Source organism: Miscanthus floridulus, chromosome 8 (genome assembly GCF_019320115.1).
Source record: "Miscanthus floridulus cultivar M001 chromosome 8, ASM1932011v1, whole genome shotgun sequence".
Lineage (NCBI taxonomy): Eukaryota > Viridiplantae > Streptophyta > Magnoliopsida > Poales > Poaceae > Miscanthus > Miscanthus floridulus.
The window spans coordinates 19,878,089-19,999,984 of NC_089587.1; the positions used below are offsets into that span (position 1 = coordinate 19,878,089).

At 47.8% G+C, this 121,896-nt stretch overlaps 3 protein-coding genes, 2 long non-coding RNA genes, 1 other non-coding gene and 1 pseudogene across 6 annotated transcripts; 3 read left to right on the plus strand and 4 right to left on the minus strand.

Annotated features, from left to right (window-relative positions):
• Window positions 1–75,844: 75,844 nt before the first annotated feature.
• LOC136475902 (WRKY transcription factor WRKY71-like) lies at window positions 75,845–77,738 on the plus strand. Its single transcript, XM_066473559.1, has 2 exons — window positions 75,845–76,298; window positions 76,414–77,738. Exons 1-2 carry the CDS (start codon window positions 76,143–76,145, stop codon window positions 77,341–77,343), a joined length of 1,086 nt encoding a protein of 361 aa, XP_066329656.1. The 5' UTR covers window positions 75,845–76,142; the 3' UTR covers window positions 77,344–77,738.
• A 1,888-nt stretch (window positions 77,739–79,626) lies between these two features.
• On the minus strand, window positions 79,627–82,816 carry LOC136471282 (uncharacterized). Its single transcript, XR_010761985.1, has 5 exons — window positions 82,266–82,816; window positions 82,004–82,169; window positions 81,417–81,486; window positions 80,756–80,817; window positions 79,627–80,118 (listed from the first exon to the last, which is right to left on the minus strand). It is a non-coding gene; the product is annotated as an uncharacterized lncRNA (long non-coding RNA).
• A 396-nt stretch (window positions 82,817–83,212) lies between these two features.
• Window positions 83,213–84,171, minus strand: LOC136471283 (uncharacterized). Its single transcript, XR_010761986.1, has 3 exons — window positions 83,598–84,171; window positions 83,361–83,464; window positions 83,213–83,268 (listed from the first exon to the last, which is right to left on the minus strand). It is a non-coding gene; the product is annotated as an uncharacterized lncRNA (long non-coding RNA).
• Window positions 84,172–88,431: 4,260 nt separating this feature from the next.
• On the minus strand, window positions 88,432–88,513 carry TRNAS-AGA (transfer RNA serine (anticodon AGA)). Its single transcript has one exon. It is a non-coding gene; the product is annotated as a tRNA-Ser (tRNA).
• Window positions 88,514–90,395: 1,882 nt separating this feature from the next.
• On the plus strand, window positions 90,396–91,985 carry LOC136471284 (protein POLAR LOCALIZATION DURING ASYMMETRIC DIVISION AND REDISTRIBUTION-like). The gene is made up of 3 exons (XM_066469013.1): window positions 90,396–90,708; window positions 90,825–91,273; window positions 91,360–91,985. The coding sequence occupies exons 1-3, from the start codon at window positions 90,444–90,446 to the stop codon at window positions 91,723–91,725; spliced, it is 1,080 nt and encodes a 359-aa protein (XP_066325110.1). The 5' UTR covers window positions 90,396–90,443; the 3' UTR covers window positions 91,726–91,985.
• Window positions 91,986–102,321: 10,336 nt separating this feature from the next.
• LOC136468658 (uncharacterized) lies at window positions 102,322–107,016 on the minus strand. The gene is given in 6 exon segments (XM_066467148.1): window positions 102,322–102,583; window positions 102,667–102,739; window positions 102,828–103,096; window positions 105,127–105,177; window positions 105,555–105,803; window positions 106,990–107,016. Coding segments are annotated over 6 exon segments (789 nt in total). The 3' UTR covers window positions 102,322–102,463.
• Window positions 107,017–112,590: 5,574 nt separating this feature from the next.
• LOC136471286 (uncharacterized) lies at window positions 112,591–115,526 on the plus strand (annotated as a pseudogene).
• Window positions 115,527–121,896: the final 6,370 nt, after the last annotated feature.

Consider the following 121,896-nt stretch of genomic DNA (forward strand, 5'->3'; position numbering starts at 1 on the left):
AACTTTCCTTTAACACCAAAATGGGTAACTCCCTTCATTGCTGATACTTTTAGATATACAAAATCTCCTTTGTTAAATACCAATGGTCTCCGTCTTCTATCCGCATAACTCTTTTGGCGGGACTGAGCTATTTTCAAATTACTCTGTATTTGCCTAACCTTGTCTTCTGTTTCTTTCACAAGGTCAACTCTAAAGAATCTTCTTTCTCTAGGCTCAGACCAACTCAACGATGTTCTACATCTATGAACATGGAGTGCTTCAAATGGAGCCATTCTAATGCTTTCCTGATAACTATTGTTGTATGAGAACTCGGCCAAAGGTAAGCACTCATCCCACTTATTGGAATAGTTAAGGACACAACACCTTAACATATCTTCAAGTACTTGATTGACTCTTTCAGTCTGTCCATCAGTCTGTGGATGATAAGCTGTACTATACAGAAGTTTGGTACCCAATGAAGAATGCAATTGTTTCCAAAAGTTGGAGACAAACTGTGTACCCCTATCTGACACAATAGTCTTGGGTACTCCATGGAGACTCACAATTCGCTCTAAATACATCTTGGCATACCATATAGTAGGATATGTATTCTGGACTGGAAGAAAATGTGTTGATTTGGTTAGTCGATCTACAATAACCCATACTGAATCAAATCCCTTTGATGTCTTGGGTAGACCAACAATAAAATCCAAACTTATGTCCTCCCATTTCCAAGATGGAATAGGTAATGGTTGTAATTCACCAGCAGACCTCAAATGTATAGCTTTCATCTTTTGACAAGTATCACACTTTGCTATATATCTAGCAATCTCTATTTTCATTTTAGTCCACCAGAATCTTTGCTTCAAGTCCTGGTACATCTTGTTGCTTCCCGGATGGATAGATGACCTAGTAGCATGTGCCTCTTCAAGAATTGACTGTCGCAACTCAGGAACCTTTGGTACCACCAGGCGATCCTTGAACCATAACACATCTTCATCATCTATGCTGAAGCATTCTGCTTTTCCATTCTTGACTCTTTCCTTGATATGGGCTATACCCTTGTTTTCCTTCTGAGCAACAATAACTTGACCTTGAATAGTGGCTTCAACAATTATGTTGGTCAAACTACCTTGTTGAATTACTTCTACATTCAACTTCTCCATTTCTTGACATAGCGTCAAACCCATTGTTCTTACTGCTAGACAATTGCAATAACTTTTGCGACTAAGGGCATCTGCAACCACATTTGCTTTACCCGGGTGATAATGTACTTCCAAATCATAATCCTTAATCAGTTCTAACCATCTTCTTTGTCGCATATTCAATTCTGACTGAGTAAAGATATACTTTAAGCTCTTGTGGTCTGTATACATATGGCACGTATTACCAAGCAGGTAATGCCGCCAAATCTTCAGAGCATGAACCACAGCTGCTAACTCCAGATCATGAGTCGGATAGTGTTCTTCATGTTGCTTAAGTTGCCTGGACACATAGGCAATGACTCGGCCTTCTTGCATCAACACACATCCAATACCAATACCTGAAGCATCACAATACACATCAAACGGCTTCTCAATATCATGTTGGGCTAATACTGGTACAGTAGTCAACAGTCTCTTCAAGGTTTGGAAAGCCTCTTCATAATTAGATGACCAGACAAACTTGACTTGATTTTTCAGGGTAGGATTTAAATGCTAAAAAATCGGGGTTTTCACGAAAAATTCAAAATCAAACAAACTTTGAACTTGAGTCAAACAATACAATTCAACACATACCACATGAATATAAACTTGTTTTAGTGTATGCATCTCAAAGTTTTCACCAATTGCCAAATGCTTTGCAATGCGTATGATGACATGTTAGGTTTTAGTATTTAAACACCTGAGGTGTTACAATGTTTTAGTGTACCATTCTGTGGCAGAACCTCCTAAGTTATAGGGCCCACATGCACCTGTCACTGTCCGACGACCTTTGACATTTTATGCATATGTTCCTGGTAACTTAAGAAGATTGTCGGGTGTCCTCGGGGAACCCTGAATCATCCACGATTTCCGAGTAGGATCACGTTACAGAGTCATTGCAGTATTACAACATTTATTCAAACATCAATACCAGAGTAAAAATAGCAGAAGTCTTACAATAACATAATTTACAAAACAGTAGTTTCAAACCTCGCAACTAGGTTCGATGTTTATTACAAAACGAAATAGTGGAGTGGCATTATAATATAATACAAAACACACAATAAAACTGCCCTGCCCAAGGGCCACACATTTACTTCTCATCGTCATCACAAGGTACAACTGTCATGCAGCACGATCCAAAACAGATCTGCTCATGAGGCTCACCTGCAACAAGGGTCAACGAACCCTGAGTACAAAAGTACTCAACAAGACTTAACCGAAATAAAACTGATAGAACTCAGGAATGCCGACTCATGGGATTCAAGGTATGGCTTTAACAATAATCAAAGTTCTTTTGCGTAAAAGCTCTTTAACAAAATTCTTTATATAGAAAACTTCATAAAATCATATACAAAGCTGACACGATCCATGTTGAGATCATGAAACTTCATATCCAACACCTTCACAAACCTTATTCGAGTTCCAGTTATTAGTACTACGATGATGAACAGAGAAGTGAGTCTCCATAACCGAGGAGCAATGACGATTCGAACTAATTAAAACCCAGCTGGGGATTCTAGACCACATGACATATGCAGGTCCCCGACCTACATATATCAACCTACTCTCGGATCTTCTAAAGCAAGAACGGGTCCGCACCACCCGAGAATATAGTACTCCACCAATCCAGCCCATTGCCACGTGGGTACACGCTATTCTCGCCATCTCTCCACTCCCAGTGCGCGAGTAGCCATTCTCGTAATAGAATCATCAAGTTTAGGCTTACCAGAGTATGTGGTTAGTACTACAAAGTCTCACCGCACACAGTTCAACAACGGACATGCCTTAATCGACACAGGCGGAAAGAACCTGCTCACAAGACCTCCATGTCTTCTGGCTCACACACACCGAGTCCGCCCGGTCTAGATTTATTACTCCACATTCACATATCACATGATAACATAAGTTAATCAAATCCCGTTTAAAGTTCGTGGGTAACAGGTAATCACCTGACTTTCATCGTTCTACGCATAGCTAAGCATAACTAGGCATATACGAATTTAAAACTGGTAATATGGTAATTATGGAATAACAAGGTGGGTAATGCACCAATTTGACTTGTACTTGACTCCTAATCACTTAATGCAGTAAAAAGAAGCAAAAGCGAAATCAATTTGTAAAATACAAGGTAGGGTTGTATGCATCCGTGGCTTGCCTTCGTTGACGAAAAAGTCCGGTTCCTGCGACATTTCACAAGTATTTGATCCGACCTCAACAGACGGATTAACCTCCTCAACAACTTGATTAACTACCATGTGTTCACCTTCGTTCACTACACATAATAACAATGCCATGTTTAACATGATGCGGAATACGAAACATGATGCTCGATGATGGATGCAAAAATTAACAATTTGAATACAACTTTCCTTCGCGGTACAGTTGCAAGTCAAACAACTAAATCTTTTTTGTAACACATACATCAACTGCCAAGGATCATTATCAACTAATGACCCAAGGTCATCACTCAATCCAAAATTTCAAACAAAACCTAAATCATCAAAGGTTACTATTTGCTTTTATGAATTAATTATTTAATTCAAAATTATGAAATAAATCAACTTATTCTAATTGATCTCAAAATTTTAGTAAATGTTCATTACATGATAACTAAGTGGCAAAACAAATTTTATAATTTTTGGATAAATAAATAAGCCTAGAAAAATCATGGAAATCCATTTATTAATAAATTGAGCAATTTTTATCACATTCAAAAATTACTGAAAAACATTATTTCATATTTTTCTTAAATAACATACATCACAGAGAAATCACACAAAAAATTTCATAATTTTTGGAGCTCTAAATAAATCTACACAAAAATAACAAATTACATCACTATTCATTCAAATCTGAAAATAGAAAAATCCATTTGAACGCTGAGTCACTGACAACCCGACCCCACCTGTCATCCCTAACCTCGCGCGTTTGACCACGACGGCGACGGTGCTGACCGACATAAACTCGTCGACGGTTAGTCCAACGGCGACGGCTAAAGTACCAAAATAATCACCAAGACTAGGCGCATCGATTGACGTCCCTATCAACACTGATTACAGACCTATACTAGCTCGTTGTCGGCCATGGCGGACGCAGTGGCACGGCAGCGCTACGCCAGTGACGTGAGACCTATACAGCTTAAATAGAAGGCCTAGGAAGCATCAGCAGCTCACCCCAAACGCGACTGAGTAGAGCACAAGGCCGGAGGAGCAATGGAGAGGTGGGTCGACGTCCCGAGCAAGCACGGCTGAGCAGATCGTCATCGGTGGCGATGTTCCGGGAGCTGTGGAGGTCAAAATGAGAAATCAATGGGTCATGGAGGACTACAGCATCGTGGTGAAGCTGAAACAAGACTCAGCAGGGGCAGAGGATCACCGTAACACGCTGGCCACGGCGAAGCGCTCGTGACGGGGACGCTGCCGGCCACGAGGAAGAAGAGCGCGCACCGCAAGTTTCCGGTGAAGACAAGCCACAAGGACTGGTTTGCTGGACGCGCAAGGAACTAGCAGAGCTAGAACACGCTTTGCTGTGATGGCGTGGGCACTGGTTCGACGGCAAACGCTCAACGGAGTTATGACAACGGCGCCGGGAAAACAGAGGAAGGGAAACGGCGAAGAACGGTGATGGCTTAGGCCTTAAGGAGCGGCCAGAAGCGCAAGGAAGCCACACAGGAGCCTTTCCCACACTAGCGCGAAGCCGATGACGTCCACGCGAGCGTCTGGAAGCGAACCGAAGGTCGCCGGTGGTGTAGCTACGGCGGTGAACACTGTTCATAGTATTTACAAGTTTGCCATTCGCCAAATTCACAAATTACTCTCAAATTTTCATAACAACTCAAAAATCTCCAAAAACAAAAGTTGTTCAAAATCAAAAGTTCTACAACTTTGCTTTTATAACCAACTCCTAATTCGGTCTAGATTTTGAAATGAACTTTTGAATTCAAATGGGGAAATTTAATGAATTACGCCTTTTTGAATTACTCCAAATTTTACTAAACAACTTGAAAAACTCCAAAAACAAACTTTGCTAAACTTGTCAAGCTCTACACTTTTGCTTTTGGACTCAACCCCAAAATATGCATAGATTTTGAAATGGATTTTCAAGGTAGGATTTAAATGCTGAAAAATCGGGGTTTTCACGAAAAATTCAAAATCAAACAAACTTTGAACTTGAGTCAAACAATACAATTCAACACATACCACATGAATATAAACTTATTTTAGTGTATGCATCTCAAAGTTTTCACCAATTGCCAAATGCTTTGCAATGCGTATGATGACATGTCAGGTTTTAGTATTTAAACACCCTGGGTGTTACAGAGCGCCTCGTCTACAAGCACCGTCCCCTCAAACGACATCCCGGGCATCATCCGATGCAGGGGAAGCACGCGTGCCATCAGTGGCGCCACCCTCCTCGCATGATAGGCGCCGATAATCCCTGCCCCATTTACGCCCCATTCCTTCAGGACTTGGAGGGCGGAAAGAAGGTCGGAAAGGTGCTTTTTGTCTTTGAACTGGACGCCCTAAGTCCACGACTCCGAAGCCTCTTCAATAAGGCGCCCGGTGTACCTCGGCAGGGTGGCACTCACATCATCCTTGACATAAAACCACTGTGAGTGCCATCCCTTGTTAGAGGTCGCCAGACGCATGAACGGGTAACCCCTCGACCGGGTATGGCGTAGATGAACGCTGGCACATCCCATCGGCACATTCACCTCCTTCCCCCTGATCCGCCTCTTCGACAAAATGACGGTAAAGAAATACCGCCACAGATCAAAATGGGGATCGATCCCCAGGAAACCCTCACACCGAGCAACAAACGCTGCCATATGTTGAACCCCGTTGGGAGTTAGATGCTGCAGCTCCACCTCATAATAATCCAGTAGCCCCCGAAGAAATCTATGCTCGGGTACCGCAAATCCCCGCTCATGGAAGATGGCGAAAGACATGACATACCCTTCGAGCGGCGCTGGCTCACCCTTGTCACCAGGTAGCAGCCATTCCTAGACGGTGGACAGTGGACTGAGAAGGCCATGATGGATGAGGCCCTCCAAACGCCGAGAGGTGATGCTAGATCTGCCCCACAAATCCATTATAGCGATTGGGGACAAAGGTGGGCACGAGCTCGACAGCGGTTACAAGGTAGGCGCAAGCTTGATGGTGGCTACAACACGGATGCAAGCCGGTCGATGGTGGCGGTGTGGGCGCAGGAGGCTAGGGCGATTGGCGGCGGGTGTTTCAGATGCAAAGGCAAGGGAGCGAAATACGGAACCTTGGGGGTGAACCCCATGGTTTTATAGGGGCGATGGACGCGAGAAGGGCAACCATCCACCTCGATCTCTGGGCTTACCACGCGCACCGCCACGTCACGTCGCAGGACACGCGCCCGCAGTCCCTATCCTCTCCCACCAAAAATCACGGTGGACGGTTCGCCTTCCCCAGGCGAATCCGGACTCTCTACCTGAAACGACCTTGATTTTCATGAAGGGAAATCCACAGCGTCGAAGTGTAATAAGACCGTTGTAGATCATATTACCAAAATTCCAGTCGAATATCACATCCATACAACGATAAAATCAGAGTACAAATAGTGCGAAATTACATAATTTATTACATCACCGCATTGGCGGAATCAAAAGTAGCATTCATTCAGAACAGCTTAAAGATAAGATCGCCAAACTCGAGCGTAGGCACGAACCCCTCATCCGTCAAACTCCTCGGAGCTATACTCCTCAGCAGAACCTGTGTGCCAAAATTTATCAGTATGATTTGTACTGGCCGCTCCCAACCCTATGAGCATTGCTTTGTGGAAATTGGATGCAAGTTGGATATAGTCAAAAGGAACCTAATAGGCTAGGGTTTCCTATGCAGTAGCATATCAAGTAAATAATAGTTTGTCAAGTTTAAACATCATTCCCACACACATTCCACTCCATTCCCTTTCCCGAGCTAGGTTTCGATCCTAGGGTCGATATACCACCATCTCCACACCATCACCATACCATAACCATACCATTGCTCAGTCGGCAGGCCAACTCCCTCTCGGCACTGTCTCAAGGCCTGTAGCCCCCTGGCTACGACCGACACTCTCTCACGGGGGAAGAAGAGAAGGACTCATCTCACTATCTAGTTTAAGCGAAACCCAGGAAAGGTCCATAGCCGACAAGTCGGCACATGTATCGATCGATCAACCATACACTCTGCAGAGGTTTTACATAACCACAAGATCTGCCTTCCTCGCTGACTGTCGTCAACTAGGCTGATTCCGGCCGCTTGCTAGCCTAGGATAATGCCACTCTACCATTCAGCACTGGTTCACCCCAAGTCAAGTCTAGGGTGGCTAAAACTGTGAGTCATGAGCTAGGTCCACAAGGTCTCCATGAAGTCTCGAAAGGGTGTGGGGGGAAACCCTCTGCGCCCCGTAACTCCTTACACTGTCTGCTATCAACCTAGCAGTAGTGGCAGTATCCTACCAAGTAGTCCAGCCGTCCCGCACCATATAGGGCGAGTGGTACGTAAGGCTTCCCGGTGAATCTGAGTACTAGTAAGTCCTTAGGGGTGACCAAGCCAGAATGTCTCCATTAGGGTTTCCATTTACTGTGCCACCATAGCACCTCCATCCTGGGCTCCACCCGTCATAGGTTCACACCCAGGTCCACCTCATATACCATTTTACCCACCATAGGTATCCATTCCAGGGGTGCCCCGGTAGCACCCCATGGCAAGAATTGCCCCAGGCTCATCATATACTCCAACTTGGTCGACACAACCCTCACCCTCCACACACCCAAGTCACACACGCAGCACTCTCCCCATAGTCCAGGTAACACCAGTTCCCACCACGCACGTAGTATAAGCGTAGTAGAAGTATAAGTAATGAAATATATAGCAGCAAACGTGTATCTAGCCTATTAGCAGGGTGTGCAGGGGTAAGGTTGCGTCAAGGTAAAGGCTTTCAAGCAAGCATACTACCATGCAAGTCCTAGCATAATATAATTGTAGCAGTAAAGTAAAGCGATAGCAGTTCTATATAAGCCATGCGTAATAGGTGCTACGAGATTGGGTGGGATGTGGCACCTTCAGTGTAGTCGTCTCCGTTCTCCTCACAGTACTCACGGTCCTCATCTGTCCGATTCTCCTCCGAGTCTGCAAACGATCGCATTATGGTCGCGTTAGCGACGTCTATAGAATAGCACAAAGAAGCAATGAAAATTCAAAAGAGCCAAATGCACTCAAACATGGGTTCATTGCGTAGGGCTTGATTTTAGATGAATTTTGGTCCTAGTTTCGTATTTTTCCGAGGTCGTATGAATTAGTTATGAATTCCTGAAGTTTAAATCGTTTCTGAAATTGGATGAAGGCTGAATTATTCCTGGGCTGACACGTGCCATGCTGAGGTTGGTCCATGTGGCATGATGACATCATCATGATGTCATCGCCTCAGTTCCGAGCTGACAGGTGGGGTCCAGCGGACGTCAGCATGACATCGGCATGACGTCAGCAACGTCGTCAGTTCTGACAGGTGGGTCCAGAGTGTCTGTGCTACTGACATGTGGGGCCAGGTCAATGGTCAACTTTGACCGGTCAACGGTCAATACGTGCCGGGTCCCAAACGGGCCTTGGTGGGCTCCGGTTGGGCCGGTGTGGGCCGGGCCGGGCCGAACACGTGGCGTGCTGTGGCGCAGCCACGTCACGGCCGTGGGCTCTTATTGGGCTTCGTCCACAGCACGGCTCACACCGTGTGGCTCACGGTGGACCAGTGCTCCTAGTCCATGGTCCTAAGGTAGGGTCCATGGTGGACCGAGCCCATCGTCATTTCTCCTTGGCTCGACTCATGTGCACCGGGTGCAGGGCTACACTGCTCACCTTGCCCCTTTCTCCTCTATTTCTTCCATGGCACGCTCCCGCCGACGACGTGCTCACCGGCGAGCTCCTGCAATGGCTCAGGCATCCAATTGAGGTGGGGAAAAGCCTCCCCGTGCCATGGCGACTGCAATGGTGGAGTTAGGGCGACAGATGGTGCATCCTAAGTCACTAGTCACGGTAAACGGCGGCTCGAGCACAACCGACGTGCGGGAATGGCGTGGGTGCAGCGGCATTGGCTGGCTCTATGGTGCGCTTGGGTGTCACAATGCTACAGCGGGCATGTTGGGAAGGTCGAGGGGTCCTCCAGGGCCTCCGGTGGCTTTGGCCACGGCGGACGGCCTTCCGATCATGTCGGCGGTGTCGGTGTGGTGGCTATGGCCTTGGTGGGCATCACAGTGGGGCGTGTAGGCTCCTATGGATCCGTGTGGATGCGGCAAAAGTGTCCAGAGCTCAGGGCAGGACTTTCAGTTTCTAGGTGGCCAGTAGGGTCTTCCCGGTGGCCACGGCGACATGGTGATGATGGTGAGGCGCACGGGTCACTATGGGCTCCTGCGGGGTGGTCACGGCGTGCGCGTGAGTTACCCGTGGCTTCAGCGAACGGAACGGGCGAGTCAAGGAGGCACCAGGCGCTCCCGGTGGTACTAGCCATGGCGGTCGCTGCTCGGACTAGTGGTTGGGTGCTCAGACCTGTGGTCTGGAGCTCGGACTGGTGGTCGAGCGCTCGGACCAGTGGTCTGGTGCATGGACCAGTGGTCGGGTGCTCGGACCAGTGGTCGGATGTTCGGACCGGTGGTCGAGTGCTCGAAGGTGGTCTGGTGCTCTGGTGGTGGCTGCGTCATGGCGGCGGCGTTGCGAGCGCGGCATGCATGCTCGGCTACGGCGTCCGGGGAACCTGGAGAGGCCTAGAGAGGCCTACAGCATCCAAGGGCTCGGGGATGGTCACGGTCAACGTGAGTGTGTTGTGCTGGTGTGCCTAGAGGCTGGGGATGGCCTTGGCCTACGCGCTCACGGTATGGAGCGCCACGGCCGGAGTAGCAAGGTCCAGTGGCGAGCAGGGAATGAACCGGGGCTCACCGTGGGTGCTGTGGAAGAAAGGATGGCGGTGCAGTGTCGAGTTGCGGCCGTGTAGCTCCGGAAGCAGTGTCATGCAGTGCCGACCCACGATCGTGATGATGATGACGGTGTCGCCCTCGGCTCTGACGACTTTGGCAGCATGCGGGGGCTCCAATCCTCCTCTCATGATCTCCTTCTCGGCCCTCTACTCTCGATGTGGTGCGGCTGCTGGGCCACCAAGCGGCGGTGGAGGTTGAGGGAGAAACTAGGGCGCCGAGCATGAGCGACGTGCGGGCTGGCTTTATACCCGAGCGCCATGCCTCCCAGGGCGGATGGCATCATGCAGTGGAGGCGGATGCATCGCATCAGACGGTGGTGCGGGGTTGTGTGGGCGCGGTGCAAGGGGACAGGGTCATGCCCCGGGTGTGACCCCCTGGCCCGCCCCTACCACCGTTGTCGGGCGCTAGTCGCATAGGTGGTTGAGGCGTAGGTGAGTAAGCCAACACTGTAGATGGGGGTGCGGCTGACATGCGGGTCTAGCGGCCAGTGGCTGCGAGCGAGGTAGACGGGTGCGCAGGCGTGGGCGACGCGCTGGGCCGGCTCGTGGGCCGCGCGCGCGCTGGGAAGACAGAAAAGGATTGGCAGGCCGGTTGGGCTGGCTGGGCCGCAAAGCCGAGCAGCCTGGGCTGCGAGGCCTTCTTCCTCGTTTCCTTTTTCTATTTTTCATTTCATCTCTTTTGTTTGAATTCGAATTTGGTTCTAGAATTTGAATTCCAAATTGGTGCACCTAATTTATTGGAGTTGTTAAGCATATCATAACTCAAAAGGAAATCCAAATCACATTTTGAATAATCAATGTATGCAACACTTTATTAGTTAGATTTTAAATAATCACAATTAACTAATGACATGCCTTGCTTATGTGTTAACTAGGGTTGGGGTTAGACCTAATGCATTTCTTAGGTTGGGTTACTATACATGACACTCATCATCACATGGAAGTTTTTAAGAAAAAATTTGTAGTGGGCATTTTCAGTGTGTGGATTTTTGGGTTGTTAGAGTCCTACCCCCTTAACAGAATCTCGTCCCCGAGATTAAAGCGTAACGTACTCTTCGAAGAGGTAAGGATATCGTAGCCGGAGGTCAGACTCTTTCTCCCATGTTGCTTCTCTCTTTGTGTGATTGCTCCATTGGATCTTGCACATAGGGATAGTCTTGCTTCGGGTCTCTTTGGTATCTCTGCCTAGAATTCTGATAGGATGTTCTTTATACTCGAGTGTGTCTTGAATGTCAAGTGTATCAGTTGAAATTACTTCATCAGGCACTCTCAAACACTTGCGTAGCTATGAGACATGGAATACTGAATGTACACCCATCAATTCCTCGAGTAGCTCGAGTTTGTAGGTGAGCTTTCCAATCCTCTTGCAAATCTTGTATGGGCCAACAAATCTTGGGGCAAGCTTTCCTTTCACATGGAATCTGACAGTTCCATGTAGCGGGGATACCTTGAGATAGACGAAGTCTCCCACATTGAACTCAAGTTCTCTTCTCCTTTTGTCAGCATGGCTCTTGTATCGACTTTGAGCAATTCTCAAGTTCTCCTTCACTTGCGCAACTCCTTCTTCTGCATCTTGAATCTTTGCGGAGTCAAAGAACGTTCTTTCTCCTGGTTGAGACCACATCAAAGGTGTCTTATAGGGTCTGCCATACAGAGCTTCAAATGGCGACATCTTGATACTGGCTTGGTAGCTGTTGTTGTAAGAGAACTCTGCATAGGGTAGGTATTTCTCCCAATCAGAGCCATAATTCAGTACACTAGCGTGAAGCATGTCTTCTAAGATCTGATTTACCCATTCTGTCTGTCCATCTGTCTGTGGGTGGTAAGTGGTACTGAAATCAAGTTTGGTTCCAATAGACTTGTGCAGAGCTTCCCAGAATTGAGACACAAACTGAGGGCCACGATCAGATACAATACTAGAGGGAGCTCCATGCAATCTGAGAATATGTTCAATGTATAGATCTGCTAGTTTTTCGGCATTGGTCTTGGTCTTTACTGGTACAAAGTGAGCAATCTTAGTCAAGCGATCAACAATCACCCAGATGGAATCATTGCCTTTCTATGAATGAGGCAATCCAACTATGAAATCCATGGATATGTTCTCCCATTTCCACTCGAGTACGTCAAGAGGCTTTAGCAATCCTACAGGCCTTTGATGTTCAGCCTTGACTCTGTTGCAGGTGTCACAACATGCCACATGTCCTACAATGTCTGTCTTCATGCCTTTCCACCAGATGTGTTTCTTCAGGTCTTGGTACATCTTTGACCCTCTAGGGTGAACACAGTATTTGGAATCGTGAGCTTCCGATAGAATTTCCCCTCGTAGTACTGGGTTAGATGGAACGTAGATTCTGTTCTTAAACCAGATGGTTCCTTGTTCATCTTCTTGGTGGTTGGTCTTGTAGCCTAGTTTCATCAGACCATGGAGATACTCAATCTCTTCACAACTTTTCTGAGCTTGACGGATGCGATCTGTGAGATCATACTATATGTGGAGCTTATTCAGCAAGCCATGCGGTAGTATCTCTAGTTGGAAATCATCAATCTCTCCCTTGAGCTTAGGTGGTACTGATTCAGTGATCAAAGTGTGACAGTAACTCTTGCGACTAAGAGCATCTGCGACTACATTAGCTTTTCCCGGATGATAGTGAATTTCCAGGTCATAGTCCTTGATCAACTCAAGCCATCGGCGTTGCCTCATATTCAAATCTTCTTGAGTGAAAAAGTACTTCAAGCTCTTATGATCAGTGTAGATGTCACACTTGTTGCCTATCAAGTAGTGTCTCTAGACCTTCAAGGCATGCACAACTGCTGCTAACTCCAGATCATGGGTTGGGTAACGGTTCTCGTGTTCTTTCAACTGTCGAGAAGCATAAGCTATCACTCTTCCATCTTGCATCAGCACACAACCGAGTCCTTGACGAGATGCATCACAATAGACCACAAAATCTTTGCTGATATCAGGCAATGATAGCACAGGAGTTGTGGTAAGCTTCAGTTTCAGTTCCTGGAAGCTTTGCTCGCACATGGGCGTCCATTCAAACTCCTTAGTCTTCTTTAGAAGGTTGGTCATTGGACGGGCTATCTTGGAGAAGTTCTCAATGAATCGGCGATAATATCCAGCCAATCCCAAGAAACTTCTGACTTCTGTCACATTGCAGGGCTGATCCCATTCTTTCACGGCTTCAATCTTGGCTGGGTCAACTGCGACACCTTTAGCTGATAGTACATGGCCTAAGAAGGCAACTTCCTATAGCCAAAACTCACATTTACTGAACTTTGCATAGAGTTGATGTTGGGCCAATTTCTCAAGCACGGTTCTCAGATGATGTTCATGTTCTTCAGCGGTGGATGAATAGACAAGGATGTCATTAATGAATACCACCACGAACTTATCCAGTTCTTCCATGAAAACCTTATTCATCATGTTCATGAAGTATGCGGGAGCATTCGTGAGTCCAAAGGACACCACAGTGAACTCAAACTGACCATACCTAGTCACAAAAGTTATCTTCGAGATGTCATTTTCTCGAATCTTCATCTGATGATAGCCGGATCTGAGATCAATCTTGGAGAAATACTTGGCACCTCGAAGCTGATCAAGCAGATCATCAATCCTTGGTAGGGGGTACTTGTTCTTGATGGTGACTACGTTCAAGTTCTGGTAGTCAATGCACATTCTCATTGAGCCATCCTTCTTCTTGACAAACAGAATAGGGGATCCCTAGGGTGAAGCACTGGGTCTGATATATCCCTTCGAGATGAGCTCATCAAGCTGTTTCTTGAGCTCAGCCAGTTCATCAACTGACATGCGATAGGGCCTCTTGGCAATGGGTCCTGTTCCCGGTAACAGATCAATGATGAACTCTACATCACGGTCTGGTGGCATACTCGGTAATTCTTCAGGGAATACATCGGGATAGTCTCTGACCATAGGCACATCCTGAACTGTCTTCTCCTCTTTCTGTGATTCTGAACTCGCTTTAAGGGCACACAGGATAGAGGTGGACTTTCTAGACTGGGGTTCACATCTAATGACTTGGCCTAATGGGTGGGTCGCTTGGACATATCTAGGTGAACATGATATGATACCTCGGTGAATGGTTAACCAATCCATACCTAAGATGACATCTAGGTTAGTGGAAGGTAGCAGGGTTAGGTCGGCTCTAAAGATAAGACCCTCAATGGTAAGACTCACTCCCTTACAGATGTGGGTGCACTTTAGGTCTCCTAAAGGTGAGCTGGTGATGATAGGCTCTTCACGTGGGGTTACAGATAGGTCATGTTCTCGTGCAAACTTAGATGATATGTAAGAACAAGTTGCTCCAGAGTCAAATAGAACTGATGCAGTATTGCCATTAACTAAAAACATACCATACACAACGTCAGGGGCAGCTTGTGCTTCCTCGGCGTCCAGATGGTTGAGACATCCACGAGTAGCTGGTGCCTTGAACTGAGACTTCTGTGCAGCTGAGTTCTGAGGGCACTCAGTGGCTTTGTGACCTAGTTGGCCACAAGCAAAGCAGGTGAAAGGCGTACCACCTGTAGGGGTCGACGCGGGTGCCTTCGAGTTTCCAGTGCTTGGTGCGGAGCAGTTCTGTGTTGGGCGTTCGTTCACTGTGCGGGGATGGTTGGAACGGTCCTGACTGTTGTGGTCCTGAGCATAACGGTCCCGGGGATAACGATCCTGAGCAGGGCGGGAGTATTTGGCGGTGTAGCCTCCACTTTCCCTACTCGATCTAGGGTTGTCATCCTTGTTGTGACGAGAGCGTTCCCTGGATGGTGCATCTCTGCGGAACCTCTTGCGATCATGGCCATGGAAGGACTCCTCAGGCTTACGCTTCCTCTCCCTATACTCTTCTCCAGCTTCAGCATGATCTTTCTCGATCTGGATGCAGCGATCCACCAGAGCACGCAATGTGTTGCTCTCAATACCGCCAAACTTCAGCTTGATATGCGGGTTGAGTCCCTTGCAGTAATAGTACAGCTTCTCCTTCTCAGAGTTCACAACATAAGAAGGTGCATAGCGCAGAAGGTTGGTGAAACGAGTAGTGTACTCAGTCACCCTGTCCTTTCCCATTTTGATGTTGCGGAACTCCTCGGCTTTGGCCTCCATGATACCCTTGGGAATGTGATACTCAGTGAATGCTTCAGTGAACTCATCCCACGAGATGTGGGCAGGGTCCTCATGGGAATCACTGAAACTGTCCCACCAGGCACGTGCTGCACCCGTGAGCTAGTGTGTGGCAGCTCCAACACACTCATCATCGGTGAAAGTAGTGAGGTCAAGCTTCTTCTCCATTTCCTTGAGCCAGTCATCGGCTACAAGTGGGTCAGGGTCAGTGCCATCATAGGTAGGTGGCCTTAGCTTTAGAAATCCCTCTAGCTTCCTTTGGAAGTCGCTCTGCTGACCTCCCTGGTGATGGTTTGCTCCTTCAACAAGAGCTGCAAGAAGCTGGGTCTGTTGTGCCATCACTTCTGCCAGGTTCGGTGGTGGTGGTGGTGGAATGTTTTCCTCAGGCGGCGGAGTATTCTCCAGGTGGAAGGGTATCCCTCCACGTCCACGGCCACGGCCACGACCACGGTTGTTGCCACCACATCCCCCATTGGGTTCAACTGGTTCAGGGGTGGGCGCACGTCCACGGTTCATTAGGCGATTAGATCGGCGGTTCGGCATCTGCAACACGGATCATAGAGAATTTAGTGCTTGTGCCAAAAGTGCTTATAATTCGATATGATTACATGATTTTTGACGATTTAAAGAAAAGCATTTGCACTATCCAACACTCATTACAAAGAAGCAACAAGATCCATAAGATGCAATAAGATCCAAAACATTCATTACATGGGTTTTATTACATAGCATCATCTCCAGTAGCTATACTTGAAGACGTGCGAGAATCGTTCTACGCATAGTGTCTCATAATACATCTCATAAGGGGTACATCATGGGGTACAACTTACGGAAGCTACTGACATGACTCATGACCACGCAGGGTCATCTACTCTAACTCATACACCGCAGCTAGGATACGACTGTTCTCGATCTCGATCTCCTTGTCAGACTTGTGAAGTCGGGACACGTACTTCAAAGCCTCAGCAAGCTCCTCAGTAGGCTTGGCTCTAGGTAGGGTAGGGCAGGCATCTAGGTTGAGGTGAGTCAGGGCTAACTCAAACTCCTCTATCCTAGGCTTCGTCTTACTACGAACCTCCTTGGGTAGCTGATCCCACATACCCTTCATCTCTCTGAGGCGCTTCCTGTCAGACTTCTGCCAAGCCTGCCATGTCCTCTCACACTTGTCCTGTAGGTACTCGGTCTGCCTAAGTGCCTCGATCAGGTGACCCTGGTTGCGAACGGCCTTCTTCCTAGACTCCTCTAGCTCTTGAGTCAGGGTCTTGTTCCGAGATTGGATCTTCAGCATATCAATCCCCTTGGATCTCTCTATGTCTCCTCTGCGGTTGAACTCAGCCTTCTTGTCATCCAACTCACTCTGCAACTCTAAGACCTTGCTGTCGAGGTAGCAGTTCCTATTGCCTAGGTCGGCTGCTTTGTCCTGTAAGTCAGCGACCTTGGCTCTGTGGTCCTCCTCACGATGGTCGAGCTCGTCCTACAGCTTGGCAACTGTCTCCAATAGACTAGCTCGCTCCTGTGCTCCCTGCGAATCTCGTTCCTGGTACTCCCACCGAAGGGCCTAGTCCTGATGTCTCCTCTGCTCCAGCTGGGCCACATACCTGTCCTGCTCCAGTAGGTGAATAGCTGAGACATGAAGGCATCTATCCTCCTCGACAAGGATAACTCTGCCTGCTGCGAAACGCTGCTCACTGGGGGTAAGGCTGAGGTCGAGGGCCTGGGGAAGTAGACAGAACTCTGTCATCTTTAGGTGCTCATAGTGGTCCCTCATCACTCTATGAAGTGCCTTGTGTGAGATAGCTCGCAGTCCCTCCTCGACTATGTCCTCTATAGTCAACTTGGTGAAAGCTGGGACAGAAGGTAAGGTAGTGCTAGCTGGGAACTCCACTGAGGTGATAATCGGTCCTTCGATTCCTCCTTCCTTAGCTGGCTTCCTGGTGCAGGTGACCTTGACAAGCTCGTCGAGGACACCTAACATGACGAGAACTCGGCAGAGGGTCTGTGCAAAACCCCCGAGCTCATGTAGGTCAAAGGTAAGCTTGGCGTGGTCCAGAGGTAGCGGTCCTAGTGGCGGCCAGTCGACGTTCGTTGCCATCTGCATGTTTCAAGGGGACAGGTGTTAGCAGGTCAATAAATAGATAAGCCTTGCATAAAAGTAAATGCAGGGTCGGTATATAACCGAAAGAAGGGCTGTCCACATCCTACCCTATCGTCCATTTCTAAGGGTTTCGTCCTATGGTCAAGTATGGCTCTGATACCAACTGAAACGACCTTGATTTCCATGAAGAGAAATCCACAGCGTCGAAGTGTAATAAGACTGTTGTAGATCATATTACCCAAATTCTAGTCGAATACCACATCCATACAACGATAAAATCAGAGTACAAATAGTGCAGAATTATATAATTTATTACATCGCCGTATTGGCGGAATCAAAAGTAGCATTCATTCAGAACAGCTTGAAGATAAGATCACCAAACTCGAGCATAGGCACAAACCCCTCATCCGTCAAACTCCTCGGAGCTATACTCCTCAGCAGAACCTGTGTGCCAAAATTTATCAGTACAATTTGTACTGGCCGCTCCCAACCCTATGAGCATTGCTTTGTGGAAATTGGATGCAAGTTGGATATAGTCAAAAGGAACCTAATAGGCTGGGGTTTCCTATGCAGTAGCATATCAAGTAAATAATAGTTTGTCAAGTTTAAACACCATTCCCACACACATTCCACTCCATTCCCTTTCCTGAGCCAGGTTTCGATCCTGGGATCGATATACCACCATCTCCACACCATCACCATACCATAACCATACCATCGCTTAGTCGACAGGCCAACTCCCTCTCGGCACTATCTCAAGGCCCGTAGCCCCCTGGCTATGACCGACACTCTCTCACGGGGGAAGAAGAGAAGGACTCATCTCACTATCTAGTTTAAGCGAAACCCAGGAAAGGTCCATAGCCGACAAGTCGGCACATGTATCGATCGATCAATCATACACTCTGCAGAGGTTTTACATAACCACAAGATCCGCCTTCCTCGCTGACCATCGTCAACTAGGCTGATTTTGGTCACTTGCTAGCCTAGGATAATGCCACTCTACCATTCAGCCGTGGTTCACCCTAAGTCAAGTCTGGGGTGGCTGAAACTGTGAGTCATGAGCCGGGTCCACAAGGTCTCCATGAAGTCTCGGAAGGGTGTGGGGGGAAACCCTCTGCGCCCCATACCTCCTTACACTGTCCGCTATCAACTAGCAGTAGTGGCAGTATCCTACCAAGTAGTCCAGCCGTCCCGCACCATATAGGGCGAGTGGTACGTAAGGCTTCCCGGTGAATCTGAGTACTAGTAAGTCCTTAGGGGTGACCAAGCCAGAATGTCTCCATTAGGGTTTCCATTTACCGTGCCACCACAGCACCTCCATCCTAGGCTCCACCCGTCATAGGTTCACACCCAGGTCCACCTCATATACCATTTTACCCACCATAGGTATCCATTCCAGGGGTGCCCCGGTAGCACCCCATGGCAAGAATTGCCCCAGGCTCATCATATACTCCAACTTGGTCGACACAACCCTCACCCTCCACACACCCAAGTCACACACGCAGCACTCTCCCCATAGTCCAGGTAACACCAGTTCCCACCACGCACGTAGTATAAGCGTAGTAGAAGTATAAGTAATGAAATATATAGCAGCTAGCGTGTGTCTAGCCTATTAGCAGGGTGTGCAGGGGTAAGGTTGCATCAAGGTAAAGGCTTTCAAGCAAGCATACTACCATGCAAGTCCTAGCATAATATAATTGTAGCAGTAAAGTAAAGCGATAACAGTTCTATATAAGCCATGCGTAATAGGTGCTATGAGATTGGGTGGGATGTGGCACCTTCAGTGTAGTCGTCTCCGTTCTCCTCACGGTACTCACGGTCCTCGTCTGTCTGATTCTCCTCCGAGTCTGCAAACGATCGCATTATGGTCGCATTAGCGACGTCTATTGAATAGCACAAAGAAGCAATGAAAATTCAAAAGAGCCAAATGCACTCAAACATGGGTTCATTACGTAGGGCTTGATTTTAGATGAATTTTGGTCCTGGTTTCATATTTTTCCGAGGTCGTATGAATTAGTTATGAATTCCTGAAGTGTAAATCATTTCTGAAATTGGATGAAGGCTGAATTAATACTGGGCTGACATGTGCCATGCTGAGGTTGGTCCACGTGGCATGATGACATCATCATGACGTCATCGCCTTGGTTCTGAGCTGATAGGTGGGGTCCAGCGGACGTCAGCATGATGTCGGCATGACGTCAGCAACGTCGTCAGTTCTGACAGGTGGGTCCAGAGTGTCTGTGCTACTGACATGTGGGTTCAGGTCAATGGTCAACATTGACCGGTCAACGGTCAATACGTGTCGGGTCTCAAACGGGCCTTGGTGGGCTCGGGTTGGGCCGGTGTGGGCCAGGCTGGGCCGAACACGTGGCGTGCTGTGGCGCAGCCACGTCACGGCCGTGGGCTCTTATTGGTCTTCATCCACAGCACGGCTCACACCGTGTGGCTCACGGTGGACCAGCGCTCCTGGTCCATGGTCCTAAGGCAGGGTCCATGGTGGACCGAGCCCATCGTCATTTCTCCTCGGCTCAGCTCATGTGCACCAGGTGTAGGGCTGCGCTGCTCACCTTGCCCCTTTCTCCTCTGTTTCTTCCATGGCGCGCTCCCACCGGCGATGTGCTCACCGGCGAGCTCCCGCAATGGCTTAGGCATCCAATTGAGGTGGGGAAAAGCCTCCCCGTGCCATGGCGACTACAATGGTGGAGTCAGGGCGACGGATGGTGCATCCTAAGTCACTGGTCACGGTAAACGGCGGCTCGAGCACAACCGGCGTGCGGGAATGGCGCGGGTGCAGCGGCATTGGCCGGCTCTATGGTGCGCATGGGCGTCACAATACTCCAGCGGGCATGTTGGGTAGGTCGAGGGGTCCTCCAGGGCCTCCGGTGGCTTTGGCCACGATGGATGACCTTCCGATCATGTCGGCGGCGTCGGAGTGGTGGCTATGGCCTCGGAGGGTGTCACAGTGGGGCGTGTAGGCTCCTACGGATCCGTGTGGACGTGGCGAGGACGTCCAGAGCTTAGGGCAGGACTTCTGGTTTCTAGGTGGCCGGTAGGGTCTTCTCGGCGGCCACAGCGATATGGTGACGATGGCGAGGCGCGCGGGTCACTACGGGCTCCTACAGGGTGGTCACGGCGTGCGCGTGAGTTACCCATGGCTTCAGTGAACGGAACGAGCGAGTCAAGGAGGCCCCAGGCGCTCCCGGCGGTACTGGCCACGGCGGTCAGTGCTCGAACCGGTGGTCGGGTGCTCGGACCTGTGGTCTGGTGCTCGGACTGGTGGTCAGGTGCTCGGACCAGTGGTCTGGTGCTCGGACTAGTGGTCGGGTGCTCAGACCAGTGGTCGAATGTTTGGACCGGTGGTCGAGTGCTCGGAGGTGGTCTGGTGCTCTGGTGGTGGCGATGTCATGGTGGCGGCGTTGCGAGCGCGGCATGCGTGCTCGGCTACGGCGTCCGGGGAACCTGGAGAGGCCTAGAGAGGCCTACAGTGTCCAAGGGCTCGGGGATGGTCACGGTCAACGTGAGTGTGCTGTGCTGGTGTGCCTAGAGGCCGGGGATGGCCTTGGCCTACGCGCTCACGGTATGGAGCGCCATGGCCGGAGTAGCAAGGTCCAGTGGCGAGCAGGGAATGAACCGGGGCTCACCGTGGGTGCTGTGGAAGAAAGGATGGCGGTGTAGTGTCGAGTTGTGGCCGTGTAGCTCTGGAAGCAGTGCCGACCCATGATCGTGATGACGACGACGGCATCGCCCTCGGCTCCGGCGACTTCGACAGCGTGCGGGGGCTCCGATCCTCCTCTCACGATCTCCTTCTCGGCCCTCTACTCTCGATGTGATGCGGCTGCTGGGCCACCAAGTGGTGGCGAAGGCTGAGGGAGAAACTAGGGCACCGGGCGTGAGCGGCGTGCGGGCTAGCTTTATAGCCGAGCGCCATGCCTCCCAGGGCGGATGGCATCGTGAGGTGGAGGCGGATGCATCGCATCAGACGGTGGTGTGGGGTTGCATGGGCGTGGCACAAGGGGACAGGGTCATGCCCCGGGCATGACCCCCTGGCCCGCCCCTGCCACCGCTGTCGGGCGCCGGTCGCGTAGGCGGTTGAGGCGTAGGTGAGGAAGACGACACTGTAGACGGGGGTGTGGCTGACATGCGGGTCCAGTGGCCAGTGGCTGCGAGCGAGGCAGACGGGTGTGCGGGCATGGGCGACGCGCTGGGCCGGCTCATGGGCCGCACGCGCGCTGGGAAGACGGAAAAGGATTGGCAGGCCGGTTGGGCTGGCTGGGCCGCAAAGCCGAGCAGCCTGGGCTGCGAGGCCTTCTTCCTTGTTTCCTTTTTCTGTTTTTCATTTCATCTCTTTTGTTTGAATTTGAATTTGGTTCTAGAATTTGAATTCCAAATTGGTGCACCTAATTTATTGGAGTTGTTAAGCATATCATAACTCAAATGGAAATCCAAATCACATTTTGAATAATCAATGTATGCAACACTTTATTAGTTAGATTTTAAATAATCACAATTAACTAATGACATGCCTTGCTTATGTGTTAACTAGGGTTGGGGTTAGACCTAATGCATTTCTTAGGTTGGGTTACTATACATGACACTCATCATCACATGGAAGTTTTTAAGAAAAATTTTGTAGTGGGTATTTTCAGTGTGTGGATTTTTGGGTTGTTACACTACCCACCTGGGAAACGCAGGTCATAAAGACTTTTTTCTCTTTGGCCCACCTAGGGCCCAGAAGCTTGGTGGCCGGCCCAACTGAAAATGGGTCCACGAACGATCCAAAATCAAGGGCGTAAGTATTACCGGGATCTCGGTCCACGGTCAAGCCCCAGTTAGGTTAGCCCTGAATGAGATCCCCGTGAATAGGATACCACAACCCCCTCGAAAAAATATCCAGTTGATGAAAAACTAAGTCCTTCAGCCTTACCCACGAAGGGTTCGATACAACCCCCTAGGCGACCCTACTCGAATCACCCGGGGGCTCGGGGGCTACACCCATCGGGTGCGCTCTCACGCACCCTCTGGCAAAGTAACTCCGACGAAATCAAAAACACCCTCCAGGCGGTTCTATCCGAATCACCTAGAGGCTCGGGGGCTACTACCGGGGACCTAATACTGGGGTACCCCAGGAGGTGGAACCAATAACCATCGAGCATTAAAAACTTCTGGATGAACAAGGGCACCGCTACGTTCCTTGCCCGAATGATGGAAGTTTGGTTCCATCTCGCCCGATGCCTTTGGGCCAGCCCTGCCTCGCCCGAGGGCTAAGGGCTAGTCTCCGCCTAACCCAACATCTTTGGGCTAGCCTCGCCTCGCCCGAGGGCTAAGGGCTAGCCTCCATTCCGCCCGATGCCTTTGGGACAGCTTCGCCTCGCCCAAGGGCTGAAGGCTAGTCTCCGCCTCACCCAACGCCTTTGGGACAGCTTTGCCTCGCCTGAGGGTTGAGGGATAAACTCTGCCTCGCCTGACCCTCGGGGGGTGGGCTTGGTCACGCCCAAGGGATAAGGACTGGACTCTGTCTCACCCGATGATCGAGGACAAACCTCGCCCCGTTCGATGTCCAAAGACTGGTTTCATCTTACCTGATAACTTCTCCTTCGTTCCCTCATGATGATGGGCACAGAGCAAGACAAGATGTTTGGGTCAACCACGGCTTCAAGGACCATACCCTACGCCCCCGCAGGAAAGGTACTGCCAGGGAATGACTGGACGGGTGCTTTAGACCCTTCCGGGCGCCACAGAGCCCAAAAGGTATTGCAGGCGCGTGCTCCTCGCCCTGTAGAGTTGTAGGCGCCGCCTTCAGCTCTGGGACACGGAATCCGATGAAGATATACGACAACCACTACACTCCAGAAAAGGATTTGTGATCTCCACGAAGGACGGAGATGCCGTCACCACGTTATGGACCCAAGGGAGCGGCGCTCGCTTCCCGACCCCTTGGGTCCACCAAATCAAAGGACCTTGCCCACAGCGCTACTCCAGACCTTGACCCCGTGTCCCTCCGATAGAGACTCATAGGAGCCAGAAGGCGTGCGGAGCAAGGCTGGGCAAGGTTCATAAGTCAAAACCACTATACTACAGCCCATACCCTATGTAGGGCAGTATTCTACAAACATCCTGACATTCTATAGGGGCATCGACAGTATTGTAGGCGCTTATCATCCTTTCACACCCATCAGAATGGGTAACCGAGCTAGGTAGACGTGAGCCACAAGGCTAGGTGGAGTACGCATCCTAAGTCCTCACCCTTGTAAAGCGGTCCCCTTCATCTATAAAAGGGGATGCGCTTCCTCCAACAAAGGGAGACCGAACGACATGAGACACACACACACATAGTCAAGCTGCTACCAAGCTCTTGGCCTCCTTTCGACCCTTCCATCAGAGACTTGGGACCTGTCCCTCTCTCGATCTTTGTATCCCCTACTACGAACCATTCACAGTGCTAATAACACGAGCAGCAACAAACTGGACGTAGGGATATTCAGCCCGAACCAGTATAAATCTTGTGTCCTTTAGTACACCATCCGAGCCTAACATGCATTACTATAAATTTACTTGCCGGTGCTTGTATAAAACACTGACAGTAGCACTGGTATGACCAGAGCAGCGTAGCTAGGGTATCGGCTCGGTCTCCTCGGCCTGCTGGCCCTCCTAAGTTTCCTGAGCTGGCTGAGGCTCTACTGGTGGGGGCTGTTGCTGTGGCTCCTGCTGAGACTCCCCCTGACGCTAAGGCTCCTCAATAGCCAGACGACGTCCTGCCATCATGATAGTCCTAGGTGGACTACCATGAAGTCGCTCAATCTCCCTAAGTCTGCCCTACGCGTATGGTGCCAGATGATCTGCTATGACAACTCCACTGCGAGCACCACCTCTCTTGGCATGCTCTGCAGCCTCAGCGACTGCAGCTGCTCTCGCTGTCTCTGTGTCGGGGTACTTACGCTTCTTAGATGTCACCAGCTTCATTGCCTTGCCTTTCGGTCCTGCAGGCTGGCGAGGCGGGGGCCTCCGATCGTCATCTCCTAGTCCACCACCAACATTCTTCGTGCAAGCCATCTGATCTGACAAGAAGATAAACTGCCGCTGACAAAGATCAACTATCAAACTGACACTCCCGAGGCTTGGCCTCGATCCGTACTTGCGAGCTTGGCTCCGAGTTGTCTAACAACTGCCACAAGAACCTCGACAGCACCGACTCGCTACATGATGGAATAGATGGATGTATAAATGAATACAATATATCTAATAGATGCAAAAACCCTAGGAAGCAAGCAATAGGTACGAAATTAAGGCATGGGCATGCTACCTGACGAACCTGCGACCCGAGAAAGGATGAGACGTCACGTGGGGAATCACTGAACTGGCTAGGGTTAGGGTTCTCGAAGCTCTACGAAGAATCGGCCAGGGATCAGCGACAATGTGATGAAGTTAGGGTTGCTGCGCTGAAGCTAGGCAATTTGATGAATCGGCAGTAGGGCCTTACCGGCGCAGAGCGAGGATAGCACTAGAGAAGACACAGGCACGGTGAAGGAAGGATGACATGGTGTTGCAGGCGTGGGGAGGCGCTATAGGCGGCGCTGTGGTGGCGCGTGGTGGCTTGGGCGCGCGGGGAGGCGCGGTGGCATGCGAGGCTGGTGGCTTGGGCGTGCGGTGGTGGCACAGAGGCTACCAAGGGCAGCACTGGCGATGTCGGCGGCGTGGGAGACTCTCAGGCGTGGAGGCGGCAACTACGGCGATTAGGGTTAGGCGCTGCTACGGGATACGGCTGAGATCGAAAACACGGGCGGTTAAAAGGAGATCCCACGCGTAACGGAGAAGGAAATAGGGAAAGAGTTCGGAAACAGTACGTTCTCCATTGACCGGACGCTCCGGTGGTAGCGACCGGACGCTAGCACCCAGCGTTTGGTCGATTCCAGAGAGGTCCAATTCCTTTGGAATCACGACCGGACACGTCCGGTGGTCCATGACCAGATGCAGGCAGGGTCCGGTCGGCTCAGCCTGATTCTCCTTCAAACGACCGGACGCTGGATCCCTTCCTAACCGGACGCACAAGCACAGCGTCCGGTCACTCCTTTAGCTTCTGTTCACCTCCTGTGAACTGACCGGACGCTGGACAGCAGCGTCTGGTGCAGCGTCCGATGGTCCTTTTCCAGCAAATCTTCAAAGTTCCTTCGCGCTGCCTGTTCCCAATCAAGTCCCAACTTGAATAAGATCCAAATAAACACCAATCGGGACTGATGTGAGTGACCTCTCTCAAACCCTCATATTTTTCAAAATATTTTCCCTTAGGCTATAATTCTTTTTAAGAAAATAGGCAATAAGAGGGCAAATGGAACAAAACGACAAAACAACATTCATGGATATGCAATACTTGTAAGTAAATCTAGTTGCTTGTCAAGTTTGATCCAAGGTTAAGCTTCTTCACACGCTTTTCGGCGGTTATCTTAACCATGTTAGACAAGCCCTATATGCATTGCCAAAAATTAAACATGTTGTATATTACAATGAACGCAAGGGACAACACAAGCTCAATTTTTAGTGAAGTTACTAAAATCAAGTACATTGAGCTCATTCCGCAATCTACAAAATGTAGCCTCATCTAGCGGTTTAGTGAAGATATCCGCTAATTGATCTTCGGTTCTTACACCTTCTAGTGATATATCATTTTTAGCAACATAATCTCTTAGAAAGTGATGGCGGATATCTATGTGCTTGGTGCAAGAGTGTTGAACCAGATTATTTGCAAGTTTTACCGCACTTTCATTGTCGCACAAAAGAGGTACCTTTTCTAGAACTACACCATAGTCTAGCAAAGTTTGTTTCATGTATAAAATTTGTGCACAACAAGCACCCGCGGCAATGTATTCCACTTCGGCGGTGGACAAAGCCACACTATTTTGTTTCTTGAGGACCAAGACACAAGTGATCTACCAAGCAAATGGCACCCTCCGGATGTGCTCTTTCTATCCACTTTGCATCTGGCGTAATCCGAATCGGAATAGCCAACTAATTCAAATATAGCTCCTTTGTGATACCAAAGACCAATGCTTGGCGTGTACTTAAGATACCTAAGGATTCTTTTTATGGCAATTAAATGTGCTTCCTTAGGATTAGCTTGAAATCTAGCACACATACACACACTAAACATGATGTCGGGCCTAGATATGGTTAAATATAACAAGCTACCAATCATAGAATGGTAGAGAGTTTGATTAACCGGGTTACCTCCCTCATCTAGGTCGAGATGTCCATTGGTAGGCATTGGTGTCTTGATTGGCTTACATTCATCCATCTTGAATCTCTTGAGAAGATCTTTTGTGTATTTCTCTTGAGAGATGAAGATGCCTTCTTTCATTTGCTTGACTTGAAAACCAAGAAAGAATGTAAGCTCACCAATCATTGACATCTCGAACTCCTTTGGCATCAATTCACCAAATTCTTTGTATGAGTCTTCATTTGATGATCCAAAGATGATATCATCAACATATACTTGACAAATGAAGATATGTCCATCGAGCTTCTTGGTGAATAGTGTGGTGTCGACCTTCCCAATGGTGAAGCCCTTCTCAATGAGGAAGTCCCAAAGGCGCTCATACCAAGCTCTTGGGGCTTGCTTAAGCCCATATAGTGCCTTGGACAACCTATAAACATGATTAGGATATCTAGGGTCTTCAAACCCGGGAGGTTGATCAACATAGACTAGTTCATTAATAAAGCCATTTAAAAAGCACTTTTCACATCCATTTGATATAGTTTCATTTCATGATGTGATGCATATGCAAGTAGGATACGGATGGCTTCTAATCTTGCAACCGGTGCAAAGGTCTTTCTAAAATCCAAACCTTCAACTTGAGAGAACCCCTTTGCAACTAGTCTTGCCTTGTTCCTCACAACAACACCTTGATCATCTTGCTTGTTTTGGAACACCCACTTTGTTCCAATGACTTTTACACCTTTTGGTCGCTCTTCAAGAGTCCAAACTTCATTGCGAGTGAAGTTGTTCAACTCTTCATGCATGGCATTGATCCAATCTAGATCTTTGAGAGCTTCTTCTACCTTGGTAGGCTCATAGCAAGAGACAAAAGAGTGATAAGCAATAAATGAAGCAAGTTTTTAAGATCGAGTCATTACACCCTTTGAAGGACTCCCTATGATGAGATCTTATGGATGATCTTGTAGGAGAGGTATATTTCTTCTATTGACCACTTGAGGAGGAGGTTGTGGAGCATCAACATCTTGTGCTTGTACCACTATTTGCTCATGGGAGATATGAGTATCTTTATTTTCTACTCTCCCATCTTTTTTACCATCTTGTGGCACACTTGATGAAGAAGGTTGATCAATGACTTGTACATCATCTTCATCATCTTTTGGCTTGATGTCACCCACCGGAATATTCTTCATAGCCTCCCTCAATGGTTCATCACCTATATCATCAAGATTCTCATGTGCTCCTTGGGAGCCGTTAGATTCATCAAATTCCACATCATATGTTTCTTCAACCAAGCCGGTGGCATGATTAAATACTCTAGATGCTTTGGACTTTGATGAGTAACCAACAAAAAAACTAATATCACAACGTCTTTGGAACTTTCCTAGGTGTTGCCGCTTCTTGTAGATATAGCATTTGCAACCAAATACCCTAAAGAAGGAGACGTCCAGCTTCTTCCCATTGAGCAACTCATAAGGTGTCTTGCCAAGGAACTTTTGAAGGAATAGGCGATTGGATGCATAGCATGCGGTGTTGATTGCTTCCGCCCATAGAGCTTCGGGGGTGTTGTACTCATCTAGCATTGTCCTTGCAAGAGTAATCAAAGTCCGGTTCTTCCTCTCAACTACACCATTTTGTTGAGGAGTCTAAGTTGCGGAGACTTCATGCTTGATCCCAACTTCATCACAATAAGCTTCAATATTTGTGTTGTCAAATTCTTTTCCATTGTCACTTCTTATCTTCTTGAGCTTCACTTCAAATTCATTTTGAGCTCTCTTGGCAAACTTCTTGAAGCAAGATGCAACTTCGGATTTGTCATGAAGGAAGAATACCCATGTATACCTTGAATAGTCATCAACAATCATAAGACAATAGAGATTCCCTCCCAAACTCTTGTATGTTGTTGGTTCAAATAAATCCATGTGTAGGAGTTCTAGCACTCTTGTGGTTGACATGAAAGCTTTGGTTGGATGAGTATTTACAACTTGCTTGCCGGCTTGACATGCACTACAAAACTTATCCTTTTCAAACTTCACATCCTTCAACCCTCTCACCAAATCATTCTTCATAAGCTTTTTGAGTGAACTCATACCAACATGAGCAAATCTTCTATGCCATAGGCACCCAAGTATTGTTTTGGTGAATAAACAAGTCTTCAAATTTGCATCTTTGGAGGTGAAGTCCACTAGATATAAGTTGTTGTATCTAAATCCATTGAATATCACTTGATTGTCATCTACCTTGGATACAACAACCTCCTTCTCAGTGAACAAGCATTGGAAGGCAAGACCACACAATTGTCCAACGGATAACAAGTTGAAGCTCAATGAAGCAACATAGAGCATATTGGAGATAGAATGATCATTTGATATTGCCACTTTGCCCAATCCTTTAACATTGCCCTTTGAATTATCTCCAAATGTTATTTTCTCTTATCCATCTACCTCTTCATCTAGTGAGGTGAACATACGAGGATCACCGGTCATATGTTGAGTGCAACCACTATCAATAACCCAATGACTTCCACCGGTCTTGTAGTTCACCTACACACAAGAGATTCAAGCTTTAGGAATCCAAACTTGTTGAGGGCCCTTCACCTTTTCAACAAGTGACTTAGCCACCCAAATCTTCTTAGGCCTATTCTTGTTAGGGGGTCCTAAGAACATAACTTTCATCTTCCCACTAGAGTCCTTTCTAAGCATGTAGTGAGCATTGAAGGCAAATGGTCTAGCATGCTTGAGCAAGGGTTGTGGCGGTGGAGTTTGGCACTCATGAGCAAAGTGGCCTTCTTGTCCACACTTAAAACATCTCTTTGGCTTTGGCTTTGGCTTTGATTGTTGTTGTTGAACTTGAGCCTTCTTCTTCTCTACACTTGCCACATATCCAATGCCACTTCTATCCATCTTCATGACGATGTTCATGAGTAGCTCACTTTGAAGGTGCTTGCCTCTAGCAAACTTGCTCAACCCAATCTTGAGATGCTCTTTCTCCAACTTGAGCTTCTTATTTTCTTCCTTTAGAGCATCATCTTTCTCCTCTTCCTTGAGCTTCTTGTTTTCTTCTTTGAGCTTCTCATTCTCAAGAATCAACTCTTTATCATGATCAAGAGTTTCTAGCACAATGGTGTTGTGGCTTTTCATTTCTTCAAGATCTTTCATGAGCTTTTTATTTGTGTTCTTGAGCTTGACATATTCATCATAGTTATTGCACTCAACCACTTGCTTGCCTTTGCCACTAGATCCTTGCTCAATGCTCTCATCAATCAAATCATCACATGATGTAGCTATATCAATCTTAACAACATGGTTAGTAGCATCATGTGGCTTATTTGGTAAAAATTCTTGAGCAATAACAAGAGTATTATGATTGATCTTAAGAGTTGTATATTCATCTTTTAGCTTGTTGTGGCTAGTGATGAGCTCATTGTGCACCCACTCAAGTTTATCATGTTTATCATTAAGCACTTTCTTAGAAGATTTGAGCTCCTTGAGTTTGGATGATATAGCATCATTAGTTTCTCTAAGCTCATCATTAGCCTTTTCTAATGTGTCGTACTTTGCTAAGAGTGAATCATTTTTAGCATCAAGCTTTTCATTTGTAGCTCTACTCTTTCTAATGATCTTAGTGTATTTTCTTAGTATTTTAACAAGATCATCATATGAAGGTGAATCATCATCATCGCTATCGCTATCATCACTAGCTTGCTCATCATCACTACTATCACCATCATTTGATACCTTGCGTTCATCCTTGGACATAAGGCATAGGTGTGTAGAGGATGATGGCGATGGTGGCGGTGAAGATGAAAGATCAATAGCAATGGCGGCCACCTTCTCATTGTCACTATCATCATCGGATGATCCACTTGATGAATCAATGTCCGTGAGCCAATCACCGATGATGTAGGCCTTCCACTCTTCTTCTTCTTGTGGAAGTCTCTCTTTTTTCCATCTCTCTTCTTGTATGGCTTGTTCTTCTTCTTCTCATCTTCATCTTCATTGATTGAGTCATCTTTCTTGCCCTTGTTCTTGTTCTTAAACTTGTCTTTCTTGGGCTTTGTGCATTGATGAGCGAGATGGCCAAGTTCGCCACAATTATAGCAATCCATCTCGGAGATAGGCTTTCTTCTTAAGCTTGTGAAGAACTTCTTCTTCTTGCCATCGAACTTGATGCCACTCTTGTTGAGCTTCTTTAGCATCTTGGCGGTCTTCTTCACCATAAGAGCGAGACTTTCATCATCAACTTCATCTTTACTTGAGCTTTCATACTCAAGTCTTGCTTTGCCCTTCTCTTGGCTAGCTTTGAATGCTAAGTCTTTGTCTTTCTTCTTGTAAGAGGATGAGCCATCTTGTGGCATGATGTGCATGTACATCTCATGAGCATTGATCTTTCCCAAGATTTGTGTCGGTGTAGCGGTGGAAAGATCACCTTTGTATAGTACGGTCACAATATGCCCATATTTGTCAATGGAGAGGACACTCAAGATCTTTCTCACAACGTCGGATGGTGACATTTGAGTAAGTCCAAGCCCATTGACTTCCTCTACAAGAACATTCAAACGTGAATACATCTCATTAGCACATTCTTTGGGAAGCATCTCAAATGAATTTAGCTTTTTAATCACAAGATGATAGCGTTCCTCACGCTCACTCTTGGTTCCCTCATGGAGCGCACAAACGTCCAACCATAGTGCATGGGCGTCTTTGTGGTTCCTTACGCGGTTGAACACATCTTTGCAAAGGCCTCTAAAGATGGTGTTGTGAGCCTTTGCATTCCATTTTTCATAATTAACCTCATCGCCTTGTAGGTTAGTAGCATCCCGAGGTTTTAGAAAGCCTTATGAGGCGGCTCTAAGAATACCAACGTCTAGAGCTTCTAAGTACGCCTCCATGTGGATTTTCCGATATGGAAAGTCATCTCCCTCAAAGATAGGAGGAGGCCCATCCCCGTGAGACATCTTGCTCTAAGCAATTAAGCTTAAAAATGTGAGCACGAGGCTCTAATACCAATTGAAAGGATTAAGATGCCCAAGAGGGGGGGTGAATTGGGCTAATTCTAAATTTTCTTGCAATAATCAAATCCTATGGTTAGCCCAATTAACCCCTTGTGCCTAGAAAAGGTTTCTATTGATCTCACGCACAATGGACTTGCAACCTATGTTCCAAACTTACTCTAGCATGGCAATTCTAAGAAAGTAAAGGCAAGTATTGAATTGCTCAAAGTAAATGCTCAAAGTAAATAGAGAGAGAGAGGGACACGGCGATGTTTTACCGAGGTATCGGAGAGTCGCCACTCCCCACTAGTCCTCGTTGGAGCACCCGCGCAAGGGTGTAGCTCCCCCTTGATCCGCGCAAGGATCAAGTGCTATCTACAGGTTGATTCTTTGACACTCCGTCGTGGCCGAATCACCCAAAACCGCTCACAACTTAAGTTGGGTCACCCACAAGCTTCGTCGGGTGATCACCAAGCTCCCAATCACCACCAAGCCGTCTAGGTGATGGCGATCACCAAGAGTAACAAGCATAAACTCTCACTTGACCACGCAAAGCCTAATGAGAATGGTGGATGCACACTTTGCTACTCTTGATTCACTAATGAGGCTACTCTCTTGGATTCTCAAATCTCAATCACCTCACTAGGACCTTGCTCTTCTTGGCACTCACAAATGTGTTTCTCAGCTGTTGGAATGAGCAAAAGTAACTCCACACACGAGTGGAGCTTCTATTTATAAGGCAGACTGAAAAACGAACCGTTATGAGCTTCTGCGGGGTGACCGGACGCTTCGGTCATGTTGACCGGACGCTCCGGTCAGTTCAACCCGCATTCCAGTGAAAATGTGTTGACTGGACGCTGGCAGGGTCCGATCACCACTGACCGGACGCGTCCGGTCGCATTAAACCCTTACTGGAACCTTACTGTACTCGACTGGACGCTGAACCCCCAGGGTCCGGTCAGCACTGATCGGACGCGTCCAGTCGCAGATTCCCTTCTCTGGAACCTTACTGGAGTCAACCGGACGCTGCCTCTCAGCGTCCGGTCACTTGACCACTCCAGCGTCTGGTCGCACCGAACGTAGTCTCTTGATCAAATGAACTGACCGGACCCTGCGACCAGCGTCTGGTCGCACCGGAGCCAGCGTCCGGTCAGCATTTGACCCTCCATTCACTTCCAACTCTCGAACATATGTGAATGAAGTTTGCTCCAATGGATCTTAGGCATTCGTAGGAGCTACCTAGAGCTAGTTTTAACAAGTGTGCACCATACCTAACTCACTAGACTCATCTAGGTCAAGCTACCCATCCATACCCCCCTTAATAGTACGACCAAAGGAAAAACAAAGTCCTAAACTACTCTAAGTGTCACTCCAACTCCAATCGACACTTAGGACTAGTCATCCTTAACCTTGTCGTCCATCCTTTGAAAACCGAAATGATTTCCATCGTAGAGGCATGACAACCTTGATTGCCCAATTGATCTCTATTACCATGACCTAACTTAATTGCCTCTGTAAAACACACGTTAGTCATAGTAATCTTGTATTGTCATTAATCATCGAAACCCAACTAGAGGCCTAGATACTTTCAACCATGACGATAGTCACGACCAAACGAGCACCAGAAGACGGCATAGCTTGCAAGCCAAGTTAGCTAGGACCTCCCTCAGGCTCACGACCCTTCGGTCGGGAGAACCTTCTCTTTGTATGAGTCCTGGCCCCGAACTCTATCTAAGGACCGCCAGGGCAACACGATTCACATCCTCTACCATTCCATTCATTCACCATTTTAGTAGGGCTTCTGGAGCTTCTCTTCGGGCAGTCGTTTGCCTAGCATAGGTCCTTCCATCTCTTCCACCTTTCTTGCAGCCCCATTGTAAGAACTTCAGAGCATTCAAGCGAGGAACACGCACTTGATCATCTCTGAGATTAGATGTAGAGCTCCAGCCTAAACCAGTATAAATCCTCGTGTCTATTGGATGCTACCATCGTCTTCCTAGAGCAGCACGGCAATAGTATAAATTTACTAGTCCGATTTACAAAACACCGACAAGTGTCTATTTTGGGTTCACATGGATTTATCAATTTTGGTAAAAATAACAACAGCCTACCAATCATAACTAATTATAACAACTTGCGTTCAAAAAAATATCTAATTATAACAACTAACCACCAGATATGTTCTCAGGTTCAGGAACATAAACCAAAAATAGGGTAAGCAATGTACAGTAGAGGTTCATCGAGATAGCTGTTACATTTAGGAAGCAGTAATAATTTAATTGTCAGCCCCAGTCATTGGCATTGATAGTAAACTACAAGAATCTACAGCGCACAGTATCATAATCTCACTGCACAGAGATAGAATGTGCGATTACTACCAAGTGCAAAAGGAAAGTAGCATATGCAATGGTAAAATTTCAGATGGATTTACCTTGCCCGGGAAATCAGGAGGTTTGGATCGAACGAAGACAGAGAACCATCGGAATTGAAAACAAAATCCAAACCTCTGCACTTGGAGATTGACGAAAAGCATCAGCGAAGCTTATCACGGGGGCAGCGGTGGGCCTGATTCCTCCCGCAACCCCAATCAGACACAAACACAACTCACCACGCTCCTTCCTCAAACGCCCGAGACTTTGTTTCCCACACAGAAACGGTGGCTGAATTTCCACCGCAGAACCGCCGAATAAGCGGAAATCGCACCGATCAGAACGAGGCATCCCAACCCGCACAAATTTCAAACCCCCAAAAAAAAGCACCAAACGAGCAGCGAATTCTCCGCCGCCATTGCCCACTGCAGCAGGTGATGCATAGCACGCAACCGGGATGTTAAAGAATAAGCGAGGGTATTGGGAATTTGGGAGTTCTCGACCTGGACTCTAGAGAGCAGGAGGTAGGCGAACGAAGCTGGAGCCCCCGCAGAGGCGCTCGCATCGCACTCTGTCGGTGCCTGTGCGGGGAGCCTAGGTTCTGGGGTTTGAAACTTTGGATCGGCGGTGGTCGGTGAGCGGTGCGAGCCAGGTGGAGGCTTTTCCTCGCGCGACGAGGGCGGTGAGCGGAGTGGCGACACGGCGGCAGCAGGGTGCGGAGCGGCTGTCGGGACTCGGGAGAGAGGGAAAGGAACAGAGCACGCGATGGGCGTTCTCGTGGTTTCTTACAGGCCTAGGGGACTTGGCCCGCGTACTGCCCAGTTCGTTCACGAGCGCTCGTTCCTCTCGGCCTCTTTAATAGTGATGGGCTCAGCACTGGTGTGATCTATCACCAAAACTAGAAGGCCGCAAGAGATGGGCTTTAGGTACACTAGATTTGTGTCAGTATAGAATTTGGTGTGACACTGTGAGCCATAGTGACCTAGAGTTCTCTCGAGATGATATATTCACTTAAATCTGTGTCATGGTGAGTAGATATAGTCTATGATGATGTTTCCACCTAAATCTTTGGCCCAGGTTAAAAAAAACTGAGGTAAGAATGATAGGAGTTGCATTAAGATACTGATCCGAACTCTTTGCTCCCACAAAGAAGTCAGTTTCTTCTGTTGGACCAATGCTACAGACTTCACAGGTGTTGCCTGAGCTGCATTTGTCAGCCTTGTTCTGATATTGTGAAGCTAATTTCTGGGCCTCAAGCAACTTAACATCATCCTTTTGCTGGGCTTGTGTTGCCTCCTCTTCTCTCTGTTTTAGTTCTTCTACAAGCAGCTCTGAAACTTTTTCCTGTTTGTTCACCAGATGCGCGACTCTTGACCCCTTTGAAGTGTTTAGCACAATCTGAAAACATGGAAAGGTGTGAGTTTCATTTAAAGCACAATAATCAGAAATTGATTAACTCCACTTTGTCATGTCTGTCTCAATCAAAGACATAATCAGGCCCCTACGTTTATTGTGAAGATAATTCTAATAAATCATGGCATAATGATAAAAATCTACTTTGAGATATGGTATTATTGTGATGTCCAGCTCTCAGCACTTCTTCGATACGTTAGTTGCGCGTAACATTAAAATGCACACGCACACACATACATTAAAAATCTCTAAAGTTATATATATATACACACACACACACACACACACACACACACGCGCGCACACACACGTAAAACCGGTAAAATCACCCAATCGTTTTATTTTATGCGTGGTATGGGTAAGCTATCGTAAAAATTTCATAGCAATTTGAATAAAGAAACTAACTCTATTAATTATTTATAGAAAACTTTAGAGAAATGTAGATCCACATTATGTTCTTTACAAAATTTCAATTGTTTTAGATAAATAATAAATTCGCAGGAAAATAGAAAAACGTCGTCGGGCCGAATTCGGCCCAGTAAGGCCCAGGTCCGGCGATATACAGGCCCAAGCAGGAGGCAGACCGGCCCATTTAAAAGGTCTAGACTATGGGTTGATTTTGGTAAAGTTCGAGGGCTTATTTGCAAAAAAAACTAAGAGGAGGCCTAGACTGTAGGTTGATTCGACTAAAGTTTGAGGTTTTTTTATAAAAAGACCGGAGTTGCATGATCTGGGCCGTTCGCCTGGCCGATCCGATGGCTAGAAAAAACGAACGACGTGGCCACACTGTCCGGTAGCAGGATTCCTAGGCCACCAGTTACGTAGGGGAAAAAATTCTACCTCTACAACTATCATCGTCTACCTGCGAAAGATATGAAACGAGTAGTCGAAGGAACCCACCGGCTTATTTGGGCTTGCCGCTGGCCCATCCGCACATGTGCTCTATATGGGCCATCGCCCGTAGCCTGTTACCCCGCGAGCACAGCATGCAGTCGTCCCGGACCTGATACTGAGAGAGCAAAGATGAGATTGCAAGTCTGCTGCGACGTTCCGCGTTTTTTGGTGAAATGAAACGGCGAACTGCCGACTGCCGATGGCGCCGTAGCCCGTAGGCGGTGAACCGCCGAGCCGGTCCGGCGGCAATGCGACGCCAGACAGGGCCGGGGCCGTAGCAGAGGAGGTGCGGCGGGTGCGACGCCCTAGGGCCCAGCTTACTAAGGGACCCAGACTCAGGTATATGTATCCCCATATATGTCCATTGTCCAGCCCAACAACAGCCTTGTCACAAGATGCCAGCCTATTAGGATTTAGGAATACTGGCCTGTTAACGTAGCGTGGTTGTGTGTTGCCGGCTTTCCGCCGCTTCACGTTGCGACTTCGCGAGTCGCAACTCGCAACTCCTCGAGTCCTCCTGTCCGATGGATGGCAACGGGTACAAATTAGTCCACGGATAAAAGCCTAGGACGAGGATACATGTACTATTTTGTATCTATGGGCACGGATACGGGTTTGATTTTGTGCCCACTGATAAAAAATTTGCGGGTATGAGAATACTTTACCCGTGCCCGCAAACCCGCGAACCCGCCTGGCTAACAAATATGTGAACAATATTTATGTGATTTGAGCCATGTGTGTGCTGTTTTAGACTTGTCACTTGTGCTTGTTGAACCATATTTATTTGGCTTATACTCTTGTTATTAAGATGTTGAACAATAGTTGTGAACTGTTATTTGTGAACTCATGCTGTTGTGCATTGGATCTATGATCTGTACAGGTTTGTGATTATGAACTGTGAATTTATGATCTGGCTGACGGGCACGGGTGTGCCTGCGGGTACACTATGCCCGCGGATGACGGGTGCGGGTTCAATTCCGTGCCCATGATCGTCACGGGCGCGGGTGCGAGCACATGGTTTGCCTCGCGGGTGCAGGTTTGTAAACCCTGTACCCGCGGGTAATGTGCTCGTTGCCATTCATATCCTCTCCTTCCTTGAGAAGCTGGGTGCTCGGAACGACAAAACTCGGAGAGACGTGGCTGCTCACAGCTTGGAACGGCAGCAGCCGTCATCTCAAACTCAAAGCCCAATTGATATGGTGACACAAGCTTCAAGTGACGATGTCTATGATCCTAGGACTTGAAAAATCATGATAAAACAAGGGACAAGATATCTTAATTAGGAAAGGCCCTGTGAGAGAATTTAATCTGAAGTTCCCTTCAGATGCTAATGACAGACGTGAGAGGGCAAGGCTATGACAATGGTTCTAATATGAAGGGAAAGCATCAGGGGATTCAAAAGCGTTTGCTTGAAATCAATCAAGAGCATTATATATGCTATGTGCATGTCATAGCTTGAATCTTACTCTTTGTGATATGGCGAAGTCTTGCAGCAAATCTATTTCCTTCTTTGTTGTTATTCAACGAATTTATGCATTATTTTCATGTTCTACCAAAAGGTGAAAGATTTTGCTTGACAATGTTGAACATTTGAATCAAGAAGAGCCCGAAGAAGTCGTTTTTTCATAATGGGAGTTTGATTTTATTTGGGATTTTGAGGTAATCAAATTGGTGTCAGTTTTTTGTTCTTCTAGTCATTGTATCCTGATATTGTCATTGCTCATCAATTAACTCCTCTGTGTATACAATTGCATATTAGTATATATATAATTAAACATATATGTAGCCATAAGGGCCCATTGTCAAATTCTTCCTAAGGCCTTTGACAACATAGAACCGGCCCTGACGCCAGACACCATGGACGCCAGTCGCCCCCACGCGGGGCGTCCAGCGGACGACAGCGCGTCGGTGCACTGTGCTGCACGGACGGGCCGAGTGCACGGGGCACACGATCAGCCGCAGCCAGTCAGGTAAGGTCCAAAGTCCGAAGTGTGTTGGGACAATCTCGACACCGAAAGTGCACAAGCGCTGGTAGCCAGCAGCACGAGCAGCAAATCGTCAAAAGACTCGAGCGAGCGGTTCAGAACTGTCGCTTGCTTGCTCCTGCTGCTCCTCCTAATCAACTGCGTGTCGCGTGCTAAAACTTTCGGCACCGGTGCGTGCCTGCGTTCAGCCGTTCACACATCCTCGTTAATTGAGCGAGCGGCCTGGCTGTTTGCTGTCGTGTTCACATCGCACTCGGAGGCCGCATCCGCATGCATGCACGCGCGCGCGAGAGGGTCGGGAGGACGGACGGGCATGCCGAAACGGAACCAGAAGAGAAGTGTGTGTGTGTTGAAGAACGAAGACAAAAAAAAGGCACGCGCCACGCCGGCCAGCCCCGCAGCGCGGGCCGGTGAGTTGGGTCTTGGGTGCATGCATGCAGATGCAGCGTGTGACTGGCAGAGCGCGTTGTGGGGCAGGAGGATGATTGGATGAGGATCAGGACAGGACGACGCCATCGCGTCGTACGTCGTCGTCGGCGTCGGCGGGGCCGGGTCGCGTGGACTCTGCGCGCCTTGTCCGTGCCGACACGCACGGACTGATGCAATGCATGCAACCTGCCCGGACGACGTGCTTAATTAGTCAGAAGCCAGTGGAACACGCGCGCGCGTCTCGATGGCGTTTTTCTGGCGTGGACGCGGCGAGACCCAGCCGGCCGGGTGAGGGGTGACCCTGGCACCCTGCTGCCCGAGTGCCCAGACCACGCTCCCGCACTGACGCACACACTTACGTAAGGAACAGTTGGAGTAGTCTTCTGCACCAGCACGACTGCACACATCTCTGAATAATGCGTCCGCGTGCCGACATCGACATGTCCCACGTGCAGCTATCGTGTCCTTTATTTCGAAGAACTTTTTTTTTCCCTGAGGGAGCCCCAACTCATTTTGGCTAATTGGTTTTCATTCTTTTAGAGACGGGAAATCAAGATGCAAACTGCGAGGAAGAACAACAGGACGTCGCGGCTTGAATTTGAATAATACTTCGGGCGCACCTGATCATCTGCCCCTCCCACCAAGCATTGCGGTGTCCAGCATCTCACCCGAAATTGATCGTTTGGATTGGAATGGAGTCCATTATTTGTTTAAAAAAATAACGAGTCCAACGAGTGAGGGCGTAAACCGTACATGTTGAAAACGTTTGAGGTCCAGTCCAGATTCCAGAATCAAATTTAATTCGTAGGCTTGGATTTCACAAAGGGCTTTGGCCATCAGCCCATCACTGCACGTACAGCATCATATTTGTATATCTATCTGGGGAATACCAAGCAACTAGAGCGACACAGTCTGCATCAATGATCAATCCAATGCGAAAGCACATGAGAAGTTGAGAACCAACAACTTATCCTTTGTTGTTGAGCGGAATCTTAGTCTAGTAGGCTCATTTTCTTAATAACAGTGTGCGTAGGAGCAAGTACCCGTAAAGCAAAACAAATAATCAGAGAACAAGGCATATATTAAACGAGTTTGAACCACCGAAATTTAGCCGAGGGGATACTCATGGGATGCAAAGCACATGTTCCACGTGCTGCAGAAGTAGGGGCGAAGCTGCATGAATTCACCATATGTGCACCCCCATGATCCGACGTGGAAGCATGAAAGCTCGAGCAAACCAATACCAATACCAAACGACACATAAATTTATAATTATTGTTTTCTTGCTAATCGCCTCTGTATATATATAGGTGTTCAGACTTGTATTGCAAGATTTTTCATTATTTCATAATTAGGAGCCCCTAATGTATATAGGCTTGATTTGTCAAACTATAGACTTCAATAAGAGTTTAGGAATTAAAATTAGTTGACCATAGTAGTATGTCATTTGAATTACTAATGTCGTATAATTAAGTGTCAAATAATCGATAGCATCTAATTTCGTATACCCAATCTCTACAAAGGTCTGAGTGATTTCCTATATTGAATCTATGCATAGATTTGAGATAAATGTTTATCTAGGCTTACGAAACCCAGTATATATTTACTGATTTTGTATTATATATATAAATTTGTGTAGAAGCATGTATATTGTCTTAGAAAAAATTGAATTTACCACATGTCGGTGCAGAAAGTGACTAACACGTAAATATTTGTAGTTTTGCTGTATGTTGTGATCGGAGGTGGCCTAGCACTCAATGGCATAGGGTTTATACTGGTTCAGGCAACGTGCCATACGTCCAGTTTGAGTCAGTCGCTGACTTTATTCCTGAGCCTAGGTGCTTGAAGTTTGTTGTGGGTTACAAACGGAAGGGAGAAAGATGGGAGGTGCAAGAGGTCCGGTCGGACTCTGGTCTGAAGGGCCGAGACTGACAGGAGCCCCGCTATGTGCTTAGTGTTCGAGCATGTGCTCGGTATAATTTTAGAGTGTCTAAAGTTACAGAGAGTGAATCAGTGTAAGTGAACTGATCGATCTATCTGTTGGGAGAGAGCGTATCCCCTTTTATAGATGAAGGGGATGTCCTTATAAGTAAGAGAGAGAGAGAGAGAGTACGTATGTTACTAAGTCTTGTTGCCCACGCCGGCGAGTACAAGATGATGGTAGGGGCCTACAATACTGTTTAATGTCAGATGCACGTGGGAGGTTGCGTCGTCCTCTTCTGGTATGGCAGACGTCGGTGCCCGCCATACTGTTGGTGCCCAGAGGCATGTAAGGGGTTTTACCGTACTCGTCTGGTATGGCAGTTGTTGCGGGCGCCCACAACACTATAGGTCAAATGTCGGCGCCTACAACACTGTTCTGACATGCCTGGAAGTTTGCAAGGCAATCTTCTGATATGTCCTGTCGGTACTGTCCTGTAGGTATACAGGGTATAGTCCTTAGTCTTGCGGTTGACTGGAGTGTCCTACCTTACTTTCTCCGTCTGTTTCCTGGTCCTTACCGAGCGGGCGTTCCCGGTCGGTTAGTCCCAGTCGGCTCTGATTTCGCCAGTCGAAGAGGAGCTATAAGCAGGGGTTCGGCGCATTCCCGGTCGAAGAAGCGGGTCGGAGTCAGAAGTGGTGTTTGGCCAAGCCTTCCATTCGGAGAAGTCGTCTGGAGGCGGGCCGGAGTCGAAAGTGAGGCCTTCCGGTCGGAGAGGCGGGCCGGAGTCGGAAGCGGGCGTCGTTCCTCCTTGGCCAGGCCTTTCGGTTGGAGATTGGATCGTCCTTCTGTCCTGTTTGTTAGGTTTTTGGGCCGGCCCAGGAGTTGCGCGTCGTTCGCAATGTTGTCTGCTGGGCCGAGCTCTCGTTGGGATGCCGGTCCATGAGGGACCCTAGTTTATGAACCCGACAGGAGCTCCTGAGCCTCCGGGCGATTCAGATAGAATTGTCTGGGGTTTTTTTGTCTTGACAGCGGGTGCGCGCGAGCGCACCTTTTGGTGTAGCCCCCGAGACCCTCGGCGATTCGGGCAGAATCGTCTGGGGGTTTTTTGTGTTGTTTGGCGGGGCAATTTTTGTTTCGTCTGCGGGTGCGCGAGAGTGCACCTGCGGGTATAGCCCCCCGAGCCCCCGAGTGATTTGGGCTGAATCGCCTAGGGGGTTTTGTCAGTGGACAGTTTTTAGGGATCGGACAAAACAGAGCTCGTGGATTCTGGCATCGATGCAGCCCGCGCAGCCGAGGCGGTTAGTTTAGGGATCGGGTGAGTCGGAGCTCATGGATCCTAGCGTCGGTGCAGCCCGCGCAACGGAGGCAGTTAGTTTAGGGATCGGGTGAGTCAGGGCTCATGGATCCTTACATCGGTGCAGCCCACGTAGCCGAGGCAGTTAGTTTAGGGATCGGGCGAGTCAGAGCTCGTGAATCCTGGCGTCGGTGCAGCCCGCGCAGCCGAGGTAGTTAGTTTAGGGGTCGAGCGAGTCAGAGCTCGTGGATCCTGGCGTCGGTGCAGCCCGCGCAGCCGAGGCAGTTAGTTTATGGATTGGACGAGTCGGGGCTCGCGGATCCTGGCATCGGTGCAGCACGCGTAGCCGAGGCAGTTAGTTTAGGGATCGGGCGAGTCAGAGCTCGTGGATCCTGGCGTTGGTGCAGCCCATGTAGCCGAGGTAATTAGTTTAGGGATCGGGACAGTCGGGGCTCGTGGATCTTGGTGTCGGTGCAACCCGCGCAGCCGAGGCAGTTAGTTTAGGTGTCTTGAGCCCCTGAGCCCTGTTAGGCTTGGTGGGGGTCATTTTGAGTTTTGTGCGTTACCCCATCCTTGGTTTCTCATAACCGGAGGGGCTGAGCTAACGTCGCTTGTCTCGATCTCTCGGGCTCGAGTGACGCGCTCGGTGAGCTCACTAACGGGTATGATCGAGTGAAATCTGGGTCCGCTGTTCGTGATGGGGTCGGCATAGCCCTCTTGTGACATTCCACTGCACCCTAACCTGCAACCCGGTAGATGCCTGGGTCATTCCAGAGACTGACCCAGGTGGCCTACCGGCCTCCCCTCGATGGAGATTCTATGGGTTTAGCAGAGGTTTAGGATCGAACGAGAATGTTGAGATGACCCTGTCTGCTTTGGGGTAGACTGGGCGAGGGCCGCTCGGGGCTCATCTGTATTTTCTCCCCTGACTCTATTTGACATGAGGCAGCCTCAAGCCCTTCATGGGCCGGCCTTCGAACCCCGGTCAGTCATTGCTCATGTTGAATGAGGTAACTACCGCTTCATGACGCAACATGGAGCGTTGTGATGCATTTGACTGCATACGCAATGCTTTAGCCTTCGAGCCCCTAGGTGATTCGAGGTAGAATCATCTGGGGGACGCAGGTGTATGGAATGAATGCGTGTATGGATGTATGAATGATTATATAAAGAAATAGTGGGGGTTGGTAATGTTACCTTGATGACTTGAGTGACTACGGGTGTAGTCCCTGAGCCCCCGGGTGATTCGGGCAAAATCACTTGGGGGGTTTTGTCAATATACATTTTTTAGGGATCAGACGAGACGGAGCTCATGGATCCTGGCATCGGTGCAGCCCGCGTAGCCGAGACAGTTAGTTTAGGGATTGGGCGAGTCGAAGATCGCGGATCCTAGAGTCGGTGCAGCCCGCGTAGCCGAGGTAGTTAGTTTAGGGATCGGTCGAGTCGTTGCTCATGGATCCTGGCGCCGGTGTAGCCTGCGGAGCCAAGGTAGTTAGTTTAGGGATTGGGCTAGTCGGAGCTCGCGGATCCTGGCATCGGTGCAGCCCGCACAGTCGAGGCAGTTAGTTTAGGGATTGGGCGAGTCAGAGCTCGTGGATCCTAGCGTCGGTGCAGCCCGCACGGGCAAGGCAGTTAGTTTAGGGATCGGGCGAGTCGGGGCTCACGGATCCTGGCGTCGGTGCAGCCCGCGCAGCCAAGGTAGTTAGTTTAGGGATCAGGCGAGTTAGAGCTCGTGGATCCTAGTGTCGATGCAGCCCGTGCAACTAAGGCAGTTAGTTTAGGTGTCTTGAGCCCTTGAGCCCCATTGGGCTTGGTAGGGGTCGGTTTGAGTTTTGTGCATTATCCCGTCCTTGGTTTCTCACAACCGGAGGGGCCGAGCTAATGTCACTTGCCTCGATCGCTCGGGCTCGAGAGACGTGCTCAGTGAACTCGCTAACGGGTATGATCGAGTGAAATCTGGTTCCATCATTCATGATGGGGTTGACATAGCCCTCTTGTGACATAGCCCTCCAGAGACTGACCCAGGTGGCCTGCTGGTCTCCCCTCGATGGAGATTCTGTGGATTTGGCAGAGGTTTAGGATCAAATGAGAAGGTTGAGATGACCCTGTCTGCTTCGGGGCAGACTGGGCGAGGGTCGCTCAGGGCTCATCTATGTTTTCTCCCCTAGCTCTGTTTGATGTGAGGCGGCCTCGAGCCCTTCGTGGGCCAGCCTTCGAACCCCGGTCGGTCGTTGATCATGTTGAATGAGGCAACTGCCGCTTCGTGACACAACATGGAACGTTGTGATGCATTTGACTGCATACGCAATGCTTTAGCCCCCGAGCCCCCAGGCAATTCAGGGTAGAATCATCTGGGGGGCGCGGGTGTATGGAATGAAAGCGTGTATGGATGTATGAATGATTATATAAAGAAATAGTGGGGGTTGGTAATGTTACCTTGATAACTAAGTGATGGGGTTTGAAGAGCTTCAATTGGAAATGTCCGACCAAGATCCATGCTCGTCGTTTGTGACGGAGTCAGCATGGCCCACATGGGGCATCCCTTCGCTCCTTACCTATCTCTTAGCGTTTGCTTAAGCCATTCGATTAGACTCAGGAAGCCCGCCGGTCTCTCCTGGCGGAGATCCCGTCGTTTGGATCTTTCCAATTCCTACCTAGGAAGGCGGAGAATCGCCTGCGCGTGGTGGCGCTTTGTTTCTCATGCCCGGTCATGCAGTAGTGGTGGGCCATACCCAGGCCATGTCCTATCTGACCTAGCACCGTTCCATCGGTCAGTGTGCGTCCCATCGGTCAGGGCGTGTCCCGTCGTTTCCCATCCGCATTGAATGGGGGGAAGGGAGAGGGTTTCTCCCACCAATCCTTTTGCCTTTCCTCAACTACTCCGCCTCTTCTTTAAATAGGGGAAAGAAGAAGGAAAGGAGAACTCACATACCCATTCATGATCCCAGGGCACGATGTCGAGTTGGAGCTCCCCCAACATAGATGAGATGGTGCTGGTCGCCTTCGCCGAGAATTGGCTGGTTCTGCCAAAGGAGGTGGCGCACTAGAGGGTGTCATACATCGCTGGCTTTGTCACCGTCTACGAGGCTTTCATCGGGATGCAGCCGCACGTGGGCTCCTTTCGACGAGTCTTTTTTGGGCGAGCCTTGTCGGAGTGGAAGACGCTTGGGACTACACCAGTGGGAGGTTTCCCCCTTGTAGCTACTCAGGTTGGTAGTTCATAAAGTTTGATGAGATATCTTCTAGCCACAACGGCCATACCTTAGCGGGCAGTGTCCCTGCCCAGGAGCTACCTCAACTGCATGAGATGGTCATGAGCTCCATGTTCTTCTACTGAGCATCTAGGGGTGCGATGCCCTTGAGGTCCCCATTACGCTCGCTGAAGTCAAGGGAATGGAACCGGGCGGGGCCCTTGCGGCGAAGGTTATGTCCGGCGGCGTGTGCCGTGGCCTCTCCTTTGGCGTCGGCCGATGTCGTCGAGTGGCCATAGTAGTATTTGGAGTAGAAGTAGTTAGCAAATGTAATCGTTTGAGTTCGTGGGGGAGCCCCTGTGTGAACAGTTTTTGTATCAATGAATACATCAATTCTTTTTTTGTGATAGAATCACTATCCGTTCCTTGTTTTTTGTCCTAGCATTGCTTTGTTTTTATCCTTTCTTTTTTTGCACCAACCCATTCGTTCCGTAGGATACAACTTTTAAGAACCTGGGCATGGCCCGCGGGGCTCGGCTGCTCATAACCGTAGGTCGTGGCGGGGTGCGTTCGGTTGGGAGTAAGAACAAAGTCACGTAGGGTAATAAAAGGAATGGAACGCGCTTTCATTTGGGGATGAAGTTTTTACCATGTGACAGTAAAAAAGAGAGATAGTATTTAGTATTGTACCCTCATGGAGCTCTACAGTGACCCGGGCTGAAAGTGTTTGGGCTGAGGTGCTTTACAGGAGCAAGTGTTGAATAAAAGCGATAAGACCGAATTTAGGGGGAAAACGACATAGCTGTTCAATGTTCCAAGTGTTGGTGAGAATGTTGCCGTTGTCGTCCTTTAGTCGGTACGTGCCCGGTCGGATTACTTTCATCACCATATAGGGTCCTTCCCATGGTGGAGAGAGTTTGTGTTTTTCCTTCGTTGATTGGGTCCTCCAGAGCATGAGATCACCGACTTCGAGGATCCTCCCCCTGATCTTCCTTCCGTGGTAGCTATGGAGAGTTTGCTGGTAGCGAGCGGAGCGGATGACGGTCGTCTCGTGGGCCTCCTCGAGTAGGTCGACTACTTCAGCTCCATAGGCTAGGAAGAAGGATGTGAACCCTGTGGATCAGTTCGGGGTCGTTCTCAGGCTCTAGAGGATCACTGGGACCTCTACAACCCATTGCTCGACGTACTTGTTGAGCCGGTCGAAGATGCGTGGCTTAAGTCCTTGGAGGACCATGCCATTGGCAGGCTCGACCTAACCGTTAGTACGTGGGTGTCCGACCAAGGCCCAGTTGATCCTAATGCCATATCCATCACTGAAGTCCAGGAACTACTTTTTGGTGAAGTTAGTCGCGTGGTCAGTGATGATGCAGTTAGGAACGCTAATCCGATAGATGATGTCGAGGAAGAATTTCACCGCCAACTCCAAGCGGATGTTGGTCATGGGCTTGGCCTCTATCTACTTGGTGAACATGTCGACCACCACAAGTAGGTGAGTGAAGCCACCCGAGCCTTTTTTGAGGGGTCCTACCATGTCGAGGCCCTAGACCACGAATGGCTAGGTGATGGGGATGGTATGGAGCTCTTGTGCTGGCAAATGGGTTTGTCGAGCATAGAACTGGCATCCTTCACACCTACAGACGACCTCCTCTGCATCTCGTAGTGCGGTGGGCCAATAAAAACCTTGGCGAAAGGCTTTTCCGACCTATGACCTCGGGGCCGTGTGATGTCCACAGATTCTGGCATGGACCTCGAGGAGGAGCTACTTCCCTCGGTTGGTCGAGATGCACTTCATGAGTACTCCCGACGGACTTCATTTGTAGAGTTCGTTTTTGATCTCGATGAAGGTCTTGGCGTGTCGGGCGATTCATCGCGCTTTGGTCCTTTCGGATGGGAGAATCTCCTCGAGGAGGTAGGCAAGTAGCAGCGCTCACTAGTCGGTTTGATCGAGTGCCAACACGACGACGTCAGCGGGTGATGTCGTCACGGATGCACTAGGGTCAGAGCCTCCGAGCGCCGGCTCAGCGTCGAGGTGTGTCTAGATCAGACCTTTCAGGACGCGGGTGGATGGTTCGTGGAGATCGTTGATGAAGATCCCGCTTGGGGATGGATCCCGCCTGGCGGCCAATTTTGTGAGAAAATCGGCGGCATCGTTGTCCTTTCGAGGGACGTGATGCAGCTCGATCCCCTGGAATTTGTCCTCGAGCTTGCGCACCTCCTGGCAATATGCTGTCATGAGGGGGCTTTTATAGGAGGACTCCATGACTTTCTCTATGACCAACTCTGAGTTGCCACGGACGTAGAGTCATGTAGCACCGAGCTCGATGGCGATGCGCAGCCCATTGATGAGGGCCTCATATTCCACGTCGTTGTTTGAGGCCGAGAAATGAAGGTGGAAGGCATAGCGGAGCCTACTCCTGTCTGGGGAGATTAGAACCACTCTAGCCCTCAAACCGGGTGCCATTACGGACTCGTCGAAGTACATCATCCAGTACTCGTGGGTGACATCCGGGGTCGGTAGCTGCACCTCAGTCCATTTGGCAACAAAATCTATGAGAGCCTGAGATTTAATAGCGGTACGAGGGATATACCTAATGTTGTGGGACAAGAGTTCAAGTGCCCACTTGGAGATCTGTCCCGCGGCGTCGTGGTTGCAGACGATGTCCCCGAGCAGGTATGAAGTGACGACCGCGACTTCGTGGTCAGTGAAGTAGTGCAGGAGCTTCTGGGTCGCCATCAGCATGGCATATAGGAGTTTCTGCACCTGGGGGTACCGGACCTTGGGGTCAGTGAGTACCTCCCCGACGAAGTATACGGGCCACTAGACCTTAAGGTGGTGTCCCGGCTCCTCCCTTTCGACGATCAGGGTCGCTCTTACCACATGGTTGTTGACCGTGACATAGAGGAGGAGGGGTTCTCCCCATTCGGGAGCGACGAGGATTAGGGCTGACATTAGGGACGCTTTGAGGCTCTCTAGAGCCTGCTGAGCTTCCTCATTCCAGACGAAGGCGTCTGTCTTTTTGAGGAGCTTGTAGAGTGGCATCCACCGTTCGCCAAGCCGGGAGATGAATCGGCTCAGGGCAGCCAGACAGTCAGTGAGCCTTTGCACACCCTTGATGTTGCATATAGGGCCCATGTTGGAGATGGCCATGATCTTTTTGGGGTTGGCCTCGATGCTGTGCTCAGGCATGATGTATCCTAGCAGCTTTCCCTTTGAAACCCCAAAAACACATTTCTCAAAATTCAATCTGATGTTGAATCTTCGGAGGTTCGCGAACGTTGCGGCCAAGTTTACGATCAGGTCACAAGCTTGAGCCGTTCTAACCACTATGTCATCAACATAGACAGCGATTGTTGGTTTTGGTCGCTCGGCTTGATCAGACTGATCGAGCGGGTCAATTTGGTCGGTGAATCATTGCTGCATGCACCTTTGGTAGGTGGCTCCAGCGTTCTTTAGGCCAAAAGGCATGGTTACATAGCAGTATGAACCATATGGGGTGATGAATGAGGTTGTGAGCTGATCAGACTCTTTCATCGCGATCTGGTGATAGCCTGAGTAGGCATCCAGAAAGGAGAGGATCTCGCAACCTGAGGTGGAGTCGACTATCTGGTCTATGCACGGCAAAGGAAAGTGATCCTTTGGACATGCCTTGTTGAGGCCAGTATAATCAACACACATTCTCCATTTCTCGGTCTTCTTTTTAACAAGAGTGGGATAGGCGAGCCAGTTGGAGTAGAATACCTCTCTGATGAATCCGGCTGCCAGGAGTTTGGCGATCTCTTCGCCTATGGCCCTACGCCTCTCATTGTCGAAGCGGCGCAGGCATTGCTTAGCAGGCTTCGAGCCTGGGATGAGGCGTAGTGCGTGCTCAGCGATGTCCCGTGGTATGCCCAGCATGTCAGATGGCTTCCATGCGAAGACATCACGATTGGCATGTAGGAAGTCGACAAGCTCGCATTCCTATTTGGCCAAGAGCTGGGTCCCAATCCGCACCATCTTGGTTGGGTCGGTGGGGTCGATTCCCACTGCCTTGGTTTCCTCGAGCAGGTAGAAGGCCGTCGAGGAGGTTGGTTTGTTGTAGTCTGGGACTACTGGGGTCGAGGACTCCCTGAGCCACAAGAGCTCGAATGAGTTGATGACCGTGGCGGTGAGCTCAAAATGCTCACGATCACATGTGAAGGCGTGCGAGAAGGCGCTGCTCATGGTGATGACGCCATTCGGTCCGCATCTTTAGCTTGAGGTAGGTGTAGTTGGGGGATTGCCATGAATTTGGCGTAGCATGGCCACCCCAAGATAGCATGGTAGGACCCTGGGAAGTCCACCACTTCAAAGGTGAGGACCTTCGAGCGGAAGTTGGCTCGGTTGCCAAATGTGACAGGCAGATCGATCTACCCGAGTGGGTATGCCCGCGCTACCGGGATCACCCCATGGAAGGGAGAGCCCGCTAGGCGGAGTTCTGACCGGGGGATGCGCATGGCATCAAGGGTGTCGACGTAGAGGATGTTGAGGTCGTTGCCTCCGTCCATCAACACCTTGGTGAGGCACTTCTTACGGATGATGGGGTCGATAATGAGCGGGTAGCGTCTTGGTCTCGCGACGTGGGAGGGATGGTCTCTCTGATAAAATGTGATCAGAGATTCCAACTAGCAAAGGAAGGAGGGGATGGCCGTCTTAGCGATGCATGCCTCCCTATAGCGCACCTTGTGTTGGCGCTTGGACCAGATGGCATCGGATCCACCAAAGATCATGATGCACTCCTCAAGGTCAGGAAAGCCATCTCCGTCCTTGCCTGCCATGCCTCCTTTCTTGGTTGTAGTCTCTTTGTCGTATCCCTCTTTCGGCCCATCGGCCTGTCAGAGGAAATGTTTGAGGAGCTTGCAGTCCTTGTAGAGGTGTTTGATGGGGTAGGTGTGGTTGGTGCATGGGCTATCCATGAGCTTGTTGAAGTGGTCAGGTAGGCCTTGTTGAGGCTGCTTGCCCGTGCGATCAACTACGGTGATGTAAGGAAAATGGACCCTTGGCCCATTTACTTTGGATTTTGGTGTTTGATGATCAACACAACCAAATTGGACTAATGAAGTTGCAAGTGATTGTTTTGTAGTTCAATAGGATGCAAGACATGACTTGGACGAAGGCGACGTGATGATCCGATGATCAACACCATAAGCAAGACCCTAGAAGCACAAGAGAAGACCCAAGATATCAAGTAAAGTCTGAGCACGAAGATTGGAACCAAGCCGTACGCAAGATCGCAAAGAAACAAGCTCACGGAGGTGACCGGACACTGGACCGGACGCTGGAGGAAAGTGACCAGACACTCCAATCAAGAGGCTCAGCAACAGGCATGACCGGACGCTGGACCGGACGCTGGCGGCAAACCAATCGGACGTAGGACAGCAGAGTCCGATCGAGTACAGAAAGATTCTAGAGCGGCGATACTACGACTGGACGCGTTTGGTGGCAGGTGACCGGACGCTGGCAACGTCTGATCAGTTGTTCGCAGCTTCAACGGTTGAGACGACCGAACGCGTCCGGTCAAGATGTGATCAGCATCCGGTCAGTAGCAGAAAAGCGGGATTTCATCCCCAACAGCTACTTTCTTAGTGGGGCTTATAAATAGACCCCCCAACCGGCGATTTGAGATGAGTGGAGCTGAGGAAACATATCAAGGGTGTTGATACACCATTTTAGTGATCACTTGCATAGTGCTTAGTGTTTTATTAGGTGATTAGCGTAGGTGCTTTGTGAAGTGCTTAGGTTGATTAGACCACCGCTTATGCGCTTGCTCTAGGTTTAGGCCTAGTGTTTAGTGATGTTTGCATACCTCTTACCACTTGGTGCTTGTACGCACCATTGTTGTACATCGGAGGGGCTTATAGTCTTGCAAGATCACACCAACTGTGTTTGTGGTGTGGCCGCCACCGTGTACCGGAGGGAACAAGGCCCGCGGTGTTTTGGCCGAAAGCTTGATAGTGAAGACGGAAGGGAGCATTCGGGAGAGGCTTGTCAGAAGGCACATCGGAGACCCACTTGCACGTGGGGAAGGCCCAAGGCTATCCAAGGAGTTACCCGACCAGGAGCTTGGCCGTGCGAGGGATTCCTTGTGAGGGGCTCCAATGAGGACTAGGGAGAAGCTTACGTGCTTCTCAATACCTCGATAAAAATACCAAAGTCGTCGACGGGAGTTTGCATATCTCTACCTTGCTCTTTAGCTTCTGCATTTACATTGATTGTATTACTTCTTTTGCGGTAGAGATAGCAACACACTAGCAAAACCATAGTTGCACATTTAGATAGTTTATCTTTTGCATAGGTTTTGCTAAGGTTAGAAAAAGAGGCCATAGTTTAGAGTTAGATTTTTAAGTTGCCTAATTCACCCCCCCCCCCTCTTAGGCGTCACGGTCCCCTTCAATTGGTATCAGAGCTAGGTTGTCTCAATTTGGACCTTCGGCTTAACCGCCGTTGAGCCGACGCTATTTAGAGTGGTTGGGATGGATACCTCTAGGCCTCCGCACTTTGATGGCACTAACTTCCCATACTATAGAGCTAGAATGGCTTGCTATCTTGAGGCGGTTGATTTGGGAGTTTGGAGAGTCACTCGTGATGGGGATAAAACCCATTAAGAATCCCGATAAACCCACGAAGAGTGATAAAAAGGAAATTCATTTCAATGCTAGAGCAAAAAATTGCTTGTTTGAATCTTTTAGCATGGATGTGTTTAACCAAGTGTTCACTTTAAATACAGCACATGAAATTTGGTTAAAACTTCAAGAGCTCCATGACGGCACAAGTAATGTCCGTGAGCAAAAACATTGTCTAGCTAAATAAAATTATGATTCATTCGAAATAAAAGATGATGAGCTTGTTCGTGATATGTATTCTTGTTTGAATCTAATTAACAATAAGCTCTATTCTATAGGATTAACAAAGCTAGATGATGTGGACATCGTGAGGAAGATCATCTCCGTGCTACCACAAAAGAAATATGCAAGCATCATCACCATCCTTCATAATATGGAGGACTTGAGAACCATGACCTCGGCCATAGTCATTGGCAATATAGCGGCATTTGAAATGTCACGCAAGATTGGTCAAGAAGAAGCCTCTTCATCAAGCAACAAAGCTCTTGCATGTGGCAAGAAAAAGAAGATGAAGGGCAAGCAAGTTGAGACAAGCTCAAGCTCAAGCTCCTCAAGTGAAGATGAAAAAGAAGATGAGGATGATGATGATAATGATGAAGATTCAAGTGATGATCAATCTTCCTCCTCCACCTCTGACCTAGATGAAGAATCAATCAAACTAATCAACAAGGTGGTGAAGATGATCCAAAAGCTCAACGTCAAGGGTGTGCCCATCCAAATTCAAGATCTTATTTTCACCAATCAAAGAAATGAGCAAAGAAAGAGAGGATGCTATGGATGCAGCGAGATAGGGCACTTTGTGGAAAAATAAGCTCACACCCAAGACAAAGAAGAAGGCATACAAGAAATAAGCCCTTACATCAATAAGGACATGGGATGATTCTTCAAGTGAAGAAAAAGACCATCACAAGAGGCGAGGGCGCAAGCACTCATCATCAAGCTCTTCTCGTGTGTGCCTTATGGCACGAGGTAACGGAAGCACATCCTCTAGTGAGAGTGAGAGTAATGATGAAATGCCTTCTTATGAAGAAATTGTGCAATAAAACCTTAATTATGCTAAAGTTTGCACTAGTCAACAAAAGAAGCTTAGGAAAATAAAAGAAAAGCTAGATAGTTCACAAGAAGCATACAAAACTTTGCTTGAACAATATGAGAATTTTGCTAATCTTAATGTTCAACTATCTACTAAAATTAAGCAACTTGAGGCTAGTGCAACAACAAATGCATGCACAATCAATGATGAGCAACTTGCAAAGAAAAATGAAAAATTAAAAGAAAAGTTAGCTAGCTCACAAGATGCTTATAAAAGTTTGCTTGCTAAAATGAAAACCATGTGCAAACATTGTGATGAGCTAACTAATAAAGTTGCTAATCTTGAAACCGTTAGTACAACTCTCACTAAGGCATCTAAAAGGAAAAGTTCTAACATTTCTAAAAAGGATGCCTCTACTTCTTGTAATGATTTATGTTTAGACTCACATTTGTGCAACCAAGTTTGTGTTGAGAAAGTTATTTTATATACATGCACACAAGATGTTGCAAAGGAGAATGAGCAATTCAAGCAAGAAGTAGCTCGCCTCACCAAGGACTTGACTCAAGTGAAAGGCAAGGCGAAGCAAGTCCAACTTCATCAAGATAACACCATCAAGGGACTAAAGAAGCTTGTTGAAGGACAAACCGTGCTTTGCTACGTGTGCCACAAGGAAGGTCACAAGTCCTATGAGTGCAAGGTGAAGAATGGGGGAGGAGGAAAGAAGAAAGAGAAGAAGCAAACAAGCAAGCTCTCCAACACCTACACCAACAAGGTGGACAAGAAGGCCTCCACACCATACTTGCTAAAGAAGAAGAAAAATGACAAGGTGGTGGCCATCAAGGTAAACAAGCAAGCCAACAATGGGGTCAAACGCTTTTGGGTGCGAAAGGAAATCATCTCCAACATGAAGAGCACCAAAAAGATTTGGATCCCAAAAGGAAAGTGAGAAGTCCTATGGACTTCGGGGAATTTGGAGACTTGGCAAAGTATGGATGCATTTCATGGGGAGCATCATGATGGATAAAATCATTACCAAGTGGGTTAGTGAATACTATGGACCCAAATTACCCTTTCCATGTTATGTAACTAGATTCAATTTAAGTAGTATCAATTTGCATTTCCTACAATTGGTATTTCTTACAAATTGGTATCTTTAAGCATCTAGTTACTTTTCATGCCTATGTTTGCGTTTGCATGCTTATATCTTTTGTCATGCATACACTAGGTATATCTTATGGTAGGCTTGCTCAGTTTCATTCTTAATCCTTGGAGCAATCCTACATGGTTTAAAATTGTTTAGGAGCATGACACATAGCTTGTCCTTCAATTGTTCATCTAATATGTGCCAAAGTTTAAATTGTAGATAATTTCTCCTGAATATCGTCTTCGAAAATGACTCTCACATTCTTGTGATGTCATCTTTCAAGTGGTATTTTTTATTCTAAAATCAATGTGCATGTTTCCTGCAAGTATTCCATACTTGTGTGCACAAATTTAGGGGGATGTTACTCTACAAGTTGGATGCTTTGAGACTAACACATTTTCAAGCTTATCATGTGTGTAGTAGTCTCATTGCAAGGAAAATGGAGTCCCCCGAGTTAAGCATCATACTTCAAATATCCACCATCGATTGCAAGTGGTAGAAATCAAATTGATTTCTACATGTAGTATTTCTAAACCAATATCATCATGTTGATTTCATTTTGATATTTATATGCTTTCTCCGTTCATTATATAGATTAATTTCCCTTGTGCAATACTTTGCCAATTATGCATATGTTTTGACTTCTATCATATGTATGCATATATTTAGGGGAAGCTTAGTCTATATAATGTGAGAGTCAAATTTTATGACCTATTCCACTCTACACACAAAGGATCACAAAGTTTGACCCTCCCTTGTGCTACTAATGTCTTTCTTTTTGGTGTTCGATTCTAAATGGGGAGAATTTAGAGGACCAAAAGCAATCATTAATTTGTTGAGCCATAAGCTAGATCATAATAATTTACAAGTGGTAATGGTCCGAGAAAAGGAGGATAATGGACTATGGATTGCCTATGTAATGGGGAGAATTCGTAGGAAGCAAGGCTTAAATCCATAATGCCACATGGGGACATTTACAAGGGCAAGATAAGTTTTTATGTAGTATCTTTTAGTCTTACAAATAGTATCTTTTAGCATCATATAACCTTGCCCCTTACATTGCATCCTAGCAAGTAGATAGTTTTTAAATTCCAAATTTTTATTATTTGCTTGCTTTGGTCGTGTTGTCATCAATCACCAAAAAGGGGGAGATTGTAAGGAAAATGGACCCTTGGCCCATTTACTTTGGATTTTGGTGTTTGATGATCAACACAACCAAATTGGACTAATGAAGTTGTAAGTGATTATTTTGTAGTTCAATAGGACGCAAGACGTGACTTGAACGAAGGCGACGTGATGATCCAATGATCAACACCATAAGCAAGACCTTAGAAGCACAAGAGAAGACCCAAGATATCAAGCAAAGTCCAAGCACGAAGATTGGAACCAAGCCGTACGCAAGATCGTGAAGAAACGAGCTCACATAGGTGATCGGATGCTGGACCGAACGCTGGAGAAAAGTGACCGGACTCTCCGATCAAGAGGCTCGGCAACAGGCGTGACCGGACGCTGGACCGGACGTTGGCGGCAAACCGACCGGACGTAGGACAGCAGAGTCTGGTCGAGTACAGAAAGGTTCTAGAGCGGCAATACTATGACCAGACGCGTCCGGTGGCAGGTGACCGGATGCTGGCAGCGTCCGATCAGTTGTTCGCAGCTTCAACAGTCGGGACGACCGGACGCATCCGGTCAGGACGTGATCAGCGTCCGGTCAATAGCAGAAAAGCAGGATTTCGTCCTCAACGGCTACTTTCTCAGTGGGGCTTATAAATAGACCCCCCAACCAGCCATTTGAGATGAGTGGAGCTAAGGAAACATATCAAGGGTGTTGATACACCATTTTAGTGATCTCCACTTATATAGTGCTTAGTGTTTTATTAGGTGATTAGCGTAGGTGCTTTGCAAGGTCCTCAGGTTGATTAGACCACCGCTTACGCGCTTGCTCTAGGTTTAGGCCTAGTGTTTAGTAAGGTTTGCATACCTCTTACCACTCGGTGCTTGTGCGCATCATTGTTGTACACTGGAGGGGCTTGTAGTCTTGCGAGATCACACCAACCGCATTTGTGGTGTGGCCGCCAACGTGTACCGGAGGGAACAAGGCCCGCGGCGTTTTGGCCAGAAGCTTGATAGTGAAGACGGCGGGGAGCATCCAGGAGAGGCTTGCCAGAAGGCACGTCGGAGACCCACTTGCATGTGGGGAAGGCCCGAGGCTATCCAATGAGTTATCTAACCGAGAGCTTAGCCCTTGCGAGGGATTCTTTGCGAGGGGCTCCAATGAGGACTAGGGAAAAGCTTGTGTGCTTCTCGATATCTCGGTAAAAATACCAAAGTCGTCGATGGGAGTTTGCATATCTCTACCTTACTCTTTAGCTTCTGCATTTACATTGATTGTATTACTCCTTTTGCGGTAGAGATAGCAACACACTAGCAAAACCGTAGTTGCACATTTAGATAGTTTATCTTTTGCATAGGTTTTGCTAAGGTTAGAAAAAGATGCCATAGTTTAGAGTTAGATTTTTAAGTTGCCTAATTCACCCCCCCCTCTTAGGCGTCAAGGTGACCAACGCGGTGTTGTCCGGTCGGCGCCGATCCTTTTTGTTCTTCTTGCCCCTCTATGTGGAGGGGCCCTCGTCTTGGTCCGCGTGCTTGGCCTTGCCTTTGTCCCGGCCTCCATTGAAGACTGCTCTGACCGCCTCCTCACCAGAGGCATGGTTAGTGGCGACGCCGAGCAGGTCACGGGTGGTACGGGGCTTCAGGCAGCCAAGCTTGTGGATCAGGGACTCGTAGGTCATCCCATAGAGGAATGCGCTAATGACGTCCGCGTCGACGACATCAGAGAGGGAGTTGCATCGTTGGGAGAACCTACGGATGTAATCCCATAGGGACTCGCTGGGCTCCTGCTGGTAGCTCTTGAGGTCCTAGGAGTTACCTGGGTGGACATACGTCCCCTGGAAATTTCCGACAAAGACTCTCTTGAGGTCCGCCTAGTCACGAATGTTGTCGTGTGGGAGGAATTCGAGCCACGCCTGAACATGTTCCCCTATGCAAATGGGGAGATATTGAATGATGAAAAGGTCATCATTCACCCCTCCGGCTTGATAGGCGAGCCAAAAATCTTCGAGCAAAATACCAGGGTTCATCTCCCTGGTGTACTTGGTGATGTTGGTGGGTGGTCGGAAGCACTATGGGAACGGCACTCTCTGGATACGCCGGCCAAAGGCCCATGGTCCCGGGCCCTCAGGGTTGGGACTCTGGTCTTCTGGCCGGCGACCATGCCTGGGGCATGTTTCATTGCTCCCCTCGATGGTTCAGCCGGGACCCATGTCGCCTGACCTCATCGCCACCCGGTGGACGTCATCATCATGCTAGGCCTAATGTCGGCCACTAATGATGCTATGGGCATCTTGGTGTGGACCGAGTCGTTCGCGTACTGGCGGTCGGTGTGGAGCAGGCGCTAGGTCAGACCGCGGTGCAGCCGCGGCCTCTCGAGCCATGCTTGGTGGCTGTAGTGGTGAGCGGATGGAGCGATCCATCTGGTGTGTTCCCACTCCCCAGTGGGGAGAGAGGGCGCATGTTGGAGTCACAATACAGAGCTTTCCGCCTGTTGAACGGCGATGGCTTCTACCAGCGCCCGGAGGTTCTGGTAGACCGCCCGCTCCTGAGGGTCGATGGGCTCAGGAACACCACGCAGAAGCATTGTCGCAGCGGCGATGTTTTGGCTAGCCCGAGCGAACTATGGGGGGTCGTTCCTATCGGGCCATGCGCACGGGGCGCAACATGCTGCACCGAGAGCGCCGGCGTAGGCGGCAGCTAGTTCTGTCGCCGTCGTCGTTGCTCCTCAGCGTGCCCTTATGCAAGCGCGAGGGCCCCCGCACGTGGGTCTAGAGGGGTGTGAGTCTGTACGGACTCCGCAACCACCGCGTGGCTATCCTAGAGCATCCGCCATAGTGCACTCCTGGGATGGACGGTGGCTAGGTGCCACGTCACTGATGCCGGAGCCGTCGCTCTCAACCTCGTCATCTAGGAGTTCGTGGAAAGTGGTGGGAGCATAGCTCGCCATTCACATGAATTTGGATGTGAGAGGGGGCGACGCCAGCACCCTTCGAAGCCCCCAAGCGCACGCATCCGTGGGGGACGTGAGACTACAGGGGAACCAGTCGTATGGTGTTTGTGGTGCGGATAATACGGTCCCTCCGGATAATCGGTGGGAGGTAGTAAATAAAGAGTAAATAACAGTATGCACAATACTCACAGCGGGGTTTGAGCAGAGAGTTTGCTCGGAATGAAGCATATGTGCCTCGTCGTTGAAGTCATCATGCATCCCGAAGTAGATGGAGGGCGCCCCTCTGACGGGCGCTGGAACAAGTGCCTCCTCGCGGAGGTGTAGTACACCGAGCCGGTCGGCGATGAAGTCTAGGCTTCCAAAGAGGAAGGCCTGGGATGGCTCAAAGACTGGTGGAACCCACATCCTAACAAATGGAAGTGTGGGAAACTCTAGTGAGCCGAAGCGAGTCGTATCGCTTGAGCCCGCCATGGCGAAGGTGGCAGAAAAGTGGGCCATCCGATGACCAAAAAGTGTTGAACGTACATCATCTTCCCCACGGACGGCACCAACTGTCGGTGCCGAAAGTGACCAACACGTAAATTTTTGTAGTTTTGTTGTACGTTGTGATCGGAGATGGCCTAGCACTCAATGGCATAGGGTTTATACTGGTTCAGGCAACGTGCCCTACGCCCAGTTTGAGTCGGTCGGTGACTTTATTCCTGAGCCCAGGTGCTCAAAGTTTGTTGTGGGGTTACAAACGGAAGGGAGAAAGATGGGGGGTACAAGAGGTTCGGTCGGACTCTGGTCTGAAGGGTCGAGAGTGACGGGAGCCCCGCTATGTGCTCAGTGTTTGAGCGTGTGCTCGGTATAACTTTAGAATGTCTAAAGTTACAGAGAGTGAATCAATGTAAGTGAACTGATCGATCTATATGTAGGAAGAGAGCGCATCCCCTTTTATAGATGAAGGGGATCGCCTTACAAGTGAGAGAGAGAGAGAGTACGTATGTTACGAAGTCTTGTTTCCCACGTCGGCGGGTACAAGATGATGGTAGGCGCCTACAATACTGTTTAATGTCAGATGCACGTGGGAGGTTGCGTCGTCTTCTTCTGGTATGGCAGACGTCGGTGCCCACCATACTGTTGGTGCTTAGAGTCATGCAAGGGGTTTTACCGTGCTCGTCCGGTATGGTAGTTGTTGCGGGCGCCCACAACACTGTAAGTCAAATGTCGGCGCCTACAACACTGTTCTGACATGCCTGGAAGTTTGTCGGGCAATCTTCTGACATGTCCTGTCGGTACTGTCCTGTAGGTACACAGGGTATGGTCCTTAGTCTTGCGGTTGACTTGAGTGCCCTGCCTTACTTTCTCCGTCTGTTTTCTGGTCCTTACTGAGCGGGCGCCCCCGGTCAATTGGTCCCAGTCGGCTTTGATTTCGCCAGTTGGAGAGGAGCTGTAAGCAGGGGTTCGTCGCATTCCCGGTCGGAGAAGCGGGTCGGAGTTGAAAGTGGTGTTTGACCAGGCCTTCTGTTCAGAGAGGCCGTCCGGAGGCAGGCCGGAGGCGGAAGTGAGGCCTTCCGGTCGGAGGGGCGGGCGAGAGTCGGAAGCGGACGTCGTTCCTCCTCGGCCAGGCCTTTCGGCTGGAGATTGGATCGTCCTTCTGTCCCGTTTGTTAGGTTTTTGGGCCGGCCTAGGAGTTGCGCGTCGTTCGTAATGTTGTCTGCTGGGCCGAGCTCTCGCTGGGATGCCGGTCCATGAGGGACCCCGGGTTTATGAACCCGACACCACGTAAAATTTGCAAATCAATGTAAAAACCCTATTTGGTGGAGCTCTGACCAGCTCCTTCATATGTTATAGTAAGTACTATAATGTTTTTATCTCTTTTATCAAAATGAACTAAGAGCCAGTCAAACCACGGTTTTTAGGTTCACCAGCTCCAGCTCCTGCATTATTGTAAGGAGCCGTAGTTTTTTAGAGGCGTGATTGTAATGAGCCGTGGCTTTTTAGAAGCGTGATTGTAAGGAGCTACATCTTTTTAGAGGCGTGTCGAATAGGTCAGTAGTGAAGTGTCGCACCCCCTTGTTTCAGCTCTAGCTTCACCACTGTGCAGAAGGGAGGAGTCATGTCGTCATGCACCAACAGTAGAGGAGATCTCCACTTGACAGAGGCCGATACATGTACTACCAGCTTCTGCTACCGGTGGCGAAGCTAGAGCAAATTAGAGGAGTAGGTGCAGAGACATTTCTCATAGTCGGGTGCATATATGGTGAAATTCTAATCAAACTCACTATTTTTACAATTTTTGCCCACCCCCTATACACAAGGCAACTTCGTTCCTGTCGGCAGAGGACATGACACTGACCCGTCGTCTTGAAGTCTTCTGATCGCCAGCATGCAACCTGTGTTTCCTCTTGATCTCCTTGGTCTCCGTGATGTCGACGTCGCGCCCTTCGCAACCGTCCACGAACCTCTCCAGCTAGAACTCGTGCGCTGCCATCCACACTGCCTCGTCACGGCCCATCTCCGCCACCAAGAAGTTCACCTCTGCGCCCTTAGGCACGGTGTAGCCGCCGATCTACGCGTCTCCCCGCACGCCGTGTGGCAGGACGAAGTGGCCCGGCGGGTGCAGTCGCGGGCCCTCGAGCACAACGGCCTTGAGGTATACGACATCGACTGCTGGAGGTCGCCGCCCGGTGCGTTCTTCACCTCGTCGTGCACTTTGGCCTGGACGTCGAGATGGTGCATAGACTTATGCCATGAAGGGGTATATATATATGGTGAAAATTTGATCATTATAACTGATTTTTGAAATTTTAAGGGGTGCATGTGCTCAGTACAGTACAGAAGCAGGTGCAAAGCAAAAATATACTGTAGACCACGCGGCAACTTGCGAATTTGATTGGAGCATGTAGACGCAAGGGAATCAGAAAAGGCAGTGGGTGGTTGGGGAGTCTTGCATTTCATATACAATCATAATCATATATGTCCACGTGATGTCATGCACAAAACTAATCTAGGATAATCGGGTTAGCTAGGACAAGTTGGTGTAACCTGGGGTTTTTTTTTTTGTGCCCTCTGGGTTGCGAGAAAATTTCCACGCGAAGATAGATTGCACAAGGTCTATATGATGCAGCACGGAATCTCCTGGATACCAGAGACACACCACCTACCGTAGTATAAAATCACACTAGCCAATCAAAAAGGTAGCCAAACAAAGCCAGGTAGCTTTGGAGCCGGCGAGATGAGCTCTAGGTCATAAGAAAAGTTGCCACGTTAGGAGAGAGATGGTTAAGCGGGCGTTTACCTTCTCGCCGGCTGAAACGCAGAATACGAGATGAAAATGTACCCTGCAGCCGGATGCTGGCTGAGAGCTAGCTGGGAGTCACCGTTTAGTTCTTATGTATTGGGAACCATCTGTAAAATATTAATTGCTACCTCTCAGCCAACCTATTATATGAATGGACTATATTGCTTACTATATGTGATGTGGCACTTGCATTTAGCCAGCAGTAGGCTAAATTATTAGCCTTGCTCTAATGCATAAGTGAACAAGTAGAAAGAGCTTACTTGGTAGTGGGGAACTCTTGCATTATCTGAGTGTATATGCCTTTTTAAAACTAGCATAGTAGGAATTTTAAGAAAAAGATATTCAGCATGTTCGCTTGTTGGTTTCAGCTAGGGCTTATCAGTCAGCCAACAATGTTTTTCTTATTAGCTCAAAAATCAACCAGTGAACAGGTCGATTGCTTTAGCAGCTCTTATTTCTATTTTACTGCTCAACTCGCTCTTGAACATAAAAAGGGCAGTACTATTTCGAAAATTCACGGACAGCTTGAACTTCTTTTTTCCTTCTCTTTCTGTGCTTGCTGGGAGAGCCTGCGACACTGGGACGGAAATCCAAGGCGACCTTTGGCCTTTACGGGTCACGCTCGATCACGGATGACGACGTCGCCTGTGGTTTCTTCCGTTCCCAACTTGCCGTCCCACTCGACGCACATGCGACTATGCGGCGACGTGACTGTTTCGGAATCTCAGCTCCGATCAGGGGACTACAGCTGCAGCCTGCAATATTGACACGAGGGGAGGGACGGGGGAAGGGGACAGGGTCGGGGCCCGGGGATCGACGCCCGTATCCGCATGCAGATGCAGATGCTGCCATGCACCAGCGTGGTCCGTCTCCGTCCGGTGTGTACGCGTGCGCCGCAGGCTGATGCTCCACCCGTCTTCCCCTGCCCGCACGGCTCATCAGTCATCAGTTTTCCTTCCTGAAGCATGCATCAGCGCTAACGATCGGGCGGGTAACGAGGCACTGGCAGCATCAGCAGTAGGCTGGTGAAAGACGTGATGCGATGGAACTGGCTGGGAGATGAGCCCCCCCCCCCCCCCCCCCCCCCCCCCCCCCCCCCCCGAGACTCACCGGAAAAACGTGGTCCCCGGTCGTCCTCCCGCCATGCGCCGCCGTCGCGGAGGCGCCCCACGGACGCCCTCGTCGGCGACTACGACCCCAGGACCAGACCATCCCTCCACGGCGGGACGGCACAGGGTGGCTCCGCGCGACCTGCTTCCCCCGACTCGCACCTCCTCCCAGCTGGTGGCTGGACCACCCTCGCCACTCCAGGTGCCCTCTTCCGCGACCTCGTCCTCTCTGCTCTCCATCTTGATTCCACGGCTGCTCGCTCTTTCGAGTCCGATGAAGCAACGATCTTTTGGGTCTCTTGCAAGGACCACGGGCTGGAGGTTTCTCGCTCCATGGTCACCAATGCGTTGAATTTCGCGTTCTCGGTTCCCCCGCCCGCTTCGTTGTTGCCAAGGTCACCCCTGGTATCTTCCGGGCGGCTGCGCGTAACCAGAATGTCGCCAACCTTATTGTCACCGCCGGGCATTGCCGTCTCGGCGATCTCCGCCTGGACCTCTTCCCTAACCGCGCCTCCGCGGTGGCCAGCGTCGTTGCCGTCGACACCGGGCGGGATGGCCACCCAGCTATTTTTTCAAACGACCAATGCGCGTTTTGGTGGGATGGGCCTGGCAATCCCTCTGGTTGCTCCGTCGAACAGCCCACTACTCAACCTGGGCCGGCCCTGGCCTCAGTGCGGGTCACTGCCGACCGGCCCACCCTAGTGACCTCTCCCCACGAGGATAAGGTCAGCGCGTCACCTACCTACTCCCATACTAGCCGGTCCACCTCGGAAATGACCTTCACTGTTCACATGCCGCAGCACGCCGCCCACTCCGCCCTCCCCTCCTCACCGACGTAGCCGGGTACTGTTCCCCCCGCCTCCGTCCTTGGCGACATCCCTCGGAGTGGAGCTTCCTCAACCACCCTCGGGGCGGCCACTCAGACGCCACCCCCCCCCCCCCCGCGAGCTCATGCTGCCACTCCTCCGCGCCATGGTGAGGGCGCTCCCACCACCTCGTACCTGGCCACCCTCCTTTCTCCTCCCCCTCGGCCTATTTATACCGATGCTGGCCACCGTCGACGTCGTAGCAATTCGCTCCTGCCCTCCAGTAGCCACTGCTTCCGCTGCCTTTCTTCGGACCACCTTGTCGCCGACTGTCATGATCTGGTGGTGTGCCAAGCTTTTCGCTGCACCATGGCCGGCTCCCACTTCCTGCCCCCTGGGCGTTCCGCTGGTGGTTCCCCTCCCCGTCGCCCTGCTGCCCCGACCCTGACGGCTAGCTGGACTGACCAGGCCCGTGGTGCCTGGCAGTCCCCCTGGTGGACCGCCGTCTCCGCGCTCGGGCTCCCTCCCGCTCCTCACCTGCGGAGAGGCGCGACTGCACCTGTTCGCCGGTGGTCCGCTTCCTCGACAACGAGCGCTCTGGACCGAGCATTCCCCGCCCCACAACGAGGCGCGAGCCCACCCCGTTCCACTTCGGTGGCGGCGGGTCCCCTCTCCTGGCTGCCGGGTCCACCTCGTCCAACCACGGCTTCATCGAGGTTCACATGCCTTTCGTCGACATGACCCCCAGCCGCTGCTTCGCCTACGCCTACGTCGAGCCTGTTAGATTAATTCGGGCTAGGCCCATTATTTATTCTAATTAATTAAATAAACTTTAAAGATCCATAATTATTGTTAAGTGGAAAATTGATTAGTACCGTATGGAAAATTTACTAAAAAGGTTCTCAACTTAAATAGTGAGTCTTAGGACTCTCACATAGACAAGTTGAGAGGGAGAACCGGGAGGCCACACGCACGCCGCCCGCGCGCGACGCGACGCGCGCGGGCGGGGCGGGGCGGGGAACTGCGCGGCTATAAGGGGGGGCGCCCCTGTCCAGCAATGCGAGACCCGACTCTTCCTCTTCCTCCTCTCTACAACATCTGAGCGCTGAGCTGTTCGTCTGCATCTCCGACCGGAGTTTCCTGCGCGCACAGGGAGCTTCGGTAGCAGGTCTCTGGAACTTCCCCCGTCAAGCGTTACTGCTCCGACACCGCACCTACAGGAGCTTCCCGTGCCACTGCTCCGACACCGCACCCGCAGGAGTCTCCCGGCGCGACCTCCTCTGCAACATGGTGGACACAAGGAGGACTGGTGGCCGCACCAACACCAACGACAGAGAAGATGGTGGCTCACTGTCCGCGGGTACCGGCAGTCCCACCCTAGGGTATAAATCTAATCCCACTGTGCGCTATTGTTCATATGATATTCTGTTAGCGTTTTTAGCGTACTTGGTTGCTGCACTGTTAAATACTATCTGCAGTAGTGGTGGTGTTACAGTATGGTAAGTGGTACTGTTACTATTGTTTAAGTCGTTTTTATGGATTAATATAAGTCGTAAATTGACCAAATGTTTAACAATCCAAAAACTTGATAGGTCTTTTTCGACTGCTAGTTTTGCTGCGTCACTAAAACCACCACCATTGAAAGATGATGGATCCAACTATAAAGTGTGGCGTGTCCGTTCCAAGCTGTGGTTCACTAGTATGCGTTGTGAGCACGTGATCAAGGGAAAGCGCATTGAACCTCCTTTCTCTCACGAGGAGGAGATTAAGTTCAATGAGGCAGATAACTTGTTCAAGGGGGCTCTTATCAGCATATTAGCTGAAAGCATGGTGCAAGTGTACATGGATATGGACACTGGCAAGGACATGTGGGATGCACTTGAGGCTAAGTTCGGTGTTGCCGATGCTAGCACTGAGATGTACATCACGGAGAAGTTCTATGACTACAAGATGGTCGATGACCGATCTGTAGTAGAGCAAGCTCATGAGATACAGATGCTGGCAAAGGAACTCCAGAACAATGAGTGTGAGTTGCCTGATAAGTTTGTGGCCGACGGTATCATCGCTAAGCTGCCACCTACTTGGTCGAGCTTTGCCACTACTCTAAAGCACAGGAGGCAAGTGTTCAGTGTGACTGATCTCATTGCTACTCTTGGTGTGGAGGAGAATGCTAGGGCAAAGGACACTCATGGCAAGAAAGCGCATGAGGAAGGTTCTAGCGCCAATCTGGTGCAAAAGAAGAACTTTCATGCCGCACAGAGGAAGAAGAAAAACAAGCCTGCAGTCAAGCCTAAAGCTGCAACTTTTAAGAAGAAGGGCAAGGAAAAAGAAAAGAGCATTTGCTTTGTCTACGGTGCATCTGACCATTGGGCAAAAGAGTGCCCTGACCGTAAGGATAAGCAGAAGAAGTCCGCAAACATGGTTGTTAGCGAATCTGGAGGATCTGGGTACGGTAATCATCTACCTACAGTTTTTTCAGTTTGTCTCTCGCCTGAGTGGTGGGTTGACACGGGTGCTAACATTCATGTTTGTTCTGATGTTTCTTTGTTTTCTTCTTATCAGGAACAAAGAGGTTGCTCCTTACTGATGGGAAACGGTATGCATGCTGCTGTACTTGGTGTTGGTACGATCAATCTGAAGTTTACTTCGGGAAAGATCGTGCAGCTAAAGAACGTGCAGCATATCCCCTCCATCAAGAAGAATCTCGTTAGTGGATCTCTATTGTGTAGAGATGGCTTTAGACTTATATTTGAGTCCAATAAATGTGTTGTATCCAAGTATGGAACCTTTGTTGGAAAAGGCTATGAAAGCGGAGGCTTGTTCCGCTTCTCTTTGATGGATTCTTGTGATAAAATTGTGAACCATGTGAGAAATGATGATGAGTCTAATGTTTGGCATTCCCGACTCTGTCACATCAATGTTGGTTATATGACGCGCTTAGCTAGTTTAAAATTAATCCCTAAAATCGATCTGGTCAAAGGGTCTAAGTGCCATGCTTGTGTTCAAGCGAAGCAACCTTGCAAGCCTCACAAGGCTGTGAAAGAGGCGAGAAATTTGGCACCGCTAGATCTCATTCATTCTGATCTGTGCGAGATGAATGGTGTATTGACCAAAGGAGGAAAGAAATATTTCATGACTCTTATTGATGATAGCACTAGATTTTGCTATGTGTACTTGCTAAAAACAAAGGATGAAGCAATGCATTATTTTAAAATCTATAAAGCTGAAGTAGAGAACCAATTGGAAAGAAAAATCAAACGATTGAGGTCTGATCGTGGGGGAGAATACTTTTCACATGAGTTTGATTCATTCTGCGAGGAACATGGAATTATTCATGAGAGGACGCCTCCATACTCCCCCCAATCCAATGGGATTGCTGAACGAAAGAATCGCACTCTAACTGATTTGGTTAACGCCATGTTAGACACTGCGGGACTTTCCAACGAATGGTGGGGTGAGGCTATATTGACGGTATGTCATGTCCTGAATAGAGTTCCTACAAAGAATAAAGAAGTAACACCATTCGAGGAATGGGAAAAGAAAAGGTTGACTCTCTCATACCTACGCACTTGGGGATGCTTGACCAAGGTGAATGTGCCAATCGTCAAAAAACGCAAACTTGGACCAAAAACTGTAGATTGTGTGTTCCTCGGTTACGCTTTACACAACGTCGGCTATAGATTCCTAGTTGTAAGCTCTGGAGTACCTGACATGCGTGTTGGTGCAGTGATTGAGTCCAGAGATGCTACATTCTTTGAGAATGAATTTCCTATGAGAGAAAATGAACCTAGCACATCTAGTCAAAAACCTGTTGATTCCCCCGTGGCGCCAACAGAACATCTTGAACAAACATGTGTTGAGAATCCTGAGGAGGATAATAGTGGAGCTACTCGAAAGAGTAAGAGACAGAGGATAGTAAAGTCTTTTGGTGATGATTTCACTATATATCTCGTGGATGACACTCCAAGCACCATTGTTGAGGCATATTCCTCTCCCGACGCTGACTACTGGAAGGAAGCAGTGCGAAGTGAGATGGATTCAATTATGACCAATGGAACTTGGGAGATTGTTGATCGTCCTTATGGGTGCAAGCTTGTAGGATGTAAATGGGTGTTTAAGAAAAAGCTCAGGCCTGATGGTATGATTGAAAAGTACAAGGCAAGGCTTGTGGCTAAGGGTTATACCCAGAAAGAAGGCGAGGACTTCTTTGATACTTATTCACTAGTGGCCTGATTGACCACAATCCGAGTACTGCTTGCCCTGGCTGCGTCTCATGGTCTTTTCGTTCATCAGATGGATGTTAAGACGGCTTTCCTAAATGGAGAGCTAGATGAGGAGATCTACATGGATCAGCCCGATGGTTTCGTAGTAGAAGGTCAAGAAGGAAAGGTGTGTAAATTATTGAAGTCTTTGTATGGCCTAAAACAAGCACCTAAGCAATGGCATGAAAAGTTTGATAAAACTATGACATCTGCTGGTTTTGTTGCGAATGAAGCCGACAAATGTGTGTACTACCGCTATGGTGGGGGAGAAGGAGTAATCATGTGCTTGTATGTGGATGACATACTAATCTTTGGGACAAGCCTCAATGTGATTGAGGAAGTCAAGGACTTTCTGTCAAAGAGCTTTGACATGAAGGATTTGGGAGTGGCTGATGTGATACTAAACATCAAACTACTAAGGGGAGAAAATGGTGGGGTAACACTTATACAAACTCACTATGTGGAAAAGGTACTGAGTCGCTTTGGTTATAGTGACTGCAAGCCTATGTCCACTCCCTATGATCCAAGCGTGATCCTGAGAAAGAACCGAAGAATAATGAGGGATCAGTTGAGATACTCCCAAATCATCGGCTCGCTAATGTACTTGGCTAGCGCAACGAGGCCTGACATCTCATTTGCTGTGAGCAAATTAAGCCGGTTTGTTTCAAATCCGGGAGATGATCACTGGCGTGCTCTTAAAAGAGTATTGCGCTATCTAAAAGGAACGTCGAGCTTTGGCATTCACTATACTGGGTACCCGAAGGTACTCGAGGGCTATTGTGATGCAAATTGGATATATGATGCTGATGAGTTAAAAGCCACAAGTGGATATACATTCACACTTGGAGGTGGCGTTGTTTCCTGGAAGTCTTGCAAGCAGACCATCTTAACGAGGTCAATAATGGAAGCAGAACTTGCAGCACTTGATGCCGCTACTGTTGAGGCTGAATGGCTCCGTGAGCTCCTTACGGATTTGCCGGTGGTTGAAAAACCTGTGCCCGCAATTTCTATGAACTGTGATAACCAAACAGTAATTATCAAGATAAACAGTTCAAAGGACAACATGAAGACCACTAGGCATGTAAAGCGGCGGTTAAAATCTGTCAGAAAATTGAGAAACTCCGGAGTAATAGCATTGGACTATGTCCATACGTCTAAAAATCTGGCAGATCAATTTACTAAGGGACTATCGCGTAATGTGATAGATAGTGCATCGAGTGAGATGGGACTGAGACCCACATGAAGTTCTATCGTGGTGGCAACCTATCCTATGTGATTGGAGATCCCGTGAATTAGGATGGTGAAACAAGCTATGGGTAGACTAAGGGAAGAGACCCCTTTTAATAAAGGTCAATCTCTTGAGTAATGCACTTCTCTTCCTATCTGTATGGCAGGTTGGTAAATACCTCAATGTGATCCGAGTGGCTTAATGAGAAGCAAAGATGTCGGCCTACAGGGCATCTTAAAGGAACACACCTATGTGAGTTCGATTGCTAGTCGCAATCTATGAGATTTGGGTGATCTCTAGATACTCATGAATAGGCCAGGAGTATGACTTATATGCTCCAACCAGAGGGGATGCTACATGCAGCCTAGTATCAGTAAAGGAATCGAGTGAGCCTCACTTTGCACAAAACTGTCAATTCAAGGCATGGTCCATTGGTCAGTTGTAAATGAGTGTAAACTCCTTTTCTAGATGGATGTTCAACTTAACAGTCTCCATCGAAACACTGGTATATCAAACAAGCTCAGAACTGAAGACATTAACTGTGGACTTCTGAAGTTTGGTGGGGATTGTTAGATTAATTCGGGCTAGGCCCATTATTTATTCTAATTAATCAAATAAACTTTGAAGGCCCATAATTATTGTTAAGTGGAAAAGTGATTAGTACCATATGGGAAATTCACTAAAAAGGTTCTCAACTTAAATAGTGAGTCTTAGGACTCTTACATAGACAAGTTGAGAGGGAGAACCGGGAGGCCACACGCGCGCGCCGCCGCCGTCGCCGAGCCGAGCCGCGCCGCCCGCCCGCCCGCGCGCGACGCAACGCGCCGGGCCGAGGCCGTGGGCCGTGGCCTGGCTTGGTCTGGTCTGGTCTGGTTTTGTCGCTTGGCCCAACCGAAACCCTAGCCGCCGCAGCCAACTCCCAACGCCCAACCACCCTGTCCAGGTTCATTCCCCCGACAGGGCCTAACGGATAGATGGGGAACTGTGCGGCTATAAGGGGGGGCGCCCCTGTCCGGCAGTGCGAGACCCGACTCTTCCTCTTCCTCCTCTCCGCAACATCTGAGCGCTGAGCTGTTCGTCTGCATCTCCGACCGGAGTTCCCTGCGCGCACAGGGAGCTTCGGTAGCAGGCCTCTGGAACTTCCCCCGTCAAGCGTACCTGCACGGGTAGGCGGGGAATCAAGTTTTTGGGGAGCGCCGGCTTCCCGGTGCGACTGCTGCCCCGTCTGCAGTTTCCTGTTCGGGGGCTTCTGCTTCCTGACGGGAGAGTCTTGTTCTACTGCTCCGACACCGCACCTGCAGGAGCTTCCCGTGCCACTGCTCCGACACCGCACCCGCAGGAGTCTCCCGGCGCGACCTCCTCTGCAACATGGTGGACACAAGGAGGACCGGTGGCCGCACCAACACCAACGACGGAGAAGATGGTGGCTCACTGTCCGCGGGTACCGGCAGTCCCACCCTAGGGTATAAATCTAATCCCACTGTGCGCTATTGTTCATATGCTATTCTGTTAGCGTTTTTAGCGTACTTGGTTGCTGCACTGTTAAATACTATCTGCAGTAGTGGTGGTGTTACAGTATGGTTAGTGGTACTGTTACTATTGTTTAAGTCGTTTTTATGGATTAATATAAGTCGTAAATTGACCAAATGTTCAACAGAGCCAGCCCGGGTCGACCCGGGCCTTTTTATCCACCCGGCTCTCGAACGCCATGGTGGGGACCCTCCCTTCTCCTTGGCGGCCTCCTACCGTGGCACCTTGAATGTGGTGTTCCGGGATCCCTACTTTAGGGAGGACGCGATCTGCCGCTCCCCTATCCGGATGGGGGACACCATGTAGGTCCTGGAGCACCACTAGGAGGCCGACTTCCGCTACACCTCCCCCTACCGTCTGCTCGTCGAGGTGGCTGCCTACGACTTCCCTCTGGAGCACTGGTCCTGGGAGCACATCACCCTAGCGTTCCGCACCATGGCGTCCCTCTGCATCACACTTTAATTTGCTGTAACTGCAACGTGACAAGTTTGTTCCGGGTCGTGGTCATCGCCTGTTCGGCTGATATTAAAGTCGGCTTATAAGCCGGCTGAAGCTGATTTATTGTGAGAGAGAAATACTATAGATGTAGCTGATAAGTTCAAACGTTCAAACGAACGGGCCCAGCGGCAGCTGTTAGCCGACTGACTTGACTGATCGCGTGATCGATCCTTGAATCCCCAGCGCAAATAGACCGCTAATAATTCATGCCATATAATGTTCCAATATAGGAGTATATTACTATACTAACACCGTCATCTCCAGTTCTCCATCATCATATATCCACGCGACCCTGCATGCATCCAGCATCCGTGTACCGTGTGCCAGCTGGATACGGTCCACGGACAGGACAGGATACCGTAATACATCTACGCACGAGCACGAACGAACCGGGACGACGACGCAACCGATGATGCGATTCGATGCAAAAGGGGCGGAGGCTGGCTGGTTGACTGAACGAGGGCAAAAAAGTTGGTTCCGGTTCCGGCGCCGCGGTCAAGGTCCAGCGCCGACGCCGCCCACAACTTTGAGGTCTTTGGGCCTTGTTTAGTTCCGTTCAAAGTTCCAAGTTTTTTCACTCTCTCCATCACATCAATTTTTGGACGTTTGCATAGAGCATTAAATGTAGGTAAAAAAAATAACTAATTGCACAGTTTAGTTGGAAATCACGAGATAAATCTTTTGAGCTTAGTTGGTCCACGGTTGGACAATATTTACCAAATAAGACGAAAGTGCTACTATTCATCAGGTTGAAATTTTCTTCAATCTAAACAAGGCCTTGATGAGCGGAGGGCGGCGTCAAAAGGGAGGGCCCCGCCGGAACCTGTCGTGGTGTCGCCTTGCTCCCGTCGTTCGACACGTGGGTCTGGGCCGGGTGCTCATCACTTCTCAGTGCTCGGCGGGCGGCGGCCACCCGGACCGGAGAGACCGGGAGAGTGGAGGGCAAGCCAGCGGGACCATGCGCGTCACGTGGAATCCACTCTCTGCTCGGCTAAGGACGACGCCGCGTGTCCTGCACGGCGAGCAAAGCTTTTCTCTCCGCGGCGCGGATCCAAGGAACCACCGAATCATTTTAGGTGCGTAAACCGTTCGTGAGATTACACTAACCTGGAATAACTTTGTCTAGACAGCTTATGAAATTAGCCTAATTCCTCCGGTCCAAATTATAATACATTTTGACTTTTCTACATAATTCTCTGTTCCGCACTTATATATACACAAGGTATCTCAGGCGACGAGTTCGGAGCTGTCCACTGCTTTGCTGCTGAGCCGGCGGAAGGAAGAAGAAAGCAAATGTCAACTGATTTTTTGGGAAAAAAGGCGCCTATATGTGATAGCAATTCTCTAATATTTCACCTGATTCTTACAACATTTTTAGTTCGAATGTGAAACTTCTCTAAAACATCCGAATTTTTCTTATAACATACTCATAAATTTTGAGTGTAGGAGGGATCTTTTTTTACCTGGATACGAAATTAACGAATATATGTTACAAAAACTTAATGGAAGAGAAAAGGTACGAGACAGAGGAGAGCCTGGTTTTCATACAAACAACAAGATGAGCATGACGATATGAGAAGTGGACACACATAGCGACTGTACGCGTGAGAAAATGTAAGATATTGGTCATATAAGAATAAAAGAAACTTTACCGCCTGTTTGGCTGGTGCTGGCTAGCGGGCTGGGCTGGCCAGCCCCCTCACACGGACACTGTTCGTATAAACCGTGTTTTCCAGCCAGCACAGTATTTTTATCTCACACAAACCAGCTAACAGTATTTCTTCACGAACCAACGACGATACGAACTAGCCAACCGAACAGGCTATTTGTATAGATAAGTAGAAGACAATTTGTATAGCTCAGTTGGACTTGCTCTTATATAAGCTCAAAGATAGCAGTAATAATAACTACAACGATGACCGTGTAGCAAAGTGTTCCTCTCAGTCCATATCTTCTGCAAGTGGGCGCTAGGTACCGATGTATAGCTACGACTACAACTACAAGTAGTACTGAACTTTGGAACAGTAGCTACCAGTCACTGTTGGTGCCTCCGGTTTCCAGCCATACCTTGACCGTGGGCAGCCGCATGAAAGCTGGTGCTGGACTGTCCCGTCCCGTCCGTCAAGAAATCAAAAGCCAAGCGGACTTCCCCCCATGTTCGATTCCGCGGCACTCCTGACTCCACAGCTGCACAAGTTTCTTTCGCTTTAGGCCCCGTTTAGATAAAAAAAAATTTAGGTTTTAGCTACGGTAGCATTTTCGTTTGTATTTGGTAATTAGTGTTTAATTATGGATTAATTAGGTTCGAAAGTTTCGTCTCACGATTTCTCACCCAACTGTGCAATTAATTTTTTTCGTCTACATTTAGTACTCCATGCACGTGCCGCAAAATTTAATGTGACAGATACTGCGCAAAATTTTTTGGAATCTAAACGGGGCCTTACTCAGAATGGTCTTAAAAAAAAATCGAAACAGCACAATGCATGGGCTCCTAAAAATTATGATTTCACTACACAGGTGCTGTATTCTAATTCTATGGTATTGCTATACTGTTGTGGCACATCGTTTCTCTGGTTTAAATTATAGTATTATATTATCATATCATATCCGTTGAGTTAATGAATACAGCCATGGAAGCCATACGTACCTGAATATACTCCTATGTCAACGTATTCCAGTACAATCCATGTCGACGATCAACGATTCAGGTTACTACTACTAATAAAATGCTTATTATGGTCAGCGACAGAGCTGTACTGGACCTGGACGTGACACCGGCCGGCGAACACAGGACTAGCTAGCTAGTCCAGGTTCTTCTCCTCCTGGTAGGTCCTAGTCCTAGCTAGCTCCTCACGACACGATAATGCGTTGGAAATGGATGCCGGGTGTGCAAAGTCTCTCGTCACATTAACTGCTGTTCCTCCCCGCTACCGACGGTCCGTGATGCCACGATACTCAGCCGCCGGGCCTGCCTCACGAGCCGGCCGCAATGGATTGCGGCGGCCCGTGGGTTCACATGTGCCCGAATTGTGGCGTGACAGGGACGTCGCGTTGTGCAACACCGTTTTCTCTTGTAGCAGGAGTATTATAGAGTATAAATAAAAATTGTTCTGGATAGCAGAGCCAGAGAGGATTAGTTCTAGACTTCCAGTGGGAGACTGCTGACTAGGCTGGCTGCTTCGATCTGTTTCGTTCTCCGTCCGCTTGAGGTTTTTCGCACGACGAAGCTAGTGGATATAGTCAATGACGGAACGAACGAGAAAACTTTACTTCCAATATAAACTGAGATTGAACTCCGGGATGGATCAGCTAGCTCAACTTGTTAGTAACGTTTACCACTTCGAGACGAAACCTTTAGCCACACGCCATGGCCAGTTGTTGGGCGATCGAGCAAGAAGAAGGAACGAACAGAGACGTTGTATGCAGCGGTCCTTGCGAACGAAGATAGCAGATAGATTTCCCCGGAGTCGCGCAAATATGGGCGGTCGTCAGGTCCGGTCCAGACGCCCGGTCCTTTGCGTGAGCTTTACCCGTTCTCTCTCCGCCCAACTCTACCTCTTCGCCATCCGGCCAGGTCCATTGAACACGCGTGCACGCACGCAGCGCGAAACAAAGAGCGTTTTCACCCGGTCCTTAGCTAGTAGTAGCTCCTGGCCGCGCTCTAGAAGTACTCCCATGCTGGAGGTGCTGCGATACATGGACTAAAATTGAACAAGTGTCACATTGAAGGTTGTATGCGGTGTTTAAATAATAATAAAAAAATAAATTATAGAAGTTTTAAGTAATCCGTGAGATGAACTCTTTAAGACTAATTAATTTGTCATTAACACATATTACTGTAATACCACATTGTCAAATCATGGACTAATTAGGCTTAATAAATTCGTCTCAAATTGTGCATTTAGTTTTGTAAATAGTCTATATTTATGCATGTGTCTAAATATTTGATGAGACGGTGACTAAAGTTCAAACACGCTAGAAGAAAATTAATTAGCGACAAGCCTGCGCCGTCAGTCAAGAACAGCTTCTGCTGGTTGTGACCTAAACCTCGGCAAGGGTGGTCATAGAAAAATGGTGCAGCATTGACCCGTGCGGTGAGCACTATGTGAGTGAGTCTGCATATTCTGTTCAGAGAAAGGATGTTTGGTCAGAATTAGGCAAAGGCATGGCGAGAGTATTACTTGTTGACAGTTGGCCTGTTTTGATTCCATTAACATTACAAAGTTTGGAGCTCGCCAAGCAAGAAACCCCAGCCATCAAGTATAATCAAATCTTTGCGTCACCAAAACTAGAGCTACTACTAGTACACACTACAGATATATGAACTAGTTTTTTTTTTTTAAAAAAGGAAAACAGTTCGGAAAAAAAAAAGAAACGAAAAGCTATAGTACTCCACTCCATTGGGCTCCGACCAAAAGGCCGGTCGGTCACTAACAGCAAGGTTAATAATACAGCCGGCTTGCTGGCTGTAAGGTTCTTTGCAATTTTTTCTCAGCCCACTCATATAGTAGTTAGCACTTTACAATTAATATATGACTCACTTATCTCTCTCATAGATTTTCTTGGTTCTTGTGTCAAGCTGGCTGTAAGCTTACAGCCCGTTTCTCCTCTCTCTCCTCCTCTCTCTCCTCCACCTCAGCATTTAGTCAGCTTACAGCCTGCTATTATACTTGCTCTAAGTCGTCACTCGTCACCAGGAAAACCAAAACCCAAACGCAAAGGGCATTTCCGACCAATTGGCCCCGCGCCCGCACCGCTCCCTTTCGTCAATTCGTTCCCCCGATCTTTGTAAGCATGTGTGGTGTATTTTCTTGACTTGGGGAGCCACCACCACCCAACCCGGCGACCGTCGTCATCACCCTCGGTTCATCCGCAGGCCGACATGCTTTCTCAAAGCTCCGCTCACCCAGCAGTCACCACCGTCACCCGCCTCCCTCCCACCCACTCGCGAGTCGTCGGCGTCGCCATCACAGTCAGTCACGTCTCCTCCTGGTCCAGCGGCAACCTCCACTGCCCTTCCACCCTTCGTCCTCCTTGGGCCCCAGTCGCCAATTCTTGTACTAGTAGTGTATTCCCCACCACATTCGCGTGCGCGAATTCCACGGCCCCTTGTTTGTTTATGCGGTCTCTCAGCTCAGCTGCTGATTCGCCGCGCGACCAGAGAAAGAGAAGAGGACAAGCGCGTGTGCGAGTGATGGCGACGTGCCCTGCTGGGAAGCCTCTTCTTCGTTCTCCCTGATGAGACCGCCCGGACGACGGACCATTCCATATTCTTCCCTGGTCCTCGAGCCCCCCCGGCCCCCGCTCTTTATATATCACGCCCCGTCCCGAGCCATCGCCACTCGAACGCTCAAGCATCTCTACTCCTCTTCCTCTTCTCTCTCGAGTCTTCAGTTCTCTTATCCGTCGACCGCGCTCTACAGGACCCCGGTCTAGCTAGCTCGGACATCTCGAGGGGAAAAGAAGCAGTCAGCAGATGGACCCATGGTTCAGCAGCCAGCCTTCTCTGAGCCTTGACCTGCACGTCGGCCTGCCGCCGCTCAGCCTCCACCAGGCGCCGATGGCCGTCGCCTTGGCCAGGCCCAAGGTGCTCGTCGAGGAGAACTTCCTGCCTCCAAAGAAAGAACCAGAGGTATACATATATATATATCCATCCATTCTTGCTTAATTGGTGTGGGGGTGTTGTGTTCGACGACAAGCCAAGAGCCCAAGAGTCTAACGGATTGTTTGATTTGACGATGACCCAGGTCGCGGCTCTCGAGACGGAGCTGCAGCGGATGAGCGAGGAGAACCGGCGCCTGACAGAGGCGCTGGCCGCGGTGGTGTCCAAGTACGAGGCGCTGCGGAGCCAGTACACGGAGATGGTGGCCACCGCGGGCGGAAACCCGTCGTCCACGTCGGAGGGCGGGTCCGTGTCGCCGTCGCGGAAGCGCAAGAGCGAGAGCATGGACACCACGCCGGCGCCGGCGCCTGCCGCCGCCGCGCAGCACCCTGGCCCGCACCCGCACCTGCACCCGGCGGTGCCGGCTGACCAGACGGAGTGCACCTCGGGCGAGCCGTGCAAGCGGATCCGGGAGGAGTGCAAGCCCAAGGTGTCGAAGCTGTACGTGCACGCCGACCCCGCCGACCTCAGCCTGGTGGTGAAGGACGGCTACCAGTGGCGCAAGTACGGGCAGAAGGTGACCAAGGACAACCCGTGCCCGAGGGCCTACTTCCGCTGCTCCTTCGCCCCGGCCTGCCCCGTCAAGAAGAAGGTGCAGCGGAGCGCCGACGACACCTCCATCCTCGTGGCCACGTACGAGGGCGAGCACAACCACGGCCAGCCCCCGCCGGCGCCGTCGCAGGCGCAGGCAGCGCACGACGGCTCAGGCTCGGCGGGCGCCAGCAAGAACGCCGCCGCCGTCGCGAAGCCGCCGTCGCCGCCGAGGCCGGCCGCTGCCGTCGCCCCGGCGCCGCACCGCCCGCAGCTGCAGCTCCACCATCACCAGCAGCAGCAGCCGCAGGACGCCGTCGCGATGAACGGCGAGCAGCCCGTGGGCGCGGCGGCGTCGGAGATGATCCGGCGGAACCTCGCGGAGCAGATGGCGATGACGTTGACGCGGGACCCCAGCTTCAAGGCGGCGCTCGTCACCGCGCTGTCCGGCCGGATCCTCGAGCTGTCGCCCACCAAGGATTGACAGACGTGTCGTATCGGATCGGGTCGATTGGCATCACACACGAGATTCTTGCTCAGATTGTCTTGCGCGCACGCGGCAATGGTCAACAACTGCGCTGGCTGCCTCCTCTGTTCATCACTGTTAGAGCGAAACAGCGTTAACAGAACAAGACGACATGAGGATCTGCAGTTGTGCACGAGGAAGAAACGGAGTCCGCGCGGCTTCACATGGCGATGGCGTGGAGCAGAGATCATCACGTCACGGCGGATGTAACATGCGAAATACTAGCACAGGAAAACAACATGAAATTGTAAGGAAAACAACATGAAATTGTACAATCCCTTGTACTGCTGTAGTTGTAGCTGTAGGTGAACTGTTCATCCAATTGATAAACGAAATCATTACAATTTTTTCTCCGTTTTGAATTGAATTTAAACGTGGTCGCTCGTACTCCCCAGGAGTAGTATGTTTCACGAGACTAAGAAATAACGAATTTGAATTTGGTTCCCTAAAAAAACGATTTTGAATTTGAAAAGTTCATAGGAGTAGTACTAGTAACTTATTAGGAATAACACTCCCTACTCCTGTGTAGGCGCGACTGAGCAGTGGGCCACCCACCATTAGGCTGCCCTTTGCACGCGCGCGATCTTCCTCTCTGCTGGGCCTTATCCAAAAAAGATGGGACGTACGTACGCAGAGTAGAGTAGTTTGCCGAGAATGGGCAGCGTGTTCCATTTGGTCGTAAATAATCGTGTATTATTTATTATTAATGGGTTTGATATGAGAAAAAAATAATATTCTAATTTATACGATCGTATAAGCTCAGCCGTGATGGTTTTGAAAAGTAGGCGACCCGGCGGGATGGTGCGGGCTGCGGGGCACAGACGGTAGACCACAAGGAAAGTCCCTCGTCCCCGCGGGTTGCCGGGGTTGGCCGTGCCCCACGTGCGACGTTTCATTGACTGTGCTGTGTGCATCGCATCAGCACCGCCGCGGGAGGGAAGAAGGAAGCTGGGTGGAAACGCAAGCCCGCCACGGCGGCGGGGCTGGCGAGCGGTGGCCCGGTCTCCTGGGCAGGCAGGGCTGTGGCTTGTGTGGCTAGTCAAACACGTGCGGTCGGTCCGGCGGGTCCAGCGCTCCACGACTCGGCTTCGACTACCCCCGTTCCGTTCCGCCCACGGCCACGGTGCCGTCGGAGCACTGGCACCGTACCCACACCGTGCTGGTGGCGTAGGCGCGTTGCTAGCTAGCATCGGTACCAATTACCAGCCGTCGACCATGCCATTGTGCCATTCACTCGTTCGTTCAGGTAGCCATCGTCAGTTCACAGTCACTCACACCTTTCACTACTTAAGTTAACAAACGAATCAACTTGGAGTCATCAGTAGCCTAGCCTCTAGAAAGAAATACCATCACGGGCGGGGACCGAAATGGAGGAAAACGGGTGGAATGAACTGGACTGGCAACCGTAGAAATCCAGAGAGTGCCGTCGTCTGTCACACTTCACTCTGTCGCGAGCCAGCCTGTCCGTCCGTCCGTCCAGCGAGAGCGAGAGAGAGAGAGAGAGGTCTTTCACGGGAAGGTTCGGAGGTCGCCGCCCGTCGCGATCACCGCACGACTGGCCGGCCACAACATGGGGCGGTGGACGACCGGACGGACTCCTCCGCCGCCCCACTAGCCTGCTGCTTGCCGATCGATTGACCAGCCAGGACGCTGCTGTATCTGTATGGCTTCGTTTTTTATTAATCTATCTACATCTCCGTCGTCGGCCAACCGTGCGCGCGCCGCAATCCGTGTACCAATTTTCCGCACGCCCCAGCTGGATCGAGTGGATTCCACCCGGCCGCACGCGACGACGAGGGGACCTCGCTCGATCCGTCGATCGGCAGCGGCCGCGGCAGGTCAAGCCCATGGGACCTGCTCCTGCTCAGACATGTTGGCATGCGCGCCGGTGAAGTTGTAGCTCACTTGTTTTCTACTCATACTGATGAGCTCCCTGTCGTATATAGGGTTGGAAAATTCTGTATACTAGTATGTTGCGCGCGCCATTGCGCGCGTTGGTTGGGGGGAAATCATATAACCAGAGGCGAACACGGGAGCAGCTAAATAAGACATTAACGTAGTCATTAGCAGATACTTGGATTCCTCGGTTGAACTACTTTACAATTGTAGCGGCATTTTGAAACAAAAAGAAAGAGGTGATATTAGCAGTCACCTAATCTCTTCAAATATAGAGGAAGTGTTAGTTGGAAGTCTCATCGTCTGTTTTTTCTGTATCGCTTAATTACTGTCATTCACCTATGGTTATAAATATTATTTACAAATGGAAAGTAATTTCATAAATTGACAAACCAGCAAGCCAACTCCTAAAGAGTGACCAACAAAAAGCTAGTAAGAAATCCACCATGGTCATGCACAGAGGCTTTTCTTCCATAGGTGGCCAGTCAATGCAAAAAAAAAATAAAATGGATGCAACAAGGATGAGATTAGGCTGGTAAGAAATCAAGCGTGGTCCAAATTAATAATTGCTCCCAAAAGCATCATTAGCATAAACCATACCAGTCCACGAAGCATGGCACACAGCCTGTAGCCAAATTGCAGGCAAAGCCTTTCTGCCTATGCATCAGGGCAAAGAAGCTTTAGCCGTATACATGAAAAAAAGTAAAATCAGAATACCTTGATATGGCGACAGCACTGCTACGCAGGCAGCGTCCATCAATTCGTCTGCCTAGCTTCTTCCTTGCCATGGCCTGCAAGCGTGCCTCCACAGCTAGCTACTCACCAACTGGTAAGATCCTGTTTGTTTTCAATTTCCATTACATAGTCTGTCTTTTCTATTTCATTACACAAGGTATACTGGTTGTCAAATATGGTTGGTAAAGCATCCCTAGAGAAAAAAAAAAACTATTCAATAGGAGCCATATTCAAGTTTTGCTCAATAATCGCACCATAGAAATTTTCTTATAGCGGTCTACATAATAATTGCTCAATTGATCATCTAATGGGATAGCTCTATAACTTATGTAGCACTATATCTAAAAAACAGCATAGAGATTTACACTTATGTGGCTCATGATAGCACCTAAGCTTGGTTCACAATAGGCTGAGAAAACTGAAAGAATTGTAAATTGAAAATTGGTCCCTTTGTCTCAAATCTGCAAAAAGATCTACAAATGATACGGTGCCCGGCCTTAAAAAGCAAAGGCCGGGATACACAGAGATTAAATAAAAAGGAGCTGCTACTAATCAAACTGAATACTGGACCAACTGTGCATGAGCATGATAAGTTCCATCGGCTTCTGTTCTTCCATTCCCATAAAATAAACAAATACATGATCTGAAGCCTATCATCATTTTATAACTGGAGAAAGGTTTATCGCAATAGGACAAAACCGACTTATGAAACATCATAAATTAATGGAAGGGCCATTACCTCCAGGAGTACAGGGTAGGAGCACAAAACTCATTCTAGCATTAATTATCACACATGCACCCCTGCAGTAGATGAAGACTGATTTGGTTAAATTAAATTTGCTAGCATCACCTGAAGGTCAATCACAAGAAGCATATCATTTTTTATCACAGCCTAATGGTACCTAAGATAATATACTCAGTAAAACTTGACTCTAGAGAAAGTTCAACAAAATATATCAACACTCTTCCAGACCTAAATATAACAACATGCTGTGAAAAAATTAGTATTGTATGAAGACTGATTTGGTTAAATTTAATTTGCTAGCATCACCTGAAGGGCAATCACAAGAAGCATATCATTTTTTATCACAACCTAATGGTACCTAAGATAATATACTCAACCAAATTGACTCTAGAGAAAGTTCAACAAAATATATCAGCACTCTTCCAGACCTAAATATAACAACATGCTGTGAAAAAAATAGTATTGTATGAAAATAGATAAAAGAATTATGTGTACAAATAGCTTGCCTCTGCATGCTTACAAATATTAATTTAGGGATGCACTGCCTTATCTCTTATTGTGAACTGATATCGATCATTACTTCTAATCCTGGAGTAAGAAAAGAGTGAATATGCTATGAAATCACTCGATTGTAACAAAAGAATAAATATGGTACCTTTCAGATAATATTCATGGAGCTAAAATAAGGAGGAAAGGTTTTTCCAATCACAAACGCACAGAAATCCCTGAATCAGCACCAGATAAGATACAGTTAATCGTTGAGAGCATAAAGGACTTCAATATTGTGAGGAGCATATAGACTCTATCCCTTTCCTGCAATCAAAGTTTAGGAGGCACACATAAATTCTTTTCAACTCTAGCACACAAACTGAGAGTTATAATCTAAAAGCTAATGCACAAATCATGAAAGGATATCTTTTTTTTTTCATTTGTTCGCTAATTCGCTCTTATAAACCTACAAAAAATTTAACACTACTAAGGAATATGGAAGTGGGAAAAGAAAGCTGAACACAGATCCAATCATATGTATGCAATACAGAATAGACCTGACATGGACAAACGTGATGAAAATATAATGGAACCTAGTCCAAAAGGCAACTGATTTTCTGCACAAATTAGAGAAAAATAGCATGCAGCGCAAAGTAATGAACTATCCATACGAATTCTAGAAACTATTGGCAGTTCTATATTGGCTGTAGCTGTATATTTCTGTTTTTTTTAATGCAATGGTTTGAGATTCACCTTATATCCTCTGACAGATTGTTCTTATCAAGCAGCCTACAGGTCAAAAGAAAGCTTTCGATGAAGAATCAAACAACACTCAAGGGATGACCATAAATTAAATATCTTGTAGATCAAAAACTTGTCTATCACCAAATTGATTTGCGGCTTCTCCTAATTCGTCTCCCTGCACCATATGAAACTGTTGTTCATATCTTGCTGTCCCGAGACAAAAAAAAAGGACAAGGGGTCAGTAGAACCAAATATGGAGAAGAAGCTTTACCTATTGGCAGAAAGAACACTCAGCACGCAAAAAAATAGATAGATCCTACGCCAAAACATACCCACGGACACCAAAACTGAGCTGTCAAAAACTAATATAGAATTAAGGATCCACACACTGTCCTGCAGTTCTCCACCTATATATCCAAACTAAATTTTGAAAGAAAATATATAGCCATGACAAATCACCAGCTGGTGCGCTGCCGATTTGCATGGAAAGTTGGATAAAGAGCAATCAATGTTGTGTGCCTAGAAATATTTTTGTACCTGAAAAATTTAGATCTATGACAACATTGACATATAGTTCAGACTGTGAACTCGAGCGTAGGAAATACAAACGAGTCATTAGAGTGCACAGAAATATATGGTATGCGTTATGTGGTTACGGTATTTTTAAAGTTGGATACAGAGCAATCAATGTTGTGTGCCTAGAAATATTTTTGTACCTGAAAAATTTAGATCTATGGTAACATTGTTTAGCTTCAAAAGAGCACCATAATATACATGTCGAATAATGAACATACAATCTAGAGTATGAAACTAAAAGGGGAAGAAAACCATTACGTGAAGAATAGGGATATAGAGATTACGACCAGCATGCACAGATCCATCTCTGCAACATTAGAAGCGTCATGGTCTGCAACGATCACGCTTCTCAAAATTCAGGAATTAGCTGTAACAGTGATAGATGTATAAGGCATCAATTCAAAGTAGCGCAAATGTGGTATACTAATTCTCAATGAAGTGATCACAAATCCTAGAACCAATGCATTGAGATAAGTTCTTATGCTCTAAATAGGAACAAAATCACGTGGTACGCAAGGGTATCAATGCTGAGGTCAACTTCGACGCTATAGACATATACTATCAGAAGAAAATAGGCACTACGACAATTACCAGGAAGCACGTCTACTTGGCGTATATGCTCTTAAAATTGTCCAAATTTACCAGGAAGCACGTCTACTTGGCGTATATGCTCTTAAAATTGTCCAAATGAATGGCCCCTTCCAATTCAAAGAAACATCATGGAAATGTCAGAACAATGGAAAGCAGGGATCTATCATCACTTCATGAGCAGATCAATTTGTATGCTTACCAGGGAATCGGCGGCGCACCAGGTTGGTACTTTCTCGATGATATAAGCCCATTGTTTGGGATCTTCTCCATGAATCAGACAGCACTCTAGCACTATGGGTACACCTATACCAAATCAGAGAAAAGATGTATTCCTATATGATCTTTAGATCAGAGAAATCTCGCCTAATTTCTACAGTTCTGCTACGTACATGTATGAAATCCGATCAGAGGAAGTTAGGGTTAGAGAATTTGTGACCTTGCAGTGAAGAAGAGAAGGGAGATGGCTGGCCCGGGGTAGGCGCTGCCGGGGCTGGCTCACGCGACTGGAGGAGCGCCTGGGCGAGCGCGGCCGGCCGGCACCGGCACACAGGGGCCGCGCACGCGGAGGGGCTTGACGCAGGGTGGCCTGCACTCGCCAAGGCCGGGGTGGGATGCAATGGCCGCTGGAGCTACCGGCACCAGCGCGAAAGGAACGCGGAGGAGAGCAGAGCAGAGCCGCAGGCGCGACCGGCGAGGACGCGACAGCTAGGGTTTCGTCGAGCCGCCGCGGATGGGCGCGAGGAGGCAGCTCCGAGGGGAAGGCGCGGCAGCGGCCACCAGCGAGGACCAGTCACGTCGCTCAGTGGGCGCGGGCACCGTGGGGGCGCACGTGCGGCGCGGCGCCGTCGCCGTCGACCGCGTCGGGGGAGAGAGCGTCGGGGGAGGGAGAGAGAGCGAAGAGAAGGAGGATCGGGAAGCAGAAGAATCTGGAAGGAGAATCCGAAGCTCGCGTATATATTTGGTGGGCTGGCTCCGGAGCAGAAACCGCACGACACCGGTAGAAGCAGAGAAAGCGGATGGAAACGAACGAGGAGCGACAGAAGCCGCTTCCGGCGAAATCCGCTCCAATCAATCGTGGACACACGATCGCGGATCGGACGGCTGGAAACATTCAGGGCGACGTGGACGGCGGTTCCTTCGGGAAACTACCTCCGGCTTGTTTGGGTAAATGGTGGTGGTCGGCTAGTAGATGATGCGGTTAGCTTATTCAGTTACTCTGGTCTGGTACCCGTCGTTTTCTTCGTGCAAATGTTAGTAGCTTCTTTGGAAAAATCAGTCCACTTCGTTTTTGGATTTAGATGGAACAATCGCGTGGTCGTATACGGAACTGCATACGATACGCTTATTCAGTCAAGCGCACGACCGCAACTTTTCGGGCGTACAAGTCGTCCAGTAGCGGCCCACGTTTGACTAGGTCCTTGTTTAGTTCACCACACCTCCAAACTTTGCACAGTATAAGATTCTCTATCACATCACATCACATCTTTGAACACATGCATGGAGTATTAAATATAAGTAAAAAAAATAACTAATTACGCAGTTTAGTTATACTTTGGGAGACGAACGTTTTGAGCCTAATTAGTCAACGGTTGGACAATTATTACTAAATACAAACGAAATGCTACAGTACCGCTACAGCGCTTTATGCTTTTTGGATGTTCAGAGTTTGGGCAACTAAACACACCCTAGGCGGGAACTGCAATGCCTGATGAAGCGCAGACACTGACCCCGACCGGCATTTGTTTTTGACGCTATACGACATCGTATTCATGACCGGACTGTACAAACATCATCTTAATCGACGGATCTATTGTCGGAATCATATGATCGGGAATCAAGGGTAGGAACGCATTTAGCTCCGCTTCCTAACTCGCGATTAAAAATGACCAAAAACATATTCTTGTGCAGCTGTGCACTGTCTTCTTTTCTCTTTTCTCTTGTCTCCGTTGCCCCGCCGAGCTAAACCAGCTTCACTGCTAGTCTGCTTTCTCTTGCCCTCGCCTACACTGTGGACTGTGGTTGTCGCCTCCACTTCTACGCTAACCCGCAGTCTCTTCCACTTGCCGTCGGGCCTTCCTACTTCTATAGTCTTGTAGCCTTCTCTTTTACTTACGTCTCAAAACCATGGTTCTACTCATGTTAGTCCACCTTCTTTGATCCCAAACACTATATCGTCATGAACTCATGATAAGTGGATTTTTTTTTTCTTAGTTTTAAGATGGATCTAATAACTTCTGATTTCCAGACTCCACCCATTAGAAAAGAGGTGAAAAGCATATTTTGCTCAGTTTATTGATAGTCCATTCTCAACATCCAATTCCCGAAACGCTAGAGAGATATCGCCCTATCGATCTATAACAACTTGTGTTTTTCAAAATCCACATGTTAAAAAAAGGTGAAAAACATTTTCTCTCTCTCTTATTTATAGTTCATTCTCAAAATCCACTTCTCGAAATGCTACCACCATGAAAAGCTAGATTTTTTTTTTCTTTTGAGAAACTTTCAACATCTCCCACACCCATCTGTTGTACGGTCCCGTTCGTTGGTCTAAAACTTGGCTGAAACTGGCTGAAAACACTGTTCGGGCTGAATGGTTGTGAGAGAAAAACACTGTTCCGGCTAAAAAAAGAAGCCGAACAAACTGAATATAGGGTAAGCCGAACAGAGCCACGCAGTCTCCCGTACCCATCTAATCCACAGTAACCTATCGTCTCTTCCACAACCATCCTCTACTCGTATGGCCTTTTGTTTTAGGGTTATTTGGGTCCATGCTATAATTTCTGTGTCTTCTGTGCAGGCGTATGTGCTAATACAATCTTTTTGTATGGCCTGAAATACCCTTGCTAGCCCCCCTCTCTTCGACACTGACAAAGTGGGGCCATGCCTCATCCCCTTCCTCTCTCCCGGGAACAAAATCCTCTGCAGTCGCTCCCACGGACGGCGCCATGCAGTCACCAAATCTCAGCCACTCATTGTGGATCCAACAGCTACGGGCTCCAACCAAGCTTCCATGGCACGCTTCGTCAGCTGCGCTGGGCCTCGGCCCAACAACAGCATCACGCTGCTCGGGTTTTTGGCACTATAGCGAGCGTTTTTGGCGCGAGGCTGCGGCAGTAGGCGCGCTCTCCATATTTTGGCGCGAGGCTGCGGCAGTAGGCACTCTCTCCGTATTTTGGCGCGAGGAAAAGCCTAGAGGGGCGATCATCTGGAGCTGAAAGCTAGGTCGCTTTCGAGGGCAGGTGTGTCGCTCTTCATTCTAATTTGTTCATGTGTGCTCAAATTGCAAAGTGCACTGCTCTTTTCTCTTTTCACCAATCATACCTAGATTGCAATAACTGATGATCTTAATGTTGAATTCTAGTAATAGAGCTAGTTCTGAAATAGCTTTTGGTATTTTGCTTGAAGTGTAAAGTTCAGCATGTTTAATTATAACAGATGCTAGAAAATAGTACTATATTTTCTTAAGCCTCTGAACTTGCAAAAATCAGTAATATATTCTTACTTCTGAACATGTCTTTGAACTTGCAAAAAGGAGCACAATTTATTCTACAATTGCAGTCTATACAGCTTGCTTATTTTTCCTGGTTTCTATACACAATATATTTGCATAAAATTGCTAGTTCCTGCACAAATTTTCTGCAAAAAAAATTGCTATTTTTTTTGTATGCTTCCAATACAGAACACAATGCTTACACATTTGTGGATTACAAACACAAAGTGCTAATACTCTAAGATGGGTGCCGTTAAACAACCAGCTAGAGGTGGCCGTGCCTCTCAAGTCGATCTCCCTGGCCGGAGCTCGTGCGCCAAAGGGGCTCCACCTTGTCTGCGATGGAGGGGAGCGTCGACATCTCACCAGCGAGCACGGCTGAGCACGCCTGCGGCAGACGGCGAGCAGCAGCCGCGCGTGTGACGGCCTAGACGGCAGCGCACCTGATGTGCCGGCTACGAGCTGTAGCCACCGGGAGGCCGGGCCACGCCTCTGTGCCGCGACGAGGGGCCGGGGAGGCGGATGGTGCAGGTCGGACCATCGTGGCGGCGAGGACGGAGGCCGGCGGCGCCAGGGGTATGCCCCTGTATGCCATGGAATACCCATGTTTTGGGAGCAAAAACAAATATATATACATATATGTATAGTGGTATTGGCCCTGTGCATGCATAGAGTGCTGCCCTCATGCTCTCGCAAAGCAGCATGCACGACCAACGTGTGAGCAAAGCAGCAGCTCGCGCAGCATGCATGCAGGTGCCCAGCTAGCCTCCGCGGCAAAAGAGACGGTCGTTGCTGTTTACGGGCGCTGTGGGCTGAAATGGGCCGCTGCCTGCTACGCGACTTTGGTGAGGCTGCCGTTCGTCCGCAACTAGCGGCTGGGATCTGCTGACTGCGTAGCGCCGTCGGTGGGAGCGACTGCAGAGGATTTCGTTCCCTCTCCCGGTCCCCATCCATCTTCGTCTCCCTTGTTCTAGCTCGAGCTCCCATGGCGAGCATGCGCCCAAGGAGCTGGCGGGCAGGCTCCGACGTTCACGGCATCCTTCTCCGCACTGGCGCCTGAGGCACCATCTTCTCCCCTCCGGCATGCACTTCCCCTCGCCTTCCTTGGCGTCCTCTACTCCGGCAACCGGCGCTGTTGGCCTCCGCCTCACAGTAGCGCTTCCAGCAGCGGCCCTACAACCATGTCCGTGCTTGTCACCCCCAAGCTCGCCGCCCTCGGCCTAGCGACAACCGGATCTAGCTCTCGGCCCAGTCGACATCAGTGGATGAAGAAGAAAAAGAGCAGAGGATGGCACATGGGCCCTCTATGTCAATGATTGGAGAGACAAATAAATGATACGAGTATTTTAGGCTATACAAAAAAAAAACAGTGCCAAAGAAAAGGACCGAATTATTCAGAAGATTTCAATTTATATATAAGAAATAAAATCTCCTCGGTCCTTGTCAATTCCCTCCCACATCCTCTAAAACCCAACGAGGCCTCGGGATGACTCTGCGTCCTAACTGTCCGATGTCCGATGTCCAATGTCCAATGTAACATCAGCTCATCAGCAGTGATGACAATTGATTTGAGGACCGCTACAAAGCCCAAGTAAGATCCTGTGTCGAGAAAGAAGCTTACGGCCCAGCTGTCGTTCAATGGCAATGAATCAACCCAAGTAAGACCGTGTACCGGGTAAGAAGCTTACGGGCCAGCAGTCTCTCGATGGCAACGATCAAAGTAGTTGGGCAATGTGGGCTGGGCCCAAAAAGTAAAAGTAAAGAAAAAGAGAACAAAAATCGTGGTCGGCAGGATTCGAACCTGCGCGGGCAAAGCCCACATGATTTCTAGTCATGCCCGATAACCACTCCGGCACGACCACTGTGATGTACACGATTCAAATGTTTTTTTAAGATCATTAAAGGTCCGAGAAGTTTTGCTGAACGAACGTAATAAAGGCTGATGGATGAGTAGGTGCCACGTCGTGTGCCATTTCTTCGGGCGAGATCGACGAGGAGACCCGATGGGACCGACCGACCAGTGCACCGTTTGGAGCGTTCCCTAACTACCGGCCTCCACGCCAGCCGACTGCGACCGGCCGGTCCGAATCCGTCCACGGTCCACAGCAGCAGACGAGATCGATCGATCAGTCCCTCGTCAAGTCACTAGCCATGCACTCCATCGCTGGCGGCTACCTCATGACGCGAAGCGGCAGCTACTCCGCGAGCGAAAAGGCCACCTCGCGCCTGGCGCACGCTGGCAGCGCTCACCGCCGACGCCGACGCGTTCCGCCTGCATTGGCGGCCGGCCGGCGGTCAGCCGACGAGCAGGCCGGATTTATTAAATCAATCAGCGTTCTTGGCCGCTTGCTTGCTTCTGGCCTCTGGGGTACGGTTAGGCTTGTCGCGGGGTCCCTGGCGGCTGGGACGGACGGGGCCATGGCTGACGATGGGGCGCTTGACACTTGCAGCATCACGCCCATGCCTCCCCAGCCGGGCGGGTTGCTTTCACGTACCCGCGTAATCTCCAGCACTGCGTCGCCGATCGATCAATGATTTGGAGAGTGGACTGTTGCTGGCGGACCGTATGACTATACATGCACCAGACAGACCGAGACGGCCCCATGTTGCACTTGATGAGGCTGTGTCCACCATGAGACATATTGCGAAACCTAAATCCAAAATGGATCTACAACACAATGCTTATAGCCTCCAACAGAGTATTTATATGAAAGATCTATTTTGGATGCCAGGAGAGGCATAATCTAAATATGAGTATCTTCTCTCCTGGAGACCTATTGGTAGAAAGAGTTATCTTTTGGGTCTCGTTGTTGGAGAAGATCAAAAATATGTATTGAACCCTTTGTCTGTAGCGCTACCCAAAGGATGAATGTGTCTTGTATTTTAGGCTGTGGTTGTTGGAGACAGTATGGTCCTTTTTCTACCCAGTCGTCCTAAGTGTACGAGTTGGATACAACACTGCTGATCCACCTGTGTTAATGTCCCGTCAAGATAATCGCAATGTCATGCATGCATAATACTCCTAGTCTCCTAGACTCCTACTCTATCTAGCATGGGTCCAGAAGACTTGACATCGAAATAGGCAAAGCCACAGTGAGGAATCTGGGCCTTGTTTAGTTGGCGATTTTTTTTAAATGGTACCGTAGCACTTTCGTTGCTATTCGGTAATTAGTGTTCAATCATAGTCTAATTAGACTTAAAAGATTCGTCTCGTGAATTTCGTCTAAACTGTGTAATTAGTTTTACTTTTTATTTATATTTAATACTTTATGCATGCGTCTAAAGATTCGATGTGACGGAAAATCTTGAAAAATTTTGTAAAATTTTGGGAACTAAGGGCCTGTTTAGATTCAAAAAAAAAATTGCGCAGTATCCGTCACATCGAATCTTGCGGCATATGCATGGAGTACTAAATGTAGACGAAAAAAAACTAATTGCACAGTTGGATGAGAAATCGCAAGACGAAATTTTTGAACCTAATTAGTCCATAATTAGACACTAATTGCCAAATACAAACGAAAGTGCTACAGTAGCTAAAATCAAAAAAAAAAAAAACGGATCTAAACGGGGCCTAAACAGGCACATGGTGATTTCCCCCCTTCGTCTATAGGAAATGGAATGTTGGGCAGCTGCCACGGTCCGGCAACAGGAACACGACGACGTGTCGCGTGCCCCCACCGTACTAGCGCCATCCCCGTTGCCGCCCCGCCCCTCTTCTGTCCACTCCGGCCGATCCACTCCACACGCCCACTTCGACGCGCGCGTCTCGTGCTCTGAGCTCCTGCGCGCGCGATGGCCCCCGCCGGCGACGGCGACATTGGGGAAGCAGCAGAGGCGACGACGCCCACGAGGAACAGGAGGACGATCTACGACTACCTCGGCGAAGGCGAGGACGGCGAGGAGGCCTCGCCGCCTTCCCCGGAGACGCCGCCGCGGCTGCGGCTCCCGACGTTCACCTGCGCCAGGATCCGGTTCGGCAGGAAGCGCGGCGGAAAGGGTGGCCGGAAGGAGGCCGTCGCGACGGAGAAGAGCGAGGACGCCTCGGTGGACTCCTCAGGTGCGCGCGCGCGGGGTCACTCACTCACTCTCTCGTTTTAACCTCCACGTGCGTCGTCGAGTTGTATAGTCGATCGATCCTGAGACCTTTGCTCCCGGCCATCATATATATCGCAGGATGGAAGCAGGAGGCGGCGGGAAGCAGCGGCGGCAGGGGCGGCGGCTGTGTAGCGGCCGGACAAACCGGGATGGGGCTAAGCATGCTCTTCCTCCTGGCGAGGACATGCGTGGAGCTCAACCGGATGGCCGAGGTGCGCGCGCAGATGGAGACGCTCCTCAAGGAGATCCGAGACGAGGCTAGCAGGGTGAAGGGCGGCGCCGCGGATGATCACGTCGTCCTTGTCACGCCGAAAGCCTGCAACAACCTGCAGTCGTCGTCGTCGTCGACCAACACCACCACCGCGTCGTCGAGCTGCGTCTCGGACACGAGCACCACCAACTGCCTGGAGATCCGGCGCGGCGAGGACGGGGAGTGGGCGTCGGAAGCAGAGGTCGAGACAGAGCCGGCTGCACGGCGCCAACCGCCAGAGTGCAAGTGCGACACCGAGCAAGACACTCCTGATCAGGTACAAGCCTTTGTTCGCGTTGCGTCTATGTCGGAATGAATGAACTGGCACGTTCTGATCCTCTGATCTTTGCGGCGTTTGCTTAGTGTTCGGTCCAGTTGTCGTCCGACGACGACGGCAAGTTTATCGAGCTGGAGGGAGGGCGGTTCGGCACCGGCGGCGGGAATCCCCAGCGAGTCGCCGTGGTCGTCGACGAGAGCGACGACGACGACGGCGACGAGTCGTGCGAGCGGCGGCACGAGGGAGGAGTCTCGGCGACGGAGCTGGAGCGGAGGCTGCACGAGCTCCAGCACCGGCAGGACAGGGAGCGGATCGAGGCGCTGGAGTCAGCGCTGCGGCGCGCGCAGCGGAAGCTGACGGAGAAGGAGATGGAGGCGCGGCTGTGGCAGGACACGGCCACACTGGCGCTGGGGCAGCCAGTGCCAGTGCCGCGGGACGGACAGGGACAGTGACCTTGCGCTTGCAGTTGCAGCTAGCGTGCCGTACGGGCTGTACATGTACTGTACAGCTAGCGTGCGTACGTTGCTTGGGGCCCGGTTTACTGTGTGCCAGTGGGGACTTGCGCGAAGCTGGTGTGTTTAGACTTTAGAGCCCGTTTGGTCATTGTAATTTGTATAGGTTAACAATGTATAAGTTCCTCTTTGTTAGCTCTGACAGAATCTTACCGTAGCTCGGTTCTTCGATCACTCCATCAGCCATATCCTGAGCCAGTGACCAAGCTAGAAAAAAAAAATTAGAAGGGGCTGAACAAAAGAATAGAGTTTTTTTATCTTCTCTTAATCTTAACCCCTCCTATCTAATACATATATGCATAAAATTTCAAAGGAGAGCTTAGGGGGGCCCACGTGTCCAGGATTGGTAGGGGGCTCCCCCAAGCCTCACCGCTGGCTCCGTCGCTGTCCTCAGCTTCTTATAAACCAATAAAAATCCTTGAAATCGGTCAAGGCCTTGCATCCTTCTTGGTTTGTGTGTAGAGATAATTCTTCGTCACTGTCTGAAATGCCAAAGGCTTGCTTAACAGCAAAAGGGTTGATATGTATAACCCTATCTTTACCAAGATCGAATACCATAGTTACAAGGTCTAGCCTGTCATACAAATACTTCAACATTTCTCTGCTAACTAGCTTGTCTGCTCGGATCTGGAGGAGGCCACCAAAATTCATATTAGGGCCGTTTGGATTCTTGGAATTGAATTTATTCTAATAATTATAATTTAGTCATACAATAATTATGCTAATATGGTTTTATATGAAATATACTTGTATATTATTGTTAGCCATACTAGAGACATATACTCCCTCTGGACAGCTTTTTTAGGCGTGAGAAGATGACTCCCGACTACCATGGAGCAAAGAGTGTGTATAGCTAGAGAATAAATCTTGCGACATTCAACTTGTTCATTTGTTGGTTTCCGCTAGAACTTATCAGTCAGTCAATAATGTTTTTCTCTCACAACAAACCAGCATCAGCCAGGCTTATCAGCTCAGAAACCAACCAGCGAACTTGCTCATCAATCTAGACAACTTCGTGTATGCATGCATGCACCATTACTCCTCACTCCTGATGATTGGCTCGCGCGAAGCGCCCAACAACTAGCACCAGTAAGAAAACAACAACGTGCATATTTACTGCCAGTGAGATTTGAGGAGATATTCGTCTAGATATGGCTACAATCACTACCGAAACAGTCAATTTGCCAAGTGCAAGGAGGTTTCATAACGGTGCGGTGGTCACCGCGAGAATCAAAGAAACGCGATGGTCGAACGGGGTACAAGCATACAAGGGCTTGTGCACGAAGAAGCAAACAAAAGCGAAAGAGAGGTGTAGCTCCATGGTCATGGCGAGGCGAACTCGCGGCCACAAGCTACACCAACGAGTTGGCATCCATCGTTCCATGATTGTTATCTCCTAGGTCATCTCTCACAGGACTTGGTCATGGAGGGCTCAAAGCGTGCGGGTGATATCCGCATCGATGTTAGTATCGACATCGAATCCATCACGACCATGTTCTAGGGCCGAAGACAGGAGCTAACACTCGTGGTACTATGAAGTCAACTAAAAAGCGAGGGGTCGAGTTACACTCGGCATCACGGTCATGGCGAGACGGATCCCGCGATCGTAACGTCCGAACTAGGTACGATCCCTCAGCCAGCTCGAAGGCTCGGCACACAGGCAACAACACCAACAACCAGCGATAAGAACCAAACACGACCGAAAGACGCAACAACTCGACACGACTGTGGAGTAGCACATCTCCGTAGCAACGAGGGAACCTGCATAAGGGCATGGCATATGTCGATTCAGATAGGCATAGATCGTGAAAGACGGGTGTAAGATCGAGTGTATGAAAGAGCGAAGGGAGGGCTTTCATCGGCATTGGAAATGGCGTCCAACTAGGATTCGTCCTTGCGGCAAAGGTGAAGATGGCCAGGGGCAGTTGTAACTTGTCCTGGAGGGTCGTGGCTTCTTCTGGCTAGCTAAGGCCAGCTACGGCCTGCTGTGGCTAGCTGTGGCTTGCTACGGCTCGCTGTGGCTGGCTGCGGCTGGCTACAAGTGGCTATGGTTGGCTAAAGGCTGGCTATGGCTGGCCAAGCATGGCAGCGACTGGTCGGGACGTGGCTACTGCTGTGATGTCGAGGCAATAAGAGGTCTTGGGCTAGCGAGTGCGTGTGCATGGTTGTCCAAGCGGTGGCATCGGCAAGGCCCGGTTTGCTACCGTGCTGTTCGTGTGCACCGCGAGCGTCAGGCTACGGTGGATCTTGCGTGAGCGCGGCTTGGCACACTGAACGACGACATGATGAGGCCGTGGGGGTGTGACGATGAGGCTTGTGCGCATGCCTGCACTATGGCGGCGCATGTCCGTGGCTCATGGCGTGTGAGCACGAACGATAATGGCGCCTCCGTAGGTGTTTGGTGAAGGTCTGAAAGGACTTGGCTTGTGCTCAGGCGCGTGGTCGTGACTGTGAGTGGTCCACTAGGATGGTGGTGTGCCGGAGCTTGCGCGGCAGCGTGCAAGGCATGGCCGCGCGTCACCGCCTACAGGCGCGCGTGCGGGTGCGGTGCTCACGCGTGTGGCTGCAACCACTGTGGTCGGCTGTGGCGGTGATGCCGCGCTGTGTAGCTGGGGTATCCGGGTGTAGGTACTAGCCGGCGCGAGGGCAGCAGTAAGGGAGAGACCTGGCAGTGCATGTGCTGGTGCGGTATCTCCTTGCTGGTCTGTGACGTGCCGACGCTCGCGCAACGGTGTGCTAAAGGACAACCGAGCAGCACCGCGTGCAGCTGTGCGTGTGTCCAAGTGGTGTGGCACCACGGCGGTGTGCCGTGGTCGACCGATGAGTCGGTGACAATGGCTCGACGGCCAGCAAACAGAGATGGCAACAAGGGAACGCATAAAGGCAGAACTTTGGGGCTGGCTGTGATTCGTGTGCCGAATTGCAACGTCGTAGGCGAGGTCGCCGCTGGTGTGGTTGTGTCTGGTACTGGCACGTCGAAGCGGAGACTACGGCGGCACGTGCAGTGGCGCTGGGTCATGTGCCGCATGCCAGTCGGTGCCATGGCCATGAGGGTGGCGAGGCAAGCACTCATGTGCATGACGTGGACGTCATGTTCCTGAGTAGCCGAGAACAGGCACTGTTTCGGTGGCTGTGCGTGCAAGTGTAGGTACCATGGGCAATGCGGCACGAAGGCCGGACAGACAAGCATCAAGGCAACGAATCAAAGGCGGAGCTTTGGGGGTCTGGTGCTTACCGACTGGCTTGGCACTGGGCGTCCGCGCGGTGCAGTTCGGGACGCGATACAGGGGGATGTAGAGAACGTCGGTGTGGCGATGCTGCCGTTCTTGGATGTGAACGGCGTGATGTAGGCGCCCCGAGGCGGCAGCTTTGGCTGCAAGGGCGTGGTTCCAGCGGTGCAGGTCGTGGCCGCGGGGAGGGCGTCGGCGTTCATCGAGGTGCGTCGGTGCAGGGGCTCGGCGCGGCGTAGATGGTGGCCGGGGCAAGGCAGGGCGCTCGGGTCATCATGGTCATGGGCCTGGAGCAGGGGCGTGTCATGGTGCTCGGTGCAGGGGCGTCGCAGACATCAAGGGCGTCGACGGGATGAGGCCAGTTCAAAGCAGGGCGAGCAGCCGTGGAGGTCGTAGGGTGGTCGTGAATGGCTAGTGGCCTCCACCGGCGTGGCAGCGGGCGACCGGGTGGAGCTTGACGCGGCACGGTGCATCCCGGCATGGAGAGGCTGTGGCTTTCCTACGATGAACCAGACATGGCGTGAAGGTCAATCTTCAGGCGAGGGCGACGATAGGGAATGGAAAAACAGGAGCTTTGGCAAGGATGTTGCTCATCGGTGTTCCATCGCTTGGTAGGGAGGCGGCTTTGGCTATAGGTTGGTGGTCAGAGACAGTCGCCGTGCAGACATCGTGGTGGTCGTGATGAAGGACGATGGTGGCTTGGGGCGATGGACCATGTCTGCGACCGGCTCGACGTCGCTCTGGCGAGGCGTCGGTGGCAGCGCGGGCTTGACGATGTCCGTGCGGGTCGAAGTGGAGGGCACCGGAGCGGTCTTGGTGGAGCACGACGACATCGGCGTGGAGAGGCTCGTCGTGGCCGAGATAGGGTCGGGCTTGGCGTGGCCGCGATCGAGGACGAGGCGCAGAGCAGTGGCTTGAGGTGGACGCCGATGAGGTGGTGTCGCTGCGTGGACGTCGCGGGGTTGCTGCTTTGCGCAGAGGAAGAGGGAGAGGGAAGGTGGCGGCGGCTGAGAAATGGAGGAGAAGGGGCGGCGGCGGCTTGGCTATTTATGCTCGTGGGCTAGGGCTTCTAGGAGCTCCATCCATCCTCGATGTCCGTGCACGGGCAGAGACACGTGGCGCGCATCAAGCGACGCGGAGGCCGAGGCATGTGGGGCCGCGAGCTTGCGTGCGGTGCGCGTGCAGGGCGCGTGCGCGTGTGACAGAGTGAGCGGCGGCGGCGGCGGCGTCTAGAGGCTAGGGCGCGTGCGCCCTAGGGTTAGGGTTGGAGTGGGGCTTCGGCTGCTGGCCAGGCGCTGGTGGGCTGCACGGCTGGGCCAGCAGGCTCACGTGCTCGTGGGCCAGTGGGGTGCGAGACGGGCCGGTGGGGCAAGGAGAGGGGGCTCGGTTAGGCTGCTGCGCCGGTTGGGCCAAGCAGGCCATGCGCTCGCGAGCGGGCTAGAAGCAGGGGGGCTAGGTTGGGCTGGTTCGGTTACTTGGGCCAGATGCCCCTTTTCTTTTTCCTCTATCTTCTTTTGCTTTTCTTTTTCTTATTTCTATCCTACTCTATGCCATGGGTTTCTCACATTGGAATACATGTGTTGCCAACACGTATACCTCCTAGTGTGGTCCTCTAGGGGTCACTTAAGGCTCTAGGGTCCATGTCAAGGGTTGACAACTCACGTGCATTGATTTGATAAAGATAGTTGGTTGACTATAGAAATTAGGTCAAGGGGTTTATGAGAGATTCCAGAAGGAGTCAAAAGGATTTGCTACAGACTTGTGCTCTCCAACACAAAACACTAAACCAACAAAAGAACTCCGACAAACTCCTACAAGTAATTCTATATGCATGCAACAATTTATTTATAAATTGTTCTTAGTTTGACCTTGCATCTACATGCTTCACTCAATTGTAAGAAAAATTTTAAAAAGTTTATATTTTTGGCTTCTCCAAAAACCCGGGTTGTTACAGAGAGGGCTCTCATCGAGGCCGCTAAATCCAAGGACAGCTTCAAGGTTCGTAGGGGCCAGGACTGCTTACCCTGGCGCTGGGAACCCCTAAGCACCATGGCCGCGTCCGTGGCATGTCATTGAAGATGAGCTGGAACTCAGTGGAGTCATGGCAATCCGACGCTGCCACATACCAGTCAAGGCAGAGGTACAAGGAGGGCATCTTTCAGAAGGGCTATGATCAAGGCATGGCCGAAATGATCAGCCGATCCATAAAAGAAGCCTTCATGAGCAATGACCCAGATATGGTGTCGATGAGGTCACAGATGCTTCGCCAGGCTGGCGTGGCCGTGCCTCAAGTTCCACAAGGGCAGACATAAGGGCAGCCACTGTCGATGATCGAGGATCGCCCAAGGCACCCCGTCGACGACATCCGAGAACCCATGCGCGTCCACCTCATGATCCCGTTCGGCAGGGCAAAAAAGTTGACCGTGGGTGAGGGTTACATGCACCCCAAAGAAGATATCAAAGATTTCAACCAAGACTAGATCCCTACTAACTATTCTGTCATGATACTTACATGGTATGCAACCGAATACGAAGAATTTGAAATGGAATATCCAACTGCAAAAGGGGTAACGATCCTTGGAGCTGCCATGGGTTCCGAAGTCCTGTGGAACAAGGACGACATAGAGATCATTCTCTCGACGCTAACTTCTACGCTGACAGCGACACCAGCATCACAACCATCCGTTGCTGGATCTTGTCCCCCCGATGATCCGGATCACGGCAATGGCGATGATGAAGACAATGGCGAGGGTGACAAGGGAAGGAACTCACCCCGAGGCACAAGCCCTCACCCTCGTTCTCCTCCTCCAACAATAAGTCCACCTCCACCTCCCGGCAATCCATCTAAGGGCATGAGCAAAGGACCAGGAGGCACGGAGGAACCGGGGGCAAAGACACTGCCTGCTGCCATTATGAGCACAAGCCCTCACCCTTGTTCTCCTCCTCCAACAACAAGTCCACCTCCACCTCCCGACAGTCCGTCTAAGGGCATGAGCAAAGGACCGAGAGGCACGGAGGAACTGGGGGCAAAGACACCGCCTGCTGTCATTGCGAGCATAAGCCACTGTCCTCCACCGCCGGCGAAGACTAAAGGCGACCAAGGGCAGCTCACATACTCACTTGAGTTCGAAAGGTATGGTAGCGGCGAGCATAATTTGCTAATAACTTTTCTTTGCCATAATATGGTACTAACATTTCTATCCCAGGCCGAGATCATCTTTCCATCTATTTCCTAAATCAGATGACTGCCCCGGCCATTACGAGCATGGGAAGTTCATGATAACCAAGGCCTAGCTCATCGACGAGGAAAGGTGGGAGACAAGGAGGTTTCATCTCTGGTACATGGAAGCGGCAAAAGCTGGCCTACATGGTTTTCTAGTCAAGGTTGTGGCGGAGTACTTCCACTTGCCTGGCAATGATGTAGAACTCTCCCCGTGGACTTCCACGACATGTACAGACTACTGCGGGAACAAGACCTTGACATCGCCCAAGTCACCTTGTTCTCTATGTAAGTGATGAATTGCGAGTTTCACATATCACCCGCCTTTGAATCGGTCAAGACTACTTATATATGCCACGATGGCTTGTCCTTGCAGGTTGATGGCCTATATATCCAAGGAACTAAAACTTGATGTTATCTATCTATCTCCAATGCATATTGCTCAAAGAATCATCATTGGTTACCACCTAGATGATAATCATCCAACCATGAAAAACTTGACCAAGCGACAGAGAGAGGCGTACAGGAAGAAACTGATGGACAATGAGAAGTTGAACATTTCAAGGTACATACTAGGAGCAATGAAGAAGATCAGGGGAAATAGGTGTATCCTAGCTGCCTACCACTTTGGGTAAGTCGAAGACACGCCTGTAGAGATAAGTGGGTAGCTAGCTAGTATTATTATTTCTCATCGTAACCTGTATTTTGTTTCAATGGCGCGGCCAAGGCCTCGAGGATCACTAGGTTGCATTTATCATCTACCCTCAGGATGGCAGGGCCTGCGTATTTGATTCGTTGACAGTGCCAAACTTAAAAGGGTACAAGGCCTTTGAAGATTGCCTCAGAGTGTAAGTGACTGAACTATCTTCTCATATGCGTTCTAATGCCTTGCCTAATACTAGTACATTTCGTATAGCGCTTATAAGGAGTACGTGAAGGATCCTGAATGCTATGATCGAAGAACAGAGAATTTTAAGGCTAAGCATAAGAACCGCATCAAAATCAGACGCAACTTTCCGGTAAGTATTTGAAAGGTTTAATTGTGCTTTCCGTTCATATGCGTTCTAATGCCTATGTTGTAATGCTTGTGTATCGATCATGCAGTATGCCAAACAACCGGTAGGATCACAAACCTGTGGCTTCTACGTCTGTGAGTTCCTGAAGGTGTGCAAGCAGTACAGCAGCAGTTGGAGGGTGCTCAAGAATGGATTGAACTGGTCGAGAGACGTGCAGAGCATCCAACACTCCTTCGAGCAGACAAAGGCGGATATATGTAAGTTTGTCTTAGACAAATGCGTGCTTGAAGGGGGCACGTTCTTCAATGAGAACAACCCACTAGCGATTTTACCGGAGTACGAGAGGTTGAGGAAATGGCCCACGATGATGCGTCCGCAGGATTACTCCTTAGGGCATGTATAACGACTTTAATATGTAAATGTAATGAATTAACGATGACAAGAACGACTAAGTGAATGTATATATATATGTATATTATCTCATGTGTAATGCCTGCATACTTTTTAAGTTTAATCTGTGAAATCTAGATGTGATTTGAATTTGAATTTATATGCCTGTTGTATTTTTTTTAATTCAGGAAATAATTTACCGAGACAGGCAAATAATAAAGCCCGCCACGGCTAATGAACATAACCGCGGCGGGCGGTGTAACGTGCCCGCCGTGGTAAAATTATATTTACCGCGGTGGGCACGTTACACCGCCCGCCGCGGTAAATCGGTTAACCGCGGCGGGCAAAGCCGTCCGCCGCGGTTAAGCCACGATTTACCGTGGCCTCTAGGCCGCGGCGGTTAAGCCACGATTTACCGTGGCCTCTAGGCCGCGGCGGACGGCTTTGCCCGCCGCGGGAAACCGAAAACGCCCGCCTCCAGTAAAGTTTGTGTAGTAGTGTTAACAATGTATAAACCCCGCCAAACACCCCCTTATATACATTAAAGAAAACAAGTATTCCATATAATAATAAGTTTAGAAGAAATCTAAATCCTACACCACTTCATATACTTACATGTTATAATTAGTTCATTGTTAATTGTGGTAGTTGTAATCCTTCTATCAACTAAATTATGGATTAAATGTTCATTTAGCATTTAATCTCGTTTAACATGATTCAATTTAAATAGCTTAGACAGTTTTTAATGGTTCAATTGTTTAATTCACCGTTTAGGGCCTAAATGTCACGGGTGGCCTCAAATTTCCATTTAAACGTTATTTAAACAGACTGAACGACTGTTTAGACGAACAATGTGTCTAATTCTTGACATAAGTATAAGCCACATCATAAAAAACTATAATGTTTATGGGCCTGATTGGTTTGCGGCAAAAAATTGCCATGCCAAGGATTTAGCAAGCCATGATTTTGGCTATTGTTTGGTTTGCTACAAAAACTTGCCAACCTTTCACTTTTGGCTTGCCAAATTCATGGCAAAATTTTTACCTAACTTTGGCTTGCCAAATCCATGGTACGACAAATTTTGGTCGCAAACCAATCAGGCCCTATATTCACACACTCCACCCCATTATCACATTGCAAAGTAATATATAGGAATTGCATGCATTATGGCCTTTACCAATCTTTGAATATATAATCAAAAGAGAGCTTAAATCAACTTCACCAGATATCTTATTTCTTATTCCTTATGGTTATAGGAGATCCCTCAAAAACAATTTTAGTATAAAGGAGTGCTAAAAACAATTTCAGTATATAGGAGTGTTGTGTTGCAATAGATTACTCAAAACTCATACCTTACATCCATTTTTACACGTGGTGCCACATCATGGTCAAATATATTTTTCTTCCTTTTTCTCCCTATACCACACTCCTTCGTGCCTTCGAACGGACGTGTAGCTAGTGGCACGTGGCTCTACTACGGGCGTGCAGTGCTCGCTGGGCGATGGCACGAGGAGTGATTGTGAGGGCACGATGACCGATGGGCGGTAGCGTGAATTGCGGTCGTACGATGTCCGGTAAGCACACAACGACCAGCGGGTGAAGGCACGAGGCGCGCACAATGGCTGGTGGCGCAAGTTGTTGTGCTTGTGTGGTAGTTCAGTGTGGGACACATATGGATAGGAGAGGTCCTGATATCTCCTATCTTTTGGGAGGGGAGGTAGATTTTAAGATTAACTCTAAAAGAACTCTTTTTTTTTATGGAAAGGAGGTATATTTTAAGATATATATCATAAAAAAAGGAAAAATAATTCCAATAGAAGATCTGTAGGAACAACCTCTCTTATATTGAGCATCTCCAAGAGCTCCTAACAATTTTTTTTCTAAAACCATAGAATTTTCCAATTCACCAAATTTTTTTTGAAAGAACAAATAATACCATCTTCAACAGTCTCCAATAATTCACTCCTAAAATATTAGAAATCCTATACTATTTCTAAATTTTGCTAACTACTTTTATATATTGTTTCTCCTCTTATACATTTGCAAATTCTTTCCAACTCTTTATTCTTTTTTACGCTATTTTGTCAGATTATTTTAATGAAGTCCTGAATCTTTACACCTTGTTGGAATGGAGAGTTGTTTGCAGAAAAATAATATATATATATATATATATATATATATATATATATATATATATATATATATATACTATGCTGGCTACAAAATAACTTATTCTGTAGTCACTTTGAGTTACGATAATTACTATGTTAATTTTCGAGATTATAGTAACTCCTTACTAAGTGGTTTAGTATAACGTTATGGTAAATATCCACATGTGTTATAGTAACCCAACTATCGTAAATATGTATTGACATTATCGTAAATTAGTATATAAAATTATCATAAATGAAGGTGGCTACAGAATAACTTATTTTGTAGCTGGCTACTGAATATACTATATATATATATATATATATATATATATATATATATATATATATATATATATATATATATATATATATATATATATATATATATATATATATATATATATATAGACTATTAGTAGTAATAGGGGTATAGGACTATAGGACTCATCGGCTCCAATCTTTTTGTTATTTTATTTTCGCTTATTTGTTGTGTTTTTTCTTCTAAGGGACCGGTTCACAACTTCAATGACTAGTATAATGCCCGTGCTAACGCTACGGATTTTTCTTGAGAATGTCTCTTAAAACAATAAAATTATTTTTGCATAGTCTAATGTAAAAACAATTGTACTTGAGTCTACGTATAATTTTCTAATATTATGACCATCTAAGTTACATTTTGTCTAACTCCTTAATCATCTCTTGAAGATATTCAGGGATGTTGTCGGAACATTCATTTGCACGACTCGCCAAAACGTCTGCCAAGAATTCCATCCTCAGTGAAGTTGAGAGCTGTGCATGGTATATAGATTAACAATAAGTTACTGTTTTTCTATGTAGTGTATAATATATAGCTAGAGACTATATATGCTTACATTGTTGATCGGTGGCAATCTTTCGCCGTCCCAGAACTTCATGAAATTGTATACAAGAAAGCCTCCCAGTTTCCTGGACAAGACCAGTTGTTTATTTGATGTAAATAAATGAAATAATTTTTTTTGTGATATAACGGGTGAAATATATTACAACTGGTTACCAGTATTTATTATGTGTAACCTTCGTTACACATGTAGGGTATTCTTTCTTCTAGTCATAAATATTGCCGTTCTACTTAGAAATTGATAGCCCCATGGCAAGACTGAACATTCTAGCCATTGTGTGGAACGTAGGTATATAAGCCATTGTTTGATCATAACCCTTAAAACATAGACCATCTTGAAGGGGGTCCATAATGTGCATGGTTTTGTTTTGTATGTCCATTATGAATAAAATGTACATCCCGCTTTGATAATATGGTAGTAGAATCTAAAAACAAACATAGAGAATATAAGTGCTAAACAAAATAAATTAATTTTGTATAGTAGTACACATAACATAACTTACGTTGTTACAATCTTTAATTTTGTAATCCATGTTCGGCCAACACTCAAGTACTTTTCTCAATTTCCCGCGGTATTCGTTGTCAATTCTGCCACAACATCGTGGATCTCGTCCAAATCCAGTTATTTCCTGAGGATTGTGCACAAATATATTTTAATTAATTATACAATTATTGTAAGTCTTTGATAAACAATAAATTTATATATCAACTTACGGCAAACTTGAGGTCCATGAAGTGGAATTTTTGTTTCTTACCAACCATATGTTGGTTACACGCAGCCATCCGAATAGCCATATTTAAGCATTCATGATCCATCTCTAGATCCTGAACACACTAATGAGGCCCTTATGGAGTCTTGCTTCTGGGCGGGGGTCGAGGAGCTCCACTCCTGCACGTTTGGGCAAGGTTTTGTTTCTGGGGAGCACGTCTTTCTCCTCTGAGTTGTATGTCAATGTGCACAATTATTATTTCAAGAGTTACATGTTTCAAGTTGGCCAAATTGGTAATTGTTGGTGCATATATTTCGAGAGAGAGAGATATGTTTCAAGCGGACAAAATTTTGCCGGTATATTATCAGTGCTTAACTTAATAACAAATGGCTGGACTAATGGCTCCCGTCTCTCACTCTCTCTTGTGCGTATGATGATTATTAAAACGGAAACTATGCACTGGCACATATTGAAACTGTGCACTATGCATGTCTGAATGTAACTTAATATCTCAATAATGTGATTTCTAAATATAACTGAATCTCTGAATCTCTACTAAGAAGGCTAGGATTTTTGAAACTCTGAATATAACTGAAACTGTGCACCATGCATCTATATAACTGCAAGAAGGCTAGGATTAAAACTATAAGAAGTTTGAATGTCCCTGGCACCATGTATAGATATGCCTGATTGCAAAAATTCCCTCCTCGTGGGTCATCAGCCTCCACTCTTGCCTTTCCGTCTGTTGTCAGACCAGCTACCAGAACCGGCCTTTCCTTGGGTTTCCTCACATACGCTCCAGGCTTTGTCCGTGGAGGTGGGGGCACTAGCCACGCGCATGATCTCCGTGGAGCTTTCGGAGTCGACGTCGCGGACGGCACTCGATGTAGATGATGATGGAGGGATGTGTCGCCGCCGCTGATCGTACATCGTGGAATCGCCGTTGCTGGTTGCCGTGATCAGGATCCCGATCGTCCTCCGTCGTGGACGGAAATAAAAAAAAGGAAGGCAAGGCAAACCTTCAAGTGCGTGAGGTCTCAGGCTTTGTCCGTGGAGGTGGGGGCACTGGCCACGCGCATGATCTCCGTGGAGCTTTCGGAGTCGACATCGCGGACGGCACTCGATGTAGATCACGATGGAGGGACGTGTCGCCGCCGCTGATCGTACGTCGCGGAATCGCCGTTGCTGGTTGCCGTGATCAGGATCCCGGTCGTCCTTCGTCGTGGACTGCTAGCACGGGCACGTCGTGGAATCGCCGTTGCTGGTTGCCGTGAGGGACGGCGGGTGTCGGGCTTCCATTTTTTCGTCGATGACGGACGGGCGAGCATCGAGCGTGCTCGCGCGGAAGGGACCGTGCTAACGCAACGGCAGCATATAACCATGCAAATTAAATAACCAAAAGGCATATACGTGAAGTCATTAAGCATCACTAACATATATTATATTTATGATTCATAAGTTATATTTATGATTCACGCAAAAAAAAAGAAATATTAAAAAGGAAGTCCAACTTACCGTATCAAATTATGAATAATAACATTTTTTCAACATTAGTGGTCACATCTATAACCAAGCATATCTTTAGGCTCCCCTACATTTAGAAGTCGTCCGTTCTCATAGCTGCCTCATCTGTTTAGCCACAACACACTTTAAGAAAAGATGATGAATAGTTTATTCTACGAAAGGAGATAGGCAAACTGCTGAATTGCCGCTAACTTAAATGACCAAACTTTCATTCACCAAACCTTAAGTATTTCAGATAACATTGCACATAGTCTAAAGCCACATGATGTTACCTGCGCACCAAAGTGCAAATATCAAACAGCAGGAAAACACAGAGGATCGGTATTGAAAATATCAAGTCATGGGGAAAAGGACTCAACATTATTATTTTTTAACCCACTAACATTCAGCCCATCTATTAAGCAGGTTCTTTTTGTTAGTGAAAGGAGGTCCGAGGCCCCGTGTATTGCTGTGCGCATGTGGCAAAAACAAAAAAAGAAAGAAGAGCAAGAGTAGGATTGTAGGAGTGGTAGATCACTGTCGCTCTCGTCCCATCCAGCCCATCCAGAAGCTGAGAAACCACGCAGCAGGTGCTCATCGTCCGTCCTGAACTCTGATCCGTCCCATTTCAGAATTTAGAGGCAGAGCTCGTGACTTCACTTCACTGCACCTGGATGTTGACGACCTTGCCCCCTGCTTTCAGCTTGGGTATGGTGATGTAGAGCACGCCGTCCCTCACCTCCGCGCCGATCTTATCCATGTCCAAGTTCTCGGGCAGCTCCACCCGCGTCCTGTACTGGCCAAAGCTTGCCGCTGGCCACGCCTCCTCCTCGTCTCCCTCTTCATATCCGCCGCCTGCTGCTGCTTCCTGCTTCTCGTCACCTCCAGCACAGTCCGAAGCTTTGTTTTGATAGAAATACTGCCGCCAACTATTACACCAATATTAACAGTGATGTAAAACCATCTCAGTTTTCAAGCATTGTTTCTGGGAGTCCCTACAATCTGGTATACAAAGAGCATTCAAAAGGGGAGAAAAAACAGGAGTTAAAAACTAAAAAGAACAGGTTTCAGATTTGCTGACCAGTGAGTAAGGTAGTGTTGAACCCCATTTAGATGGCTTCAGCTTCAACTTTGGAGGCAGGATAAGAAAACAGCTTGGTAGCATTCGAATAACTTAGCTCGCCAATTCTGACTCTACCAATTCAAGGAGTGATGCGACATACTTAAAAACCTAGAAAATAAGGGACCTCCACAGTTTGAAGTATTTTCTCATCCCATTATTGCTTAATATTAAGTAAACATGCCTCTTTTGTTAAGATGGAAAGCTCAATGCTCTTGCACTGGATTGCTTCAGCAATTTAAACAAAAGGACATAAGTATTATAAATATACAATTTTGCTCTTCAAATTGCAAACATGAAGGAGAGCAAGCATATTTTGTTGTATATTTTTTCTTTCGGTTCTTGCTTTTGCCTGCAAGACTACTTTATTGTTGAAAAGGCACATGAACACATAAAACGAAAGAGTCAGGAAAAAAGCTTCTCCAAAGAAATTCTAGCCAAGTGCATCCACGAAAAAAAAACTTACAATATGGATGTGCTACATTTAATATCGTTCATCTACTACGTCTCGGCTATGCTAACAAATGAAATATGAAATAGGTAGTGTCAACTTAGCTTTATATTGTCAACTCTTAGCTTTATATTGTCAACTCTTCGAAGAAACTAACCATTGGAACTACGGTTTCTAGATGATGTTTAGATGGAGTAAAACGGTTGTGGGGGATATGACCTCCGGTATCCATAAGACAAGATATGGACCGCGCCATCAGAGGTGGCCCAGCCCACAAGATCAAGGCGTGCATGGTACTGATCGACGTGCACCGCAAGATATTGTATAGTACCAAATAGGATACTTTCCTTGTAACCCTACCCCTCCAGAGTATATAAGGAGAGGCAGGGATCCCCTAGTCGACATCTACATACATCTCATATTCAATACAATACAACAAAGACACATGACGTAGGGTATTACATCGATCAGACGGCCCGAATCTATCTAAATCGCTGCCTCTGCGCCTTGTGTCACTATCCGGTTTCTAATTACGCGCACCCCCACCGACAAATCTACCATCGCGGGATACCCCTCGATGGACTGTGAAAGCTCTAGTTTGGTTTTGGTTAATTGATGAAACCCTAAGTGCTAACCTAGTTTATCAAAGTGATTATGAGATAGGTAGCACTACTTCAAGTGATGAAGCAATGACGAAGATCATGACAATGGTGATAGCATGGTGATGATCAAATGCTTGAACTTGGAAAAGAAGAAAGAGAAAAACAAAAGACTCAAGGCAAAGGTATAAAATATAGGAGCCATTTTGTTTTAGTGATCAAAACACTTAGTGAGTGTGATCACATTTAGGATAGATAGCCATACTATTAAGAGGAGTGAAACTCGTATCGGAATGCGGTTATCAAAGTGCCACTAGATGCTCTAACTCATTGCATATGCATTTAGGATCTAGTGGAGTGCTAACACCCTTGATAATATTTGTGAAAATATGCTAACACATGTGCACAAGGTGTTTGCAGGGTTGAAATGGGTTCGGCGCTTTCGGAAAAATAAAATGTCTATTTTCTATTACGCCGGATGCAAAATTCTTGGTGGTTGGCATATTTGAGCAAGGGTGAAGAAGTTAGAGTTGAAATGGAGTTGGTCGAAATGATGCTGGCGTCGGTCTATTGACCGGACACTGGGTCACTCAGCGACCGGACGCTGAAAGGCTGCGTCCGGTCGAGCTATCAGACGGCACAGTGGCTAGGGTTGAGCACCAGACGCTGGCTGCGTCCGGTCAAGGTGGACCGGACACGTCCGGTCGAAAAAACATGCCTCGGGAAGCTTACTGGAAACGATCGGACGCTGGAGCTTCAGCGTTCGGTCAGTTTTGACCGGAGCGTCCGGTCAACTTCGTAGCCGTTGAAATCTGACGAACAACGTTTGAAGCTGGTGACGCGTGGCGTCCATCGGGCGACCGGACGCTGAGGGCCAGCGTCCGGTCGGTTTGACCGGAGCGTCCGATCAGAGCGTGTTTTGCCCAATGAAGGAGTACAACGGCTCTATTTGATAGGGGCTCTATTTATAGCCCCATGGCTGGCTCATGGGGTAACTCTTGCACATTTTCATTGACATAACAACCTTGTGAGCTTAGCCAAAGCCCTCCCACTCATCTCCATCATTGATTCATCATCTTTGTGAGATTGAGAGAGAATCCAAGTGCATTGCTTGAGTGATTGTATCTAGAGGCACTTGGTATTCGTGTTGCGCTGCGGATTTTGCTTGTTTCTCTTGGTGGTTGCCACCACCTAGACGGTTAGAGCAGCGGTGGAGGATCGGCACGAGTTGGTGATTGTTCGTGGCCGTCTCCGGTGATTGTGAGGGGAGTTGTACCTTCCCCGGCGGAGCGCCGAAAGGTAACTCTAGTAAATTGCTCGTGTCATTGAGTTACCTCACTTGTGGGTCGGTTCTTGCGGTGTCCTATCGTGTGGACGAGGTTTGTGAAACACCTCTTAGCCGCCGAACCACCAAGTGTTGGTCGACACAACGGGGACTAGTGTGTTGGCAAACACGTGAACCTCGGGAGAAAAATCGATTGTCTCTTGTCATTTGCATTCTCCCGGTGATTGGCTTGATCTTCATCTTGTGATTGGTTCATCCCTTTCACGGCGGTATAATCACCCTACTTGCTTGTTTACATTCTTGCAAACTAGTTGATACAAGCTCTTTAGTGTAATTAGAATTGAGAGCTTGCTTTGTTATTTACATTCATCTAGTTGAGCTCTTTAGACTAGCAAGTTTGTGTGCCTAAGTAATCATTGCAACTAGAATTGTTGGATAGGTGGCTTGCAACTCTAGTAGAGCTAGAGCAAGTTTGCATTACGCTATTTGTCATACTAATCAAATTGCTCTAGTTAATTTGTAGATTTTTAAATAGGCTATTCACCCTCCCTCTAGCCATATTAGGACCTTTCAGACTGTCGAGCATCTTTTATCAACAACGGCTTTAAACGGTTTTATATAGTAACACTAAAATATATATATATATTTATGCATGTAAAAGTCAAATATACTAGAAAGCTAGTGTTCATATTTGTACATTAAAAGAATAAGTATTCTACATAATACTACGTTAGAAGAAATCTAAATCCCACACCACTTTATATACTTACAATGTTAATTAATTCATTGTTAATCATGGTAGTTGTAATCCTTCTATCAACTAAATTATGGATTAAATGATCATTTAGCTCATTTAATCTCATTTAACATGATTCAGTTTAAATAGCTTAGATAGTTTTTAACTGTTCAAACGGTCCAACTGTTTAATTCACAGTTTAGGACCTAAATGTCATGGGTGGCCTCAATTTCCCGTTTAGACGTTGTTTAAACACATTAAACGACTGTATAATTGTTGATGTGAGTATAAGCCACATCATAAAAAACTAGAACGTTTATATTCACACAAGCCATGGCGGACCTAGGATTTAATCATAGGGTATGCAGCACAAAAAATTTCATATACGATTTGGTAAAATCATTTATTTATTCCGTAAATAATAGTAAATTTACAATAAAATTCGGTAAAAAGGACTAAATAACATAATAGGCCCTAAATTCAAATATTAAACTAGAAACTACAATGAATTACAATATAAATACTTGAATTGCAATACTAATAATTCAAAATATAGGCAAAAAGGAGACTTAGTATACTACTTGCCTTTTTAGTTGCCACTTTTTATAGGAGATGATAGTATCGATTATGTTATCTCTATCTACTTAAAAAAATATGGATGAAAGCTCACTCTCATTAAAAAGTTTAACTTCATGACTCATAAAGAGTTAGTAATTATATAAGAGATTATCATCTAGATGGAACTCATTTTTTCTCTATCTCCTTAAAAACATTGTCATATCATAAAAAATACCTATGACAGTCTATTAAATGCCGATAAAGGTCACAAACCGCACCGTGACTGGCTAAACATCTTAGGCCTTGTTTAGATCACCTCCAAATTCCAAGTTTTTTCACTCTTTCTCCATCACATCGATTTTTAGCCACTTGCATGGAGCATTAAATGTAGGTAAAAAAATAACTAATTGCACAGTTTAGTTGGAAATCACGAGATGAATCTTTTGAGCTTAGTTGGTCCACGATTGAACAATATTTACCAAATAAGACGAAAGTGCTACTATTCATCGGTTTGAAATTTTTTGCAATCTAAACATGGCCTTATACTAATATACTAATACTGGATGAATTAAATATTTCTGATCCCTAATCTAGTGATCTCGATAGTCTCGTAGATATGCAAATAAATTACAGATATATAATTAATTAAGTACATAAGTTACTTAGAAAAATAAGAAGATTAAATTTTAAACCTATCTGCTTATCCGTGTCAATATCCCTAGGGCAGCCTTGATGGAACTACTTCGCACGCGTGCTGCGCGGAAGCCGAAACTTGTAGTGAACAGGCAGGGGAGTGTGCGGGTGTGACGTGTGAGGCATCGATTGAACATTTTTTTTTTGTTTTTTTTACATATAGGCCCTGTTCGTTGGTCTGAAACTTGGCTAAAACTGCTTGAAAAATACTGTTCCGACTGAATTGTTGTGAGAGAAAAACATTGTTCCTGCCAAAAAAAAAAAGAAGTTGAAAAGCTGAATATGAGGTAAGCCGAATACGGCTGGACTGCCTGGTATGCCGCATGCACACGCACCCCATTATCACATTGTAAACTAATATATAGGAATTGGATGCATTATATGACTTTTTACCAATATTTGAGTATATAATATAAGCAAAAGAGAGCTTAAATCAACTTCACCAGATATCTTATTTCTTATTCCTTAGGGTTACAGGAGATTCCTCAAAAGCAATTTTAGTATAAAGGAGTACTAAAAACAATTTCAGAATATAGGTGTTGTGCTGCAATAGATTACTCAAAACTCATAACTACATCCATTTTTACACGTGGTGCCACATCTTGATCAAATATATTTTTCTTCCTTTTTTCTCCCTACACCACACTCCTTAGTGGCTTCGAATGGACGGGTAGCTAGTGGCAAGTGGCTCGACTGCGGGCATGTAGTGCTCGCTGGGCGGGCGATGGCGCGAGGAGTGATCGCGAGGGAATGATGACCGGTGGGTGGTAGCGTGAGATACGGTCTTACGATCCAGTGAGCACACAATGGAGGGAGGGTGAAGGCGCGAGGCGTGCAGAGTGGCGGGTGGCACGAGCGGTTGCGGGTAGCTCAACGTGGGACACATGGATAGGAGAGGCCTCGATATCTCCTTTCTTTACGGAGGGGAGGTAGATTTTTAGATTACCTCTAAAAGAACTCTTTTCTTTTGGCGGAAAGGAATGTATATTTTAAGAGACCTTAAAAAAAAGAGAAAAATAAATCCTATAGAAGATATGCACGAACAACCTCTCTTATACTACGAGGTTTTAGGAATAGTATCAGCAGAATGAAGATTGATATCATCTAAATCGAGTAGATATGAACATGAATTTGATTCTGAACTATTTGTTTTGTATTCGTATTCAAATCTGTATTCATATCCGGTAAAAAGTTCATTATCTGACTAAAATATCCGATTTCGATCTTTTATCCCATTTTTTCCAACCATTTTGCCCTGCTCCTCTCTGCACCTACGCCCTGCCTTTCCTTTTCCCCCCAGCGCACTCTCCGCCTCTGCCCCTCCCTCTCTCTCGTGGAGACGGACTGGGCCGCCGTCGCTGCCGCCCTACGCCCAGGTCTTCTTCGGCCCCTGAGCCGCGACGAGCACCACCAGGTACGCCCGCTCTCTGGTCTTCCCTTCCTGATGTGCGCAACCGAGCACCCAAACCCTAGCTTACTGTTTGTATTCGGATCTGATCTACTTACAAGTGTATATGCATGTATTATGCCTACTAACTTCGATTGTTGTGCAAAAATTATCGGGTGTACATGTTTGCACCCCCATGTCTTTACCGGGTCAGCTCCTGTCCCTGCTAGCAGCCTACTATTGTCTATTTGTTCAACAGTTCAAGTAACAAGTTAACTACTGTTAAGTCAACACGCTGTGCAAAGCTGTATCAGTATATTCTTGTTGCCATGCCGATTAGTATTTGGACCTCAAATTTTGATTTGCGTTTTCCCATCAAATTTCCTTGGACTTAAAACAACTGACTATACCATGGGTCCATGGCACATATACCTTAATACCTCCATAAATGGTTGTCATCATGTCCATGAGCAGTTTGTGAACAGGCGATATCCTTAGTGTGAATGTTAATTCTATTTTGTGATGTTGCATCTGTGATCCAAAGTCTGAATGCAATTGCTTTTGCAGCTGTGATCTATGCTCGATACCTCGAGCGCCTAGTATTGTATGTCTGTCTTGTCTGCATCATTTAATTTATTCTCTTTCCCCCTCATTTTCTAGGGAGTAGAAGAGGTTAACCTTCTGGTTGGAAACAATGGTAAGTACTAGCTAAAATTATGTTTTTCTTCTTATCTTTTTTGAACAATGCGACCTATAGGCCTGGAGAATTTCGTCTATGGAATCATGTAAGTAGTTGGTATACACGCCTTCCCCCACTTGGAAGTAGATGATAGAACTGAGCAGTTTAACAATGCCAAGAGATTATTCCTCAAGGTCTACATCATTGTCTCATGTGCAGCAGTGAGTTCAGATCCACAAAGTCTTCCCTCTATACTTGCTTGGCCAATACGATAGCATTTGATTGTAGAACTGAACCAAGATATACTTTCTTTCATGTAGCAAGTATGTCGTCGATATTCATAAACTAAAATAGTTGCTGTTAGCTGTCACCTGTCTTCTTTCACACGTGCAGATTTTCAACAAAAAAGTTACTTATTTCATTTGTTGCTCAACCACACTGTTGTGTCCTCAATTCTCATACATTTGTTCATCATGAGTAGTACTTCGAAGGCTATGGCTTCCGTGGAAGTACTTTCGAGCAGACTTATCGCTGCTATCCTGCATCCTTCATTGACAAGGTTTGTAAATCTAAATGAGATGAGGTGCCATGTTTTCTAGTTGAATATGTTGTGTTCCATGTCATGGTTTCATGCTGTGCCAAGTTTCATGGCACCTATGACTATATGAGATAGTAGTTTGTTATGATATACTGTAATCAACTCTATTATTCCATATGAGTTGCTTTTGCCGTATGCATATGTAGCATGTTCCAAAGGTTGGGTTCAAATGTGTATTTTCATTTGATTGTGAGCGAGGAACTTCTCTTTTCTTATCAAAATGACTTGCAAATTGAACAAGTAAAATATCTTTACATTATCAGTAGCTAAGCTGTAGTAGCGACTTGTTGGCATGTTTGTTGACTCTTGCCTTTCTAAAGGATATCACAAAATTACTGTTAAGCTTCTAATGTTATGATAACAGAATTGCATCCTGCAGTAAATTCTGTATGTCTAATGCTAGAATAATTACTACAGCCCCGTTCCAAATTATAGGTCAGTTTAGCTTTTTCCTAAATCAAACTTCTCTAGCTTTAACTAAGTGTATAGAAAAAATGGACCAACATCTACAACATCAAATTAGTTTCGTTAAAATTCTCCATGAAATGTCTTGATAGTGCATTTATTTGAGCGTGTAGCTGTTAATGTATTTTCTAAAAACTTGGTCAAAATTAGAGAAGTTTGACTTAGGACAAAGCTAAAGTGACTTATAATTTGGGAATTGAGATGGAGGGAGTAGCTTTTAAAATAATATTTTAGTTTGCATTTTTGGAATTTATTGTGAAAGATCTTTTTACCTTTTTTTGCAGCCACAGCTTGAGGCTGGTGACAAAAGTATGTTCTCTGTTCCTTGAGTTTTGAGTTCTGAGCTCCGTATCTATTTTAGTTGCCATCGGAAGTTTACAGGATTATTATTTTGCTTCTTCCCAGTTATAATGCCACCGTCAGCTCTTGATCGTCTCGGTAAGTTAGGCACATTCGTTACTTCTCATCTTTGACATGCACAATGATACTTCATCTTCCATGTTTTTGACAATTTTTTCCACACTGATTTCTCAATAAGTTCTCAATTCTGAAAAAAAAATTGGTTTCTCTGCAGCATCTCTGCATATTGAATACCCTATGCTATTTGAAGTTCACAATGCAGCAGCAGAACAGACTTCACATTGTGGTGTTCTGGAGTTCATTGCAGAAGAAGGCATGATCTACATGCCATATTGGGTATGTCAAGATCTAGGATACTGTTGCACTTCTTTATTATATCATCACGTCAACAAAGCTAACTTTATGTGGTCTTCAGATGATGCAAAATCTTCTTCTGCAAGAGGGAGATATGGTGTTCATAAAAAACGCCAACCTCCCCAAGGGCACATATGTGAAGTTGCAGCCTCATACAACAGACTTTCTAGATATTTCAAATCCCAAGGCAATGTTAGTATTTTTTTCATTAACTATTTCTTATTCTAGTGAAAACATCCTTTTACCCTTCCCTTCCCATATGACTGCTGTATTCTGACTAGGGTTACATGGTATTAGTAGCGATTGAATCCCTCAAGAACATTAATGACCTGTTTGTGTCATTCTTGCAGCTTGGAGAAAACTTTGCGGAACTTTTCTTGTCTAACTACAGGTGACAGCATTATGGTAGCGTATAATAACAAGAAGTACTACATTGATATAGTGGAGACAAAACCCTCCAATGCTATAAGTATTATTGAGACTGACTGTGAGGTTGACTTTGCTCCACCACTTGACTACAAAGAACCCGAGCCAGTAAAACCTTCTGTTCCTGCAAGCACAGAACCTACTACTGGTAATACTCTTGTCCTATACATCACTGGATGCCATTACTGTTCTACATATGTTTTTTGGGTCATTCAAAATATTTTTGCGTTTTTTTTTGGTGTGCAGAGGCTCCAGCTGAAGAAGAACCAAAGTTCATCCCCTTCACTGGTTCAGGAAGGCGCTTGGATGGGAAGCCTTCCAAAGATAAAGATGTGCTGGCCTCATCCCCTGCAAAGCGTCAAGCTAATGCGACCAATGGTGTGCAGCCCTCAACAGCCACCACATCACAGGGCAGTTCATCCCGCAAGACCACAGGAAAAGGGCTCTGGTGGAAGCCGAGCCGAAAAGGTTGGTCTTTACAACATTTTGATCTCTTTGAGTCCATCTACACATAATGTGGAAGTGATTACCTTATGGGACTCGGCTTTGATGTTCCATTTTGCATTAAATGTTTAGGCACCTGAAAAGGAAGCAGAGGAGCCCAAGAAAGAAGACCCAAAATTCACAGCATTTACAGGAAAGAAATACTCATTGAAGGGCTGAATAAATAGGAAGATAATGTATTATCAGTATTTCCAGTGACAGACATGATCAGGGGGAAGCACTTATTAACCTTATTCTGTGGGAGGGCCTTCTTTGGGTGGGTTAGTGGTGTCTGTTTCTCCTGAACTGTTACCCTTGTGTCAGCCACGCCGGAGCAACTGATGTATAAAGCCGTTGTTGTCCGATAATGGATTTTCTGCTGAGCTTGCATGTACATATTATCGCCTATTCGCCTTATAATAGCAAACATGACGACTTGTGATTCGGAGATTGATGCAACAATTGCATCAATTGTTCTAATATGTCTTTGAATCAGACATCATACCATGGTTAGACGTGCACTGTTGGAAAATTGGTCTTGTGTTGGATTTGGATTGTTCTAGATTTTAATATGTTCTAATGTCTTTGAACCGGACTCCGTGCTGTGGTTAAGCTAGTGTTGTTGGAAACTGCATCATGTTCGTTTGATCGTATTAGTCGTGCTTATTAGTTATGATATAGTGTTTTTTTCTCACAACAAAACAATATCAGCTGGCTTATAAGCCACAGAAACGATCGAGCGAGGATCTGGATTGTAGTTAGACGCGTGCTGTTAGAGACCACGAGCTGGAAACTTGGTCTCGTGTGTATTCGGATTATAGTTAGATGCGTGTTATTGGAAACTTGGTCTTTTGTGGATTTGGGTTGTTTTAGATTTGGATTAGAAACACCTGTGAGCGGAATGTGGTTAAATGCGTGCTGTTGGAAACTTGGTCTCGTGTGGATTTGGATTGTTTTAGATTTTGATTTGAAACGCCTGTAGATGGAAATTAGAGGAGAAAACTTTTCTCCTTTCAATATTATAGTTTTCTCCTTTCAATATTATTAGGCATAAATAAAACTGAGTTTTTCTCAGAATCGGAAATGGGAGAGTGAGGCATGGTGGGATGGGTGATGGACAAGAAATTAGAAGGTTTCAGAATCGCTAGTGGAAACAATTCTATCCTATAATACCACCACCGAGGATTGTCATAGAAGATGTATAATCTTCAAAACACATATTTGAAGGGTGAAAGACTGAACATGAATATAAATAAAATACATAATTTGAAGACGAAAAGTGTTAAATGTGTACATAAGCAACGAATGAAAATAACGATCGTACGACCGTACCTCACGCTACCGCCCACCGGTCATCATGCCCTCGCGATCACTCCTCGCGCCATCGCCCAGCGGGCACTGCATGCCCGCAGTTAAGCCACGTGCCACAAGCTACCCGTCCATTCGAAGCCACGAAGGATTGTGGTGTAGGGAGAAAAAAGGAAAAAATATATTTGATGAAGACGTGGCACCACATGTAAAAATGGATGTAGGTATGGGTTTTGAGTAATCTATTACAACACAACACCTATATACTGAAATTGTTTTTAGCACTTCTTTATACTAAAATTGCTTTTGAGGGATCTCCTGTAACCCTAAGGAATAAGAAATAAGATATCTGGTGGAGTTTATTTAAGCTCTCTTTTGCTTATATTATATATTCAAATATTGGTAAAAGTCATATAATGCATCCAATTCCTATATATTAGTTTGCAATGTGATATGGGGTGCGTGCGCATGCGGCATACCAGGCAGTCCAGCCGCAATACAACGTAGTATTACTATGTAAAAAACAAAACAAAAAAAATCTGTTCAATCGATGCCTCACACCCTCACACTCCCCTGCCTGTTCACTAGAAGTTTCGGTTTCCGCGCAGCACGCGTGCGAAGTAGTTCCATCACGCAAAGGCTGCCCTAGGGATATTGACACGGATAAGCAGATAGGTTTAAAATTTAATCTTCTTATTTTTCTAAGTAACTTATGTTGTAAATGTATGTTTTAAATATTTAAGGTATGTTGCAATTGTTACATATGGATGTTGCAAAATTAAATCGGAATGTTGCACATGTTGCATATTTTTGCAAGTATTTTCAGTGGTATGTTGCAAGTGTTTTGAAAAAAATGTTTCATCTGTTTTCAGACGTAGGGTGCAGCAAGTGTTTTATTTGGATGTTGCTATGTTTCACACACATGTTGCAAGGGTTTGTTGTATATGTTTCACACATATGTTACAAGTATTTTATCTGATGTTGCATATGTTTCACACATATATTGCAACATTATGTTTCAAATGTTTCATCTGCGTCCGACGTATGTTATATCCAAGTGTATCATGTTTCTAAGTGTTTCACGGGGGCACATTGAGTGATGGGCGCACGGCCCAGGCACTGGCAGATGGGGTGTGGCAAAGCTAGAGACCGACTGACGGGGGGCGCAGCGAGCTGGGGCCGGCTCCCGGGTCCCGCCCATGCGGAGAGAGAGGAGGGGGTTAGGGGGAAGGAGCGCGCGTGCAAGGTGGGGGAGGGGCTGCGCGGCCGTCCTGACGCGGGGAGCGGGCGGGCGCAGTGTCGAGGGCGGGGTGCACATGCGAGTCAGAGCGAGGTGGATGGAGGCGGGCTGCACGGTCGTCCGAATACGTGCGTCCGTCTGGACGTCCGGACACTAGCCACGCCCGTTATGTTAATAGGGCAACACACCACCACAAAGGCTGTGAGCATTCTCTCATGTCTTTTCACACGCTAGTGACTATGCACATGCAGCACACGTTTATAGTTGTGATAGACAAATCATATTATATTATAGAAAAAAACTTTAATATTTTAAGATTCTTAAATTAAGATATGGTAATTAAATCTCACACTAAGTATTAAGAAGTCTAATATAAATTATGTTTGAATATTGAAACCTCAAGAAAAGACATGTTCTGGAAGGAATAAAATCAATAAATAAATGATGTAGCAGTCTATATGGAAAAGGGAATTATTTGTATCACATGGAAGAAACTCATGCAAAAGATTATATATCTGAGAAGAGAAATCATATTCTATTTTTCTTAAAAAAAAACTCTGCTTTTCAATTAAGAGGAGAAATAAGTTTTAAACACAATAAAGACCGGGGCTAACTAAAGAGGCCCCACACATGCCCTAAACAACCAACGGGGCGTCCCACTCAAGAAGACACCAAACAGAGAGACAATTAAATTACACCAAAACAAGCGCCCTTCTCCTTAGCTCGAGTCTTCTTTTACTTTCATGGCCTCTTGTTGTGCTAATGGGAGAGGTTGAAGCGATAGTGAGAACAAATGAGGAATTATAATACCATGAGGATTGGAGGTTGAAAGGAAATGAAATGATTGATCAAAACTAGCTAGGTTTTTCTTTCAAAAAATGTCTCACACAACGAATTTATAGCACCGACAAATTAAACTGTCTTCAAGCACCATCACACATATGATAAAAACACTCAAACTGTATTTAGGTTGCAGGGTTTCAGCTAAGTCACACCACAAATACAGACATTTGTGACATTACGATGCATGTTCCATACTTACTGCTTCAGGTAACTGTACGCTTCATGTCAGCTTTCAATTATTCATTCAGTCACAATCGCTGTCATTGTTAAACAATTTCCTCTTCCCTGTACGAGGCCAATCAGGGATGATATGGCCATCCCAGAATCTACTGCCCCCATTACACTCAGTGACACTCGATCAACTTATGTCCTTCAAGGTTGGATCCATTCAGATTGAGTGCTTTTGAAAAACAACACCAGCTCCCATACTTTATGTAAGCTTTCCCAATGCTTGAGCCATCTAAATCTGTGTTCTTATCTCCTCAACATGGAGAGATGAATCAAAGCCCTCAATACATACAGAAGTTCCAGGTCTTGCCCAAGGCAATGGCGAATCTTGTTAGGATGATCTCCATCAGTTGGTCCAACAGTCAATTGGGCCCTTGATCCGCGCCCTGATCGGGGGCGCTCAGCCGGTTCTCCTAACTGATGGGCCCCCGTCGCGCATCGTCATAAAAGGATGGTGGGGGCTGGGGCACAAGACATGAGGTCACCGGTAACCGCCAGCCCCACCCCGAAGTTCCTAACCCTAGACCGATCGAGAGGGGCGCTGTGAGCGATGGGAAGCCCCATCGCCTTTGCCGCCGCCACTGGTCCGCGCCTACGCTGATTCTACAGTCGACGACCTAGCGGGCACCTGCACGGCTTCTCCTACTCCGACACGTCGCGGCCACCGTGATGGCGACGCCATGGCAGCGACTGCATGTGGTGAGGTATATCACCAAGCCTACCTAAGTTAAGCAATTTACCCACTGATCTGCACCTAGAGGTTCCAGAAATCCTATCAATGATATCAGAGCCAGGTTAGGCGTAGATCTAGCTCTTGGAGTAGATCAAAACAAGAAAGAGAAGGAGGGGACTCGATCTGTCAATTGGATTGAACCCCAAACCCCTAACCCTAACCCTAGAACGAATGGACGGAAGAGGGAGAGACCTACCCGATTTCTTTTCTCGTCGCCGTCACCACCGCCGTCGCGCGGGAAGGAGCTCCACCGCCTCGTCGACACACGGGGAGAAGCCGAGCTGCGCCCGTAGCCATGAGCACGAGCCTCGCCCGAGGTCACCGTCACAGGACCGCTTGACGGCGGCGCGCTCGCCCACTAGAGAGCGCGCGCTCTGGCGAGGGGACCCACAACGGCGCCGGACAGATCTAGGCTTTAGGGCTAGCCCACCGAAGCGTGTGGTGGTTTAAGGCATCGTCACCCAATCCGCTCGACGACGGCGCACTTAGCCTAGGGCGAGCACGCGCGCCGGCGAGGGGATCGGCGGCAGCGCTGCTCCACACTCCTCTTCTCCGACGTCGTTGTGGGCAGCTACCAGAGCTGCTGCGCTGAGCGTTGCGGCGAAGAGAGAGAGAGAGAGCATAGGAGAGAATGAAATTAGGGTTAGGGCGCTCGGCCACGGCGAGGCTTTTTATTCTGCCGAAGAGTACGGATGGCCGTCGGATGACTGGGAACAGCTGCGATTTGCTGGACCTAGTTTCGGCCCAGGCGGGATTCGAAAATCTTGGCCCAGGCCCAGGTTGCGCCCTGGGACACGGGGGAGCGCAGCGCGAGCGATCGCCGCAGGCTAATTTCGCCTGCTGGGCTGCGGGAAAGCGGTGCAGCGCACTGGGCCGAGCGCAAGCGTGCGGGCGCGATTTCATCGCTCGGCCACGGACTATTTCCCCAGGCCGGGCCAAATGAACAGTAAACAGTTTTATTATTTTTAGAAGCAAATTTTGATGAATTTTAATTAGTTTTTCATCTCTATTCAATTTTGAACCAACGGGATAAATTATTCAGAGAGTAGATGAGTACAGTGAAATGTCTCTGAAAAGTAGATAAATTATTTTTTCATATTTCCACTGCAAAGTTTCATGTTTATTATCTTCTAATTAAATTCGAACCAACGGGAGAATTTAATTTGAAAAACAGTTATATTTATTTAGTAAATTATGGTTTTATTTATCCTCTAATTAAATTGGAACCAACGAGAAAATTTAAATTAGAGGAGTAGTCCTATTTATTTATGTTAAATTATGGTATTGTTATTTTCTGACCAACATTGATGATAACAATATTATAATGAGTTTAAGGTTGAAGTTTAAATCTATGATAAATTTTACGCCAAGATGGTCAATTTTTCAGAGAGTAGATAAAGACCAAGAAATGCTAAACTAATAGAATGCATTTTATTATCAAGTTTCTGCTGCAACAATGTTGATTATCCTCTAATTAAATTTGAACCAACGAGAGAATTCAATTTTGAAGAGTAGTTATGTCTTTCAAGTTAATTTATGAGTTTTATGCATCAATTCTATTTTCTGCCCAACGGTCATGTAGAATTGATGCAGAAGCATCTTATAAGCTTTATTTTTTAACCGACGAGATCACTCGACTGTATGTCAATGGGCCGCAATATTGGGGTATGTGAATGAAAAGGCTTGAGTCAAGCCAATTCAGGATAGTTTTTTATTAGTTTACTAATTTTCTGATTAAATTGAAATCAACGGAAAATTTTAATTAGAAAATGAAGTATAAGTGAATGTTTTAGTCATCATGAGTAAATTTTTTGTTACGGTATTTTGTATATAGATTTATCCCGCATGGGGAGAAGTTTGGTATAGTACTTATGCTAGTTAATCCTGTATGGCGGGAGAAGTTTTGGATGACTCATATGTTTTTGTATCTCGCATAGCGAGAGAAATTTGGGTAGCTCTTATGCTATCCTAGTATTGACTATGGCACAATAGAAATACACCATCATGGTTAATACTAACTAAAAGATAAGAAAAAGATACAAGCGTGACTTATAAAAGTATAGTTAATAAAAGACCTCGTCGAGTTCTTAAAGTGGAATGAGGAAAGTGTACTCCTATACGGATCAAGAAATAACTTTATTTGCATAGCATAATCATGTGAATGAAGTAAGTCATAAGTGTTTCCTCGTTTATAGTTTTCTAAATAGTTCTCGAAATTATGGCAGTATAGTTCATGTCATATTTCGAGGGGGAGAATTATGAGATGAATTAAGAGTAAGAATTAAGATCAATTAAAAAACTACTCTTCATTAAGAGTGAGATAAAGATGTTGATAAATGTGTACTTTTCATTAAGAGTGAGATAAAGTTTTTGATGAATATGACCATCGGTCATAACAATGATACCCCTAAGCAGAGAAACAACTAAATTCCTGAATTTTTTAAAGTTTCGAGAGGAAGATAGCGT

Excerpts from the sequence above, each read along its gene's own strand:
- LOC136471284 (XM_066469013.1), top strand. The coding sequence starts at position 90,444 with ATGGCCCCCGCCGGCGACGGCGACATTGGGGAAGCAGCAGAGGCGACG. Across the intron at positions 90,709-90,824 it reads CGCCTCGGTGGACTCCTCAG|GATGGAAGCAGGAGGCGGCG; the intron begins GTGCGCGCGCGC and ends TATATATCGCAG. Across the intron at positions 91,274-91,359 it reads AGCAAGACACTCCTGATCAG|TGTTCGGTCCAGTTGTCGTC; the intron begins GTACAAGCCTTT and ends GCGTTTGCTTAG.
- LOC136475902 (XM_066473559.1), top strand. The coding sequence starts at position 76,143 with ATGGACCCATGGTTCAGCAGCCAGCCTTCTCTGAGCCTTGACCTGCAC. Across the intron at positions 76,299-76,413 it reads CTCCAAAGAAAGAACCAGAG|GTCGCGGCTCTCGAGACGGA; the intron begins GTATACATATAT and ends ACGATGACCCAG.